The sequence below is a fragment of the Furipterus horrens genome, unplaced genomic scaffold (assembly GCF_987537825.1).
Source record: "Furipterus horrens unplaced genomic scaffold, mFurHor1.1.pri manual_scaffold_12, whole genome shotgun sequence".
Taxonomy (NCBI): Eukaryota; Metazoa; Chordata; class Mammalia; order Chiroptera; family Furipteridae; genus Furipterus; species Furipterus horrens.
This window is the reverse complement of record NW_028327182.1, coordinates 72151827-72296005: the sequence shown is the minus strand read 5'-3', so window position 1 is coordinate 72296005 and position 144179 is coordinate 72151827. Positions and strand designations below refer to the sequence as shown.

Below are 144179 nucleotides of genomic sequence, written 5' to 3'. Positions count from 1 at the left end.
CTTGTATTACTATTTATTAATTGTATTATTTCCCATATGAACAATTGTAAACCTACTTTTGCTCACCCCTATATATGGTCATTTTCAAAGAAAGTGACAAAATAACTCAATGAAGGAAGGATGTCTCTTCCGCAAATGGTGCTAATCAACATCGACCCTTAACTCTCACTACACACACACACACACACACACACACACACACACACACACAAAACCCTTCAAAATGGATCAGAGCTCTAAATTTAAAATTAAAAAATCATGGCATTTCTAGGAGAAACATCTTTGCAATTTGGGGATAGGCAAAGATTTCATAGATAGAAGACAAAAGGCATGAACCATAAAAGACAAATTTGATAAAGTAGGCTTTATAAAAAAATAAAATCTTTGCTTTTGGAAAGACACCATTAAGGAAACAAAAAGGAAATAGATCAAAAAAGATTTCTCTTTTTCCCCCACTTATGCTGACAAGACATTGATATAATTTTGCAATTTTATCTGATAAAAAGTGTTGATAACTAGAAATAAAAGGAAACATCCTAAGCATGTTCTTGCTTTTGAACTTGGTGGGAAACTCTCTTGAGTATGTTCTATGTGCAGGCTTTTACTCTCCTCTCCTGGCTGTACATCAAAAGTCATAAATCCTCTCCATGAAGACAAGCCTGATTCAACCTGGACGCTACCCCAATGTTTTTGTCCAATACATGTCAACATCTCTTCAGATTTAGAGATAAGCAAGGAAAAAAAAGGTGGGGGAAGAGGAGGTAACTCTTACTGCATTAAAGGGTCAATTGTCCAGATCCAATCCTCCTGCTGGAAAATCCACCCTCAGACAGAGAGCACCGGCAGGGATCCATTTGCACCCATTGAACATGATAGGGTTCTGGACCCTGAGCCCAGCTGGTCCTAGAGACCACCCTTGACTTTTGCCAAGCATGATCACTGTCAGGCATTTAAGACTGAACATCTGATCCATGCAACATTAAAAGGCTCCCTGACTTTCTCCCAGTAGTGTTCTTGGGCTGTGCCATTCATGGAAGCAGCTCAGGCTCTCCAAATCTGGGACAAGAGGCAGCTGTGAGGTTTTTACTTGGAGTAACTCGAACATGAGCATGAGCCAGAGGCGGGCACAGACAGCCTTGGTGGTGAAGCAGTTAGCTCTCCCAGTATCATCAGGACCATGGCACAAAAACCTTCTATCTCCACTGTTACTCAATGTTCCAGAAGCTGCAGTAAGATCCAAAAAGGAAAGAAAGAAGGGCAGCAGCAACAAAAAAAAAAAGAAAAGAAAAAAGAAAAGAAACTATTGCTATTTGCATGTGACATGTCTAAGAATATCTGTGTCTAAGAATACCTATAACACATTTTTCACACATTATCTCATTTCACTGTCACACCATCCAGTGAGGTAGGTCTTCCCATGCACAGTTTACAGAAGAGAAACCTGAGGACTACAGAGGATAATGACTGGTGTTGGGAGAACTGAATATCCATGTGTTAAAGAATGAATTGGACCCCCCATAGTACATTATTCACAAAAATTAACTCAAAATAAATTAAAGACTTAAATGTAAAACCAGAACCATAAAACTCCTACAGGAAAACATAGGGAAAATTTTTCCTGACATTGATCTTGATAATAACTTTTTGGAGATAATATCAAATTCATAAGTAACAAGAGCAAAATAAACAAGTGTGACTGCATCAAACTAAAAAGCCCCTGAACAGGAAAATAAATAATCAACAAATTTAAAAGGCAACCAAGAGAATAGAAGAAAATATTTGCAAACCATCTATTTGATAAGGGATTAATATGCAAAATATATAAGGAATTTATACAACTTAATAGCAAAACAAATAATCCAATTAAAAACACGCAAAGGATCTAAAAAGACATTTTCTGAAGAAGACATGTAAATGGCCAACAGGTACATTAAAAGGTGCTCAACATCACTAATCATCAGGGAAATGCAAATCAAAACCACAGGGGATGTCGCCTCACACGTGTTAGAATAGCTATCATCAAAAAGACAAGAGATACATGTTATGGTGTGAAGAAAAGGGAAAAGAGCACTGTTGGTGGGAATGTAAATTAGTATAAGCATTATGGAAAACAGTATTGCAGGTCCTCAAAAATATTAAAAATAGAAATACCACATAACCCAGCAATCCCACTTCTGAGTATTTAGCCGAAGGAACTGAAATCAGTATCTTAAAGAGCTATCTGCGATCTTATGTTCATTGCAACATTATTGACAATAGTCAAGATACAGAAACAATTTAAGTGTCCACCAGTGGATGATTATCACATTTATGCAGACATATCACATTTTATTTATTTATTTATCCATAATTATATATATATATATATATATAATTACGGGTAATTGTTCAGCCATAAAAAATGAAGGAAATCTTTTTATTTGCAACAACATGGATGAATCTGGAAGCTATTATGTTAAGTGAAATAAGTCAGACAGAGAAAGATAAATATTGTATGATCTCACTTATATGTGAAATCTTAAAAAGTCCAACTCAGAAACAGAGAGTAGATTGGTGGTTACCAGGGGTTGGGAGGAGGGGAAAATGAGGACATTTTGATCAAAGGGTATAAACTTCCAGTTTTATGATGAATTAATTCTGGGGATCAAATGTACAGCATGGTGACTATGGCTAACTGTATTGTATATAAATGTTCTTACCACATACACACACACACACACACACACACACACACACAAATATGGTAACTATGTGAAGTAATAGATGTGTTAACTAACCTTAATGTGGTCAGCATTTCACAAAATATACTTGTATCAATTCATAAAGTTGTACACCTTAAATTTACACAATGTCATTTGATAATTATAGCTCAACAAAGCTAGGGGAAAAGAGAATATAATGACTTGCCTAACACCTAGATCTAGCAAACAGTGTGTCTAGAATGCAAACACAGCTTTGGTTGATTCCAGAATCAGAGCTATGAGCCACAAAACTTCTTCCAACACTTAAAAGAATGGACTTAAAATTAGTAAAGTTAAAAGAGGAAATGACAATGATAGATCATAAAATTAATATACAAATCTAATAGCATTTCCAATTGGCAAACAATGGTAAGAAGGGAGGACCCATTCAAAAGAGTAACCCAATCTGTTAAAGACCTGGGATTAGTTAGGTCAAGAAATGTATAGAGATTACGTAAGGGACTATAAGAGAAACTTGACTAAATTGAGAGACATAAGCATAATATCAGGAGTAGAAACCAAGGATGGGAGGACTGGTAGATCTGAGTGCATAAAAAATATAAAATGTATGAAAAATATAAAACCCCACCAAGCACATGAAAACATAAACCTGCAGTAAGGGGCATAAAGAAGGGAACAGCTAAATGGAGAAACATGCTGCATTCTTAGTTCTTTTATTTTATGAAATATTTGGTCAAGTAAGTAAAAAAGTTAAAGCAGGGAGTTATAAAATACTAATATATCACAAACCTTTCTTTCTCTCTTTCTTTCTTTCTTTCCTTCTCTTCCTTTCTTTCTTTCTTTCTTTCTTTCTTTCTTTCTTTCTTTCTTTCTTTCTTTCTTTCTTTCTTTCTTTCTTTCTTTCCTTCCTTCCTTCCTTCCTTCCTTCTTTCTTTCTTCCTTCCTTCCTTCCTTCCTTCCTTCCTTCCTTCCTTCCTTCCTTCCTTCCTTTCTTTCTTTCTTTCTTTCTTTCTTCCTTTCTGAGAGAAAGCAAGAGAAAGGAAGGGAGAGAAAAATACTACTGTGAGTGAAAAACATCCATTGGTTGCTTCTTGCTTCTTGCCTCTTGTAAACGCCCTGACTGGGGACTGAACGTGCAACCTAGGCATGTACTCTGACTGGGAATCCAATCTGGAATCTTGCACTTTGTGAGATGACTGAGCCAACTGAGCCACACCTGTCAGGGCTCAAATGTTTCATTTTAACTAAATGTCCACTAGAGCTTATGTGTAAGGGTATTTGTGCTTCATGTTATGAAAAAGTATAAGCAGGTCCAAAAGCCCCACAGTAGGCTACTAGCCAGATAAATTATGATAGTTTCCAATTATGAAATACCATGGAGACTTTAAAATGATACTTTTTATTAAACTTGAAAAGTGTTAGTAATATTGCTAAGAAGACAAAGCATATTACAGAACCGTATATACAGCAGGCGCAAATTTTTGTGAAAATACAGTACACCTATATTGACATATTTATACATTTACCTATGTATTAAGAGCTCAAGAAAATGTGTGAATATCTTAACAATGGTTATCTCTGGATAAATTTTATTTCCTTATTTGTGTTTTCTTGCATTTTTCAAATGGTCTGCAATATACATGGATTCTTTTTATAATTAGAAAAATTAATTGTAAAAAGAATGTTGTATTTTAGAGTGCCATCTTGGTAACTATTCATATATTTATACTAGTCTTACATTTTTCAGTCTTAATACCAATTATGGTCCACCTTTCCATAAGATAAATTAGATCTACTCTCTAAGGAGAAGTCCTATTGTACAAAGAATTTACTTGGGATAGGAAATTACACTAGATTTTAAGTGGGGTTTGTATAATATACACACACATATCCTTTTGACCATCTTCCTGGAAATCTCTTTCTTCCTTAACTGCTACAACAGTGGCATGCTCCAATATGACCCGGATTATTAAAGCCACCGACAGGTCTTCTGTCTTTGACAGTATGCATATTTGGAAGAGAGTCATTTCGAAGCTGCAATGTCTCTCCTCCAGCCAGAGAAGCAGACAACTGGGGACTATTGTTAGGAAATTTATGACGACTTTGCTATAGCATGCAAATTCCTTGGCCACCAAAGGCAACCTCATAAGAAAAGTATGCACTGAAACAATGGAGGTGTTTGGAAATGATTCACATTGTTTCCTGGAATGACATTAATAGACCAAGGCTATTAATGCCCCCACTGAAGTGTATGGGTGGTGTGTAGATGATCCAGCTCTGGCAGTGCTCAGTGCTTGGGTGGGTTGAGATCCTTCTCTGTTTCCTCATCTGCACAGTAGGGGGGAATGCACAGGTAAGTCATTATCCTGCTCTGAAGACATGAAGGGGACGCTGCTGCATGCAGGTCCCTGCCCAGCACTGTGGGCTCCAGGTCTCCAGGGTGTCATCCATTTGCCCAAGAAACTGACAGTGCAGTAGAGAAGGTGACACACACAAGGGTGTGGCACCACAAGAACAGAGATCAACTTATGCTCAAGCGGAAAATACATACACAGTGAAGCCAGTATCTTATTGGGAGTTTTCCATTATAAAAGGCTCATGATAGGAAATTTGGAAAAAAGTAGATAAAAGAAGAAGAAATCATCTAAATTTTCATAACCAGAGAAAACCATGGTGAGCATTTTTGCCATACTTTCTTTGAGAACTTTTATGTTGTAGTTCAGGAAAAGAAAAGTTGTTCTCATATATCATATACATAATTTTATTTGCTTTGGAACAGAATTATTGCACAGAACCGATTACCATTAGTTATGGATGTATGAATAACTGTTATTAACTTCTGATAAGTATTAATTTTTGTTGCTTTATCATTATTCATTAAGAGAATTTACCATAGTCCACTTAATAATCTCCCTGTTGGACATTTGGGTTGTTTATATTTTTCACTATTATAAGTAATACTATCCTATAATGAATATTTCAGCAAAAGAAAACATCAGCAAGATGAAAAGGAAACCAACCATATGGGAAAACATATTTGCCAATGACATCACAGACAGGGGACTGATTTCCATAATATATAAAGAGCTGATACGACTCAACATCAAGAAAACAAACAACCCAATTAAAAAATGGGCAAGGGACCTGAACAAACACTTCTCCGAAGAGGACATACAGAAGGTCCATAGATACATGAAAAAATGCTCAACGTCATTAGCCATCAGGGAGATGCAAATAAAAACCACAATGAGATACCATTTTACACCAGTCAGAATGGCCATCATCAACAAATCAACAAGCAACAAGTGCTGGCGAGGATGTGGAGAAACGGGAACCCTACTGCACTGTTGGTGGGAATGCAGACTGGTGCAGCCACTATGGAGAACAGTATGGAATTACCTCAAAAGATTAAAAATGGAACTGCCTTTTGAACCAGCGACTCCACTACTAGGATTATACCCGAAGAATCTTGAAACACCAATTCAAAAGAACTTATGCACTCCTATGTTCATTGCAGCACTGTTTACAATAGCTAAGTGCTGGAAACAACCTAAGTGCCCATCTGTAGATGAGTGGATCAAAAAACTGTGGTACATTTACACAATGGAACACTATGTAGCAGAAAGAAAGAAGGAACTCCTGCCATTTGCAACAACATGGATGGAACTAGAGAGAATTATGCTTAGTGAAATAAGCCAGGCAAAGAAAGAAAAATACCATATGATATCACCTAATACAGGAAACTGAAGAACAACACAAACAAAGGAACTAAATAGAACAAAGAGCAGAACAGCAGTCAATAAAGGGGAGGGGAGAGGGAGAAGGGGGATAAGTAAGGGAAGGGTTTAATTAAAGAGCCTGTATAAAAGACTCATGGACATGGACAACGGGGAGGGATATGATTGCGGGAGAGGGGGTGGGTTGGGTGGGGGAGAGAAATTAGGGGAAAAGGGGACAACTGTAATTGAAAAACCAAAATAAAAAAGATTTTTTTTCCATATTTTGAACTCTTTCCTTTGGATTAATTCCCAGAAGTCAAATATTGGAACACAGGATATGAATGTCTTTAAGACTCTATACATATTACTTGGCTGACCTTAAACCAAGCAACTCTTGTTAAATAAAATATATTCAAATACTGAAACATTTGTATTTTGTTGGAGTTTGTTCTTCTACTTTGAAGAGATATGCAAAAAGAAAAAACTAGTGCATAGCTTGGTGTTTAAGAAGAGTCTACTGTGAGGGTTATAATTTTTCTTGTATTTATGGAGCACCTACTATTTGCACCCAATGCTCTGGGTGCTGGAAAAGATGTAAAGAGGGGGTCTGAATCCTCAGTGAGTGAAAAGTCCTCTCTCAGAAATTTTGGCCCCGTGAGTGAGGGTGGGGCAGGCATTCCATTCTGGAAGAGCTCCTTGAAGTTACTGAGGCACCTGCCTGGTCAGACAGGCCTCAGTGTGTGGAGAACGGGGAAGGGATATGCAAACCAGAAGTCCCAATGCAGGAAAAGCTCAAACAAAGTTTGCCCCCAGTGCAAGGGAACAATAGAGAAAACTCTAAATACCTACTTGAGTTCATATTCCACCTCAGAAAACAAAGGACTTGCAGGAGGCATGGCAGTGTTCTGCATCTTTTTCCTGGAAGCTTGACTTCTAAGTTTTGGTTATTCATTATTTTCAGGTTGGAAAGATTAATACATATTATTTCCTGAAACAAGTCCAGTTTCCACGGAGTAAGAAAAAGAGGAGGGAAGTTGCAGATGACAATGGGAGGGGGTGACGGGGGTGGTGGAGGCAACTTGCACACAGAGCTGATGCATCTGCTTCCATCAAATCCAAAATCCTGTGATCTTCAGGGCGGGCCTCCAGCTGGCGGGAGCCTGGTCTGGAAACGAGGTGCGGCTCTGCCTGTGGTCCTCCAGCCTGTGGGTGGTTATGATAAAGCTTATTTTTGCCTCATTGGAGTCCAAAGTCTAATTAGTGATGATGTATTCTTATTCTGGGCCCTTTCAAGTTTGAAATAAGAACCCTAGGCCCCCCGTGAGTCTGCAACCTTTGGCTTGTTGACATTTCAGAGCATCTAAATTTCTGCTTTGTTGTAAGGAAAAACAAAACCTCAGGCACAAGAATCGAGTTCTAGACTGTGCATGAGAATTCTGAACATTCTACTCTTTGATTTTGGAGCTTCCCCAGATGGTTGCCACCATCAGCCTTTCATCTGAGGGGTCAGCCTTCTCGTTAAGAAGAATCTCACAGAATCTGACTGCTTTATCAGCACCAGCTGCGAACAGACCTCAGAAACACTGATGGCCCAAGAACCTTCAAATATCAGGTTCCTGCATCTCGTTCCTTCTCACTTACCATTTATTCTAAACCATCTGGTGGGAGCTTTTTGTGCAGGCACTGCTAGGGCTGTAGACACAGTTACTGGCTGTCTAGAAAGTGGTCATGAAATTGGGGCCCTCACCCCCAGCATGAGCCTCCCTGTCCCTAGGGTGTTGGGGATCCATCCACACACGTGGCCAAACAGCTACAGTGCAGTGTCTCTTTCCAGATGCTCTGTAATGGGAGGAAGCAATACAGGATGCTGATGATGCCACACTTCCTTCTAAGAACCAAAATGTTCGGCAGAATGACGCGGATAAATCTCACAGATATTACACCGAGGGAAAGAACCAGACACAAAGGATTCAAGCTGCATGCAGCCATCTCTAAGAAGTTCAAAACCAGATCAAATTTTCCTGCGATGGAAACATCAGGAGACTGGCTGCCTCTGGTGGGTGGTAGAGACAAGGGAAGTAAGGATATATTCTATATCTTATCGGGGTTGAAGGTTACATAGGGCTATCAATTTATTAAATTGTATAATTTGTTTTATGTAACTTTTTTCTCCCCAAATCCCCATGTTGGTCAGAACAGACAGTCCAGGAGCCTCCAGGACTGAGGCTGCCCTTCCCGGGTCTTGGAGCTTCTGTCCAGCTGCCCAGTAGGGCCCGTCTGAGAGTGGAGGTGACCCTGAGGAGCCACAGGAAGACAAACAGGCCAGATCCAGGCATCAGCCCACTCTGCCCCTGGGCCTTGAGCTACACAGGCCAACACATGAACTCACTTCTTCTATAAGCCACCGTGGCTTAGGTTTTCTATATTTGCCACCTGATGAAGTCATAAAAAATTAACTGCTGCCCCTGAGTGGTCACCACCACTCTCAACTGCTGGCCACCACTGACTTGTCTTCATTCGTACAATTTTGTCACTTTAAGAATGTTATACAAATGGGATCTTGGGTATGCACATCTTGAGACCAGCTTTCTCCCTCGGCCCAGTGTTCTTGAGATCCATGCAAGGTTGGGGAGGGGAAGTTGAGTGTTGATGGCTTTTCCCCTTCCATCGTTGCCAATGTCCATGGCTTCCTTGTCCATTTGGGGACTGAAGGACCCCTGAGTTATTTCTAGTCTTTGGCTATTATAAGTAAAGCTTCTACAAACTTTTGTGTGAACATAAGTCTTTATTTTCCTAGAGTTAAGTTCCAAGAAGTGTGATTGCTGAGTGACATGGTGAGTGTATGTTCAAGTTCAACTTTATAAGAAACTGCCCAGATATCTCCAAGGTGGCCATGCCATCTCAGCTCCCAACCAAGAATTGGTGAGAGGTTGTTTCTCAGCATCGACACCAGCATTTGGTGTTATCACTGTTTATTTTAGTCATTCTGATGGGTGTGGAGTGATATCTCATTGTGGTTTTAATCTGCATTTCCCTTATGGCTGATGATGTGGTGAACTATCTGTGCAATCTCTTGCTCATTTTCTAATTGGATTGTTTGTTTTCTTGCAGCTTAATTTCTAAGATTTGTTATATGTTTTGGGTGCAAGTCTTTTGTTAAGCATGTGATTTGCAGATATCTTCTCTCAGTCTGTACCATATTCTTTCATTTTCATAATGGGGGTCTTTGCAGAGAAGAACTTTGAATACTTACCTGTTTTGATGACACTCTTAGTCACCCATGCCTGAACCTTGGTCTGCATTAACTCCCTGCTCCCCATTTTTCACATTCATTCCATCCTTCCAGACATTCAGTCTCCTTTGTTGAGTACCCACAATGCCAGTGAGAACAGTCAGGGCTGAGGGGAAAGCAGAGTGTCCAGGCAAAAGCAAACATACGTCTGAAGAACTGGGCCCAGAGTATGAGGCATGTTGGTTAATGGTGAGTTACCCAGCTTCTCAGGCATCAGGCACACACGGGAAGAGATGGAGAGGAGTGAGTCTGGAGGGAAGAGCAGGGAGCACACCTGCAGTCCACACCAAGGAGCTGAGCCTTATCATTCTGTGTTGGCAAGTCTCATTCATCTTCTCTCTCAGCTCAGTTCTCCTTACATTTCCCTGCCACCATCACAAATTAAAAGACTGTTAGTTTTGGGGATAATCTCTTTCAATGACCTCTCAGATGTCCCTCCACTCCAGCCTGTCCTAATGCACCCAGCACTGGAATGTGTAGCTTTATCCTTCACTCCCCAGCTCAGAGACCTTCCGTGGCTCCCTCTGCTACTTGAAATTAGGTTGGGCCAGATGCTGACCTCCCTTAAAAGTCCCATAAACTCCAATGAATGTTTTGCTGCTTCCTTGTCATTTTTGATCTCCATTATTAACCCCACACTGTGTTTCTACTTACCCTGCATGTGTTCCTGCCATTAATCCTACTAACTGTAGACTCCTGAGTTCAAGGACCCATCGTAGCCTCTGGTACTTAGTAGGTATTCATATGTGTGGACTGCTTTAAGGAGAAACAGTGTGAAGAGGAGCCTGGATGCCCAGGGATCCTGTATTATAACAACCTGCACTTTCCCATTTACCTATATGTGCTTTCTGCATGGGTCAAGAACCACAGAACTGTTCAGCTGCTCATAGAAATGGACATGATGTTATGTCTTCCTGCTGATTTACCTCTGTGGAATGTGATGGGTAATGAGAGGAGCGGGCCCTTCCCTAGTGGGCCTTAGCTGGGAAGCATCACTCCTTTTCCTCCTTCTCACCTCTTAGCAAAGCATGATTATTCCCACTGCGAAAGTATAGGGCAAGGGGGAAAAATGTACCAGCCATCAACCAACTCAATCTCTCCTTTCTCCGAACCAGAAATCTTCCTATTTCCTCCAATTTTTCCCATTTGAATCTAATTGGTGCATCCAAAATACCAATAAATTACTCTGAAATTAACAACAGAACCTTGTTAATGCCATAGGAAGCCAACTTGGGAGGGTTGAGATGTCTTGGATCATCCAAGGGAGTTCAGCTGTCTTAGTGCCGCACAATCCTATAAGAACAATGTCTCCTATAAGGCAACTGTAGACCCGGATCTCAGAGGGGTCTAATGAGCTGTCACCCAGAGATGAGGGCTGGTAGCTGCCTATATAGGTGACAGCCCCAGTTTTCTGGAAACTGTGCTCAGGGTGAGGTGGTGGCAGCCATATTTATGATCCTGAGCCCCCAAATCCCCGCTCCTACCCAACTCTGGAGGCATGGGAAGATTCTCAGGCTCAGAATTTGGGACTAAATAAAGCAAATAGCTGCTTCTGGCTGGTGCATCCCTGAGCAGAGACAGACCACAGACAGCAGAGCAATCCCCAGCAACCAATGTTTGTGTCCTAAAAAGCAGCTTCCTACATAACATGTAGGTGTTTTATAATCATGACATTTAATGGTTTAACTGAATTTTATTTTAAAATGTATATTACAACACTAAAACAGAATTCCAATAAACCATCTAAAAAAAGAGTGTGGCTGGAAGTACCCGGACCTACATCTGCCTTGGGAATGTCTCTGATTTGCATAATACAAAATTTTTTGTAGTTGGTGTGGTCACAGCATAATGCCTCCCTAATACATGCACATCCAAATTTCCAGAACTGGCGAATATGTTACCCCGCACACAATAGGGACTTTTTAGGTGAGATTTAGTTGAAGATTTTAAGATGGGAGATGATTCCGATTGTCATGATGAGGAAATGTAACCTCAAGGGTCCTCATAAGAGACAGAGGGACAATAGTAGGGACATAGGCACCTCTAGAAGCTGGAAAAGGCAAAAGTGGGTTCTCCCTTGAGCCCCCAGAAAGAAGCAGTCCTGTGACACCTTTATTGCCAACTTCTGATCTCCAGAATGGTGAGATAATTAATTTGTGTTGTTTTAAACTCCCACACTGAAGTTATTTATTTATTTTTTTATTCAATAAATACTTACTGGATGTCAGTGATGTTCCAGGCCAGTGCTAGGGATCCACTGGAAACTGAAGAGGTGAGGTCCCTGCACGCTGGAATGTAGGTCGTAGTTGCATGTAGATAGTTAGAACTTTCCATGTGTCTCCTTTCTGTCCAAACAAGACACTCCAACATGGGATTCAGTTCCTGGGTTAACCCAATGTCAAACAGAGGGCAAGTTCAGTCATGGGGACTGGTGGCTGGAGACAGAAGACAGGGCAGTGGTGCCACACTGATGGTGGGTTGTGTGTGGATGGGCGTGTTCAGGCTCACAAAGCTAGAAACATGCAGACCCTTGGGAATAAATGCTTCTATGTTGTGTGTTTCCTATCATCAGAACACTTGAACAACCCTGCGGCCTCCAACAAAGTCCAAATTCTAGCAGGGCTTTCAAGACACCAGTGTGGGGTTCCAGCCCGCCCTTCAACCTCCACACCCTACACTCAGCCTGATGAGTCCCTTTAGATTACAGACCACACCGTCTTCTCCGTGTTTTTGTACACAGATCACTCCAGGTAGAACACATTTTTCTTTGTCAAATGCCACCCCATCTGGCGGGTGACCACGTTCCCTAAGGGTTTGTATCTGCCCACATCACACCCCTGCTCACAGACATGCCTTCCACAGCACAGACCAGCCCCTGGGTAAGGACTTGTCCCTTCTCCCTGATGCTCCCTTGTTGTGTCCAGTCCGGCACCTGGCCCGGAGACGAAAAGATGAAAAAAGACAAGATCCTAATGGGGAGACAATTAAGCCACTTAAAACTATTGTGAACAACCAGGGAAATCTGAACAGTGAAATCTGATGTTTTAAAGGAATCATCGCCAATTATTTTAGTTGTAAATATGGAATTGTGGCTGTGTGGGATTTTTCAAGTTCTTTTCCGTTAGAAATACTTTCTGATATGTTTATAGATAAAATAATAAGATGTCTGGGACTAGCTTAAAATAATCCAGAGAGGAAGTGGGTGTGGTGCAGACTAAACCCGTTGGCAAGGGTGGCCTCCCTGCCACAGGGCCCAGGACACTGGCCTCCCTGCTCTGTGTGTGCTTGAAAGTTTGAATAACAACTAAACATGTGAATTCAAAGTTGCTTTGTGAGTTTATTTTCCCTGTATTGTTTTTTTACCAGCTCAATGCCTGAGCCAAGAGGTGGGACTTTACTGATCCCAGCTCCTAAATTATGGAGGTGACTCTGAGCCAGTGTATTTGGTACGTATTCTTCATTGTGAAGAAGAAACAGGAGATCATGGAAGAGATGTAACTTTCACAATTTGCTGCTGTCTGTCTAAATCTTGGGCCTTAGCAGGACAGGCATTTTTTAAGGATCTTCTTCTTCTTTATCTGTATAATGCTTGCTTTCATTTTCCTCTTATAAAATAAAAGCCATTCGTTAACGCTCCTCAGGCACACTGTCTGCTTTTTAGAAGAGTTTAGGAGCAAACTAGTGAAGTGCACAATGCTTCCAAAGGCCTGGAGCACAGAAAGGGCTGACAGAAAAGAAGGTCCCAGTAATCTGCTCCCCTGAGCCACCCCCACTTTCACAGTCCAAAGCCCGAACCATGCATCCCATCCCCTACCCCCAAGGACAGAGAGGGTCACCTTGCATCTACGACCTACCAAAGGCAAGGGAAAGCGACACCGCATGTTCTGCTAAATCTGGCACCTACCACGTTTAGCAATACTCCTGCCTAGTTCAGCAGAGGAAACAACTTGTTTGGGTAAGACAGAGCTACATGCTGGTAAAATCAGATAAATAGGGTTGGACAAAAACGTTTCCTTGGCCAGCACGCCATGTTTCTTGGTCGGCCCAAGAGTCTGGTCTCATTTTGGAAGGGTTAAGAGAGCCCAGGGCAGCCTTCTTGATGTTTTCAGGGAGCCACATGGGACTGCGCTCTGTGACTCAGTGGACTGCATTCTTCAGAGTCACCTTCAGAGGAAACACAGCTGTGCCTGGAGGCCAGCCCATCTCAGGTTATAAAGGCCAAGCCCACAAGGACAAAGAAGCTGTAAAGTCTTTATAGCCCTTGTTCTCACTTTACACAGCGCTGCAGCTCTTCTTCTCCTGCCTCGCTCGAAGTGTTGCCAAAGGTCAAGTGTCCCTTTATTTACACTCACTCAATTGCACTTTATTAATGTCTCAAAAACGGAAACCAGAAACTTGGTTCTGGATGTGACCCTGATTTCTGCAGCCCCAAAGGACAGGCATGACCTGAAATAAACTATCCCACAGCAGCTTCCCAGGTAGAGCCTCTGGATTGTGATGTCAGCAAGGCGTGAGGCTGGTGGGAGGCCCAGGGCACAGGGGAGCGGGGCCCCCAGAGGCTGGAGGAGGGGCCATCGAAGGACCCATGGTTGCCTGAGATGCGGCAGACAAGCATGAGGACTGTGACATGGATGGAGGCCACAGGAGAGGCCTACGAGCGGTTTGGTGGTCTCCATGGCCCAGAGCATGTGCTAGGGAAGTCCCTGTATCTCGAAAGCAATTGCCATGTCAAAGACACGTGAACTTACAGACCACCTCCACCACTGTGTAGGTTGGGGTCAAGGCTAAGCGGCTCCAGCAAAGAGGCCCAAATTCAGAACGACGGTCAAGGAATTGGAAGTCTATTTCTCGCTCACATGGTAGACGTTGGGGTAATGGCTCAATGAAGTAGCTCGTGGACCCAGGTTCCTCCACTGTTGCTGCTCTATAATTCCCTTTATGCTCTTAGCCTGGGTCTGGTTCTGCTGCGTGTTGGATACAGAGTCCTCTGAAATAGGGCAGGAGTGTACGGAGGGCACACCCCAACCTCAGATGCTCTGAGAACATAGTCACATGGCCAGAAAGAATACTGCAGGCTGAGCATCTCTAACTGAGGAGAGAAGGGTGAAGGCACTGAAAAACAGCCATCATCACTGCACCCATGTCTTGTGTGATCAACTTGAAGCCACAAGGGACCAGAGGGTGCTGTGTTTATTTTGATTTTATGTTACAAATAAATGATTAGCAAAGTTTTTTAAAGACTTTTTTTTGTTGATTCTTTACATAGGATTGAGAAAATATTCCTTGTCAGCATCATCATCATTACTACTACTACTACTACTACTACTACGTTTTATTGCATGGGGTTGCAGGAATGGTTTAAGCTCCCTCCATCCTCCCCCTGGAATGAGACAGTGACCAGTGCTGGCCAAGCCATATCAAGGCCCAAGACAAAAATGTACACCCATATATACATGTATTTATATGTGTTTTTCATAGTTTTTCTGGAACATTATTTAAAAAGATATAAAAACATTGAAAAACAAGTATATTAAAACAATATTTTAAGTTTAAATATTTTATTTATCTCTCCCAAAATTTATTACAATGTAATTTTTAGACAAAATGGAATAGACATAAAGGCACCAATAACACTGGGAAACAATTTTTAACATAATTCCTGTTGAGTTTGATTTTTCAGCTGATTTAGACTTAAATTGGCATGCTGACTTCAAAACTGAGTTAGTTTTCTTCTATCACATCAGGTTTTTTCTGTATAGCTTATCTTAATGTGACCATTCTAGGCTGGATCGAGCTTGGATCAAGGGAAGCACTAGTGTTCTCCTATTGGCTGAGAGCAAACCTCCCTCAAGTGGGGAGGGGTGGGGGATGACTTTGGAGACCAACTACAGGTTCATACTTGTCTAGGCTATTCAGTTACACATGAGACAGTGTGGTGAGAGGTTGTGTGCCGTTCTACATAGTGAATTGTATTCCAAAGTGTAGTCCAAGTTCTTGTCTGTATACAAGGAATTAGCGGAATTTATTTTTTTATTTACATACGTACTTATTTTCTTTCCTTCAGATCATGTCTGCCTTTGCTATTTCTCATCGTAAGTGCCTGAACAACCTTGATTTGTTTTGTTCTATCTGTGGCAGTTTCACCATTCCCAGTCAAAGGACATCGTCGTCGGCAGCCGTCCGTCTCGAGAGACGATGGTGTAGCTTCTTAAGAGTCTATCTGCACCGCCGAGAATGGCTGTGCAGTCCGACTCGGGAGTGACATGGTAGTATCTGTCTCCTCCCGTGTTGAATCGACATCTTGAGATGACGCTGAAGCTACAGAGCCTGGGCAGGGTAATATGGAGGGTCTGCTGTTGCCCATGCAGCAGACCCCCCCTCTCTTCGCAGCTGAAGGATCCAAGGGAAAGACGGAGTCAATACAGCTTGGGTTCAGGTGCGCCGCAGGAGTTGCCGGTGTTGACTACAACGTCAAACCGCCTTAGGGACTCCGGCTCCGGATTTTCTGTCGGGGTTTACTCCCTTAGCCTTTCCCCTGAAGAGGTATGCCGCAAGGCAGCGGAGGTTTTTTGGAGTCAGAGTTTTCCTTCTCTGAGTCAAAGGACAAACATCAACGCATTTGTCAGGCAAGCCTATTTTGCATATTTTAAAATAAAACTTGGTGATCAGGATAAGTCTTGGGCCCCTCACAAGGTGTGCAAGCAGTGTGTCGAGGGTTTATGGATGTGGACGAAGGGAACACGTGATAAATTGCCATTTGGTACACCTGTGGTTTGGCGAGAGACCAGAGATCATTCAAGTGACTGTTACTTTTGTATAGTGAAAACGTCAGGATATAACAAGAAAAATAAATGTAAAATAGAGTATCCTAGTCTACCATCAGCTATATGCCCAGTGACTCATTCAGCTGAAATCCCAGTGCCAGTTTTCATTGAACTACCATCTTTCGAAAAACAGGAGTATGGTGAAGAACTAAGTGACAGCAATGATGAAGATTTTGAAATTGAAAATGACTCAGCTCATAAAGGATTTGATCAGCATGAGTTGAATGATTCGGCACAAGATTTGGGACTATCCAAAAAGGTTTCAGAACTCCTAGCATCAAGACTGTATGAGAAAAACTTGCTTGAAAAAGGAGTGAAGGCATCCTACTTTCGATCAAGAGAAAGTGCATTTCTGCAGTACTTTCGAAGTGATGGTGGCTCTGTGTATTGCCATAACATACATGGTTCAATGGAAGAATTGGGAATTCCAATCTAGAATGCAACTGAATGGCGACTGTTCATCGATAGCTCAAAGTGGAGCTTGAAGTGTGTCCTCCTCAACAATGGCAATTTATTTGGTGCAGTCCCAGTTGGCCATTCAGTTTGTTTTTGTGAAGAATATGAAGACATAAAGAGAGTCATTGATCTGTTGCAATATCACAAGCACAATTGGATCATCTGTGTTGACCTTAAAATGGTTTGCTTCCTTCTTAGTCAGCAATGCGGATGCACCAAGTATTCCTGTTTTCTGTGTATGTGGGATAGCAGAGCTTGTGAGAAGCATTGGGTGGAGTAGAATTGGCCTCCAAGATCTGACCTCAAACCTGGTGATCCAGACATTCTACATGAGCCACTTGTTGACAGAAAGAACATTATATTTCCACCTCTGCACATAAAACAGTCCCATGAAGCAATTTGTTAAAGCTTTGCCAACTGGAGGAGACTGTTTCAAATATCTCATTTTGGCATTTCCTAGCCTGTCGTTCGAAAAGATAAAGGCCGGTGTGTTTGAAATAAGGTCCACAGGTTCAGCAGCTCATTGAAGATGAACATTTCACGGGGACAATGTCAGAACTCCAAAAGAATGCTTGGTTGTTATTCAAAAACTTTGTCAGAGACTTTCTTGGAAATCCACAAGCACAAAATTACACTGAAATTGTCCAAAAACTCTTGGAGAGCTTCAAAATGCTTGGTTGCAACATGAACATCAAGGTGCATTTTCTGCATAGCCATCTTGCTGATGTCCCGAAAAACCTTGGTGCTGTCAGCGATGAGCAAGGTGAATAATTCCACCAAGACTTGAAGGTCATGGAGGCATGGTAGCAGGGAATATGGGATGTACACATTCCAGGAAAATCTATAAGCATAAATTTTTACCTTAATATATATGTTTGGGTGCAGAACTTTACTACTTGTGCATAATTTGACTTACAATAACAACATATAGCCTTTATATGAATAAAATAACTCTAAATAAACAGTATATTCAGGTAATTTTTTCTTTATTTTCATTTGTATGTACATTTTGTATGATTTGGGGGACAAAAGGAGGGTATCCTGTACCTTAAAAAGTTGACGTGATACAGAAAAAATGCGGTCATTTTTGGATTCAGATACCAAAAATTAGTGAAAAACAAGTGTCAGATCTCACTCAACGAAAATTGTATTTCCCAGTGTACTATTTCAGTATGCACTTATGTAAAGAAAGCAACTTTAGATTAGAAAAAGACATAAAATATGTATATTGGAACACATGGGAATACTAGAAAATAAAGTGAACACACATCGGTGTGCAAAGTACCATTATTCACAATATCCAAAAAGTGGTAACAATTCAGGTGTTCATCAATTGATGATGAATAAACAAAATGTAGTCCATCCCTAAAATGGACACTATTCTTCCATAAAAGCAAGGAAGGTTTGACACACACTACAACATGGATGGACCTTGGAACACCTTGCTGAGTGTAGGGAGCAGTCACACAAGACACATAATGTATGATCCTGTTATAAGAAATGTCCAGAAGAGGCAAATCCATAGAGACAGAATGCAGTTTGGTGGTTTTCAGGATCTGGGGAGAGGAGGAAAGGGTACAGGGTTTTACTGCAGTGATGAAATGTTCTGGAACTAGATAGAGGTGGTAAGGTAACAGAACAACACTGTGAATTCACTAAATGCCACTCATTCATTCACATTGAAATAGTTTATTTTCTGTGAATGTCACCTGAATGAGTTCTTTTTAAAGATGTCACACACATACAAAGAAGGAATCAAGTTAATATCAATGGGATGGTAGACATGAATAATGATATGGACCAGTCAGCAATAGGACATGTATCCTGGCAGTGACATAAAGATTCCTCTTACTGTAAACGATGACAGCACCTCCCTACCACCCAATGGATTGCAGGAGGGACTAGGGTTATTGTAAGAGGACTGTAGAGACACTGGATCCCATGGAACTGGATTCAAACTCAATTCAACCACTTCTGTCTTGGACATTAGGCAAGATATTTACCTTTTCTGAGCATCACACTCCCTGTCTGTGTAATGTAACAAAGAAAAATAATTTAATTAAAGTGCTCAATAATGTAGTAGATCCTCAAAGATAGCTGTGCACCAGCACCTCCCCCAGCCAACAGCTCGTGATTCTCAGACGCGCTCCCAACACCTAGGCCAATGCTTGGCTCTGAGTAAGCCCTCAAACACTTTCTTCTGTAGAATAATTTTTTTCCCCTGAACCTATACACACAGCAATGCATCAAGATAGCAATCCTACAAGTAAATGACAATGACCACAACACAGTAGACAATGTCTTCAACAGGAGTTTCATAAAAATAAAAGCCATTGAACCAGGAGTTCTTTTTGACAAAGACAAGCAAGGAGGTATACCGTTAGAGCTTTCCTGCTGCATTTCAAACATGACTCGATTCACATGCAGAGTCCAGAAGCCTGTCAGTGCATGCAATCAAGTTTACTTATAAAATCCTTCTGCTCTATGGTCCTCAACAAACATGCAGTAAACAGGGGTGTCGGCCTCATGTAGTGAAGCCTTTCAGGCTGTGGGAGGGGTGGCTGGACTCCACTGCAGCCCAGAGAGGAGAAAGCAGGCATTTCTCTCTCCTTGGCTCCAACCTCGGCATCCTCCCACCAAAATGCAGCAGCTTCCAGGGCTGCCTGCATCACACTTGGCAAATCATGACTATAGTGGGTATAACTTCAACAAGCCATTTATTTTGTTAAATCCCAGGACACCATTAGCTCATTCTCGGCACCAGAATATACTGTCTTCTTGCCTTTGGGGCCAATGAAATGTGCTCTCCTAAGTCTTGCTCTGTGATCATATAGGATTTGGCAACTCTGACTGACCATAACTAATTGGTTGTGTTCCCCTTGCCTCTTGCAATAAAAAGCCAGTAAAAGAAAATCCACTTTTGTTTGATATATAAATCATGCCTGTTCCAAACCCTACAAACCTGGGGTGGGAGGAAGGCCTCAGCATTGTGGAGCAGGCCTTCTCCTTCTGTGCACATCTTCAGGACGTGCACGCTGTGTCTGCACTGTGTGTGCCCACGGGTCACCGCCAAGTTCAGAAGGCTGCTTCTTGCTGATTCTAGGATGGCTAACTGCGTCCTGGTTGCTGAAAGGCTAGTAGTTCAATACTGCCTGAAGCAAATTCAATGTACTGGCCAGGTTTGCTCTCTGCACAATTCCTGGGAATCTCCTGTATCACGCAAACAGGTGATTTATAACCTTGGATTTTGTCAGCTGTGGGGGAATGAGGGGTGACTAAATATGAGAGCACCTTTGACAAGGAAGGTACCAGGGATGAGAGGACAGACATCCTTTCTCAAGAGAACACATGCTAGTCTGTGCTATGAAGCCAGTTCTACTTTTAAGCCCCAAGACTCTAGTAACAGATTTCAAGCAGGGAAATAGATCCTGAGGGAACATGTGCTTTGCCTTCTGCCTTGAGATGGGTCTAAAGGCAGACTTGAGGGATTTACCCTTGTGGAAGCTGGGGGAAGAGGACCTGCGTTCACACCCTGCCTCTGCTTGCCTGACTCAGGGAAGGCCTCATCGCAATGTCTGGGGGCGGGGGGGCGGGCTTGTGTATGAAATATAAGCATGTCCCATCAGCACATCATAAATGACAGTGTAACAGGAGTGGGTTGATTCAAACTATAAATTCTAAGAACTTGACCAAATATATTGGTTGTACCTGGAACTTGTTTTATAGATGCCATAGTGCCTATTCTTGGCTCCCCAAAAGAAATTTCAACAAGCATTCCCTTCTTTTCCACTAAGCACTACACAAGAATTACCCAACAAACTGACCTTTTGTGAAAATGGGAGGTCCCAAGAGAGGCATCTCCAAGCTTATGTTGTGTAAAGACAGAGAGAGATTAAATTCACTAAGTGTCTGCTAATTAAGTGCTGACATTTGTAAATCTAGAATTTCTTTGTAAAGAAATTTGGCCTGTGTACAGTCTTTCTTGTTATCTAGAATCATTGATTCAGCCGCTAGTAAAGATCAGAGTAAGAGTTAATTGATAATACCCTACATGATAAAAAGAGTTCTCCAAAATACTTTCTGATACAGACAATGACCTCTTTACAAATAGAGGCATACCATTATCTATGTTAAGGACCATCCCAAACTTGGAGCATGTGGCTGTGTCTCTCCACTGTCATGCCGGGACATCCCTTCCCAAGCCCCACCAGGCTATTTCATCATCTCAGCAAAAGTGCCTGGGCTCACCTTGCTATTTACTATGAAGTACAGATGTAGACTATAAATAACATATTAACTCATAGACCTTTTCTGCTAAAGAGGCAAATAATTTCTGCTCACAAGAAAAGAAAAATTCAAAAGATTTATATACTTTATGTAAACATACATTTACATAAATATATATATCTGTGGCCTGATGTCTGCTATCACATTCCTTCTTTAATGCCTGTCAACACCCTCTTCTTACTATCCTCTTTGAACAAGCTTGATCAACTTCCTGGCTCCCTCATTAATGAGTCAATAAATCTTTGACACTTGCTCATTCTATATTTGAGTGAGAGTTTTGAAATTTAAGACAACTATGTCATAGCCATGAGACAGAAGAACAAACCATCACCTGAAAGAAGCTCGGGGTGGGAGCATCCAGAAGATGGGCCCACTCGGCTCGGCTGTCCTGCGGAAACATAGCCATGGATCTCACCTCTGAAGCTTGCAGAGGGCAGATAAGTCCCCGTAGGGTCTCTCCCAGCATTGCCATTCTGTCACCCAGTGTTACGGGTTAAGAGTGGATGAAACCGGAAGAGCCGGCATTTATGCTGCCTGCCACCCACCAGACCCAATAAGCAGAGACAGGGATTGAATTTTTATGGGCGCTTTATTCAGATGGTTGGTGATCTAAGAAGATGACAGGTTTTTACCCTAACAGACTGTCTTCAATTCCATTTAAAACTGACCCTTTTTATAAGGAGCAGAAAAGTGTGGGTAAGGGGTTTGGAATTAAGGGGAAAAAGCTAATCAGAAAAAAGCTGCAGCATTCTTTCATCCATGTCCTGGGCAGTCTCACCTTGGAGTGTAATGGCTCAGATACCGTCTTGATTGCTTGCAGTCCTCCTGAGGCACAAAGGTGGAAATGCTTATGGTCTCCTGGAGTGAAGATGGGTCATACCTCCAGTTCCTGAAACAATAGCTTTTTACATATATTGACTACTAAGCTTATTAGCTGTTACCTGAAACTAAACTTTTTCCAACATTTGAGGCCCCCATTAGTACCACCCCAAATTCATGTGTTAAAGTCCTGTCCCCACAGTATTTCAGAATGTGACTTTATTTGGAAACGGGTTCATTGTAGATGTAACTAGTTAAGATGAGGTCCTAATCCAATATGACTGGTATCTTTTTAAGAGAAGAGACACAGAGAGAACACTGTGTAAAGACAGAGAGAGATTAAAGTTACGTGTCTACAAACCAAGGTTTGCTGGCAAACTCCAGGAGCTGGAAGAGGCAGGAAGTATCCTCCCCTGAAGCCTCTGAGGGAGTGCGGCCCTACAAGGCCTTGATCTTGGTCCTTGTTATGGTGGCCCCAGGACACTGACACACCCAATGTGCACAGCCTTCTCAAGGACAGTCTGGCTGGCTGCTCTGAGATGGGCGTTGCACAGCTACTGTGAAGCCTCGCACGTCAACACTGGACTGTCCTGCCCTTGAAGGTTAAAATGGACTCTTCATTTGTTAAAATAGCTGAGTCAATTCCAAAGGGTCAGAAGGCTGCTGTTATAAATATCTTGGCTACTCTCCAAACTAACATTTCTAGACCTCTTCAAGCTCCATGTCCAACCAGTTATTTTTTCATCGATGAAAGCAGAGCTCTTCAGTCTGTTTGAAACTTGGAGGGCCGGGCAAACCTCAGCACTTACAAGGAGATGCGTGCCACAGTTTACTGAATTTCCTTTTAATAACCTTGTTTATGTGTCCCCAGCACTCACGATCCAGGACTCAATTTCTGTCGGCACTGGTGGGTGTGTCCCCACTGAGCTCACAGCATAACTCTGTTCGTCACAAGACCTCCTTCTTTCACGGTTTCCTCAGTTTTAAGCCAGTCATGAAGGCAGATCAGACCGAAAGACTCTATGGCCATTCTCACTGCTGCCCATACAGAGCTGCATTTCAATCCTTCCCCATAGAAGGACACATCTGGGACACCTGTTAGCGGAAAAGGTCGAGAAGTAACATGCATGAAGATGGCCCAGTCCTGATTTTATCAGATCATGCAACTACACTTCCTACCTAGACTTGAAGAGTAGAGACAGGTTCTGACTCCCTTTCTGCCCATTTGCTTCGTGTTCCTAAAACCATTTCCCCATCCCTCATCAAACAGGGGAGACTTTTGAAACTCTTAGGGACTTCCTTAACCTTTTGTTCTTACAACTACCCCTGATTTCTTTTAGGTAGAAGTTAAATAACAAAGCAGACCTCCCCAGCCAGTCTAGGTGTGCTAACTCTTCCACTTTCTCCCCAGTTTCAGCCCACCAGGCACTCTATCTCCTTGTCTCACTATCCCTGAGAGACCCACGAAGGTGACAATCCCGCCCCTCCGCACACACAGCAACTATCACCTGCTCCCTTATGCTGCTGGGTTGGGGCTCAGAAGTACCATCCAGTGCTTTCTCCAGAAAAACCCATGTCGCCTCCTAGTTTCTTTTGTGAGAACTAAGTGAGCCAACTCAGTCTTCAGAGACAGTTTGCCAGGGAAGATGGTTATCAGCCTAATTTTCTAAATAAATAAATTAAGTTATATGATTTTTCAAAGATCTTGATGACTGTTACAGATATGAGAAGGAAACAGATGAGTAATCAGATAATTCCCCCCAACAAACAAAGCAATCCTAATGACCTTGCAATTAGGTCTTTTTAGCCTTGGCCGCCTGAGCATGCCACATGCAGGCACACAGCTGTCCTCGGAACGTCAGAGAGACAGCCAGGGGAGACGCCTTCATGTGAGCGTGTGTGACGCTTGTTTGGCTGGAGAGCCCCGGGTCCCACACGCTGCTGTGCCTCTGTCAGTTACTTAAACCCTCCTAAGTTTCTGTATAAGTTCCTCTTTATGCAACAGAGAATGATCATCCTCAGAGGGTTAGTTGTTATTTATAAATTATACCTGTTTTAGTAATACAGGCGCATTGTAAAAAAAAGTCAACAGGTGCAGAAATATTGTATAAGAATAAAGTGGAAAAGGAACTTTCTCTCTCCTTCCCCAGGTAGCTGCTGTCAGCAGTGTGTCCCCAGCCATCTCCGGCCACTAACAGTCACAGAGATGGGGTTTACCACACACAGCATCCCTTGGACATTCTGTTGTTCTGCCCTCTTTCTGACAGCTTTGACCCAGAATATTCTGAGGGCACAATTAATCTCCTCTTAGAAACACGTGTTAGAATATGACATCTCTCTCTTAGGTTCTGTGAAAGCTGCTGATTTTCTAGAAACCAGGGTCCTTAGGCAGTTCCCTTAAGAGTCTGAGCATCTCCCTGTTCTGGGTCACCATGGGCATGAAACTTGACATCATCCATTGTCCTGCATAAGCTTTTGTTTCCAGAACTTCCTGGAGGCTGGGCCTCCCAGCTGGTGATCTGCCTCCTTCCTTCAGGTACTTCAAAGAAACCTGAGTCATAGATTTCTGGTGGGACCAAGTGAGGTAGGAGACCCATCATCCTCCAGCACTTGTCTTCTGCATGCAGGCAGTGAGGGAAAAACCAAAGGCCCCTTGTTGGGCTTGGGGCCTTCAGTCATGGTCAGATTAGGGGCTGAAAGGACGGTCCCATTCAGACCAAAACAGTTCACATGACACTTCAGTTCCCCCAAACCCTCAATGGCTCCCATGTACCATTCAAAGAAGGTCCAATGCCTTAGCTGGGAACACAAACCCTCCACTCTCCTTCACTGTTCCAGAATCTATCAACAGAGGCACTCGTGGAACAATTTGTGTGTGACATTGTCTAAGCAAGGCAGGGTGTTCAGCAGCCCCGACACCGTCCTCTAATTGCCGGTGATATTCCCCAATTGCTGTGACAATGGAAATGACTTCCACACATTCCCCAGCTGCTAAAGGTCACCACGGTCCATGAGCACCTCTGTGTGTCAACATGAGGGATGCCAGTCAGCATGGACAACGCAGGGCCTTCCACACACCCCTTTCTTCAGCTCTTTGCCCCTACTCCACTCACCAACCCCTCGAGCTCCAGAAGAAAACCATAAATGAAGTGCTAAAGGGCTTCCAAAGAGGGAGAGGACAGGCCTAGGCTGGGGTTGGGGAATCAGAAAAGCAGGGGAAGGAGGAGGTATCACAGGTTGTGAGCAGAGGGTCCAGAAAACTCCCAGTTTAAAGTAAACCCAGCTCTTCTGTGCTGAATGCACAGGCTTCATGGTGTGTGTGTGTGTGTGTGTGTGTGTGTGTGTGTGTGTGTGTGTGTGTGTGTGTGTCCCCGCGTTGGCCCAGTCTGGAAGGATCTGGGTCAGAGGCCATGAGTCATTGCTTTGACAGTTGAGCTACCTTGATGGAAGGATGTGAATCTAGACTTTGAGGGCATGTGCCAAATCCCTTGGGGAGCAGGGACGCTGGCCGAGCACTGCAAACAACTGCAGAGTGATGTGACTTTCTTCTGGGAGATTCCGAAGTCTCCTTTCCCAGAAGCAGGGCACTGGACTGGAGTGCTCGGTTCTCAGAACAAGAAGCCCTCACATGTTGTCCTACATCTAGAATGACTAGCTTGTGTCTCACAGGGACATGCTCAGTCCCCTTCCCTTATATCTCATGAGACAGATTGCAGCGAAGACGTCCCACGGGTGGAGGGTGCTTTGCAGTTCCTCGTGAATTTTCCTGCTGCCCATCTGTGAACACAAACTTAGAGTCTCAATAAAAGGAAGTGACAGTGGTGCTGAGCATGGCAGGGGCAGTGTGGGGCTTCCTGTCCTTGAGAGCAGCGCCTGATTTCCTGAGGTCACAAGACCCACATGTCTGGGTGTTGTGGGCCAACCCGCAGAGTATCGAGGCCAAGCCTTGGGAATGTGCTTGCTTTTGGGAAGGATCTCGCTGACTTCTCCTGAAAGAGACAGTACAAAGGCAGCTCAATGCCAGTAGGCAGCCACGGGGGTCCTGCTCTTCACTGAAGGGACTGTGCTGGGGTTTTCCCTTCCTCTAATTAAGCTTTGACTACCCCAGCTCTGTCCTGTCTCTGGGGTCGGGCAGAGGCCTCATTTGGCCACACAGAGTTTGTTGGCATCAAAGACCCTGCAGCTGCTTTGACCAATCAGCAAACCAGCAAGTTCCATGTTCATCCCTCCTGGGCCTTCCTAGGGCCAGACAGATAAGAAACCTGTTACAAACAGGAGACTTCCAGCAGTTATTTCACAGTTACTTTGCTTCAATTTGAAATCCACGTGATGTGTGTTTCGAGTTGCTTAGCTAACAAAATTTATTTGGGATACTAACGGGATACCGGAAGAACCTTTTCTAGTTGGTTTTGCAAAATATATATTTTTGTCACAATAATAAAATTAAAAATCCACCTATGTCGTGCAATGAAGTGGGGGGAATCTGATCTCACCCCCTCCATGTTGCTATCAGCTGGTGCCAGATGCCACAGTTCAGCACCTGATGAAGAAGCAGCTGCCTGTGAACTGTGTAATTTCATTAGATGGCTGCAGCAACAAAGAGTAGGTCAAACCTTACAAAATAATGTCAGGGGTTCAGATCTTTAAAATACACTTCTAAGCTGAATTACAAGCTTTTCTAACAAGTATTTTTATCAGCCAGAAGGGAAAAACATATTCTGAAAAAAGTCATTGTTCTGGAAACTCTAAAAATGTAAACTTTTATACATAGTACATTTATCTACACCTTCAATACAAAAAGTTATTCTTCTAGGTAAGGTGCATCTGTTGCATTTTGTCTGCCCAGCAACTTTTCCTTTTTGGAGCCCTGCCCTGCCACATGGGCATAATTCCAGGTAGAGCCATGTATGCATGTCCCACAGATCATGAGTGGGAGGCAGTCCACACAAGCCCAGCCAACTCATCCCTAGAACTCTAGTGGGAGCTCTGTGGAACCATGGGGATTTATTCCGGATGTGAGGATATTGCAAGCTGAGAGCAGCTGTGCCAGCCTTGCCACTCCCAAAGAAAACAACTTCTAGAGAAATCTCAGGGTGTAAAAGGCAGAGTCCTGGCATTGCTGGAACCCCGAGGTCAGCGCAGGCCTGGACTTTTCAGTGACTAACTCAAACCAATGCATTCCCATTTGCAACATAAGCACTTTTGCAATGCGTTTCTGCACATGCAGCCGAACTGGCCCTAAATAACACATTACTGAAATCTACAAGTCTTACTGCAGTTATCCCTGGGCAGTGGCATCACAGAGCAGGGGCCTTGTCCAAACGCAGGCGCACCAGGATGACTGTGGCAACACATTTATGCTCTACAAGGTTATCTAGGTCATCCCTGCTCCAGGGGACCCCGCTTGGCATCATCATCCATTCAGCTGCACCCTTTCCATGATTCTCGGCTCCTACAAGGCTCCTCTGTCAGGGTGATTCATTATAGCAGATCTCCTGTGTTGGACCTGAGTATGGGAATGTTTTTGGATTGAACTAATACATGGTTTGTAGTAGCCCCTCTATAACAGACATGTTCAACCGTGAGACTGTTGCCCTTTTCTTCTCTTCTAAGACCAGCAAGGAGTCAACAGTGGAAGCTGTGTGGCTACACCAGGACTGGAGAGTCACATGCACGACTTCCACTGGGACAGGCCAAGGAGTTCCCATTCACTGTCTCATTTCATTGCTACACTCCACACCAATAGTTAGGAAGTATCATGCTGTTTTGCAGATAAGGAAATTTGTGGTGGAGAATAAAAGTGACTTGCAAAAGGTCACATTAAGTGGAAGAGGTGAAGTGTATCTATCCAGTTTAAAGGTCCCTCTCTTCCCATCATGCACCTCCTCCCTGACCCGTCTTCTCCCCTCCCTCGCTCCCTCGCTCCATCTGCTCTGCAAACTCACCAGGATGAGGACTAGGACTCAGGCGAGGGTGAGGCTCTATGTTTCAGACTAAGGAGGCGTTAACCAGGCTACAGTAGGCAGCCTTGCCTGGAGATGGTAATTTCTATGGGAAGATCCCAGCTGCATTCATAAAACCACTTATATTTGGCACTAAACCCCACTGTCAGTAACAGGTTGCAGAGGGACTCCCAACAGTGCAGAGTAGGGAGAGCAGCAATCTTCATCTGCTGAAGGCTCAGGTGGTCCTGGGAACCAAGACTGTTGATGTTAAAACTGAGCCATCCCTGGAAAACTAGAACAAGATGGTCCCCCCTCAGGAAAGGCCCTGGAGGACTTTCCCACACAAGGCTTTTCGTCTCAACAAGGTCTGACCACTTTTTTCACTACAGTAAGCAGTATTTTTCAAACTTGTTGACCACAACCCATAGTAGTAATTACATTTCACATCAGGACCCAGTGTGCACTCAGGAAATAGATCTAGTGGAAATGAAGAACTCACATCTGATAAACTCCGATATCTCTTATCTACTCTGCATCACTTTTAAAAAAACTGCTGGTTAACAAAATACTAAATTGATTTCAAAACCTACCAGTGGGTCGCAAAATGCAAAAGAAACACTTACCGACTAATTTTATGAGGCCAGCATTTCTTGGATACCAAACCAGATAACGATAATACAAGAAAAGGAAATACCCTCATAACATGGATGTAAAGATTCTTAACAAAATTTTTGCAAATTGAATTCAATAACAATTTATAATTCTTTTCCCACTCTCGTTGCCTATTTAGTTTGCCTTTGTTTCGGTTCCCTAGCTTCTGTTGTTGGTTGTTGTGATACAGCTTTCATTTTAATGTTCATAGTTTTGATTCTCTTTCTCCTAAACAAGTCCCTTTAACATTTCATATAACAGTGGTTTGGATCTAATGAACTCCTTCAGTTTTACTTTGTCCTGGAAGCACTTTCTCTGCCCTTCTATTCTGAATGACAGCTTTGCTGGATAGAGTAATCGTGGTTGTAGGCAACGAGAGTGGGAAAAGAATTATGGGTTTGGGGAACATTATGGGGGAAGGTCAGCAGGGAGGGGGAAGGAGGGAAAGGGAGGGAGTTGGTACAGGAATTAAGACACATAGTAGGAGGGAATGGAGTAGACAGCAAGATGTTGAGAAGAACTATATGCACAACCAATGGGCATACACTAAGGGGAGGGGACAACTGGAGGGAGGGATGTCACTGGGTGGAGGGGAACAAAGGGAAAAGAAATTGGGACAACTGTAACAGCATAATCAATAATGCATATTTTTAAAAAAAGCAAAGAGAAAAACAATTAATAAAAGAATAATAAATATATCATGACCAAGTGTGGTTATCCCACAGATGTAAGGTTAATTTAACATTTGAAAATCAATCAAGACAATTCACATGTTAATAAATGGAAAAAGAAAAAACATATGATTATCTCAATAGACGTAGAAAGAGCATTTGACAAAATCCAATATCTATTTCTAATTTTATTTTATTTTATTTTTAAGTATAGTTTATTGATTAGGTTGTTAGAGTAATCCCAATTTTTTTTCCCTTTGTCTCCCTCTGCCCAGTACCCCCCCTTCCCTCCAGCAATCCCACCCCCCTTAGTTCATGTCCATGGGTTGTGCATATAAGTTCTTTGGCTTCACCCTTTCCCATATTATTCCTAACTTCCTCCTGTCTAGTTTGTACTAAACAATTATACTTCTTAATCCCTGTACCATTTCCCCATTTCTTCCCCTTGCCCCTTCCAGCTGATAACCCTCCAAATGATCCCCATGCCTATGATTCTGTTCCTATTCTGGTTTGTTTTGTTGGATTTTGTTTTTATTTTTTAGATTCAGTTGTTGATAGTTGTGAGTTTGTTGTCATTTTAATGTTTATAGTTTTGATCTTTTTCTTAAGTAAGTCCCTTTGACTTTCATATAATAATGGCTTGGTGACGATGAACTCTTTTAGCTTAACCTTGTCTGGGAAGCACTTCATCTGCCCTTCCATTCTAAATGATAGCTTTGCTGGATAGAGTAATCTTGGTTGTAGGTCCTTGCTTTTCATCACCTTGAATACTTCTTGCCAGTCCCTTCTTGCCTGCAAAGTTCCTCTTGAGAAATCAACTTATAGTCTCATGGGCACCCCGTTGTAGGTAACTTTGCTTTTCTTTTACTGCTTTTAAGATTCTCCCTTTATCTTGAACCTTTGGCATATTAATTATGATGTGTCTTGGTGTGGTCCTCCTTGAATCTAGCTTGTTTGGGACCCTCTGTGCTTCCTGGACTTGTATGTCTATTTCCTTTGCTAAATTTGAGGAGTTTTCCTTCATTCTTTTTTCACTTAAGCTTTCAATTTCTTGCTCTTCCTCTTCTCCTTCTGGCACACCTATGATTTGGATGTTGGTATGTTTAAAATTGTCCCAGAGGTTCCTAAGCCACTCATTTTTTCAATTCTTGTTTCCCCATTCTCTACTGGTTGACTGTTTTTTTCTTCCTTATGTTCCAAATCATTGATTTGAACCCTGGTTTCCTTCCCTTCACCATTGGTTTTGTGTGGATTTTCCTTCGTTTCATTTAGCATATCCTTCACTTCTTCCCTTATGCATCTGCCATACTTAAGCATATCTGTCAAGCCTGTGAGCATCTTTATCACCAGTGTTTTGACCTATATGTCTCTTAGGTTGGTTATCTCCTTGTCTGTTAGGTTGGCTATCTCCTCGTTGCTTAGTTCTCCCACTAGAACCTTGATCTGTTCCTTCTTTGGGACCATACTTTTCTGTCTCCTAATCTTGACAGGTTCCTGTGTTTGTTTGCCTCTGTGTCTTAGGTAGAGCTGTCACACCTGTTCATTTTATTATTTTTAAAAAGATTGTGCTCATTTATTTTTTAGAGAGAGGGGAAGGGAGGGAGAAAGAGAGGGAGAAACATTAAAGTGAGAGAGAAATATCAATTTGTTGTCTCTCATGTGCCCCCCAACAGGGTATCCGACCCACAACCCAGGCACATGCCCTGATTAGGAATGGAACTGGCAACATTGCAGTTTGTGGAATGATGCCCAACCCACGGAGCTATACTGGTGAGGGCTCCATTCCTAACTTTAAAAACTCACATGGAATTAGAAATAGAAGGGAACTTACTCATATTGATAAAGAGTACCTATGAAAATCCTACAACTAACATTATACTTAATGGTGAATTATTTCTCTAGGATCAGGAACAAGACAGGAATATTCACTATTACCATTTCTAGTCAACATTGTGGTGGAGATTGCTAGATAGTCATAAGGTAAGAAAAGAAGTAAAAAGCACCCAGATTTGAAAGGAGGAAATAGTGTCTGTATTTACAAACATGATCATTTATGTAAAAATTCTACTGAATCTACCAAAAAAGCAATGAAACTAAAAATTTAGTTACACACAGTTGTCAGATAGAAGATAAACATACAAAAATCAACTGTTTAAGTAATAAGAAATTAAAATTAAAAGCATTTACAATAGGATGAAAAACGTAAAATATTTAGAAGCAAATTCAAAGTGGATCATAATCATAAACGCAAAATTTAAACCTATAAAAGTCCTGGAAAAAAATCTCTGTGGTCTCAGGTTAGGCAAATATAATTCCAAAAATAATAAACTGTACTTGAAAATTAAATACTCTGCTCTTTGAAAACCCAAAGAGCAGATTGGAAATAACTATTGACAAATCACACATATGATAGAGGACTTGTATCCAGAACATTTAAAGAACTCTTAAAACTCAACAAATAACTCACTAATTGGAAAAGAAAACATTCCAAGTAAAAGAAAAAGGAGATGAAATTTAAAGACACTTCACCAAAAAAATGTATTTGAATGGCAATAAGCACATTAAACAACATTATTAGTTATTAACAACATCATTAATTATTAGAAAAGTGCATATTCAAGCCATGAGATACTACTATGCACCTACTAGAATGGCTAAAATTTAAAAGTCTGACCATCTCAAGTTTGGTAGGGATGTGAAGCAACTGGACCTCTTATGTACTGCTGGTGGGAATGTAAAATGGTAAATCACTTTGAAAATGTTTGTCAGTTTCTTTAAAAGTTAAGAAAATACCTACCATAGAGTTCAATTATTTTTGCTCCTAGATATATGCCCAAGAGAAATGAAAGTTTATCTACATACAATAACCTGTATGGAAATGTCAATAGCAACTTTATTGGTAACAGCTAATAACTGGAAACAAGCCAAATGTCCATCAACAGGTGAATGATGAACAAATTTTAACATATCCATATAAGAGAATGCTACTGAGCAATGAAAAGAAATAAACTATTGATACATTTAACAATGTAGATGAATTTGAAAATAAATACACTGAGTGAAAAAAGACAAAAAGTCTACATATTGTATGATTATTTTTGTAAAATTCCAGAAAGTGCAAACTATTCAATAGTGGCGGAAAGCTGGACAGTGGTTTTGCCTAGTGATGGGGATGAGGGTTTATGTTCAGGAGGGAGGACTTACCCAAGGGCATGAGGAGATGTTTCCGAGTGATGGGTATTTTCCTAACTTGATTGTGGTGGTGGTTTCACACAAATATACACATATCACAGACGTATCAAAACTTATGTGTGCAGTGTACTGTATTACCAGTATCCATCAATAAAGCTGGTAAAAAAAAAAAATCAAACAAATAGAAACCAAATGTGATCGGTCTGGTCAGCACCCAGCATAGTGTCTTTGAATATAGTTGACGCTTGAACAGCAGGATTTGAATTGTATAGAAGGGTCCACATTTAGACAGATTTAAAAAAAATAAATATACACTCAGCCCTCTGTATTCCTGGGTTTCATGACCATAGATTCAGCCAACCACAGATGGAGAAAACAGTATTTTAGATCCATGGTTGGAAATATGTGAATGTAGAGCACCAACTGTATGCATTGTTCTATGCTATTTTATATAAGGGACATAAGCATCCACAGATTTTGGTATCTGAGGGGGATCATGGAACTAATATCCCTCAAAACCTAGGGATGACTGTAGTTAAGTTTTGGGGGAATCAAAATTAATACATGGATTTTGGACTGTGTGGGGGGAGGGTCAGCACCATTAATCCCACTCCACCGCCATGTCATTGAAGAGTCAGCTGTGCTCTATTGACATTTATTGAGTGAATACCTATAAAAATAAATGGTTTTATTTTATTTTAAGTATATTTTATTGATTATGCTATTATAGTTGTCCCAATTTTTCCCCTTTTCCCCCTCTGCCCAGTACCTCCCTCCCCTCCAGCAATCCCTTCCTCCCTTAGTTCATGTCTTTGGCTTCTCCATTTAGTTTACTATATTTAACATGCCCCTGTCTATTTTGTACCTACCAGTTATGTTTCTTGATCCCTGCACCTTTTCCCACATTCTCCCTCTTCCCCTTCCCCACTGATAACCCTCCAAATAATCTCCATATTCATGATTCTGTCCCTGTTGCAGTTGTTCACTTAGTTTGTTTGGGTTTTTCTAAGATTCATTTGTTTATAGTTGTGAGTTTGTTGTCATTTTACTGTTACTAATTTTTATCTTCTTCTTTTTCTAAAATGTGTCCATTTAACATTTCATATAAGGCTTGTTGATGATGAACTCTTTTAGCTTTACCTTGTCTGGGAAGCACTTCATCTGCCCTTCTATTCTAAATGATAGCTTTGCTGGATAGAGGAATCTTGGTTGTAGGTCCTTGCTTTTCATCACTTTGAATACTTCTTGCCAGTCCTTTCTTCCCTGCAAAGTTTCTTTTGAGAAGTCAGCTGACATTCTTCTGAGAACTCCTTTGTAAGTAACCCTCTTCTTTTCTTTTGCTACTTATGATTCTCTCTTTATCTTTAACCTTTGGCATTTTAATTATGATGTGTCTTGGTGTGGTCCTCTTTGGGTCTAGCTTGTTTGGGTCTCTGTTCTTCCTGGACTTGTATGTCTATTTCCGTCACCAAATTAGAGAAGTTTTCCTTCATTATTTTTTCAAATGAATTTTCAATTTCTTGTTCTTCCCGTTCTCCTTCTGGCACCCCTATGGTTCGGATGTTGCCACATTTAAAGTCGTCCCAGAGGTTCCTAATCCTCTCCTCATTTTCTTCAGTTCTTGTTTCTTCATTCTGTACTGATTGGCTATTTATTTCTTCCTTATGTTCCAAATCATTGATTTGAATCCCAGCTTCCTTCCCTTCATCATTGTTTTTGTGTGGATTTTCCTTCATTTCACTTAGCATAGCCTTCACTTCTTTTCTTATGTGTTTGCCATACTCAGTCATTTCTGTGAGCATCATTATCACCAGTGTTTCGAACTCTGTGTCTGATACATTGGCTATTTCCTCGTCACTTTGTTATCCCTCTGGAGCCTTGATCTGCTCCCTCTTTTGGGCCATACTTCTCTGTCTCCTCAACTTAACAGCCTCCTGTGCTTGCCTCTGTGTATTAGGTAGAGTTGCCACACCTGTTATGATGTAAGGCATGGAGCCTTAGGTATTCGTCAGTATGGGGCGACCCATTTCACCACGTTGTGGCGCTGTAGGCAGATAGGGAACCATTCCACTTGCTCAGCACTCGCCCCTTTTCCAATTATTTCACCTACTTCTCATATATGACTGGTGTCCCTTTAGCAGTTGCCCTGGTGATAGCTCCCAGAGTGGGTGGGTTTGTGTACATTCTAGGGCCCTGGGGGCCCTCTAGAGAAGCGGACCCTTCTGAGATACTGGCAGTTTCTTCCACCGCCCCAACCACCACTGGTTTTCACAGCTAGAAGCAATGAGGCTTTATTTTCCTGGCACTGGAACCGCGAACTGCACAGTCTGGCCTGGGACTGGGATTGCTCCCCAGGTGTCCCTCCTGGTTTTTATAATGTGTAACTGCTCTTTCTGCCAGCAGGTTGCAGCCACTGTGTTGCCACTGCCACCACAATGTGTCCTCTCTGCCCAGTTCCTGGGTCCCAGCTTCACCCCTCTTACCTGTCTGGATGAGTATTTCTTTTTATATCTTTGTTTGTTGTACTTCCATATAGCTTGATTTTCTGTAGTTCTGTTTTTTTGTTTTGAAGTAGATGTGATCCTTCCTATGGTTGTGCAAGGAGTCCTCCATCTTGGCCAGAAGTCCTAAATGGTTTTATTGACTTGAAATCAGCACCCACAGATGTGATGACAGGAGAATATAGAACTCATTTCCCTACAAATTGCCTCATTTCCTACCCCACCTTCTACCCCACCACCACACTTTCATCCCAGTTTATCCTTAGAAAGAGCTACCCACTTTCCATATCCTGATCACAGGCAGGTTGTCCAATAAAGCATAGACTCTCCTGGATCTAACCTGTCCCTTGTGGAGGTGAGCTATCTACTTCATCACTGCTATTTCAGGGTATATCATACAGTGCTTGACAACTTTTCCAATTTTGAAACATTATCCACTCTTTCTTTTTTCCATTTCTGCCTTATAGTAATTTTCCTGCAATGGTAACTTGGTTGAAAATTTTGGACATAGTTTGGGCCCTTCACTGCTCCCCATATGTGTTTTCTGTATTTAAGTGAGCAAGTGCATTTTATTAAATAAGAAGGGGTGAATGGAGAATATGGGAAAAGGGAGTAAGATCCAGGCCCATAAGTCAGGGCACCTGAAAGGCTGCATCCATTGGGGCCATATGGATGTCTGGTCACCAAAAGCAGTGAGCCTACACCCATGCAGACCCTCCTAGAGGGCTGGAATACGTACTCTTACTTGGATCAGACTCTGAGAATTACACACACTATAAACTGTCTTCTCCAAACACACACAAATGATGCAGAAAATAACTGTAAACAATTTCTAAGAGTTCATACATTTTCTGAGATCTATCCATGGGGCGCTGGTTTAGAACCCCTAAGAAATAATAGATAGAGGAAGAATAAATAGAAGTGCCCGAACACAATAGTCTTCCTAAGCTTTGCGGTGTTCACAGGGAACTTTCATCACGAGGCTGCAACTGAGTGGCTAGCTGACAAAGGAGTGCCTTGTAGCTCTAGTTCAGACACAGGTGCAGATGACTTATCTATTAAATTGTTAATTCTATTTTAAGATGATCCTCATCAACATTCATTTCCCCAAATTTAACATATTAATGCTTAATAACCCACTGTTAAATCGATGACCTCAAAGAATTCTACCCACAATGACATTTCATTCTCCTACTACAGAAGGGGAGGAGAAATAGTTCTGGACTCCAAGTGTTGAACTCACCATGCAAAATGACCAACTCTTTGCGGTGGAGGTGACTTGCAGTCCCTTTCTCATCAATTTGAGGTGTGGGGGGGAAACTGGACTAGGATTCTCCAGAGGCCAGTGTCCAGGACCCCTCCCCCTGCATGCTGGACTCACAATGCCTGCTTCAGTCCCCCTTGAGTGGTCTGCTGTGTTTTGGTGGTGTTTGTGTGTTTTTTGCCTATGACTTTGCGAAATACTCCGGAAGGAGAGACAGAAAGTCTTGGTCTCTGTGAACAAATACAATGTTGCTTTCAGCTTAAATACCCACTGAGAAACCTCAAGGTTTTCAATGTCATCATTATGGAAAACACAGATTACAAAATAAAATAATTTAATGTCATTCCCTGGCCCCCACTGGGATTCAGTTTGAGCTCAATTTATCTTTCCTTTGGTGACTTTTAATCTTGAGAAAATCTGGCCAAGAATGAAGAATCCAAAAAGGATATGGCGTGTTTGGGTTGAGGGTGTGGAGTGGGAAGCAGGTTTAAATCTGAAAAGTGGTCAAATTGTAGCACTTGGTCACGTTGTACCTAGGTGTTAGTTTTTCTCTCCTTTTTCTCCACTGGCATTGATACACTCAATTGCCTATTTAATGGAAGCTCCTTCTCCAGGACAAGGTAGTCTAGGCAGCCAGCGTGTGAAGTAGCCACGCCCCGATGACCTGTTTCCCCTTCAATCTTTGATCTTCCCAGCGAAAACCAGCTGGGGCGCCAGGCAGCTGGTGGGAGCTAGCGCCCCGCCCGCCTGGCGCGGCCCCGAGGCCAGTCCTGCCCCCGGCCGCGCGCCCCGCCCAGGCCACCCCCGGCCCGCTGCCGCCTCCGCCCAGACCGGCTACAAGCCCGAGGTGGTGCCGCTGCCGCCGCCACCAGTGCCGCAGGGATGTGACCTTCAGAGCCGCTCGCACAGGATGACCGGAGCCACCGCCCCGTGGCGCCCGCGGCTCGCCACGGTCTCCCCGGCACTCTGACCGCACGCGCTCTCGGCTGCCCGTCCGGCTCCCGACCCCGGTCAGAGTCCCCGTCCCCTGTCCCAGGCCCCCGGCCTCGCCATGCCGCTGCCACCCGGGCCCACCGCCACCCTGGGCACCGCACTGCTGCTACTCCTGCTGGCCTCGGAGTCCGCGCCCAGTGAGTACCGCGCGGGGGCCGTGGCGCGGGCTGGAAGAGAGACCCTCCCCCCAAAGACCCTGCCACCCCTGGGGGCAAGGGCAACGCTAGTGTCCTCACCCCAACCCGGCCCCATGCGCACCTACTCCATGCGCTCCCGCCCCGCCACCGCATTCCCGGCCCGCTGCTAGGAGGACGGTGCATGCGGAGCCCGGCTTGACAGCGTGTCCCTGCTTTCTCCCTTATCTCTCCCCGCTCCTCCGCGCCCGTCCTCCCGCTCGCGTCCGGGCAGCCGTGATGCTGCGGGCGCGCGAGGCGGCGCAGTTCCTGCGGCCCAGGCAGCGCCGTGCATACCAGGTCTTCGAGGAGGCCAAGCAGGGCCACCTGGAGAGGGAATGCATCGAAGAGCTGTGCAGCAAGGAGGAGGCCCGGGAGGTGTTCGAGAACGACCCTGAGACGGTGAGCAGGGGAGCCGGTGCGCCGGCGCTGTGCCTGGGAGGTGAAGAAGTGCGAATGTGTCTGCCGGGCGCCTTGGGATGCCACCGCTGGGCGGGACCGCGGTGCGGGTCTTGAGAGAGGATCCACCAGATTACCTAGAGCGTTGTCCCGGCAGCACCGCATTTCTGGGAACATCTATCCGTGTGCGCCCTTGTAGGGAGCCCTTGCTGGGGGTTCCTCCAGCACCTCAGGCTTCCCTTCCCAGAGTGTGCGGTGAGTCCTTCCTGTGGAGGAACAGTGCTCCAGGTCACACTCAGAACTCTTAAATACGGAGACAAAGCGTTTCTGAGTGGTGAAGAGGCAGGGATATAGGATATCTGGACCCTGGCTCACCCTCAGGCTGCCTCCACACCTTTTGAGCCCCAGTTCTTTAGGTGACTCCCAGGGGTTCCTGTCAGCTGGAGGCAGAAACACATATTTGAACAGGATCCTGTAGAGACCCTGCAGTTCTCTTCAGCAGACCTCCGAAGGCAGCCACCTTGAAGGAAATACGCAGTAGAGTACATGACACCTCCACCAGAATGGCAGAGTCCATTTTTAAAATGTAAAAGAAATACGGTGGTTAAAAAACCCAAACAGCTTCCTACCTCCCCACTCCCTTAGCTGGATTTTAGGTGAGGTGGGGCTGCCCACAGCTTCTTGATCCTCGAGAAGAGGGATAGAGGGTTTGCCTGAAAGAGGAATTAAAAGAATGAGGGTTGGGATTGCTTGCAGCAGTAGGTCCCAAAATGTGATTACAGGAATAATGCTAGAACAGATATGGGAGATGTGCCAAAGGGGGCAAGATGTCGGGGGACCTCAGGGTGGAAGGTAGGAAAGGGCCCCAGCATTCACACACACACACACACACACACACACACCAGCCCCTTTCAGCAAGGTGCTTTTTTAGAAGCAGTTGGTGATTTTCAGAGCCTGCCGGTGCTGGCTCAGGATATATTTCTATTAATAATGTCCTTGGAGATTTGTAGGGCACTGGGCAGCCAAGTGCAGGCAGAGAGCGGCCCAGGTGTGGACTTGGCGTCTGGGCAGGACCTATGCGATCTTAAGGAAGAGGGATTCTGATGTGTAAGACCATTTGTGGGGGCTGTGATCTGTGGGACCTGGTGAAAGCCTTAGATGTGGATCCATTCCAGGGCCAACGACTTTGGAAAGTAGTAGTGATAGAAATGGGGTGGACTTACATTACATCACTTTATGCTGTGAGCTCAGGGTGGTTTCACAGCTGTTTTTGGTTCTACCAGATTTTTTCTTTTAAAGAATTCTCTGGAATGAAATAAAGGTCACAGGAAATAAATGAATGGTTCTGTGTGACAGATGTAGTCTTCTTCTGGACTTATATTCCTGACCGGGTGACTTGACAATCCCTTTTAGGTTCCCTTTCTGAAAACAAGCCCTAAAATGATTGATTGCTACAGTGCAGTTCTCTCTGGCACAGTTAATAGTTGCAGTGGCTGAGCTATGATAGGGCTATTTTCTCCAGTGTTACTGCCTTCAGTGTGAATAGCAACACAATTTCAGTCCTGTTGTGTGGAGCAGTTTTGCAGGGCTTTTCTGGCCTCACTGTTTTCCCGTGTCTTTGATGATGAATACTGGTAGCCCAATGACTCATGCCACTGCAGAGGATTTCTGAAGGTCCTAGGGGCAAGGCTGTGTGCCTGGCCACTGGAGATCACTGCCCAGCTGTGGGATTGTGTACAGTATGCTCCATCCACATGCCTAACCTGGAACATTTGCTTGTGCAGAAAGTATGAGATGGGGCTTGTAGGTGACCAGAGTTGAGAGCAATTAGGCTGCCAGCCACCCAATCATCCCTGCCTGCCCTGCCTGCCCCAGCCTCTGCTGGCTCAGGATAGAAAAACCCTGACCTGGCTTTCCTTTCCTGTTGGGACATACTACTATTAACCATTGTACCACTCTTCCCAGATGTGAATCCTCTCTCTCATTTTAATTGCTTTTGTGTTGTAATTTAAACTTTATTTGCAAATGTATGGAGTGAAGACATGAAAAGAGAAGTGGTTAGGATCTCAAAACTTTAATGCAACCACTGTTTTTTCAGCCTTTGTCTGACAGAGACTTTGCACTTCCCTGTGAGGTCTTGGCCCCCCTCCCTTCTGAGGCACAGCTGAGTTGCTTTAATGCTGTAGTTTGGGAGGGGGTTGGGGGGAGTGACTTCTCCAGCCCCATCAGAAGTTTGTAAACTCCTTTTCATAGCAAAGCCTTCTATAATTTCCTAGAATTCTGTCCTCCTTCCCAAGCCCCATCCCCAAATAGTGATTACACTTTTTCCATTTTTTATCATCTTCCCAAACTGGACTGGTTACTTCTGTGTCTTCTATCCCAGATACTTGGATTACAAGCCCTTTGTTTTAACCAGCATCTTGTACCTTGTGTAGACTGTTGTGTAGACCATGTGTTCTGTTGTCTGCATTTGGCCCTTGGCTTGTTTTCCTTTTTCTTGAGAGGCAGTGTGGAATGCTGGGAGGAGCTGGGTTAGGGGTCAGGGGTCAGGGTTAGGGATTATGGGCTGATTCCAGACCCAGCTGCTCTGGTAGAGCAGTTGTCCACTTTGATGTGTCCAGGTTTCCCATTCCATCTCCTTACTTTGGGGAGATCCATGTTCCCTGGCAGTGGTGAGATCCTCCAAATACTATTCACTGCTAATGCATTTTAGTAAATACAGCACTTTTGAAAAAGGTCGTCCAATGAAATAACCAATGAGTTCTGAAACCGGAAAAGCCGGCGTCCGTGCTGCCTGCCATCTACCAGACCCAATAAGCAGAGACAGGGATTGAGTCTTTATGGGCACTTTATTCAGATGGTTGGCGATCTGTGAAGACAGAGGGTTTGTACCCTAACAGACTGTCTTAAATTCCATTATAAATAGGCCCTTTTTATAAGGAGAAGAAAAGTGTAGGTAAGGGGTTTAGAATTCAGAGAAAAGGTTAATTGGATAAAAGCTGCAGCATTCCTTCATCTGTGTCCTGGGTGGTGGTCCTTGTGCCCTGAGGGTGGTCTTTGTGCCCTGGGCTGTGGTCTTTGTGCCCTGGGTGTTGGTCCTTGTGTCCTGGGTGGTGGTCATCTCACCCTGGAGCACAATGGCTCACCTACCGTCTTGATTGCTTGCAGTCCTCCAGAGGCACAAAGGTGGAACTGCTTATGGTTTCCTGGAGTCAAGGTGGGTCATACCTCCAGTTCCTCAAACAATAGCTTTTTACATACATTGATTACTAAGCTTCTTAGCTGTTACCTGAAACTAAAATTTTCCAACATTTGAGTCCCCTATCAGTTCCTCTGCTCCAAAAAGTTTGGGGCCCTCACTAGGAAAATATTTATTCCTTGCCTTCGAATATAGCTCATTTTGCATTTTTTGATTGAGGCTGATGGAATGACCCAGGATGATGAGCTCTGACCATATTTAGTTCAAGAAGTCCCCAGGACCTGGTCATGTGACTGTCACAGGACACCAGTGTCCTGATGTGAAAGGCTGCACCAGAATTGGCATTTCTTGGGTTGTAATCACCTGACCCTCTCATGGGGGTGCTTGTAGGAAATGCCAGTCCTCACAGGCCAGGGTCACTTTTGTGGCTGATTCTACCTGCCCCACCTTGTTGTCTACTAGGTTAGGATACTAGAAGCAGCCTGCCTGTCCTCGATGTATCTGGCCCAGTTGTAGTCACACACCTGCCCAGCTTTGGCTCTTCCTTTGGTGGAGTTTACAACACTGCTCTTTCCTGCCAACAGAGAAGGTAGTGCTACCTGTCCTGTGCCTCTTCCTGACACTTTGGGCAGACCTTGGTAGAGGAAGTCCCAGGAATTGGGATGGAGGGACTTGGGCATCTGGAGCTGGGACTGGACAAGGGCCTGGCCCTGAGTGGGTCTGTCTAGGGCCAGCTGTAATGTGTAGGTTCTTGATTTCATGTAGGGAAGATTTCACGACATGAGTCCAGGTAACTGAGGATCCATTTATTAAAGCTGGTGACAGTGAAACAAGGAAGGGCTTAGCATAGAGGAAGCAATAGGAGAGCCCAGGCTGGGCTGCCTTAGCTCACTGGGAAGTCAAAGAAAAGGGGGCTTTGGGGACAGGTTCAGGGGATTAGCCTGGGACAAGCTGCCAGGTGTGCAGTTGCCTTAGAGTTTAGAAGGTGCATGCCTGTGGGGAAAGAAGTGGGGGAAGAAGGGAAAGGCAATGGAGTGGGCTGCTCCCCAGGAGAGTGCTGGGTCCTCTGTCTTGAGGCTTTCATCTCTGTCTTGCAGGTGGGAATCTTAGGGCAGGTCTTGGGGGGGTGGTTTCAACAGAGTATTCATTAGTTTTCCTGGTGTGCTCTTTCAGGGTTGTGGTCTCCACTGATTGGTCAGTGACAGGGCAGGGAGTCTTTAGTCACTGCAATTGGTTCTGCTGTTGTGGCCCACCTGGTTTTGCTACTTTTCTGGGCCTGGAGCTGAAACACAACTGAGGCCTAGATGTTATCTCCAGGGAGGAAAGGCCAGGGGAGGAGAGGTTACCCTGGTGGTGAGGTCTTTGTTTTTCCAGTTTTGTTCCCTGGTGACCGTCTGTATCTGGCTACAAATTGCTTGGCCACTGTGTTCAGCTGTCTGTCTCAGTTTCCCTATTCCACTTGCCAGGGAATTTTCCTAGCTTCCTACTATTCTGTCTCAGAGCCAGCTCCCTGGACTGGAAACTTTCTTCCTGAAATTTGGAGGTTTGTATTTCCTGAGCATGTGGTATGTGCTGAGTGTGTGCTAGGTCTTCCTTTCTGATCTGAATCTTCCCAGCTGGGCTATTTTCCTCTTTTAGACAAGGGCGGGTGCCTGACCTTCAAGATCTTCTCCTTTTAGCAGGTAGCTGTTAGTGCCATGGCTCTTCCTGATTCCTGGGGGCGATTCCTGGGGTTATCACACACCTTGCTAGAAAGGAAGGGAGCCTAGGGGTGCCTTCCTGACTCCCGCTTCCCTCCTGGGAACAGATGGTCTCCCACCCACATTCTTTCTGTCCCCAGGAGAGTGCTCCAGGCCACCCATTGTTGCCACTGTTAATGTCTGTTTCTTCTCTCAGGAGCCCAAAGGGTGATTACATTTCTCCTTATCTTGGTTCCTTTCATGTTGTTATTCTCTGTTCCTGGTATTCTCCTCTCCCTTGCTTTTCCTCCTTCTAGGACCCTGGGTAGTCCAGCCCTTAGCTGTCTCTGTGGTGTCTCTCCTGAGTTTCTCTGAAAGTTCACCTGTGCCCGCCTAGCAGGTTACTTTCTACTTAAGTCCTTTAAGGCAGGTGGGTTCCAGATGCCTTACAGACGCCATCTCAATGATCAGTCTGGGCTTTCAGAAAGGATTCTGGACAAAAGTCTTATCCCAGCCTGACCTGCTGTCCAGGTACTGACCCTTCAGCTGACCCATGGCTTGTTGGTAGCAAAACAATTTTGGGCTGCAGTTCTTTTATGCCACCACCTGGTTTAATTTGAGATACAAACAATAATATTTACACTATTTGTAGCAGGCTCATGGCGCAACCTGTCACAACATGCAAGACTGCCAGCCTGTTCTGGAGCGCCTTTGTGTTCATCCTTTCCACCCTGCACCTCTCTCTGTCTCTCTGTCCTTGACTCTGTCTGTCTGTCCATCTCTGTCTCTCTCTCTTTCCCTCTGTCTCTCAATCTTTCTACCTCTATCTCCCTTCTCTCACCCCTGCTCCCATGACCCCTCTCCCCAGCTCATGCAGACATTGGGGAAGCCAGTGGTGGTGATGGTTCTCTACCTCAGAGAGTGTAGGGGTGCAGTTTCAGCCCCGTGTACTGCTGGCCTGATCTTGCACTCCCAGGACCCCTGTCTTTCTGAGATCTTACATTCTTTGGGGATAGCTTAAAGAGGGGCACCCCCTTCAGAGGTGAGGAAACCCCTCCCTCAAGTTGCTCATTTGGGGGGTGGCTTTAAGGGTCTCATGGGGGCAGAAGTGGGGTCCTAGCTGGAGGGTAGGGAGGGAGGAGGAGGGGGACTTTGTCAGCCCCAGTGACTTACTTCTGCAATGCAGGTCCCCTGGCAGGGGTGGTGACAGCTTGGCTGTGACAGCCAGGACAGCTGCTGCCCACCTGCGCCCTCCTGCCTCCCAGCCTGCCCTCCACACCCCACTCTGTCTCCCTAACACACACACACACACACACACACACACACTCAGATACACACAGGCATACAGACACAGTCATGCAGCCATACATGCACATAGAGACAGACGTACACCCAGGTACACACACCCATGCAAACACACACAGGAAGACAGGCACAGCAGTATGCCCACATAGACACACATACTGACACACAGTCAGCTGCACAACTGTGGGTCCTTTGAGAAGTGAGCCCAGGTCCCTCGCCCTGTGGAGACCCAGCCCCAACTCCTTTCTCCAGGTTCTGTTGCTAGGGGAGCATCCTGATTCCAGGGCAAGTGGTTCTGCTCCCACTGACCGCCCTGGGCCAAGGTGTCCCCTCCTGGGACCGATCCCACTTGGACTTTTGCCACTGGAGGCCTGAGGAAGCCCGTCACAGGGGCTGGGTCGCTGAATTGTTGTTCAACCGGTTATGCCTTCTCTGGACTTGGCTCCTGCAGATGACTGGTTAGACTACAGCTAGCACCCACAGGTCTCCGGCACCCGGGCTGCCACTCTGGGGGTAGGCCTTGTGCGAGAAACAAACCCTATCAGAGCTCCCCCCGGTCGCCATCTGTTGCCCCTGTGCTTACCTATATGTTTATTTTAATCCTAGGAGTATGCAGGGACTTAGAGCTAGGCTCCCCAGAGTAATAACAGGCCAGGCCCCATAAATTACACCTCATCCTCACCAGTGGGCTCCACATCTGTGGAAAACCAATTAAAGACATTTCAAAAAGCACTGAACGTCTGCCTTTGTTATTTAGGAACAAAACACCCCTTTAAGAAGCTGATGCTTAAAGCCTGTTTCTTGAGCTTCCAGGTAGCTGGAGCCAGGACATTCAAATACGTCCCAGGTTATTAGGCACTAGCACTACGGGCATATGTCCGATTTCCCCATGCTTTGTCTTCCCCTTGTTTTTCGAAGGTCCAAATCGGGAGCTGTTTCCGTAACACACATAGTTGTTGTGGGTTGAGGATTGGTATTTGTTGTCGGAAATACTGTACTCTGTGCCTCTTTAGTGGTTATTGTAGTCTAATGATTTCATTGTAACCCTGGCACATATGCCTGTAAATGTTGACCCTGACAGAGTGGTTCATTAAAAGCTTTATTTAAATTAATCTTTAAAGTGGAGTTGGAAGTCGAAGAAGTTCAAAAGGACGTCAGTTCTTTATTTCCCTCTGACAGAGGTGCAGATCTGCTTTGAATGACTGCACGGATTAAAAATGTGATATTCATGAGAGAGAGTAACATATTACTGTCATACTTGTTAATATAATACTTGTTTTCTTAGACTTGGTGAAATTTGTTTCTTTCTGATGTTATTGCTTATGATAATAAGATGCATTTTTTCCCACATTGGTCCTTAAAACCTGCCTTCTAGACCTAGTTTTTGCAGGACCTCTTCTTGGAGTGTTTTGCTCCGTGGAAATCACATAGCTGGGCTCAGCCAGCTCCTGAGGGCGAGGGTGCACCCGTCACTGCTGCAGCCACACACTTAGCTGCACAGGGCCTCCCTGAGGCCAGGCTAGGGCCGTCTGCCCAGGATGGCTGTGTGACTGGCGGCTGCAGGTGCAGCCTCCCTGGAACCTTCTGCTGTGAACACACATTTCTTTAGCACAATGCATCAGGAAAAAATGGAAGAACGTGCTTAGGAGGTTCCTGTTGCCAGTTGTCGGGGCCAACAGAGGCATCTGGGTTTGTGAGTCCCTCCTGCCTCACTGGGTAGCAAACTCCTCAACTTGCAAGACAAATCCACCGTTTGTGATGTAGGAATCTTGTGCCTGGGTCTGCATTGCATGCTTGCTGCAGCCATAACCATGAGACACATTCCCCAAGTTACTCCTTGTTCATACCACACTTGTTCTGCTGGATGCCTGTTAATCACAAGCACACAGTGATTTAGCATGGATCCAGTAGGGCATCAAAATGCACTTACACTTCACTGTCACAAGCCAGGAACAAACAAGGATTTTGTAGTAACGTTTGTGGCAGGTGAGAGTCTTAGGCATCATCTAGTTTTAGGCACTCGCGTGAAACTTAAGCCCAGGAATCTATTTCGGGACTTGTCCAAGTTAATTCGTTAGTGGGAAGATTCAGATGGAAACTCAGGTCCCCAAACTCCAAGTTTAACATGCAAACCTTCAGAAGATGAGAATGGGATCAAAGGAAAGCATCTATACAACCCGCTAGACAATGTCTTCCAGAGAAAAATACCTTTGCCCCAAAGATGATCTCGGGGCTCATGCTGTTTTAATGGCTAAATTGTTAATCCCATACTCTGTCAAGTATTTTATTTTGCTATTTTACACAATGGGAAAGTACATCACTTTGTTTTTCCCAAAGAAGCATAAAAAGAGAACGCAGCTTTGCATTTGAGGTGTGAGTGTATCTTCCCTGGTACTTGCCTGGTTTCTGAAAGTGGTGAGACCCGGGACATGCAGGGGGTGAAGGAGGAGGGGGGCAGTCACAGGGCTCTCTTCCCATCACCGCTCGGCCTGCAGGTGGGTGCCCGCCGTGGTTCCCATCAGGCTCTCCTGCTCTTCTCCGTGTCTCCTCTCTTTCCTCCCTCAGACTGGCTTCTTTCCTCCATCCCCATTTTGTTCAGAGCAGCTGCTCAGCCTCTCAGGCCTTGGGTGAACGTTTCAAGTCCCCTCTGCTCTCCCCCTCCCACCACTGCCTGTCACCAGTAACCTCATCCTAAGGTGCCTCCTGTGGCATCTCTCCTAGTTAGCGCTTCCATGACAGCCCACGGCCATCCTTGGACAGGCTGACATTCCCTCGCTTCTGTAAAGCTCGCTGACTGGCCTGACTGTCCCCATTCACACTGCCAGACAACTGAGCACAGTCTCTCTCCTGACAGCTCTGGGATCAAGCCCAGACCTCTCAGCCGGGCCTGTCCAGGCAGAGTGCCCTCTCCCAGCACCTGAGATCATGCAGACCTCTTCCCTGCCCAGAACAGACTGGATTTCCCTCTCTGCGCCTTTGCTCCAGCCAAGCTCATGGCTGAAGGTCTTCTACCTGAAGACACCCTACATAGGGCTCTCAGGAGTGTGGTCTTTGATTCTGGCAGATGGACTGCGGGCCAATCTCAGCCTGATGGCTGTGCAGCCAGGACAACTGCTGGAGCTCTCCAAGTTCCAGTGGCCACTGTGGCTGGAGACAGGGGCCTCTGCCTCATGCGACTGGGAGGATGACATAAGCAAAGGGAGAACAATTGTTTCCTCACTGCTGCTGTGACAGATCAGTATCAGCTTGCAGTTCTGGAGCTCAGAAGTCTGAAATGGGTCTCCTGGGGCTAAAACCAAGGCGTCCAGCCGTCCAACTGGCTGCTTCCTTCTGGAGGTTGCAGGGGAGAATCCATTCTTGCCTCTTCAGCTTCTGGAGGCACCACAGTCCCTGCTGGCAGCCCCTCCTCCACCTTCACAGCCAGCAAGCTCAGCCATTCTTTCCAAGCTGCCATTTCTGGTTCTCTCTCTGCCTTCCTCTTCCACATGTAAGGATAATGCAGACATAGTTTGAATTAAGTTCTGTCGGTTCACTCACGTCAATATCATTTCCCCAGTAAGAACGTGGCGGGCCTACCAGGCAGGGTCCACCACCAAGCCCATACTCCTGAGGGCCTTGTTGCTTCCTGCTCCTTCCTGTTGGCGCATCTGCCTCACTCAATGAGTGGCGTCACTGCTTTAAGCCTTGAGAACCAAGGAGTTTGCTGAGCAAAGCTGTTGATGACCTGCCAGCACTGAGAAAAGTGAGAGGCCTTTGCCGGGAGAGCATGCGAGCACAGGAAGAGAGGTCTTTGAAAGTGACTCTGCTTAAAACACATCATATTGTACAGTAAGTATAAAAATTAATCCTGAGAATGAAACTAAATTATAAAAATAAATTTAGTCCATCTCATACCTTATATAATTTGGAATATCAATGCAACTAGGCACTAAAATTTTAAAACAAAGAAAGATTGAAGTAAGAATTTGGGGTGAGAGCAAGACACAATTTTTCCAAAAACAACAATGAGTTTTAGAATGTCAGCATTCTTCTTACCATAAATGGAGACTTTTTTACAAAACAAAACAAACAACAACAGCAAAAACAAAAAACAAAACAAACAAAAAAAGATGTGTGATGGCTTTGTTCACATTCCCACGGGCCTTTCTGAAGCCTTAGATAATCAGGTTATTCTCGTTTGAAGCAGCCAATCTATGACACTTGCAGACTCTTCCTTCTTTTATTATTAATTGGCCTAATCCCTTATTTGTCAATGCCTCTGCAGTGGGTGTTTCCCAGACATTCTCAGGGATTCATGAAATCTTAACTCGGTAGATTCATAATTTTAGTTTGCAGGTGATTACATTTCTGTTTGTACTAATTTGTCAAATTCAGCTAGCTTGAGACTTTTGTCTGCATAAATCTGAAAAATGCAAACCAGGAGAGAGAAGTTTATTTCTTTCTTGTGTGAAAGGCGAGAGGCAGGCTGACGGCTGCTCAGGAGTGCCCAGAGATTCACATGACCTGTTTGTGCCCTGCTATGCAGGTGCGTGGTCTTCCAGGTCTCCTCACACACCTGCCCAGTTGCTAGAGCACCAACCATCACATCTGCATTTTAGCAAGGAAGGTGGAGAAGCAAAGCTCCCTGCCCCCAACTCTCTTCACTGGTTTCACATTGTGCTTGTATCTTATTGGCTAGAGCTTAGTCACACGGTCACTCCTAGTTGCAAGAGAGGCTGGGAATGTAGTGTAGACAGCTGGGTGCATTGCAGCTCTAAAATCAACGCCAAGTTCTGTTACCAAGGTTGAAAGGAGAAGAGGTATTTAGGAGCAAACCTCTTTTATGAAGTTAATTCCCATGAATATTTTCACGCCTGGTGATAGACACTATAATTAGCTGTATCAGAGAGTTTTTGCATAACGCACCTCTCACATGGGTCTGTTCAGCAGCACTCACACAATCCCTGCCTTTTAATGTACTACTTGTGGAGGGGCCAGCCCTCCACTTCCCTGGCGCCCTACGTTGGGTCTGTGCAGTCACTTGACAACCTGCAGCTGGCAATGAGGGTAGGGCTGTAGCCCTCATCTTTGAGGGCCCAGCTGAGGCTGGAGAAGAGCCCAAGGACTCCACTCAGGGCCTCCTTGCAGTTGCTGGGTGCCCACAGCATGTGAAAAGCATATAGGCAGAGTGCAGGTGGCTGGTGCGGTGGCCAGGTACCGACTGCAGCGAATGTGGTCTCTGGAGTTTAGTGAGGGGGCCAAAGTCTTCACACCTAGTTTTGTCCTAAAACTGGTAATGAAACAGACCTGGAGAATTTAGCTTTCCAGTGGGCTGTAGCCACTAATGAGCAACCTGCCTGTCCCTGTCACACCATGTGTGTTGGGTGCAAGGGGATAGCTATGGAGGAGGAGGGGTGCATGGTGCTGTGGACTGCAAACTGCAGAATGTGCAAAGCTGCAGTCCCAGTCCCACCCCCACCCCCAGGGTCAGTGACGGAGCTGCTTCCAGCTTTTATCCTGTGACCCAGGATTAACAGCCAGGATTTTGTTCAGTAGGAACTCTGACCACAGACGTGCACTTCAGTGATGGGGGAAGTCCCTGTCCTGGGAAGCCACCCAGTGAGGACAGTGGTGTCCATGCTTCCTTGGTCTTCTGAGCGCTTTAGCAGGCCCTTGGTTTAAAGAATCCTAGAAAACACATTTGGGAGGAAGGAAAGAAGGATTTTGTATGAACCACATTAGGAAAGCATGCCCAGATCTGTATAAGGCCAGCCTCAGGGACTAAGAACCCTTAGGAGGTCTGTGGGCAGGGCTGTGTTTGTCTCTGAGTGTCTTTGCGTACCCTTGTGAAAAGTGAGGCTGGGGCTGTGAGTTCATCAAACTCTTAGAAACCAAAAGCCCCAATAAAGGCCATTCAAGCTGACATGACTTTGACAAGCTTTTCTTTTAGAAGTCAAGTGTGCTAGCAAGACTGTTCTGGTCAAAGGATGAGTCAGTTCTCTTGACTGTTTCCCATAGAAAACATCTTATATACAGCAGTGGCAAAAGTAGTTTTACAGTTGTGAGTATGCAAAAGTTTATTCTTGTATTATTATTCATTAATTATTGTATTATTTATTTGTATTACAACTACAAACGTACTTTGCCCACTCCTGTATGTATCCTGTCAATATGCAAAATTACTGGTACCTGAGGCTCAGCCTACTTTTTCAAATAGTGTAAAGAGTTTTGGAAACAAAATGTCGCCATTTATTTATTAAGGGAAGTAATACATTCTAAGTTTACCATTTTAAAAATAACCACCATGTGTTATATTGTAATGTGTGACTCCTGTAACAATATGTTGTGTAAATTCAAATAAAAGTCTTAGCTATTCCATGCCATAAAGGTTTATGCCCAAGTGACGTTGATGTGTTTGCAAAGCACACACAGTGGAGGGAGAGAGCACTGCTGGAATTTGTTTGTGCCTCAGAAAGCAGGAATAAAGGGCAGCTCTGTAAAGGTGAGTGGCTATGCCAAGGTGGAAGCCGTCTTTAATTTCACTGGCTCACCCCATCCCCACAGGGACATTGTTAGCCCTGAGGAGCTGAAAAAGTTCAAGTAGATTTGTACCTGAAGGTATTTAGCAGCCCTAAGTTCTAGAACCTTCCCAGATGCATGTGGTCCTGGTATATAAGCTACATGAGGGTGACTGTCATCAGTTCTTCAGTGTCTGAACCCAGGTGGTGTTTCTGTCTTGATAATATGCATTTTGACAGACTTGGCTGTGTGCTTTTTGACAGGTTTTGGAATCTGCTCTCAGAGCATTGAGTCTGACAGAGAGACTGCCAAGCTGCAGAGGAGGGCTGGTGGCTGGGGTTCCGGAGCTGTGGGCTGGGCAGGCTGCCCACGAGGAGGCTTGCCCAGGGGAACTGGGTGCTTCCAAACCCACCTCCCTGCAATGGGAGTGGCCCTGCTGGTGCGGAGGTTGGGCAGTTCTCTGCTGCTCTTGACCTTTGCCATGTCCAGGGCCATGTGGGCACAGACCTGGCCAGGCAAACGGGTCCTGGTGGGCAGCACAGGGTGGAGGCTAGTGAGAAGTTGTGAACAGACAGGAATTCCCAAGGATTTCATCAACCTTGTTCTCCTTTCCTGCTTTCCCCATATTAGTGAGTGACCATTTGGGTGACAATAATTAGGGAGCAAAGACAGAAGAGGTGTTTTTTTTTTTCTTTCTTCATGTTAACACTCCTTTGTAATTTCCAAACAAATTGGCAGGCCTCACTTTCCACCCAAATGGACCAAGCCCGTCCTGGGGCTCAGCTCCGGGAAGGTGCTTGGGGCCCAAGCTTCCCGTGTTTACAAAACCACAGGGAACAGGAACTCAGTAAGATGGCATCTAAGGAGGAGGCTGGAGTTATGGGTGATGTTCAACTCCATTTACAAAGGAATATTCTCTAGCAGGTGGGCTCCTGGCCAGGACCAGTGCCCTGAGCCCCCTGGAGCCAGTGCCGCCCCACAGATGGAGTGTGCACTTTGCACTGGGGCTGCATCACTTGTGGGCAGCCCCTGTTAACTATGGTGATGGCTGAATTGTTGAATCTTATGTGCGCTGTGACTGACTCCCAGCAGGAAGGGTAAGACCTTTAGAGTGAACAGCAGAAGGCGAGTTAGATAAATGTCATTTAATAGTGAGGATCCAAGTTTTAAAAATACATGGGCAGTTTATACACTTGAGGAACCATAATAAAGTTCCATATTTTGAAAGAGATGAGCTGAGACCATTAATTTAGATATTTCTCCCAGGGTACTTATGTATGTTAAAATTAAGAATCTAGTCTAATTCAGCGAAAATTGTAGGACCCTATGTTTTCCTGATCATTCATTTACAGGTTCCTTCATCTGTCTATTCATTCACTCGTTCTTCTGTCCATCTACCCCTCCATTATCCATCTATTCTTCCATTCTTCTATCCACTCATTCATTCATCTACCCATCCATTTACATATCCATTCATTCATCAATCCATTCATCCATAAATCCATTCATCCACCCATCCACTCGCATATTCACTCATCTACCCATCCACTCACTCATGTATTCATCCATCCATTCACTTGTTCTTCTGTCTGTTTGTTTATTTGTCCAGGTATCCATGCATTCATTCATCCATCCTCCATCCACATGTTTAACAATGGCTCCTGAGGGCCTTCTGGGGGTGGTCAGCTCCAGGCTATGTACTGGCAGATAGATGTGTCCTTTCTCTCTTGGAGCTTCAGCTCAGTTTAGTGGCCTGAGGTTTTTCCCACTTCTTTCTGTCTTCAGCTGTTTAAGCAAAGTAGAAGCAAATCCCTGAGGGGAAAAAAAAACAGTTGCCAGAAGACAAAAGGCTTCATTCCCAGCCTGGGTGGTCCCAGCCTCCTGCTGGTCCATCTGTTCCCCACTCCTGGCCCTCACACAACCTCATCACCCAGGTCTTGCTTTGCGTGGGGTTGAGAAGACAAAGGGTAAAGTATGCAGGTGACTGATCCCTCCTTCTGAATCTGGCTATCTGAACTGTGGCCTCTGTTTCATGGGTCCCCATGGGGTGCTGCTGCTCATGGGGTGCTCCTCCTCTGTCAGAACTTTGAAGGACAATTGGAAATGTCTCTTTCTCTTGGGAGAATGTGTAACATTTTAAGTGTATTCATCTTAGCTTTGCTTTTATTCAGGGTTAACCGTCTTTCTACTAGATTACCAGGCAGATTAGCTCATGCTTTATACCCTCTCCCTGCCCTCAATAAATCAAGCACACACATTAGGATGAATTGTCACCAGGTTATGACTCTGTGGTTTCAGTAACCACATTCCCAATAGGTGTGGTTAACTGAAGAGAGATGAGCATGGTTTTTCTATTAATAATGATTTTTCGCAATAGTAGAACCCATTATTGAAACATATTACACATTACTATAAACTAGTCATGGTTTTGAAAAATATGATACACCTTTCTGGAAAGTTGTAATGTAAATGTTTATGCATAATTAGGTACTTTACTCATAGTCTTTCATTGCTTTCAATTATTTCTTAATCTAATTCTCAGTTTCCTAAAGCTGAGTGCACAATGTTGGCATTCATTCTAAATCTTTTCTTTCAGAACCAACATCTTTCCTTTTGTGGCAAAGTCCTGTGGCCTTTGTTCTCCCTCTAAACCCAGAAAGATGTCACTACCTGCTTGCTCTCTGAAGGAGGCAGCAAGCCATCTTCCACCTTCTGGTTCAAGAGGTTTTACCAGAGTGCGCCTGGCTTTGCCTGGCTTGCCTGTGCTCAGAGGTTGGCCAATCCGTGACTGAAAGCGAGAGAAAGAAGTGAAACCAGGCATGCCACGTGCCTCCGAATGCTGGCAAAGAGGAACAATCCTCTCCCTGACTTTAGAGCTTTGACTTCCAAACTTGGCCTCTTGGTCACGTTTGCATTGAATGTTATCTTATCTTTGCAACTGTCACACAAGCTGAAATGTCAAACTTGCTCTGACCATTACTTCTCCTTTAAAGGGCTTAAGAGTTTTGTTTTTTTAAATCACATCTTTACTAGAACATTGCTTTCTAAAAACTAATCTGAGTGTATCTTAGCAGAGTGTTCCCAGTGCCACCCCAGTCTAAGAACTCTTCATTGCCCTCAAGTGGCACCACCCACTTAGCCTCTTTCACAAACAGCAGAAAACAGGGCGCTGGCCAAGCATGCGAGTGAAGGTGACCAATGAGGTTGTGCCAGGACCAGCGTATTAAGCTGGCAAATGTATGGCAGATTGGTGCCCTGTGTGGGCGGCCCTGGGGTGAATCTGCCTATCACTCTGTAAATGCAGCTCACCAGCTCCTGTCCACGCTTTTTCGGGATGCAGTGTGCCACTGGGAGCCCTCTGAAGCTTCATAACCTCAGTCAAATTCCACCGCCCATGTAGAGCCTCCGTTTCCTCATCTGTGATAATGGGCTAATTAAAAAGACCTTCCTTGCAGGTTGTTGTGAAGATCAAACAAAATAATGTAAAAATATGTCATGTACCAGCATACAGTTGACACCCAACATCTAGTGGCTGCCATCACTTAGTCACTTGGTTCCATTAAGGGGGTAATTAGGGCTGCACTACTCCACAACTGGCCCTAAGGGGGAGATCAGAGTGTAGGTGGTGGGGCTACTTGAACCAGCCCATGGCCTGGGGCCTGGGGCTGGTGCAAAAAGATCCTGAAGGCTGCTTCTTGCTGAGATAGGGCAGGTAGCTCTCATATTTGACAGTCCCCTGCACAGTGCAGATCTCTAATTCTGCATTTGTGGATGAAAGACTGTTGGCTTATACTCTCCATAACTCACCCAGCACGACTTCACTTTACAAATATAGTAAATGCAAATCAGTGCCCATGTGCTGATAGCCCCACAAAGATCCTCCCATTTCTGCAAGGACCTCTGCATCAACGAGGGTCTAAGACTTGGTTTTTGCAAGACACTTTCATCAGCACCTCCTAAGTCGCTATAAATGGCATTGCTGTTGCTGGTTGCAGAAAGTCTAATCATGCTGACCACTTGGCAAACATTCTGCAGAAGTACTTCCCTCGTGCCACAGTCTTCCAGGCAGGAAGTGGTTTTCTGAGTTGTTCTCACTCTGCTGGTCCTGAAAATGAGCCAGCTGTGGAGAAATTCTCTACTGTCCTCAAACACCTGCCTCCCTGAGAGTCTATTTCTATCTACCAGGGAAGAAAGGCGAGGTTCAATTAACCAGCTGCTGATTGTGTTATGTAGGAAGCCTCATATTGTGCCACTAAACTGTTGCCCTTTCTCTTTTTCTGCAGGAATATTTTTATCCAAGATACTTAGGTAAGTTTAAGTCACTGCTTCCTTTAATTGTCATAAAGGCATAGTTTGGGAATGCATGTTACAAGTTGGAGAAACAATTGGTCAAAACCTCATTGCTGAGTTATTCCTGGAGGGAAGATTGCTTAATTACACAGTGAGTTTGAAACTTCCCAGAGCACACAGGTCAAAACACTTGTGTCCTTTGTACCAAGATGATCCATGTTAACTTCAGTCCAACACCATTATTTGCAAACCTCTTTTCTGCTCTGAGTCCAGAATTAGCTTATTATTTGGCAATATGATAAATTTAGTAATTATCAGACTTTCTGCTCTTAGGACTTTGTATTTCTGACATTATCAAGGATACCAAAGAGCTTTTATTCATGTGGGCTGTATTTATTGATATTTACCATGCTATTAATTAAAACTGAGAACATTCAAAACTGTTTTTTATTTAGTTTGAACAACAGAAATGTCCAAGCAAACCTCTCTTCGCCGCTGAGCGGTGATCTCATGGTGTGCATGGTGGCCTCCAGAAGGCTCTGCTGTACACTGGGGAGGGATGAGAGTAAAAGGGCAAATGATGTCATACCAGGACATTGGCATTGACCTCCCGACAACCTGAAAGAGGCCTTCGACTCCCCTGAGAGATGCTCCTTTAATTAATGCTGTTTTAAGAAGTTTTTGGATGCGTATCACTTATAATGAGAGAAATGTATACCAGGGTCTTCCTTTTTAATTTTTTAAGTGCATGTTTGTAAATTTTCGCTTAGCCTGATACCTTCTCTGGGTCCATGTCTGGCAACAAGCAAAGTGGACTTGTGATAGCCCTGAAAAGCCTGGGAACCCACCTGTTTCCCAGCTCTCTGGTGGTCTCCCTGGGTATGTGGGCTTTGTTTCCAGGCAAAGGGTGACCAGTTATCCCACCCTTTAGGGACCATCTGTTGCCCGTGCCACTGTCCTCTTAGGTATGGAGAAGTACCAGGGACCTATGGAAGGACCAGATAAAGTGGCTCAGCATCTGTTCTGCACAACGTCACGTTTCACATCGTGCCGGGATGCATGTGCTCAAAATGCCAAGCCTCGCGTCCCTACCGCATGCTCACGTGGAACATCCACTGTCAGTCTCTGTCCAGAACATCAGACAGCTTGACTTCCCAAAACAAATTGACTTTCAAATTAAAGCCAGTGTTTCCAAAGGGGGTCAACTTGAAATGGAAATTTAACTCTCTAACTACCATCAGATCAGAAAACTTACTGAATGCTATTAGTAATTCTTCTGTGCAAGAGCAGTGGGACCTGCTGGAGAAGCTGTGGACGGTACGCGGTAACGCTCTTGGGTACAGGGTCTGCCATTTGGGTGGAGGCACATTGCTGTTGGTCAGTGTTAAAATGTTTTGTTGAAGTATATTAACAAAAGCTAAACTGTGTTATGGCTGGAGGACTGTAGCATCCCAGGAAATATGAATACTTTTCCAGAGGTGTCTAAGAGACTCTTAGTACTCTTTCTAAAGTCGGTTTTATCTCCTATGACTGAAGAATGACACATCATTTCTTTCTTTCTTGCAGATTGCATTAATAAATATGGATCTCCATACACGAAACACCCAGGTTTTGTTAAATGCGTTCAAAGTAAGTATATCTCCTCTCTGTCTTCATCAAAGTCCTGTGAGTGTGTGCAACTTTAAGCTTTGTTGTGATTTTTGGGGAATCTTGACTATTTCCATTATCTTAAGGGACTGTACCACCTTCCTAAAGTCTGTTCCCTTTTAATGAACTGTCTTTTGTAAGCAAGTATGTTTTGGTTTTGAATCCACAAGAAATGCACATGGTATGAAATTTAAACCTTTCACAGGGGTGTAAAGAGAAACCACATCCCTGGACCTGCCCCTTAGATAACCAGTAAGTTCTCTTTCCCAGGGGCCACCACGATTACCAGTTCTAAGAATGAATAATATGAGCAGGGTCAAGGATAGCTTACTCTACTGAACATGATCTAACCCCACTTTTGCCACCAGGTACCGTGAATACCTTCCATATCAGTACATACAGAGCTGTACACCCACATTCCCATCAACATGGGCATGGAGTAAGGAACATCATTTAACCAATGTGTATTGACAGACTTCTAGGCTACTTCCAGTTTTTTTATTATTATAGACAAAACCAGAGAGATACCCTTGTACGTTTCTCACCTCTCACACATCTAAGTATATCTGCAGAATAAGTTCCTGGGAATGGAACTGCAAGCTGAAACCTATGTTCATTTTTCGTTGTCATGCAGGTCTGGCCCCACCCCTCACCCCTCATCAGAGGATGAGCAGGTGCGCCCCTGCATCTTCCACAAGCTAATGTATTTTTAAAATTTTTTTGATCTCTTCCAATATAAATGGTGAAAGATGGCATTTTATTTTATTTTATCCAGTCATTTCAGTTTATGTTTTTCTTACTAGTAAGTGAAGCCAAACTTCATGTGTTTAAAGATTTTATGTTGTGTGAACGATTTGTTCACATTCTTTACCTATTTTTCTCAGTTGATAGGAGCTCTTGATTATAGATTTTGTAAATTTGCCATTTGTACTAAAGGTAGCAATTTCCCCCTTAGGTTATAATATATCTTATTATTATTATTAATGTTATTTTAAGTTATGTAGTAAAACTGACATTCCTGTTGCGTGAATTTTAACCCACACTTAGAACTGTGTAGCCACTGCTGCTGAGCCTGACTTGGGGCCTGCCTTGGTCCGAGGCACTTCAGAGTACAGCCGCTTAATCACACCAAGGCCATGGTGATGGTATTTTTACTGCACCTGTTCCGCAGGTGAGGAAGACAGAGGTTCCAAGGGCACAGCCAGGCGCCACACAGCAGGACTCTTCCCGCACTTGGTGTCAGACCTGCTACTTCAGGGGAAGCCTAGAAGGCTAATCGGACCCAGAATTGCTCTCAGTCCCTGGCTGGCCAGGGCTCTGGGGATGCTGTGTCCACTCACCCTGCTGCCCACGTGCTGGCCCCAGGTTTCATCTGACTTGCTCCCATCACAGGCCTCAGCCCCAGGCCAGAGGAGCAGTGGAAATGATCGATTTAATATGGAAACAGAGTGTTTAGTGCTGCTGTGTGGCCCAGGCTTCCCTCTCCCACTGGGGGAGGTGCCTATTAACTCAGAGAAGCCAAAGCCCATGGCCGTGCGTGCGTGGAGGAGACCTGGAGCAAGCCCCTCCCCTCAGGGTCACATCAGGACCTCAGCCTCCCCAGGAGTCATTTGTGACCTCCCTGGGGCCTTAGGCAGACATGGGAGCCATTCAGCTTTGTGTCATTTTGGCTTTTTGTTTTTAGTTAGCATTTTTTGTTGTTGTTGTCAATTTGCCAACCAGTTTCTAATTTTATAATAATTATTCAAATTCAGTAGGTTGTTTTTGTTCTTGAGTTTTAAACTGTTTTCTGAGATAAAAATGTTATCTAATGTTTTATGTTTAAGTGCATGCTCTGCCTGGAATTTCCCCTGACGAAGGATGCATCTGGGCGTATTCCTGTTTCTCCAGTTAGCAGCCCCCTTGTTGCAACACCACTTATTTAAAATCACTGAGATTTTGCTCAGAAAGGCCACCACAATCCTGGGCTATGTTGTTCCTATGTGAGAGATTTTGTAGCATTAAAGTGACTTAAATTGTTTGAATAGCAAAGACGATGTCTTAATGGGATTGAGACTTTTCCTCCTGAGTGGCAGACAGGCTGGGAGATGAAGAAGGAGGGAGAATCCCAGAGCTGTTTCCTGAGCCAATGTTTAGAGGAAAAATCTCATACAGCTGCTGCTTGTGCCAAATGTATTAAGTGCGGTGTCTAACAGATTAGGAAGCTGCCTCCCACGCCTGGTCTCTTCATCCCACCAAGGACCCACTGAGACCCTAAGCAAGCCTCTCACCCCTTCCCTCCCCGGGACCAAGTGCATCTTCCGTAGGCACCTGACCAGGGCTCTGTACACCTCACATGACTCCTGGGCACGACAGAAGTCCCTGAAGCCTGAGACACTGCACAAATGCACCGAATGTCCTTGTAGAGGAACCTTGTATAGACTGCCAGAGAGTTGGGCTGTCAGCTCGGGAAAGACGTACACCTTGTCTTGCTGTCCTCAAGGATGTGCCTTCTAGGCCTGAGTGCACGTGGGAGCAATTCAGGCAACTTGGCGCTGTTTTCTTCCATTCCTTCCTAAAAATAGTCTCCTCTGGTGATCATGGGCAGTGTATGTATAGCTGAGTGCTTTGAGTATCCATTATTGTTAAAATTAAAGCAATAGCCTCAAAGAGCTCATCTTTTCATTGCCAGAGTGCCAAGCCCCAGGCCTGGGCCAGACTTTTCCGCACACGTTCCATCTTCCCAGTTCACAGATTCCCTCATAGTGCTGGTGTGCTTCCCATGGGCGGGTGTGTGGCCGCTTTCTGAGGCTCGGGTTTCTCTGCCTTGCCCAGGCCAGGTTTGATGAGCTCCCGGCCCGCTTCTCCTTGTGAGGGATGATCCCTTTGCACTTTCTCTTTGGCCAGAGCAGTGGCTCCTGCATTGGAGCATGCTGTCCAGGTTATAACTTGTCATTACTTTCAAAGTTGGGGAAGGGGGAGCAAAAAGCACCTGAGAAGGCCATCCTGTTGGCTGTGAGCAGATGTTTCACGTTCCAGGCCACAGTGACAAGCAAGCTCCTTCCTCCCTTTCCTTCAATACAGCCATCTCAAGGCCAAGCTAAACCTCTGATCTCCTAAACGGCTCCTTCCCTTCAGACGCCTGAGGTCAGGGTGCAGCTCACCCATCAGCCCAGAAACCCCCTGTGGGCTTGCTGGGGGGCCAAGGGGAGGGACTTAAGTGGGTGCCCTTGGGCCTGCAAAGAATTGTCTCAATTCCAAAGAGGTTTCCTTTTTATTGAATTTATTGGGGTGACATTGGGTAATAAAATTATATAGGTTTCAGGTCTACAACTCTACATCACATCATCTGTATATTGTATTGAGTGTTCACCACCCCAAGTCAAGTCTCCTTCCATCACCATTTGTCCCCGCTTTACCCTCTTCAACCTCCCCCCACCCCACTTTCCCTCTGATAATTATCATACTGTTATCTGTGTCTGTGAGGTTGTGTCATTTTTTTGTTTGTTTGTTTCATTTTTGCTTAATTCCTTCACCTTTTCACCCAGCCCCGATCTTTATTATTTCCTTCCTTTGCTGCACAGTTGTTTTTGGCAGGGAGCTGTAAATGCCTTCTACCGGTAAGCAAGTGGGAGCTGGGTCCAGGGATCAGAGGAATTCGGTCATGGAATTGTGGGTCGCCCACAGCTGCCTCAAGCCTACCCGAGGTCAGTCCTGCAGTCCCCACATGCCACTCTGGCTGCCCCTCCGTGCTGCTACACTTTCTGTAACAGGGTTATCCTCTGGGGGCAGAATGGACGGGAAGGTGAGGCCAAGCGCTGCCCCAGGACCAGAGAGGTGAAGGGACAGTCCTGCTTTCCTGACTTCATCTTGGCAGGAAGGGGCTCTGAGGGATTTTTCTTCTGGGATGGGTGTTGTGTAGGAATCTCTTAGAAAATCCCATCTCAGTAGAAGTTGGTATTGGCCTCTCAGCCCCTGGGGACCCTGAAATTTTTTTATGGGGGATTTAAGCATTCTAGGCAAATTCTAGACAAAGTTAACAGCCCTTCACACCAAAGGTACATGGGTGTACTTCTGAAATAACCAAATCCTTAACTAACATGTCAAGTGGAGACTCATACCACCTCCCTGATTCCCCTCCTATGGGCGCCCGTCTGGGCCTTGTGGCAAATGTCTTGGGAGGTGTCAGGTAAGCCAGCTGCTCCATCCAGGCTTGGGTGCTGGCCAGGCCAGCATACGTCACCCACCCCCGGTCTCTGACCCTCCTGCCCTCACAGCCCCTCCTGCCCTCACAGCCCCTTCCTGCCAAGACGGAGTCCGGAAAGCAGGTCTGTCCCTTTCTCTCTCCAGTCCTGGGGCTGGGCTATGCCTCACCCTCCCCGTCCCTTCTGTCCCCAGAGGATAACCCTGTTACAGTGAGCATGGAAAGCAGCCAGAGGAGCATGTGAGTGACAAACCATTCCACAACCAGATTCCTCTGATCGCTGGACCCAGTCCCTGCTTGCTATTGGTAGAAGGCATTTACAGCTCCCTGCCAAAAACAACTGTGCAGGGTCTCAAAAATACTGGGAGATGTTGCGTTCGGTCTACATTCACAAATGTTTTGTTGGCTGTGATCATGCGAAACAAGTCCACTCTGAGGTGTGCCATGGAACGGTCACCAAAAAAAGACAACAAGACTCATGGGTTCTAGTTTTTCAGACATGATTCTGCAGATTCCCCAAGGACCGGGGTCCCCAGACTGCGTGGACAGCTGAGGGTACACAGAGCACAGTGGCATGTGGAGTCTGTGCCAGAGATAAGAGCTGACTCGGCCTCGCGTGAGCTGGAGGAACGCAGAGACTACTTGCTTCCTGTGCTGGAGGCAGGGGCACAGGTCTACCAGTAATTCATCGTGATGACAAAAGCAAGCCCTGTGGTAGAAATGCTGTCCCCAAATTTGGAGTCAGGCTGGAAACGTCGGTCATTTTAAGGAAGAAGTGATAAATTGTGTGTGACACCAGGCCTGGTGCTTTCTGTGCCAGAGGACCTGTTGGCTTGAGCCTGTTCCCAGTGACCAGGCATTGGGATGATGGTGACTTCAGGTCTATATGGGGTGGGGGCAGAGAGGAAAAGCTGGAGAACCATGGCGTCCTAGTTACCCGGGGGTCAGATGATCATCGACCCATCCGCCACATTACCTAAGAGGGGCTCTTCACTTCATAAGGCTAAAAAGTGGCAATACCTGGTTCAGGTGCTGTAGATGATCATATGGCCTTTGGATACAGTACTAGCAACATGATGTGGGAGACAGTGGATACTGTGTGTTAGAACATCAATGTAAGCTGGTCTGAGCCAGGCCCAGGCGGCATGCTCCTGGTGTCACCTGCCCCTCTGCTGCCTGATCTGCCACCTGCCTGGGCCTGGGGATTTTTGACAGCCAGTTGGCCTGGGTGACCACAGTCTCCAGGGCTGCTGAGGGAATGTACCTAGCTGCCCTTAACCAAAAATAAAACAAAGGGAATGCTGTTTTACTCTCGATTGTCAATGCAGCTGAAATCCACTCACCACAGACCCAAGTTTACAGAGGGTGTTTTGGGTGCCTTTGCCCTCTGGCTGTGAATGAGCCGGCCCCAGCCCTCAGGCTGGACCTCAGCCATGGGCCTCGTGCAGTTCAGGGACTGGATAAGGCATGTTCACCCCAGAAAAAGAAAAACAATAGTCACTGGGAGACATTCAATGTCTGCAGGCTCATGAGAGAAAGATAGTCAATAGATTCTTCAAGGAGCAAAGGCAAAAGCAACTTTACATAAGGGAAGAGAGGGCCATTCAGGAGCGGATGATCATGTGGCGCTTTCTGTGAACTGGACGGGACAAGCCGCTGGAGGTCACTGTGGATGCTTAGCCTGGAGCAGGCTGGGTCAGGACCTGGCTGTCCTTGATGAGTCTCAAGAGGTGAGCAGTGGTGAATGCAGGACCTACTGTTTCCCAGGACCTGCCTGTGTTCCTCCATTGTCTAAGCCTGGCCAGCTCAGGGTTTCTCCAGCCTCCCAGAGATGTCTCAGCTGTCATGTGTATCAGTGGATATGAGTCTTTCTCAGGTCAGTGGAGTGCGGCCTCTTCACAGTGTTCTGAAAACCCACAGTGTTGCAGATTGATCAGAGACAGCAGAGAAGTGGATGCAATGGCCTGACCCTCCCTGCCAGGCCCACCTCGGCATAGCCAGGGGCCTTGTGGAAGGATTCTGGGAGCTCTGGGCACGATCATAGCTTTCCCCCAAGTACTCTGCTCTTAGCTGCTTAAAGCCTGGGAGCATGTGATCGCCACATGGACGGGGTATGCGTTCCACCAGCCACCTGTTGTAGAAGCTTCCACTGTGTTTGTAAGAAGCTCCTTATCGCCTGGAGAGCCCATGGGAGACACTCCTCTAGGACAGTCTCTTAACCATAAACAAGCAGAAATTCTGCTTCTGATTGACAGATTGGTATGCTTATCCCAGGCAGATGGCTCCCCAAGCGAGTGGGTCAGAGCACATCTGGCCTGGGCACCGTCACCCGGAGGCACTGTGGGAGGAGGTGGGCGCAGCCAGTGTAGCCTGGGTCTGGGGCAGTCCCCTGTGCCGTGCAGGCAGATTTCTGGGAAACGGGGGCAGTCCTCCCACAGAGTCCAAGTCCAGTGTTGAGAATGTTGGCGAAGGTTGATGGGCTCATGATTTGAGTAGGCCGGGGACCTGGCCTGAGATGGTGGAGAAAGATGTTCACCAGGGATGGGGAATGGTCCTTATCTGCCTTGAAGGCCTTTGGGTCAGGCAGGGCTCTGCTGCCCCTGCTCTTTGGGACATCTGAGCTCATGGGGCTGGTCCAGGCCCACTCCTCCCTCTCTCCATAGTGGGCCAAGACCCCAACCCCCTGGCTCTATGAGTGGGTGGCCACTCCTCCTGGAACCAGCTGGGGGCCTGGCCAGCCTGTTCTGTGACCCTGCTTCTACCCAGTGGTGGCCAGCCTGGGTCAATAAAGAGGACACCAGTGACTGGGTTCCTTCCAGCTGGCCAGGAGTAGCTCAGCGTGTTGATCTCCTTCCTTTCCACTCAGACCTGCCTGACCAGTGCTCTCCAAATCCCTGCAGTAAGGAGGGGACCCAAGTCTGCCAAGACCTCATGGGCAACTTCTTTTGCCAGTGCAGAGCCGGCTGGGGGGGACGGCTCTGTGACAAAGGTAAGGCCATGGCACCCAAAGGATAAGGGTGGAGGTTGTGAGTGTTGGGACCTCCCAGTGGGGCCACCCGAGAGGCCCCCAAGCTGCAAAGTCTGTCTGCTCCCTGCCTCAGCTCCCTCCCTGCCCCATTTGGGGACACGGCCATACTGGTCTGTTCTGGCCGAGACAGGAGTGGGGAGGCACGGAGGGGCCCGCAGGCTGTCGCGGGGTTAAGCCCCACACTGCCAGCCTCCACTTGGCCCTGGGCGAGGGGGGAGAAGATGGGCGAGCAGAGCAGCTTTGGCCCCTCATGAGCATTGTCCCAAAAGGGAGAATGTGTAAACAGTGCTGGAGGCCCTGCTTTTGCCTCTTGGGACAGGGGCACTGTCCAGTGGAGAAGCCATCCGTCAGCTCCTTGGGAGAACTGGGGAGGAGCAGAGTGATCCCTCTCCAAGGGCAGGCCTGGGCCAAAGGAAGGGGCTGCTGTGAAGCAGGAAGATTTCCTCTCCCACTCCCCTTGAGTCTGCACTTGCACAGTGTCAACAAAGAAGCTGCAAGAAAAATCCCCCAGCACCCGGTTAAGACTCTCAGCCGGGCCCCTTCACTGAGGACGATAGCCTGTCCCTCCTCAGGACCTCCCGGTGATCCTTCCTGCAGCAGCTGAGCTGAACTGGAGGCCCTGCCCACACGGGGTCTGTGAGAGCTCAGCTCAGCCTGTGGCCTGCGTGGGGCTTGACCACCCTGAGTTGGGGCCTCGGGGTGGCCCGGCCGGCCATGCCCGTCCTCGGCGCTTTCCGACTCCTGCCCTTCTCCCATCACACTGGATGGTCACAAAGCTGGCACAGTGGAATGTCACTGCCCACTGCACGGGAGCTCCCCCTGTGCCCTCCCGCCCGTGATCCGAGGGTGGACACAGTGGAGAGGGACGTGCAGACACTGCCACGTGCTTGAGGTGGGTTGTGTGTCACCTTTGGGCTCTCCCCAGTCCCTCTGTGTCCTGTGTGTGCCCAGATGTCAACGAGTGCAGCCAGAAGAACGGGGGGTGCAACCAAATATGCTACAACAAGCCAGGCAGCTTCCACTGTGCCTGCTACAGCGGCTACGCGCTTTCCCGGGACAGCAGGACCTGCCAAGGTAAGGTCCTGGAGCCGGGACCCACGGGCTCTCCCGGGCCTCTCCCCCAATCTCCTGGTCTCGCTCCTCTCTGCTCCTCCCCTCTTTTATTTTTGCAATCGCCTAGTTGCTGAAGTTGGCAGTCACATTGGCTCCTCCGCAAGAGGCTGCTGGCAGTGACGGCTTCTTTTTCTTCTGAAAGGGAGGGGAGGAGGGAGGAGGTTGTCCTGAAGAAAGAGCACATGCCTGGGCATGTCAGCAGCCAGAGGGAGCTGCCCCAGCACCGCCTTGACACAGGGTGATTCACTGTGTCTGTGGACGAGGCCGGTCCAATGGAGCTGCTGATCGCTCCCCTGGAGGGTGCGGCTGTGGCCCTCCTTCCAGTGCCACTGAGCCTGCAGTTTTTTTGTGCAACTCAGAGTTCTGGACATCTCAGGGCCGTGGGCAAGGGGCCTGGGTGAGAGGCTCTGGTCCCAGGGTCTCACCTCTGCACACACACCTGGCTCCCTTCCCTGAGGCCCCTCCCTGCCCAGTTTCCAGCATTCTTCCTGGAAAGACCTGCTTGCTCAGTAAAGCAGGAGGCGGCTGAGCAGCCCACACCCTCCTCTGCTTGCCTGAGAAAGATGCTGCCGACAGTGGCCCCATCCTCTCTGGTGGTGTGGCCTGGCCAAAGCTGTGGTGGCTACGCAGGAGCAGCCCCCCACTTCTCAGGGGAAAACTTCCTCCTCTCTCCCCACCCTCTGATCCAGGCATGCTAACATCTGTCTGGCTTCCGCATCTCTGGGAGTCTGGGCATGCTTCTTAGGGCTGCCAGCAGCTCGCCAGGAAATGGGACAGACAGTGTTCAGGGAGAAGCTGTGTCAGGCACCACGGGGAGAATCTGAATCAGGACAAGGGCAGCCTTCCCCATTTGGAAAACAGCTTCCACTTTGGTCCGCATCAGTGGCCCCATCCCTGGTGACTCAGGAGGTATTGCATCCACACGACAGAGTTCACCTGAGTGCACAGTTAATCCATTTCCCTTTCCATCTGCCTGCCCCGACCTGAGACCAGCAGCCCTGCATCAGTGCTGCCGGGCAGGCACCAACTCTACACCCGGCTGTGTCACAGCCTGAGAAAAGTCTTGCACCCTGCAGGCATGTCCTTGTCTTTAAGAGCACCCGAGGACACTGCCATTGTTGGGCAGAAGTATTTTACACAGCACCCAGGGGTCTCACTATTACTTGAAGACCCTACCTGCAGACCAGAAGCTCTTGAACTCAGGGTTTGCATCTGGCGTACCTGCAGCCACAGGGGTGCGGGGGTTTGCAGGCTGCCCAGACTCATTGTCAGGTTCCAAGGTGGAGTTCTCTACCGGGCTCACCACAGAAGGAAGCCCTGCTGTAACCTCCTGGAAAGACCCCAAGTGACAAAATTACCATGACCGATTAGTAATTCGTGTAATGGCAGAAGCCCCACCCTCATGCCCAGTTTCAGGGTGTGCCTGCAGATCCTGGTCCTCACATAACTCCCTTCTCTTGGCCATCCCTATTTCTTTTTGGACCTTGGGACACCAGACCCAGGCACAGGATGCCTTGGGAATGAGGGCCACGGAAGAGACGGGATCTTCCATCATGTCCTCCTTGGATGCTGAGAGGGAAGAAGCAGGGGATCCTGAACCGCTGCTTCAAGAACTTTCCCTGGGAAGCGTGAGAAAAGGGGGTGCCGGGCTGATGAATTCAGGGCTCAGGATTCCCCACGTCTCTCCCTGGCTGCAGCAAGGGACTAGGCAGCCTGAGGCTGTGTGGCTGGCAGGGAAGCTGGGCTGGCCCCTCTTCTAAGGGGAGAAGCAGAGGAGGACCCCACAGGAGGAGGAGGATTGCCACCTGTTTCAGGGCTGGTGGCCCCCTTGGCCACAGCACACACAGTGGGGTTGGGCCTGGGCTTCCTGTGCCCAGTGCCAACACCACCCACCTGCCTGCTCACATTCTGCTTTCCTGGGTCACCACACTCCATGATAGGTGGACGGTGGCATCTTCAATGGACAAAGTGTCAGGAGGGTTGAGGAGGAAGGAGGAAGGAGTGGAGACGGCTAAGGTCATGGAGGCACCGAGGACAGGGGTCGGGGCACAGAGTGGGCCCCAGCTTGCAAGCCGCATGGCAGGAGGCTCCACAGCAATGCAGCTGCTCTGGGAGAATCAAGTGAGATGACCTGAGGTCATGATGAATGAAGCCGGGGTTCCAGCAGCTGCTGCCTGTGAGGAAGAGATGGCCCAGCGCTGGGTCTGCTGGGATGTGGCGAGGACAGACTCCAATCTGGAGAGAAATTCAGTCCCACATCCTTCCCTGGTGTTGCTGTGACCGACCCTGGTGCTCTGGGACTTGTGAGCAAGGCAGTCTCTTGGGTCCTCCCTGCCACCTGAGTCATTAGAAAGTTGAGGGTGGGCCATCCAGGTCCAGCAGGGCCTTCAGGGCCTCTTGGGCAGCCAGGGCTTAAGGACCCTTGTCTAGGACATCCTGAAATAGTCAGCAGAGGCCAGCCGTGGCCACTCTGCCCAGCAGTGATGCCTTAGTGGCCTGTGGGGACAGGTCACTAAGCGCTGTCTTGGTTGCTGACTCAGGAATGTCCAGAAGCTGATTATCTTTCCAGATCAGAAGCTTCTGTGGAGGCAGTGAGGCTGGCAGAGCCTGCAAGGTGGCCCTGAAATCATAGTAGGATATCACCTGCTGCGCTCAGAGTTTGCCCTGATAAGCCATCCTTTGTGCTGGGCAGCTGCTCCTGCTCCCCGACAGGGCAGCCCCATGCCCTGCAGCCCCTGGTGAGCGTGGTGCTCCCCCGGGAGAGCAGTCTCCCTGCTCCCAGGGGCTTTGCCTGGCGTCCCTGGTGCAGCTGGTGCCAGTCTGAACCCACCAGTGCACTTGCTGAGGGAAGCCAGCTTTCTGAGGTGCTGGGCATGGGGTTGGCCAGCCTGGCTCCTGAAATGAAATGCAGGTTCAGAAGCATCACCACAGATCAATACTGATGACAGAAAGCCTGCGGTTTTACACGCTTCCTCTAGGGGATACATGCCGTTTGTGTCAGCTCATTCTTGCATCTGCAGCAGCGTCTTACAGTTTTCATGTTTGAAAACCTGTGTTTGTTGGTAAACTACCCTTGTGAAGAAATGACAAGTAGTTGCAAAGCTTTGGAACCTTAGCAATACAGGGTACAGGGCTTTCTGTTGCCATCTGAGGAATCACGTTATTTGAAGTTAACAGTCACACTTTCTAGAAGTAACAATTGCACTTTCTAGAAGTTCCTTCTGTTGCTGAAGGAAATGGGTTTTTAACTGCAGAGTTTTTTATTTATTGGTTGCCAAAATGGCAGAGTGGATGGAAACAGCTGGACAGAGCCTTGAGGATGTATCATTACTGGGGTGTTTGATTTCCAATGGACAGAGCCCAGTGTGAGTAGAGAGATGAGTCCAGGTGCCCAGAGGGAAGCAAGGGGCTCCCAGGATGCTGAGTGGGCTGAAGCTTAAAAGGACCCTAGGGGTTACTTTTTCCCCTTTCCGCACTGCAATTATTTAAAATAAACAACAATTCTGTGCACACCTCTGGCCAAGCAGTGCTCTGTCCAGTGTCTGAAATTGACCTCAATCAAGACCCTAATCAGAAATTCCCTCCATCCTCAATCCGTGCTCCTGGACCTAGAGCTGCAGAGTCCAGTGGGTGGAAGGAAGAGGGCAGGCAGGAGAGGGGAGGAGGGGAAGGATGGAGGTGGGGAGGGGAGGGTCAGGACCGGGGAGCCTGGGACCAAGGATGCCTCCCGGGGCCTGCTCTCCGCCTGCCAGCCGGGGCAGCAGTAAATTTCTGGCTCACAACTGGCAGGCCCAGGCTGGCTGCATCCTTCCTGTCAGTCTGGAATATAGCTGTCGTCCTCTGGGGTTTTTTGCAGACATAGATGAATGTGCAGATGCAGATGCCTGTGGAGAGGCACGCTGCAAGAACCTGCCGGGCTCCTACTCCTGTGTGTGCGACGAGGGCTACGAATTCAGTTCCCAGGAGAAGGCCTGCCGAGGTACCCATCCCCAGCTGCCGCTGGCACTGCACATGTACATATACATGCACCACACACACGTAAACATGTACATTGTTATGTACATTTGCATACCCGTTCACGTGTTCACACCTATCACTCATGTGCGCACGTATTACACATGCATGCACACCACACAGACATGCACACATGCTTATTGATGCCACTGGTCACCTTCTCCAACATGCCACAGACACAGAGATAAGATTCCACAAGAAAATGCCCCTCTGCCTCTGTGCCCCTGTGGCAGATGCGGGCTTCTCTACAGCCTCAGTTCTACCTATTATATTTGGGGACAGGCCTATGAGATCTTGCTTCCTTAGTTAGTCCCAGCCATGTTCTTGGGAAGCACAAAGAGGTGTTCCTTCTCACCAGCTTCTTGCCTGGTGCTCTGGTGGCTGCCCAGAACTTGAGGGAGATGATAGAGTGGTTCCAGCCCCACACCCTCCTCCATCTCCCCTCCAGGGCCATTCCTCGAACCCCTCACACAGCCTGAGGACTCCTGTCTGTGGCACATACTGGCCCTGGCCAAGCATTGCACGGACCTGCTTTGTTTGCTGACCTGGTAGTGTGTGGTGGGCTTAGCTTGTCCCAACATCCTCCTTCACCTGATACAGTAACTGCTCCCCTCAGGGAAGGGCAGAGGCGGCACGGACGGCTGAGGCTGGCCAGGCCCGGGTGCTGAGTGTGGCTTTGGAGGCCAGGGAGGGAGTTCTGGGAGTGGGGGCGAGTGCCTCCTGAGTCACATAGCCTAGAATGCATTTTCACAGTGGACACCTCACATACGTGATCAGAGAGAAAGGGTGTGCAGTTGCACAGAGTGAGGTTGGGGACATTTCCCTTGTGGCCGGCAGATGTGGACGAGTGTGCAGAGGGACGCTGTGAGCAGGCCTGCGTCAACTCCCCAGGGACCTACGCCTGCCACTGCAATGGACGCGGGGGCCTCAAGCTGTCCCAGGACATGAACACCTGCGAGGTAGCTCTCCCCTGTAGCCAGGACACTCTGGCCTTGCCCTCGTTTTGGCTGGGCTGCCCAGGCAGGCTCCTTTTTTTGCCCTGTAGCAGTTGATGGGAAGGTTTCCTGGGAGAAATGCTTTTGCTGAAAGGTCTGGTGTACTTGGTGCCACATGCAGAGAGGTGGGAGGAAAGACGGGTTCCGTCCCAGGTGTTTGGTTGTATTTATGACTGACCAGGTGGTGAGGCTCCGCAGTGTGACTCGTTGGCTCAGAAATGAGCGTCTCCTTGTGCCCTCACATTTGCTCCGGTTCTCAGCCGGGTGTGCAGTCAGTGCCTCCCGACTCTGGCTGGCCCCTGACCAACCCCGTCGGGGTTCCCACTGCTGTTCTCTCTGGACAGTGGAGAAACTGCATTGTAGAGCAGCTTCCAGTAACAAGAGAAGCAAAGGAAATAAAGCACACCCGACTCACTTAACTTAGTAAAGATAAGCTTCCAGGAGCTTGAGTCTTCAAATGCTGCTTAACTGAAAATTTTTTTAAATCACAATTACCATACCATTATCCATGAAGAAATTTTTAAATGAAATGCATGCCAAAACAAGTAACATAAAACGTAGAAAAACGGTCTAACCAATCAACTAAAGTATACAAACAAGTTCTAGCGATCAAAACACTAATGTGTTAACAATTGCCCCTAGGACATCAGGAATAAAGAAAACATTATTGGATAGCAACTTTCTAGAAACAATGGTCTCCACATTTCATTTATTTTACAATGTTTGTAGCTTGTTTTTTTATTATTCTGTATACTTTTCTGTATGTTTAAAATCTTTCATAGTTTAAAAAAGGAAAAGGAAAAGGACCGTTAGCAGGGAAGGTGGGCCGCGGTATAGCGGGGAGAGGCACTGGAGGGTGTTCAGCTGTGAGTGCTGAGCCCAAGGCTCCCGGAGGGGTGGAGACGCCTTGCCTGCAAGCCCCCGCACTATGGGTGGGTTATCACAGAACCGTGGGGTTTCACCAAGAGCCCAACCCTGACATCCAAGCACTGCCTGTGTGTGTGCTGGGGGGCCATGCTGCGTGGGGTAGTGGGGAGAGACAGAGGGCTGCTCTGGCATCCTGACAGGTCCTTTGTGGCTGCAGGAAGGGCTGAACCAGGGCCTGCCCTGCCTGACGCTCCTCACTCCCGTTCTGACAGGACATTTTGCCCTGTGTGCCTTTCAACGTGGCCAAAAGCGTGAAGTCCTTGTACCTGGGCCGCATGTTCAGTGGGACACCAGTGATCAGACTGCGCTTCAAAAGGCTGCAGCCCACGAGGTGAGGAAGTGGCTCACACAATGCAGAGCAAACCGAGCAGGGCCCCAGGGAAGTGGCCGTCTGATGGCTCTGCTCCCCATGTCCTGGGCCGACACCCAGACGCATCCTCGCTATTGGCTCAGTCTCAGCACAGATACAGGCACCGTCCGGTTTCAGTGCTGGGCTCTGGGTCAGCCAGCAGGCCCCCTCCCACAGGAGCTCTGCTCTGGGTGCCTGTGGTGTGCAGTGTGGCCCTGCTTCTCTTTCCGAGGCCAGTTGGAGCTCTCCCAGGGAAGGCAGCTGGGGGCCCCCGACCTGCGTGTAACCAGTCTGCCTCTCGGTGCTGGCCCTCAGGTTGGTGGCTGAGTTTGACTTCAGGACCTTTGACCCTGAAGGCATCCTCTTCTTTGCTGGAGGCCATCAAGGCAACAACTGGATCGTCCTGGGCCTGCGGGCCGGCCGGCTGGAGCTACAGCTCCACTACCGCGGCGTTGCCCGGGTCACCAGCAGCGGGCCAGTCATCAACCACGGCATGTGGCAGACGGTAGGTGCGGCCACCACTGCCCTTCTGGGCCAGCCTGGGGTCTCCTGGGATGCAGGCCCCAGCAGCTCGCCTATCAATGTGAGGCAGGGTCAGCTGTGACACAGTGGCACCGTCCCGGGCTCTGGCTTCTCAAGTCTGCTCTGTTCCTGCTGAAATCCAGGCGTACTCACACTCGGGGGCCTCTCTATGGAGAATGACCTGGTCAGACCTGACCTGGAGGCAGCTGTCCCGCCAGATGTTGGCTTTGGAGCTTGCTGCCTTGTCCTACATCCCAACGCCTGGAGCAAAACAGCCTGTGATACAGCAGGCTCCCTCCAACAGTTCAGAGGCTCCATACTTGGAAGTGGGCTTTTAAAAGTAAACACTTGAGAGAGAAATGAGAAAAGCATTCTGTTTTCCTTTAGAAGTGAAGATAAAATGGAAAATTTCACCCAGCCTCTGTGAATAAAAACGCTGTAGTTGTTTGCTAATATTGCCATCCTATCGAGTACCATTTAGTTGCTTCTTTCCTAACCTCTTAAAGTACAAGTATCTCCAAAGCCGCAAAGCTACAGATAAAACAAGTCTGGAAGGAAGGGGCCTCAGGGGTTGAAGCAGGTGTTGCCCTCCAAGGCTGTGGGGCATGAGGGGTCCTGGGTGGGACTGGGGACAGTACCCTGAGGTGAGAAAGCTGGAGGAAGCCTGACCAGTCCATGGACATAGCTGCCATCCCACCCTGGGACGTGAACTGGTCATGGAGGATTTCTTTTTGTTCTACCATTCCTAACCAGTCCCTTGTCCCCAGTAGTACCCCATACACACATACTACATTGTTTGGACCAAACTCAGACCCATGTACCTAAATGTTTCTCCATGTTAGCCAGAGGACGTTGATAGATTTCTGGAATATTAGGAAGACACAGTATACAGAGTGATAGATTAAAATTTTTTTCTACATGGAAAATAGAAAGGAATGGAAAGTTTTAGAATGAACTCATGTGTTCATTCAGCATTCAGTGTATGCCAGGTACTGAGTTAAGTGTTGGAAGTTTAGAAATAAAATGTGTTTTTCTGCCTTCATCTGTGTACAGCTGAGGATAAGAAGCACCAGAATGGGGGAGCAGCGACATCAGGGCTGCTCAGTGGGTGACAGTGTCCGGGCTGACCCCATGGAGCAGTAGTGTCAGGCATAATTCCCACTCCCTGGCTGAGGTGTAGGGAAGGGGCTCTAAGACATGAGATGAGAAAAGTGGCTTCAAGTGGGCTCCCTTGGAGGGAGAGGAGTGGGCAGGGTAGCCGTGCTGGGAAGGAACCTGTCAGATCCCCAGCACCAGCTGCAGGAGGTGTGCGTGCACATGGCGGCAGGGGGCAGGTGTAGGGGACAGGCGGAGTCAACCAGAGGTTGGGTTTCTCTCGGTCCTAGGTGATGACGAACATGGTCCCCCTGAGGCTGGGTGGCCCTCAGAAAATATGTGTCCCCCCCCTCATAGTGCTGGCTTTCTTCAGATATCCATTGAGGAGCTGGAGCAGAATCTGGTCATCAAGGTGAACAAGGAGTCTGTTATGAAGATCGTGGTGGCTGGGGATCTGTTTCAGCGTGACAGAGGCCTGTACCACCTGAACCTTACCGTGGGAGGCATTCCCTTCAAGGAGAAAGACCTCGTCCAGCCTGTAAGTGCCGTCATTAGTCGGGGTCAGAATGTGGGATCGGTCTGAAGGTTTAGCTGTGTGCTGCCACGTGTTTTATCATTAATCAGGTTTGGTGAAGGACCTGGAAAAAGGTCAAGTTTCCCCAGGAGTTAACAAGCAGCAGGTGCAGCTTGTATCATGAATCTCACCATCTCCTTCTATGAGACATATTTGAGTTTTCACCTGAATTGATTATAAAAACATCTATCTTTGCAGTGGAGATAAAACACAATGAAATTATTCTTTAACAAAAAGAGCGATCAACATTTTTGGACAATTCCCAAGAACATTTGGGTTGTTAACCCTCACAGGGTTTCGGTAGGGGAAAAAGACCCAGTGCAGAGGTCAGTACCGGTCATTTTCAAAGTCCTGCCCTTTCTCACCCTTCTCCATGCCACACGCCTTTGCCCCATTTGTGTTTCTCCATCTCCCAGCGAGCTGATGTCTGTGGCCAGAGTCTTTGGCATTGTGATGATGGTCTCCACACCCAACATGAAAATGAGTCATGAGTATGTTGATGTTCAAACAGTGGGTGGTATTAGCACTACCTTTCCTCCAGTGGGTAGAGGAGGGATGTCCTGCACATGGCCTCCAGGATCAGACCACCGTTCCAGGGCTTCCATCCTGTAGTTACTATGTACACCCCTTACACCTCCTCACTGCACAGAGAACAGCTGTGGTGCCCTGCTTTGCTGAAAACCATATAGAAAGTGGATGTCCAGGTTTGAATCAGTATTTATGGCTCCTGGACGTACCTCCACAGGTGCTTTTTGGGTGCTGTGTAAGAATACCAGGCACAGCTACTGTGTAAGTGTTGCCTTGTCCCAGAGCCCTTCGGTAGGTGGTCAGTGCTCTTCATTTCATGAGTGGGGACACCTAATGCAGACAGAGCAGGTAGGGTTTGCTGCGTGACACGTGGTCTCCTTATACTGCATGGAAAGAGGACTCACTCTGTGTGTCACATACAGAGGTATCCTGCAGGGAGTCATTTGTCAAGTACAGTCCCCTTTTGTGATATAAATAACCTCCACAAGGAGGATTTGTCCCTTCTGCAGTAGACTTCCACGTGCCCGAGCCCAGAGGGTACCCCGTTCATCTGACGAAGCTGGCGCCAGCTACGTGAGCGCTCCTTATGGCACCTGGGAGCCTGTGTGGCTCCAGGGAAGCCACTGGGATTTCTCTGTCTTTCCAGATAAACCCCCGCCTGGATGGCTGTATGAGGAGCTGGAACCTGATGAACGGTGAAGACACCACCATCCAAGAAACAGTGAAAATGAACACGAAAATGCAGTGCTTCTCTGTGACAGAGAAAGGGTCCTTCTACCCTGGGACTGGATTTGCTTTCTTCAGCCTCAATTATGGTAAGTCTTGGCTCCTAAGTAGGGACTGCTGTGGCTGTGCTTTCAGCCAATACACACTAACCGATAGGAAAACCAAGAAACAGCTTCTTACCTAGGGCGACAATGTCAGGGATAAGCTGGGCCCACCATGGGCTGCGGGGCAGAGGCAGCAGGTGAGGACAGAGGCCCCGGGGCCTGTTTTGAGTTAGCCAGTGAGGAAGGAATGACAGGTGGATGGAAGACTGCCCCCTGCTGGTGCTGTGGTGGCTGAGATGGGGAGGCTGGGTGGGATGAGAGGCTCTAAGAGCGTGCTTTGCAGAAGGTTCTGAGACAAGACAGGCTTAGGTTTGTCCAGGTGGATGAAGAAGCTCCCAAAATGCACTTGACATTGCAATCGCCACTGACTCATGAGTAAAAAGGGGCAGTATCTAAAAATCTCAGTGTGACTGCCTCAAGGACTCCAATGCACCCAAGTTTTAAAAGAAAGTGAAGAACTGGAGAAGGGGAGAAGGCCATCTAGGATGTGCAGAAGTTGGTGGCCTAGCCCGGAACACTGCCAGGAAGGCTGACATTCTCAAAAGACTTGAAGCTCACCAAGCCAGTGTTGAAAGCAACAAAGGGGCTTTTCATTTACAAATGGGGGACAAAAGGCAGGTGAAAGGAACATGAGGCTGGTGTGTGATGCCTACACCTAGCGGGAAGGAGGCAGGAGATGGGACAGACTAGAGGGGAGGTAGGTGTGGCGGGCTGGGGTCCCTGAACGCTGTTTGCACACACTGAGTGTGTATTGGGGAATGTTGAAGAGTTGAGCCTGAGGTTAGCTGGGAATCCCTTGTCCATCAGTAGCGATTGTCTAGGAAGCTGCAGAGGGTGGGCCCAGAGGCCCTCTTGGCTTCTGTTAAAGCAGGGCCCTTAATTTCTTTAAAAAAAAACATAACACATCTGTCTCTTTCCTTTTATTATCAAATTAGTGATAATTTACAGTAAAAACAATCCTAGCATGCTGTCAAATGAGTATTTATTCATTTAAACATAAACTTTACATGAAATGAATTAACATTCCAAATTGCATTATCAGTTGCCCAATGATATTGGGTTGGCCAAAAAGTCTGTATGTTTTTTTCCATAAAATAAGACACACTTTTCATTTCCACCAATAACTTTACTGATTTAGATTTTTTGCATATGTCAGCTACCTTCCACTATTGGCTTCTAGTGGGCAGAGGCCAGGGGTAGTGCTAAACATCTTCCAATGCATAAGACAGCCCCACAGCAAAGAACTATTTGGCCAGAATGTCAGTAGTACCAAGAAACTTTGCAAACCACTTTTGACACATTCGATCAGTCACAGCATCTGCTCCATACACTGCGCAAATCTTTTTTTTTTTTTTTTTTTTGTGCTTCAATTGCATTTTTAGCTTTCTTGAAATAATAAAGCATAATATGCTGGAAATGTTGCATATACTCTTCCATCTTCAATATTAAAATGGCTACACAAAAATTCACCAATTTTGATAACTTTTTTTAATGCACGCTGATATGACAGCTGTCACAGTACAATCTAACAAAGTTGTTCCAAATGAAGTTCCAGACAACTAAGCACTACTACAGCCATTGTATGAAAAAAAACTAAATAAACTTTTTGGTCAACCCATTAGAAACCCTGTCCTGAGGATGTCGGTATGAATGATTTGGGTGGGTGGTGGATGGCTGAGAAATTCTGTTGTTTGATTCTGGACTCACAAGATTTTCCCTCATCATCTCCTTAAATTCACCTTTGTTTCTTGAGAATGCACTAGCTGGAGCCCGTAATTGTTGCTGTGCCTGGGTTCATAGACCTGAGTGGTTTTGAACTTGAGAAGGTCAGGAGAGCCACATATCCTGGCCCAGGAAAAAAACATGCTCAGAATTGTGCAAGCTCTCTGGGCGGGTTCCCAAGCCTCCTGGAGCCCGCCCATGGAACCCACGTCCAGAACCTCCTCTGTCTGACAGCTATGAGGGGTGCATCATGAGTCCCCTGGCTCCTGGCCCATACCTGAGCCCATGTAGGCTCTCTAGGAGTTCCTCGTGCTCCCTTTTCCATGGCCCACTGCTGCCCAGGATCCCAGCGTTGCTGCAATGGCCATCTCTCCTGGAGCCGTTTCTGGCTTTGCCCTGCCTCTCCTCATTCCCACCCTGCACAAGTCCCACTGCATTGTCCCCAGCCCCTCCCTGTTCCTAAACTCCTTTTATGGTTAAACAGCCACACTCAGTCTTCCCCTGCTCATCTGCCCAGGACAGGCAGTATGCTCCCTCCTTCAGACCTCACCTCCACACCCAGTGGAACTCCAAGTTCAAGGAGGGCCCATCCAGTGGGGAGGAGATGAGAGCTGCTCCTCCCTCCTTAGCAAGGCAGGCCATCCTCCCAGGACCTTGTATACCACCCCCCCTCAGATTTTCGCTTTAATTGTCAGAGCAGCACCGTGTCGTTAAGGTATTTTTGAGAAAAGAACCATTCACTCCTAATCGTACCTCCTAATATAATACATACATTATTCCTTCAGTCTTCATCTTTATACATACAAAGCTAGGAAGGACATCACTATAATGTTTAATATCAAATCATGTCATATGAAACATTTAATTCTTTTTCTCACTTAATATTATAGATATTTTTCATGGTGTAACAAAGACGTCACAGGTATAATCCCCAGTGACTGCAAACACTACCATTACTGTCCATATCACAGCCTGCTTACCATTTTTGCTGTGTGATTTTGATCAGTAAGTTCTATGACAGCAAACTCTAAATGGTATTTAGAACTCCATGCATGTGTAATAAATCTTGAACTAGACTGTTAATGTCCACTTTATAACACAGAAAAGACTCAGTGGGATATTACAGGTTCTATACTCTTTCACTCTGTAGTAGTTCAAAATTGGTGTGGACACACTAGGTCTTGAGGTCTGAGAAGCCCAAGGTGGATGGGGTACGTGGTAGATCCCATTCTGTGCCCAAGAAAGCTTCCCAAGGAGTGCTGAGACACTGGTGCCTTCAGAATGCGCTGACAAGCAGCCGTGCGCTAAACCCCACTGGAGGGGAAACTTACATGCCAGAGAACAAGCACTCTTCTCTCTTCCTTCACAAATAAAGGGAAAACTTGGCAACAGAGGAGAAATATATATATATTTCCAATTCTCTGTGCATTCAATTCAATGAACAATTACAGAGAACTGACCATACAGACTCCACTTAGAGAGGGGACCCACAGATCATTTGAGGAGCTCACAGTCCAGTGGGCAAGAGACACAAACCAGCGTCATGATTCACCCTTGATGCTAAACTAACCCTGTCCTGAGCATGGATGTGTGTGGGTATGGCTTCAATGTCATTCCTCCTGAACACTGCTCCTTCATCAGGACTTGGTCGTTCTGGTGAGACAGAAACACTTAAAAACCAAGAGGCAGAAGTCTTCTTCGGGCTTCTTCATCAGCAGGTGATTCAAACATAAGGAGGAAACATGGGGTGGTATTTGCCCTCAGAGAACACAGATGCAGCCCTTTCTACCAAAGTGTGGTTTTGAGGGTTGTTTAAAATATTGATAGATATTATATACATATTTAATTTAGATACATTATATATGATATATTACTTATATATGATTATGAATATATAAATATAAAAATCACTCCACAAGCATTACAGTAGTAAAAAAAAATTGCAACTCAGAGTAGAAAATTGTACATGGTCTGTTGGAACAATGCGAGCAGCAGTTGCTGTTTGCATTGCACTTTAAACTCTTGATTCAAAGCACTTCCAACCCGTAGAACTGCCTAAACGCCACAGGTGAGAGGCAGTGGGACTGAGGGCTGTGAGGCTCCAGCATGTGCTGTGGAAAGATCTGAGTCCTGCAAGAGAGGAAGTGAGGGGGCCCAGGAGAGCTGGACACTCACAGCCCACATGTCACACCTGTAGCTGCGGTCCCGGCAGGGCTGAGTGGCTGGTCTGATGGTCACTCAAAGGAGCATTTGGGAGATCAGGATGCTGGCATGGCCATGAAGGAAGCAGCCATCCTCGGGTGGCCGCAGTGCCTTTTGACTGTGGGTGGAGTCTGAATCAAGTGCCCAAGTTGTCCTGTCATATCCCAGCTGTGGGCTCTGGCTCAGGCAGTGATGGTTTAAATGCTCGACATTGAGTTATTGTTCGGCTTCCTCGCTGTGTCTGCAGCCAGGCCGGCATTTCTGCTGCCCAGGACAGGGCTGGGAGCTCTTGCTGGCGCGTTCCACTCACTCCCATCTTTCCCTTGTTCGTATGGCCTCTTTATGCGCCGTTTTCATTGCAGCACGGACATCCCCAGATGTTGGGACTGAAACGACCTGGGAAATAGAAGTTGTGGCTCGGATCCGCCCCGCCACCGACACAGGGGTGCTGTTCGCACTGGTGGGTGATGACCACGCTGTTGCCCTCTCTGTGGCCCTGGTCGACTACCACTCCACCAAGAAACTCAAAAAACAGGTACCACAACCTATCCTGCCCTGAGGGTGGAGGGGCTGCCCCCACATTCAGCCAGCAGCCCTTGGGGCTGTCCACCCTCAGGGCCCTTTGTGGGGTCAGGTCATCCATTCCCTGCCTCTGGGAGCTCTGTCCCACCCTCACACAGCTCTCAGCAGAGTCTAACCAGCCATGCTAGGCGTGGGGACATTGTTGACATAGATCACCCGACACAATTGTATGTCTAAGCCATTGTGGGCTGGGGAGGCCAGGAGCCTTCAAGCCAGTGGTGTGGTGGGGTGACTTTCCCACCTGCAGAGTTTGCTAGCTCAGCAGTTTACAACTATTTGAATTAGTTGTTCACATTTAAATCAAATTATTTCACTCATAAACTCAAGATTTCCAGTTTCTCTTGAAAAGTGAGATGTGCAAACATAGCCCAGACTTCCTGAAAACATTCCCTGGGTGACAGAGGCAGAGCTCTGAGTCCAGCTGCTCCCTAGACATGGCCTGCCCTGGCCACTTTACCGCAGTCTCCACCTCTCCCTACTGATCCTGACTCTAAGTCAACTATCTCTGGCCTTTGGGCTCTTTTCTTAGAGAGCAGCTGAGAAGCACCGGAAATAGGTTTTATTCTCTCACCTTTGTCCAAAGTGAGAAAATGTGGCTGACCCAAAGGGGCACGCGTTCTCCAAGTCAACCTGTCCTCAAGGCAATCAAGTTCTTCTGTGAACCAGGACTAGGCACTAACTGGTTCAGTTTACACCCAGACTCACTCACCATGCCCAAGACATGGGTCCACTTTCACACAAGCCCCCCAGCATTTGGAATAAACAGCTATGGTGGCCACCCAGGCAGGGAGTGAGGGAGGAGAGGGCAACACTGCCTGTGCTACAGTGTTTCTGTTCCGGGTCATCAGAGTGTTTCTGGCCCGTGTTGTCAGAGGTGTGCATGTTCTGCCCGGCATGAGTACTCCAGGCTGCAAGACCCGGCTGCCTGCTGGGGTGTTTTATGTTTGCCCCTGCCCTTGCTGCTCTGTGTTGGTGGCTCCTTGTGGTACCCCTTGGCCTGTGGGAGACCCCCACCCCCAAAGAGGGCTCGGGGAGAGACCAGCAGGCCTCTAGCCCAGGACAGGGCACACAAGGACATAAGTTGTGGGGCTTTGCTGCCCCTACCCCTGCGTGCTCAGGTGTACTTCTCCCCTGCAGCTGGTCATCTTGGCTGTGGAGAACGTCACCCTGGCCCTGATGGAGATCAAGGTCTGTGACAGCCAAGAGCACGTGGTGACGATCTCCATGAAGAAGGACGGAGCCTCCTTGGTGGTTGATGGCACCAAAGGCCAGAGTGAAGTGAGCCCTGCGGAGCTGAAGGAGAGGCTGGCGGTCCTCGGGAGGCACCTGCAGGGCTCTGTGCTCACCTTCGTCGGGGGGCTGCCAGGTAGGGCTCCTTGTGGGTTGCACGCTTGGAGGTGGGGGCACTGGCTGTTCTGACCACCCCCAACTTGTTTATCCCAAACTAAACCTGGCAGTTTCTGTGCTGGGATGGACTCTTGTTTTAGAGCATGAGAAAATACAGGGAGGTTTATTGTGTGGTATTGCAATCCCTTCATGTTCATAGGTACCAGCTTAGCAGTTGAGGTTAAGAACATGCTCCCTGGGAACAAGCATCAGCCTGAACCCACCCCACCCTGCCCCACATCCTCCAGGAGCACCCAGCTGAGCATGGATCACACAGTGGCTCTGGCCAAGGCTGTGGGGAGGCCCAGCTGCCTGGGGGCCAGGTTGGAATCAGGGGCCCCAGTGCCCCAGGCCAGTGGCCTTCCTCCCTGAGTCTGGTGCCCCACTGCTGCTGCAGTGAGCAAAGGAACCACTGGCCCCCCCCTCAGTCCAGGAAGGGACAACCTGCAGCTGCCCCTGCAGATGGGCAGGACTTATTTCCCATCAGATAGAAGGTGTCCTTGCCCATGCTGCCTGTCATGAGCCGAGTGATCAGGCCAAAGTGGCAAAAAGGCAGACGAGGGCCAGGTCCTTATTATGTAAGCCAGTCTCCATGTGCTCCCGTGGCCCGGCACAGGTTTTCACTTGCTTCAGATAGCAGGATTTCTGCCTTGGCTACCAGACGCAAACTCCATTTAGTCTTCATAAACAAAGCTTTGGAGAGGGTGAGAGAAGGCTGGGAAGCCCTGCAGCCTGAATGATTCATTTGGGCCAAGAAGATAATATTTATTTAACTGGTTTGCCTATCTGTGTGTACTGCCTTGAGGGGTAAAGGGGGGGGTTTCTTGCTAAAGCCTGACTGGCAGATGTTTAGTGCTTGCCTGCAGGCATGGAGCCAAGCCGGGATGGCGTGTTCCAGAAGCAGCGGAAATAGTGCCCTTCAGGAGGAAGGCCAGGGGCTGAGGGAGTCACAGTGCCACTGGGCACTGTGACCGGGGACGCCCGGGTGGGGAGCCTAGCCTCCTAAGACGGTGTTTGTTCTTTTCCCCCTGGCCCAGATGTGCCAGTGACCTCCGTGCCAGTCACAGCTTTCTACCGTGGCTGCATGACACTGGAGGTCAACCAGAAGGCGCTGGACCTGGACGAGGCTTCCTACAAACACAGCGACATCACGTCACACTCCTGTCCCCCGGTCAAGCCGGCCACCCCCTAGACTGACCTCTGCTGCACAACAACAGGCCACACAGCACTCCTCACACTTTCTTTTCAAAACAAACAAGAAGGGAAGGTGTCAGTCACCCTGCCCGCCTGCGTGAGCAGTTCCCAAGACACTGAGTCCTCGCAAGCTGAGTTCCTTTTGAGACCTTTCTTTACCTTGTAATATATGTGTAAATAGTTGAAAAGACTAATGTTAACAACAGAAACACACCCCCGAGCCCCAAAGCATCCTGCGTGAAGCTGAGCTCCCAGGAGCCAACCTGAGGGTGGAGGCGGGAGGTCCGCACCCACCAGAGGGGACCCAGGAACATAATTCTCTGTTATTTTTATTACCAAATGCTTCTTTCTGACCTAAAAATATGGAAAAATAAAATATTTACAGAAACCTTTTTAATTCTGTGTGGGTAGTCTCTGCTCTTTGCATCTTTAGTGCTCAACTGCTCAGGGTAAAAAAAGAGAAGGAAGAACGCATGCCTTGGGTCCAATGCTGAAGGAGGCCTTTGCGCACGAATGTCATTCCAGCCCACTCCTCGGCATCTCCCCAGTGCCCACCTGCGTTACCAGTCCCCGTGCAGCTGCCACTCTGTACAAGAGGGGAGCCCACTTTACTTAGGAAGAGGCAGGCTGGCCCCGAGCGCCCCTCCCAAGTGGGGCAACGAGGGGGAAATGACACAGCACAGAGCCGGCACTGCCTGCTCGCCCTGAACACACCCATCTCCTCGGCCACATTTTCTCTGCGAGGCTGTGAACAGAACTGAAATGACACTGGGTCTGGCGTCAGGTGCTCTGGACTCAGGAGACCAGTCCCACTTCCAGCTTCCTGTGGCCTGGGCTCCTGGTCTGCAGGTGAGGGGTGGTGTGGACAGTCCTCACTCTGACCCCATGAGAGGGAGGGGCAATGACAACACCCTCTGTATGAAAACTCGTCTGGGGCTCCAGAAGCCACCAGACAGTGGAGGTCACAGAGGCCTATAGCCCTGATGGGGAGACCAAGACCTGCGGTTGGAAGTTTCAGTGGGACACGTCCATTCTGTGCCTGATGTGACTGTCGGGGAGGGGGCATGTGCCCTGCAGCCGGTGGTGCTGTCCCGGCTGGTGTTCAAGCAGAGGGTCCCAGAGAAGTTGTCGCTTCCCGTCTGGTGGGACTTGTTCTTGACAACTAAATGGTTTCTTTAAGATGGAGATTCTTTTTTCTTTGTCTTGTTTTGTTTTGTTTTTAAACACCAAACCCAGGGTGTACGGCCTGAGGCAGTTCAGCAGGTTTGGGTTGTGTTTACTTTCATTCGCTCCTCTTAAAGGCAGCGAGGTATCAGTAGCTGCGTCATTTCATCATTATGGGAGGAATCCCTAAAAGCCACATTCGCCAAGCGCAGAACCAGGTAGTTGAGGTTTCATTGCCTGCATCCTCCTGGCTGCTGAACATGTTTATAAGTCACAACTTGACTCAGAGATAAGCAGGTCCAGAAGGGAGGCTAGAAGCCTGAAGAATCCACTGCAGCCAAATAATGTGCATGTGAAAAGCAAAGTGGGTGCGGCACCCCTGAAGGAGGAGAAAGGCCCCTCTAGATTTCTGAAACAGGGGAATGGCCTCAAAGACTGCCTCTGAGGCCCCTGCCTGGCTGGATTGGCAAGGTGGAATGACCCCAAATGCGCCCATGTGGGAGGAAGTAATCCTCATTTTTTACCACATGGCTGGCACGCCCTTGCAGGGGCAGGGGTCCCTGGGACACACGGAAGAACTGGCAATCACAGACTACCTTCAAGAGGGACCTTCTGGGCCAAGCTCACCTCAAAGATGACCAGAATGAGGCTTGGAAGGTACAAAGGGTGTCCTTGGGTTGCCTGCTGGCTCGAACCCACTCTTCTGCTCCCCTGCCTGTCCCAGAGCCCCATGTGCATGTCCAGGCACCACATCCACCTAGCCCACCATCAGGTGATGGTGCAGCTCACTCAGGCTGCGTGGGCTGCATCCTTTCTGTTGTTGTTCTTCCTAAACTTCAAGCAGCATCTGGGTAGAAGTTATGTTGACTCAGGACTTCAGAAAACTAGTCTAAGAAGATCTTCAGGTCATTTTCCACATTGGTGCATGAGAAATAAGAGATGCAGGAAAAGCTTAGGTGCCACGGAGAGCATGTCAGGCAGTCCCTGAGCCGCTTCAACCAACTGTGTCCTCATCAAATGTCTCACCGACCAAGGTCCTGTGTGGAAGGATGGTCCTCACTCAGCCTCTTCTCACAGCTCCGTGGGTTTCCCCACTCTCAGTCTGTGACCAAGGTGAATGGATGTGCCAGCTCACACTATAAGTGGGCCCCAAACCCAGGCCCCTGGTGCTGGCTCTGGGACAGGCCAGTGGCCTGCCTGGGCTGAGCTGGTCAGGCCAGAGCTTGGAGCTCTAGGACATAGCCTTGGACTGTCCATGAGAGCCCAGTTCCTGGGGACTCTGATGTTGACCAGGAGTCAACATCTGCTCAGTAAGCAGGGGGTCTCACCCCAACCCTGGTGGCCCCCCAGAGCCAGCTGAGCACAGCTCTGAGAAGCATAGCTCCACCCCTGCTGCCCAGAGCCACTCTGATCTGTTTATCAACACTGTCCCTGCAGCATTCCCCATGGTGCTCTCGGATTTTCGTTCACTGTGGAGGCGGCTCTGGAATGTTCCTGTGGAATGCTCCCCTGGCTGGCTAGGAATCTCCTCCCACCAGCCCCAATTCCCTCAAGAAGACCAGAATGGCCAAGACCAGGAAGGACACACGCTGAGCTCTGGGACTGGGTACTCTGGAACCCCCACAGAGACGCACTACAGAGGCCAGCATCTTAGAGGCTTTCTGACTACCTTGGGGTCATCTGTTCAGGGAGAGCTATGCACACATCTGTTTCCTGGTTTGGTTTTCTTAGACTTCCACTGGGTGCCAGAGGTTATTCTAACTACTGCCAAGGAAAAGCTTATAGCAAGTACAGAGCCAAATGCTGCAATACGTTCCCCAGCTGTGCCAGCCAGGTTGGCATCCTTGCCACTATCCAGTCTAGGCAGGGCCAGGTTGCAGAGAAGGCTGTGACAGAGAACTCCGTGTCTTCTGAGTGTGGGCTATGGAGGGGGAACTGGGAGGATTCTGAGTGTCCACCATGGGGGCAGAGCTGGGAGCACTCTGAGTGTGCACTGTGGAGGAAAGGTAGATGATTTAATTGAGTATGTGGAGACAGAGTGAGGAATGGATTATTCTATTGACAAATTTATTGTCTGAGTTGACTTCAGAGTTTGTTTGTTTTTTAGGAGAAGAATTATAATAATTTTGCTTGTTTTTGTTCTCTGTGTTTGTTTATAGGATACTATTGATTGAGAATACTTTTTTTGTGTGGAGGGCTATTCCATGCATGGTCATTTAGTAGCATCCCTGCCAACTAGATGTCAATAGTCCATCCCCTGCTCAACACACACATGCACTTCGACAATCAAAAGTGTCTTTAGACATTGTGAGATGTCCCTTCAGTACAAAATCCCTGTTGAAAACCACTGCATTAAAGAAAAGGAAAGTTGACCACTACCTCAATGTAACACAGAAAGTTAACCCCAGGTAGAGTATATATTTAAGTCTAGAAGTAATCTGTAAAGCATTTAGAAGATAATGTATAACGATAGCCTGTGGGCCCAATGTGATCCTCTCTTGTTTTTGTTATTTAAGTGTTATTGGCACACAGTTGCATCAGTTAATTTACTACTATCTACAGCTTCTTATGTACTGAAATGGCAGAGTTGAGTAGTTGCTACATACCTACTGACCCTCAAAACCTAAAATACCACCTGACACTTTAGAGAAAAACTTTACTGACTCCTATGATAGAAGAATATTCTTATGACCTAGGGTAGAAAAATATTTCTTAAATAAAACACGGAATGCTCTAATGGTAAAGGGAAATATTTTAAAATGGGCTATGGTAAAATAAAGAACTTCAAGAAGAACAAAGTTAAAGGACTGATGCTACCTGACTTCGAGACTTATTATTAAGCTACAGTAATCAATATAGCCTGGTATTGCCAAAAGAATAGACAAATAGATCAATGGAACAGAATAAAAAGTCTAGAAATAGACACACATATATACAGTCAACTGATCTTTAACGAATGTGCAAAGGCAGTACAACAGAGCAAAAAAGTCTTTTCAACAAATGGTATTGGAACAACTGGACGTCCATATACATGCAAAAAAAAAAAGAACCTAGATACAGATCTTACACTCTTCACAAAAATTAACTCAAAATGGATCACAGACCTAAATGTGAAAAAACTCCTAGAAGATAACAAAGAAGAGAATCCAGATGACCTTGGATATGGCAGTGACTTTTTAGATATGTCACAGGCATGATCCATGAAAGAAAGAGATGAATGAGCTGGACTTCATTAAAGATACAACTTCTGCTTTGCAAAAAGCACTGTCAAGAGAATGAAAGGACAAGCCACAGAGTGGGACAAAATATTTGCGAAGGACAAATATGATAAAGAACCGTTCTCCAAAATATACAAAGGCCTCTTAAAACTCAACAATAAGAAAACAACAACCCAGTTAAAAATGGGCCAAAGACCTTAACAGACACGTCACCAAAGAAAATACACAGAAGACAAATAAGCATGAAAAGATGCTCCACCTTCTATGTCATCAGGAAAATGCAAATGAAAACAACAAGCTGCTACTAAACACCTCCCAGAATAACCAAAATCCAGAACACTGACAACACCAAATGCTGGCAAGGATGTCAGGCAACAGGAACTCTCTTTCACTGCTGGCGGAAATGCAAACTGAAAGACAGTTGGTATTTCTTTTAAAACTAAATATACTCACACCATATGACCCAGCAATTGCACTCCTTGATATTTACCCAAAGGAGCTGAAAAATTATGTCCACACAAAAACCTGCACATGGATGCTTATAGCAGCTTTATTCTTAAGTGCCCAGACTTGGAAGCAACCAAGATGCCTTTCAGTAGATGAGTGGATAAATGGCGGTACATCCAGATAGTGCAATATTAGTACTTTTTAGAAGTGAGCTATAAAACTGTGAAAAGACACGGAGGAATCTTAAATGCACATTATTAAGTGAGAGAAGCCAATCTCAAAAGGCTCCGTACTCTATGATTTCAACTATATGATGTTCTGGAAAAGACAAACCTATGGAGACAGTAAAAAGATCAGCAGTTGTCAGGGGTTAGGGGAGAGAGAATGATGAGTAGGTGAAACACAAGTGAAAATACTCTGCATGATACAGTAAGGCTGGTTACATGTCATTATGCATTTGTCCAAACCCACAGACTGTACAACACTAAGAATGAACCCTAATGTAAACTGTAAACTTCAGGTGATAATGACATGTCAATATTGGTTCATCGATTTGAAAGTTTTTGAAAATAAGAAAGGAAAATACACACATATGTAACTGTTATCACTTAAGAAGCCACAAATGAAATGAGGGCCACACCCTCCCGGACATTTTCCTCCAGCTTGGCCAAGCATTTCCCCTAAAATTCAGAGGACACCTCTGCTCCTGCCACCCTTGTGTTCATTCTCGCCCCCAGAGGTGACGGAATCAGGCTGCAGAAGTTTGGGACAGGGCAGAGCAGTGCTGGGTGGCTACAGGCTGCTCCAGCCCCAGCTAGAGGTCATTGTTATGGTGACAATGATGGTAATCAGCTTGTTAACTGAGCGTGTGCTACACCTGGCACTACTCTGAGTGCTTCACATGCATTCCTGTTACACCCTTTTTTTCATTGCGATACCATTCACATACCGTAACATTTACCCTTTAGGAGCACACAGTTTGGTGGGTTTTAGTTCAGCCACTAAAGGTTGTGCAACCATCACCACTACCTAGTTCCAGAACATTTCTGTCACACTACGAAGCAACTCTGCACCCATTAGCAGCCTTCTTGACACCTCCCACCCCACCAGACTCCAGCCCAGGTACTCTGAGCACCTACTGCCATCTGCAGTCAGGGATGAGACAGGGTAAACTCAGCAGAAGACCCACCCCAGGGTGGTGCCCATCAGAGCTGCAGGTCCAGGTCCTGTGGAGCATCAAGACTCACAGGCAGGGCCAGGTCAGGGTCCACTGCAGGGAGGCAAAGGCTTTGGCAGAGATGGTTCCCGCTCCTACACTGGGGAATGGCACCCGGGGCACACTGCAGGCTGGGTGTGGCCAGTGTCATGTGCCAGGGGTGGAGAAGCTATCCTTGTGGACTGGGGGACCAGGTGTGGGTACACGCAGTGTGCAGGGGGTGGGGGAAGTGCCCTGGGAACTGGGGAACAGGTATGGGCACATGCATCATGTAGGGGGTGGGGGAGGTGCCCTGGGGGCCACCCCCAGACTGGAAGTTGAATTGTTCACATTCTTTGTGGCTGGGGCAAGGGATAAAGACATTTTTGTGGGCAAGAGCGAAATTGTTGGCTTTGGAGCTTAATATTTTTTTATCAGTCTTGGCTCTAGGCTAGACTAAAAGACTGCAGGACAGACAGAAATGGGTCTGGGCGACGCTGGTGCGAATAGTCTGGGGAAACACTGACGCCACTGCATGTCTCTGACCCTGGGTCATATGTGGAGGATGAAGGTTGTCCCTGTGTTTTCTGGCACCTGGTTGTCCTCCGGGGTTGGTGGCCCGGGTCCAGTTGGCACAGGCTTGCTGCCAGATCTGCAACTCAGCTTCTCCGCTGTTAGCACCCAGGACAGCATGGAACCTGATGCAGCTTGAGCCCCAGCCCCCGGTGGGTGCCCTCCACCCCCTGCAGGCCCAGCGGGTGCTCTTTACATGCTCAGGATTCACACAGCCAACATTTCTCCCCTGTCCAGTGCTCATGGAATAGGAAGCCCTCCAAATGGGTTCAGCCTCTTGGATGGCAAAGACCTCCTGACTCAGTTCAAGAGCTTGGTTCTTAAACTCCAGGCAGAGAAGTGTTTCTCTTTGAGGTACTTGCTGTGTGACCCCAGATGCGTCAGCCACAGGGGCAGTGCGCGGTTCTGCCAGCTTATTATTATTACTAACGTTCAGTCAGGTGTATCAGACCCCTGATCAGATGGCCTGCTCCTGAGCTCCTACACTGCATTAGTCTGACTTCGTGTGGCCACATTCCCTACTCTCCACAGTCTCAACTAATGAAAGAAATTTTCCTCTTAACAAAAAGTGCTTCTTTCCTGTTTAGAAACCCAGAGGGTGGGCAGCTCTGTCTTTGCAAACAGGAGGTGAGGGACCCCATCCCCGTCCTGCGGAGGCCAGGGCTATGCTGGGTCACTATCAGTGAGTCTGAGTTTAACAAACAGTGCTCATGCTAACTAAAGATGGCTCACCAGACCAGTGACTGGGCCCTTCGCTTCCTGGTCTGTAATCAGTAGCCTTTCCAAGGTCAATTAGCCAAACTCTGGGGCCTGGCTCGCCTGGTGTTTGCTGTATTCCATGTGTGTCATTTCCTTATTTGAACGTGTGTGTTTACCTTCTTTAGAGGGAGCTTTCCATATGCTCAGAAAATTAAACTTGAGATTTTCTATACCGGACTGAGAATATTTTGTCTCTTAGACAGAATTGCATTCTCAGCCAGCAGTGGGAAGCAGGAGACCATGTCTTCTTAAAATACAGCCCCCTCCTTCTTCCTCTTCTTTCTTCCCCTCATCTCTTTTCCCCAGGGATCCAGGACTGTCACTGAGGGACTCTGGCCTGTCACCCCACCAGGATTTGATCACTTCCAAGACTGTGCCCGCCTACTGCCTCAGGGGTGTCTGGCAGCAGGTGGGTACACACTGGACCCTTGGTCCATAGCTGCTGGTCTGTAACAGGCAGCACTGCACTCCAGGCTCTGGCTGAAGGGCCTCAGAAGCACCCGCTCTCATGGGGTCACCATACAGGGTGTCCTGCAGAACGGACCAGGTAGCCTCCAGCACACTCCACGGATGACAGCTGGAAGCCCAGAAGCCTTAAATAGGAAACACGCAGCCTCAGGTAGCAAAACCTTCTCCGGGTGTGATGGCTGATTGGTAAACGACAACACACACACACACCAGGGTCAACGCGCAGGCCTTAGAAACAACACTTTATATTTGAGCCAGAGCGTCTTTTTGTTCAAGCAAATAAATGTGAGAACACAGCACTGGAGTGTTTGTATATATAAACATTCAAGATATTTCCTTTAAAAATGATCCTCAAAATGGATAGCCCAGGTCATAGTCCCTTTACAAAATAATAATAATAATAATAATAATAACTAATTAGGAGGAAATGAAAATTTGTAGGGAAATAAAACTTGGTTTTATATAACTGGTGACAGATAGAAATTTTAGCTCTATTTGGTGTCTGGTTTACATGCTGGGCAAGGCGACCAAGCAGAGGTGCCGCCGGGGTCTGGGCCGCCTGGGGCTCCGTCCAGGTTTCTCCCTGCCTGGATGTGCCCAGGGAAGGAGGGAGGGCAGACACAGACTTCAGAAACCTCCTGATGTCACTAGGAGGTTGGCCACAGAAGCAGGCTTTGCAGAGGCTGCTTTGTTTTTAACAAATCAGAAAAGAAATTATTTTTTAATCGACCCCGCCTGTGTCATGGTGCATAGGGGGGAGGTTTCTCCCCGGGGAGGAAAGGGGCTGGAGCATAGAGAGGCGGGGCGTTGGGCGGGAGCCCGAAGCTGGAGCTGGACTGGGATGGAGGCTGCGTGTCCTCGGACAGAGAGAGGTCAGTGGAGGGCGAGGCTGGGAAGCTGCTGGATGGCTGCAATTGAACAGAAAAGGCTTCCTCAGTCAGTGGAGAGGGCCGGCCACACATGCAGTCCACACGGAGTACCCCTCAAAGAGCCCACCTGGCTCGGGCTCCCCCGCCCCAGACCCAGGGTCACCCACCTAACCAAGACCTTCTAGTGGGAACACTCCCTGATCAGAGTGTGTTCTCAGGGAGGCCAGAGGGAGGGCCCGATCCTGCCCTGCTGGGGCCTCCTTTGCACAAACTTGGCCCCTGAGCTGCCTGTGGAAACACCCATCTGTGGAATTCCTCAGGCCTCCCAGCCCTCCTGCCTGCCGTGTGTGAGTCTTGACCTTCAAGGGAGTGGCATTTTACCAGACTGACACCGGATACACAGCAGCGCAGGCATGTCCAAGAAGAAGGCTGCTCAGCTCATCAGGGGACTGCTGGGTTCACCCAACACTTCGTACTTTAAGGAAAAAACCAAGAGCTCAGCATCTTCCACCCCATGTGATGGCTCATTTTACGTGTCAACTTGGCCAGGCCTCGGTGCCCAGATGTTTGGTCAAACACCAGTCTGGATGTTGCTGTGAAAGCATTTTGTAGATGTGATTAAGGTTGAAATCACAGACTTTGAGTAAAGCAGATCACCCTCCGCGATGTCAGGGAGCATCGTCCAATCAGTTGAAGGCCTTAAGAGAATAAGACTGAGGTTTCTGGGGAAGAGGGTATTTTCCCAGGAGACTGACCTTGGACTCAAAACTGCAAGATCCATTCTTCCCTGGGTCTCCTGCCCTGTAGGTTTTAGACACCTTTGCTCTGTCCCTATCTCTCCATTTCTCTATGTACCAGTCTAATCTATATCTATGTCTGGTTCTGTGTATGTGCATCCACCCTGTTGGTTCTGTTTCTCTCAAGAACCCTGGCATAAACTCAAGTAAAAGTGATTCTGAGAAGACAAATGTTTTTCCAGGTTTTTTCCACTGTGCCAACAAATCTCTTAAATTTTTTTTTCTTTTTTTAAGTTCTAAGAGTTGAAAACGCCTACTTAAAACCAATATTGAAATAAATAAAGCAAACAATCCCTTCTGTGAAATAACAGGGTGAGTGTTGAAGGGCTCTGGTTGCCTGGCAGTGCCATGTGACCTTTGCTCTCTGCCCCCTAGGCGCCTCAAGCCCCCGAGAGGCCAGCCTGCTGCCTCGCCTCTTCCTGGAGACTTGCCCACTGAGGAGGACCAGGAACCCCAGAACCTCAGGATTCTGAAAAAAAGGATTTCATCCCAAGCTGTACCTGAAGCCAAGAATGTCACCTTCCTCAAGGTCAACAGCCTGGGCTTTCAGGATCCAACAGACCAGGGCCCAGGGCCCCAGCTCAGCTTTATTTGTTTCTCTCAAACTCACACTGCTGACCACAGGGACACAGCCAGCCTCGCAGGTGTGCTGGAAGCTCCCAGACTCTACCCCGCAAGTATCCACTCAGTCCTTCATTAGAAATGTGCACCTGAGCGAGCCCCAGCATGAGCCGCCCCACTCCACAGAGCAAACCACCAAGAACCAGGGAGTAACCAGAAGGAGCCATGAAGTAAATCTCCCCAAATCACAGAGTAAACTGCCAAGAACCACGGAGTAAACCACCACAAACCACAGAATAAACGCTCATGAACCATGGAGTAAAACACCAGAAACAATAAACTACCGTGACAGACAGGGCTGTCCCAGGGACACACTCTGCCTATGCAGGAACCCCCACCAGGGGAGTAGACAAGAAATCCCTTAATTGCAGGGCGTGAGCGAAATCTCTGCTAGTGTCCTTGTTCGCCCAAAACTCATTGACGCCAACCCCTTCCCCGATTTTCCTGACCAGGCGATGACTAGAAGCCAAGGAGGTGGGTTTTCTCCAAAAACTTCTCTTTTGGCCAACCGCTCAAAACAGTCCCCCCGACAGCTGCCTCACTTCCTGCTACTATGTGACTTTGCTACTTTGCTGCTAATAACGTCAACAGGTCATTTAAAGTATTCCCCTTCCTTCCCTGTCGGTCAGCAGAAACGGAAGCATCAATTCTGTTGTTTTTTTCCTAAGGAAACACAGGATCCTCATTGATTTGTCCTCTCTTCAAAATTTGATTATTGATCTAGATGTAATTATACCCATACATGTGCTAGTGATAATGGCTGATTAGGCCATTGGGAGGGGAGCCCAGGCCTCCCCTGGGAGGGTAAAGAGGGGGCATCTGCTGTTTGTGAAGAGCCAGAGGCCCCCGAAGGACGAAAAATGACACTGGAATAAAGTAGGCCTAGTCACCAGCACCATGTTTTGGGGATGGAAGACCATCCTCCCACATCCTGCACTCCTACAAGGAGCGCGTCTCCTGAGGGCACACGTCATACCTGCCGGGCAGTACCCCGAAGTCAGGCTGAAGACTGACCAAGAGCCCCGCTGCTGCCTGCCTACAAGGGCCATTTCACTGGTGCTGGTCCCCTCAACCAACATATGAAGATGTATATATGACTTCATAACCAACGATCGGGGTCTGAGTCCCCCTCCCCCTGCTTACCCACAGCTGCCCCTCCTGCCCAAGCACAGAAACGCAATTCCTCATGCATTTGAATATTGTAAACTTCCTAGAACTTGGTGGTTGTTGGTCTTCTAATAATATAGGCAAAAGAATGTGGCTAAGTCCATCTGGTTGCCCCAACCCCAAATGGAAGCCTAAATAAGTTGTGGCTCTCAACTGTGCCCCCTTGAGGACACCAGGCAACAGCTGGATACATTTTTGGTTGTCTCAACAGGGGGTGCACTGGAGGCTAGGGATGCTGCTCAGCCTCCTAGCACTCACAGGGCAGCTCCACCCCTCAGAGCTATCTGGCCCCAACGTCAACAGGGCCATGGTGAAGGGCCCCTGGTCTGGAGTTCATAAGGTGACAGATTATCAGGGGCTGTTCCAACCAGATACTTCCTAGAATATAAAGAAGGAAAGGTCGAAACCACAAATGGGAATGGAAGGATAAAGCAAATGCCACTCTACAAATAGGGTTTAGCTCCCACCAAGTGTTCCTCTTCCCACAATAAGCCCAAGGCCAACAGCATTATTTTAGGGTGAATCAATGAAATTGCCACTTTTGTGGACACAGTGTGGTTGGATATTAGCAAATTCATATGGCTCCATCCAGGTACCTGGTGTTATGTCCCCAGTTGCTCTGGCCGGGAAATTGCAGTCAACTTTTGTGGGACCAGGTCATGGATTAGAGAAGGTTAGAGTCCTGAAGGACACCAGCGAGTGAGTCATGAGGGCCACGTGGAGCAAAGGATATCCAAAATGCCAAACGGGGCTGTGGAATGTCTGCGTGAGGGGGCTATGGGTTGATTTACCCACCATATCACCCTTCAGATTGTCCCCAACCCCCTTTCCAGTTCATGCATGCTCTACCACCACATTACCTACACCAGGACAGGGAGCCCTAGGTCTTCCCTCAACCAAAGCCCCATCTGAGTCCCGTCTGACCAGCACTGTTCTGCGTGAGTGCTGCCTGTGCTATGAGCACACTGGCTTCAGGCAGGTGATGCTCGGCCTACCTGGAGAGGCAGAGGGTAGGATGAGCAGGTGGGGAGGGTCGCAGGTGCTGGGCAGAAGCCCGAGTAGGCCAGGATCTGCTGGGCAGGGTTGTAGAGCATCTGAGGTGGAGCAGATGGTCTGTAGGCCAGCTGGGACAGAGGGACCTGCCACAGAGAATGGAGATGCATCAGACCCTCCCAGAGCCTCAGCACCTTTAGCCTCAAGCAGTCCCTCCAGGGAGTCCTGTCCTCAAGTCATTCCAGAAGGTGAGGTCCTATCAAATCAGCTACAGGGAAATGCCACAAGTTCTCAGATCAATAGCTCTCAAATTAGAACTAAACACCAAAAAGACAGGGCTTATTTTTGCTTTTTTATTTTTAAATCTATTTGTCCCAGGGACCCACAAAAATGCCAGTTAGACCCAGGCTCTTTGGTGCTTTTTTGAAAAAGCAAGAAAACCACCAATCCCTCCTCTCCAGGTGCATGTAGTGTTACAGGCACCTCTCAGTACAACTTCGGCCACCGTGCGTGGACTGACTTCACAAACACTCTCAGACATAGTCGTGCCGGGCTTGCTTCCCACATATGCCACCCCGGGTGACCGCAGCCCAGGGAGTGCTGGAGAAGTGCCAATGTTCCCAAGGTGTTCCAAATTCCTCAGAGCCCGTGCTGTGTTAGCTTGTGGGAGGCTGTAATTCTCAGAAGGAGAACAGGACATGGGCCCTGATTCTCAGCTGCCCGCCTGCCCGTCAGAGAAGACGGGCCATAGGATAGACCCCTCCCCAGAAGGAGGCCAGTCACTCACATGGGGTGCTCAGAGGTTCACAGACCCTGTGTGTGTCCCTCCCTAAGAGGACAAAACCTGGATCGCAGCTGGCACATATGGGGCAGGCACTGCCACATCAGAGAAGAGACAGAACAGCAGAGGTGGATTACCTGAAAACTCACCACCATCTGCTGAAGGTCCTGAGGAGTTGGGGTTGGGAGGGAAGGGAAGGCAGTAACTTGGAACCAGGCCCCAGAACTTCAGGGCGATGTGCTAACCAGACAGGAAGGAGGTGGGCCAAGAGGAGATAGCCGTGGGATATGAAAACGCACCCAGAGCTGCTTGTTCCCAGCTCCCCACCCAGGAGCTGAAGGGGTACCTTGGGGTCAGTGTGGGGGCAGTCATTTGCTAATTCACCTCTCACCTCCTGCCCTACCCCACCCAGGGCCGCTTTCTGCACATCTGTGCTCAAACATCCCCTCCACCAGCCCCCAGGAATGGAGGCATTCCCCTAGAAGGAGGATGGATTACACAATAACATTTATTCTGTTCCTGCTGGGCCCAGCACCATGAGCTCTTCCAGCAGGAGCTCAGCATAAGTGTACTGCACTCCACTGCATCCAGCTGAGGTAAAGAAAGTTAGGTAACTCTGAGGAGTGAATGGGGCAGCTCAAAAACTGAGAGAGAAAGGGCAGAAACCTCGGGGCAAAGCCTGCACATCTGACCACCTTGATGCCGTATTCATGGACAGACACTGCTGAGTGCCTACTGTATGACCAGGCTGATCTAAGAGCTGTCCTGGCACAACAGGAGCTGGGCCCCACTGAGGGCTCAGGGGAGCATTCTGGCCGGAAGAAGCAGCTGAAGCTGGAGGCCTGGGAGCTTGGGCTGAGCAAGAGTGATGTAGGTTGAAGGTCAAGGTTCACAGATGACCTCATGAACCCAACTGGCCTCACTCAGCATTTGTGCCATTTGGGGTTTAGGGAGGACAGAAAGGGGGGTGGGGGTCTCTCATGAGGGAGCTAAACATTTTGGCATGGGAAATTTCACTCTGGAGAAGGGACAGCCACTCTGTCTCAGGGGACACAGAGAGGACCGGCCCAACTTTGGCCCTGGCTCCCTGCATCTGCCTGCTTTTTCCCTGACCACTCAGCCACCTTTCTGAACCCTGAGTCTCACTGTGTGGGTGACCTCAGGAAGCCCCCCTGGGCCAGCAGAACTGTCCACCTGCTCTTCTCAATGCACCTGAGGCTCAATGTGGACGCCTCCTCGCCAGACTGAGTTAAACGACTGTGGATGTAAGTGTTGTCATGTGACCAAGGCACCAGCCCCAGGAGACCCTCTGCGGAGCCCAGCGACTTCTCACTCTGGACAAAGAAATTGGCTCTGGCACCCACCTTGTCACAAGCACTCGGTGACCTGCATATGAAGCTCTCATATGCTGAAAGGGCCCACACAGCCTTGGGTTGGTTAATGAAGGGCCTTTGTTCCTTAAAATAATTTTGAATTATAAAATCCACTAAACTTATAAGAAGATCTACTCAATAGGTGTAAAATTTTAAGGAATCGCCCTTTTTGCTTTGGGTTTGAGAAAGAAAATTGTCCAGAGCAGAGTTTAGACACAATATGGCGGCCTGCTGGGACTTGCGGCCCTTCTAGGGATCATTATGTTCCTGACAGAATAACCCGGCAATTTCATTATAAACTCTATGAACACAAGAGCCCCTTCTGGGAAACCCACGGGGCTGACCTCTGCCCCAGCAACCCTCACCCAGGCTTTTAGGGACGGCAGAACTCTAACCAGACACACAGGGTATTCAATTTCTGATCTAGCCTTGCTCTTCTAGAAAGTCTGCCAAGAGAGAAACCTCTGAGTTAGCTGCAGTAGAAAAAGCCCCTATATCGAGGGTTTTCACAGCAGGTGACTGTGAGACCCTCCGCAGACCCCAGGTACCCGGGGAGAGCTGCAACATCCATTGGAGACTTTGCTGAAGGCATGGCAACCGGCAACTTTCCTCCTTGGAGGATGGTTGTCTTTTATGACTTTAAAGACATCTTGTAAACAACGTCAGAGCTTGGAGAGTCTGTCTGTACCCCCAGGGTGAGAGCCAGGAGAAAGGTTTGGTTCTGGGGGATACCAGGATTTCCCATGTTGCCTCAGGTTTTATCTAGGGAAACAAATCCTTCAAGAAAACCACAGATCTCAGGAGGGCTCCAGGCTAAGCTACTAAAAATGGCCAGTGACCAAAGTCTCCAGAACGGCCAAGTGGCAAGAGACCAATCAGGAAAAGTTTTAACTGCAGAAGCAGGTTTGGGTTTGGCCTATGGGGACTTGTCTGCATGCGCATTTGCGCTGACCTTACAGTTAAAATTGGGTAATGGATGGATGGCTCTTCATCTCTGTACTGTCATGTGTATAACTTGGTCTTTGCAACTGGTGACACTGGGGATTGTCCCTTCGCCTGTGACACCTCTCTGGATGAAGGGAGAATTGCTACAGTGGGTGCTATTTGTGCACCACGTGAGAATTTCTAGTTTTAAACAAAGACAGTTCCACAGAGAGAAGACTGGAGAAGGAGGATTGTGCCCAGACCAGCCGCAAGCACGAGCTCTTTTCCTGTGAAAAGAGAACCATGTTGAGGGCCTGCCCTGAGAGAGGGGCTCAGCCAGGGCAGCCTTCACAGTGAGGCCCCTGTAGTCAAGGCCCCGCCCAGGAGCTCTGACACTTGAGGCCCAAACTCGAAAGCACCCATTGTCCAGAGTTCTTGCATCAGAATCACCCATGAGTTTTGGAAAATGCAGCCCCCAGCACCCTCACCCCCCAGACCTACTAAATCAGATGCTCCAGTGATCCCATGTGCAGTTGGGATGAGAGGTGGTGGAGATAGACACCAAAATGTCAAGTTCAGCTTCTTCCTCTCTGTAGCACAAACCTCAGAGAGCGGAGGAGAGTGCTGGAACAGACTCTGTTCTAGAAATGACTGTGAAGGCTTGCTGTCATTAAAACGTGTGGTGAGTATTTTTCATGAGCCTCAGTTTCCCCATTTGTGAGGGAGGATAAGGAGGCCACCTTGCATGCCTCCAAGAACATGGGCCCCAAAGCCCTGGTCTGTCTGGAGCGCTGTCACTGCCCAGTCCCGGGGTGGCACTACTCACCATGTCCTTGAAGGCCCCCAGGACAGCTGCAGTGACGATGCCCAGGAACAGGCCCAGGACATTCAGCACAGTCGAGGCCCAGAGCAGCCGGTAGAGGTGAAGCACGTCCTGACAGCCGCTCACGCCCACGAACTCGTAGTAGGTGGGAGAGTACTCAGTGCTGCACAGGGAGAGAAGACACCAGTGTCACCTACGCCTGCGAGGAAAAGGCCTCACCACGTGGCAGAGCAGGGCTAGGACCAAATGAACTGAATCCAGACAAGCTGTAAGTCTCTGTTCCAAAAGCCCCGAGGGCCCTGTTGCTTATGCCAGGGAGAGGCATTGCCCAGCTGCACACCGTGGCCAAGGCAGCAAGGCCTTCCCCACGGAGCCTGGGCATCCATCTGGGGAGGGAGCCCAGGGCACTGAGCACTGAGGATGGCACCCTCACTGTGCCCACTCCCCAAACACAGGCCTTGCACAGAGCAACAGGGCCCAGTGAGTCAGCCTCCAGCGAGCAGGGTATAAAGGCTGACGGCTAAGTCCTCCTGACCCGGCTTCACTGGCAGAGGGTTCGTCCTGGCCCTCACAGCATGGGCCTGAGATGGTCTCTGTCCAGGGAGGGGATCTGGACCACAGCCTCATGGCCGTGGGCCAGCAGGCTAGCCTAGAACCCTCTTCTTGGGGAAGAGGGTGCAGCTTAAACCCCTGGAATTTTCAACAATTCAGGGAAGGGGTTCCCCAGAAACAAACATTAAACTTCCCACTGGCTTTAATATAAGGGTTCAAGCTATTAACTTACAAATGTAAAAGACAATGGGTGAGGGTTTCAGTTTTGGCTTAGAACTCACACTTGGTCCTAACAACAAGTAAGGAGCTGATTCCGACTAAATAATCAGTTACTCTTACAGGATCATAAGAGAGGAGGATGCAGGACAAACTGCTGCTCTCCAGATGGAAGAGACAAACAAGTGGATACGGGGAGCCCAGCTTCCTGGAGCAGAGACTCCACAGCGGAAACGCTGTGGGACCAGGGGCCAGGGCAGAACACGGACCTGTAATGGATGAACTGCTGTGAATAAGTCTGAGCGTTAAAACCTGCAGCGGGACCCAGTCATGGAGCCCCACAATATTGTAAGATTCACCTTCAGGAGCTCAACCTGGTTCCCAGATTAAATATCAGAGAAAAATGCCCTCAGACTTCCAGCAGAGGGAGGAAAAGGGAGGCTTCTGAAATAGAGTATTCATTCTTCTTACTGAGGCCCGTACTCAAGGGAAACGGGCTAACCAGATACTAACCGGCTGGGGTATTATCAAGAGAAATACTAAACTCGAGCCTCATTTAGTCACCTGTCCCAGCTAAGTGGGGAGAAAAAAACTGAGAAATGCTGGTGAAGTTCACAGTCCACAGGTGCAGGTTCACTGATAGACATAACCATGGTGCTCATAGAACGCTTCCCCTCCCCATACCTTGCCATGTTACTGAGCCTCAGTTTCCCCATCTGGGAAATGGAACTAATGCCCACCCCTCACCTAAATGTCTGAAGGCTGAAGGAGATGATGTGGATAGGTGCAGTGTCCAAGGACAGGGAAGAGCAGAGAAGGGGGGAGAAGGGAGGGATGGGAGGAGGGGCTGACAACGGTAGTGGGGTGCTCTCCCTGCCCCACTCCCTGCTGGACTCACCTATGGCAGTTGTAGAGGTCACAGCAATAGCAGGTATTGCTCTTCACCTTCAGCTGGCACTTGCCGTTCAGGGAGTGACAGGTGACCTGGAAGCAGAGACCTTGTCAGGTCTCAGGGACCTGTCCCCCATGTGCCTGCTCATTCTCACCCCACAGTGAGCAGAGCTGCGCCCTGGCGAGTCAGACAGTCCTCCCTACTGAACCCACACTTCCTGACTTTCCCCCCTACCCCTCTTCCAGGTGCTGCGGGGCTGGAGCACGGCAAGACCCTACCCTGAGGGAGGGTTAGGGGACCAAGCTTAGTCATGCACGGTGTCCAAGTGGGCAACAATTGATGAACAAGGAGAGAGAGAGGGTTCTGGGCACTCTGCCTCTGGGCAGAGGCCCCTGCAGACAAGGACCCCTCCAGGCAGGGAGTTCTGCAAGTGGAGATAGCTCCAGGTAGGGTGAATCTTCTCCAGGTGGGACCCCTCCACACAGGACCCTTCCTGACAACACAGAGAACAGCTCTCACAGCCTGATCTGACCAAGCCAGCCGCTGCAGAGCCCCTAGGCCAGGCAGAGGCCTTCCCCCAGGCTACAGATGTTTGGAGGACATTTGATGTTTTAAAAAAAGCAAGATTAGGACCAACACCCATGCCTTCCTCCTTTTCCCAGCGCTATGCGATGTGGGGGCATGAGCCATGCTACCCACATTTAGAAGGTAAGCAGGGCAGAGACCAAACTGACTTCAGAAGACTCAGTGGCACCTGGGGAGAAGGAGCTTCTGAGGAGGATTGCACACTGAGTGATGGGCAAGGGTTCAAGCGGGTGCTCCAAGGCCTCTCTGCAGGAGCTGAGGGCGGCTCTGAGAGGCACAGACCCAGGCACAGCATACCCTAGAGATTCTCAGAGCCTTCCTGGGGACTCAAGCAACCTGTTGGGCACATGGTCTTTCTTTCAAAGTTCTGTGGTTAACTTCTGGTAGTCACCCAAACTGGTAATGGGGCACTCTGGAGCACTTGAGAAAGGCAGTAGAAAGCTGAATCTGGAAGTGGTATGGGAAACAGTCCAGAAGGGGTGGAGACCAGAGGCAGACCAGGGAACCAGGAAGGTAGCCCCAGTGTGCCTCAGACCCAGATGGAGACCGGGACCAGCAGGCATGACAGGTGAAACGAGGACGGGCGTGAAGCAGTCACAGGCAGGCACAAGGAGCAAGGGCAGGGTGCAGCTCTGAGCCCAGAAACCAGCAACCGGCTCATGGGAAGGTCAGAGCCGCAGGATGGGGATCTGGAGATCCAAAGGCCCGATTCTAACCCAAGGTGTCTCCTGCTGGGAGGTGTCGCCCTCCTCGGAAGTGTAGAGAGCTACAGCAGAGGACAGTGGCTTAGGGCATGGTCAGCCACTACGGGTTTGGGGCCAAGCCTAGTACACTGTCAGTTTTGTAGGTGACGTGCTGCATGGCCACACTCATCTGTGTATGCATCGCCCATGGCTGCTCTGGCACTGGACAGACGGAGTTGAGTAGCTGGGACAGAGAACACCTGGCTCATAAATCCTAAAACATTATGGACTCTTTATGCAGAAAGTTGCGGGCCCCTGGTTTGAACTGTGTCCATGGCTTCTTCCCTCTTATCCTCAGGGAGATTTTAAGTACCTAGGTCCACTAAAACCCTCTCCCTAGAATGGGACCCAGCCTCAGGATCTGCTCAAGCTCCTGGGCTGATTTCTATGGGGAGTGGGTTTGAGAACCCTTGACAGAGGGATGGAGTGGGGCAGCCCCACACACAGGCTTGTCATCAGAAGGTAAAAACCCGGGCAGGAAGGGGACTTTGCTTGTCTCTGATCCCAGAAGCAGAGCGACATAGTTGACCTTGAACTGGACTGAACACATCAGGGTGAATAGGAAAGACAAGAAGAGCAGCATGAGGACCTTTAGAGGGATGGGGGTACACATGGAAGGGTCTGGAGAGCTGTGACCCCTCTAGCAGGACAGGTCCTCATGGCTCCCTCTGGCCAGAAGAAAGGCCACAAGTGCTGTCAGGACTGGACTTTGGAGAAGAAATGTGCCTCCTGTCTTGGAGAAGAAGCAAGAGGAGCCCCAGGCTTGCAGCCAAGGCCTGGCCATAGAGCCACTCAGTGCCTCATGCTGCAGCATACAGAATGCCCCTTCTCCTCTCCACGGTTCATGGAGCACCCCAAAAACCATGCAGGACACAAACCAAGGCATTTGCTCTCTCGTGTTCTCTTGGCTACTCCTGTCTACTCCTGGCTACTCTGTCCTCCCACTTCTCTGACATTTGTACACAGTTTGAGGGGCCGTGTTTATTTAAACCAGTAAATCTACACAGAGCTGGAGTGTAATAACCAGACAAAAGGAGCTGCGTGCCCACCTGGGATAGTCTGAGAGAAGATGGCGTGCTATGGTGCACTTTGTTATTCCTGGCATTTCACACAGCTAGAAATAGAAATGAAATCACCCTGCAGATGTCCTTGGCCTGGGGACAGTCAGTGAGCTTCTTGGCCAAGGTAAGTGTAGTACCAGCTTTTTATTGCATTGATTAAGTCAATAAGAAAACACTCATTGGATAGACCCCAACAAACAGGACGAGTGAATTCTAGGACTGTTGTGTGTCAAAGAAGACAAGTCAGCAGTTGTGATTCCAAAGTAAACACAATACATGGAGATGTCAAAGCTAGTTCAGAACAAAGCATGAGCCACAAAATGCCTTGCCATGGCACAGAGGGAACACATGACAGGAAGAACTGTAAGGATCCAAGCATTCAGATCATGACTAGGGACGTGGTGTGGAATCCACAGATGAGCAGAGTGAAGCTGGAAACCTCAACCAGTTCTCTTGCTTACCTCTGTCTGGTAAACATCGTGCAGGTATCCCACCCCACTGGAGTAAAATTGGCATCTTCCTGTGGTGAGGGGTCTTGTTTCCTAAAGACAAACACAAATGAAATGGGACAGTTTCATCTCTAAATCAGGAGTGGCCAGGGGAAATTTCAAACCTGTCTGCCAATCTTGGGCCTCTCTAAAGGAGAGATGCCAAAGCCGACTGCAGCCTGCCAGATAGAGAACCCAAAGCAGCCTAGTTCCTGAATCTAGGAGGCAAGTGAGAAGAATGCCCCAGGAGAGCAGGCGCCCTGTCCCTGCAGGCTGGGCTGACGCATCTTCTCTCATGGGTCAACACAAGGCAGCGGAAGGGAGGTGGTTACATGACTTTTTGAGCTGCACTCTTGTAACTTTCAATTCCCCCCAACCCCCCCAGCTCCTGTCTCCCTGAAAACAAAATATATTTTTCCACTAGGAAGGGAGCAAGATGAATTTCAGACTAGTTCAGTCACCCAGCCAATCATCCATCCACCCACCAGCCACCCAAGTATATATTCTTCTATGGCCCTATGCAACTATTCGTCCAAGGGTATCTCCTCAACATTCATGGAGCAGACACAGAGTCAAATTATGAGGGTGTAGTTCCTGCCCTTAGGGGTTTAGTGAAGGAGACAGACCAAAAACCTGACAATTACAAGGTACTTATAATCTCTATGGTAGAGAACAGCTAGGGGTACAGAGAAGCTGTAAAATACCATAAAACTATATCGTCGTCGTCGTCGGCAGCCGTCCGTCTCGAGAGACGATGGTGTAGCTTCTTAAGAGTCTATCTGCACCGCCGAGAATGGCTGTGCAGTCCGACTCGGGAGTGACATGGTGGTATCTGTCTCCTCCCGTGTTGAATCGACATCTTGCGATGACGCTGAAGCTACAGAGCCTGGGCAGGGTAATATGGAGGGTCTGCTGTTGTCCATGCAGCAGACCCCCCCTCTCTTCGCAGCTGAAGGATCCAAGGGAAAGACGGAGTCAATACAGCTTGGGTTCAGGTGCACCGCAGGAGTTGCCGGTGTTGACTACAACGTCAAACCGCCTTAGGGACTCCGGCTCCGGATTTTCTGTCGGGGTTTACTCCCTTAGCCTTTCCCCTGAAGAGGTATGCCGCAAGGCAGCGGAGGTTTTTTGGAGTCAGAGTTTTCCTTCTCTGAATATCAGGGGTAGACTGTGCAATAAAATGGGTATGAAGATAGACCCTACCTTCTTTTATATATAAAACTATATAATCTGTAAGTTATAAAATGACTTAGAATCCCAACAACTACATTTGGTTTTTTTAAAAATAATTTATTTATTTGTTTGTTTATTTATTTTTAGAGAGAGAGGAAAGGAGAAAGAGAGGTAGAGAAACATCAATGTGTGGTTGCCTCTCACTCGCGCTCCCAACTGGGGACCTGACATGCAACCTCATCATGTGCCCTGACTGGGAATTGAGCCAGCAACACTTAGGTTTGCAGGCCGACACTCAATCCACTGAGCCACAGCAGCCAGGCTACTACATTTAGTTTTATTACTTGTTACATTAGTCATAGTTCTCAAAGAATTCCTGCTTCTGACCTAAGAGAATGAAAAACTACCTATGACACGGGCAACAGATAAGGACAGCTGTGCATTTGTTTATCCAGGCAGCAGCTACTGACAGACTGGTTTTATTACTACATGCCAGCCCCATTCTGGATGACACAGCAATGGGGGTGGGAGGAGATGGAGCTGAGTCTCTGTCTTCATAGAGTCTATCTTCCTGCAGGGAGACAGACACCAGAGCACAAGAAATGTCTATGGAAACTGGAAGATGATGGAAAGCGAAACAGGAGGCTGAGTGGGGCAAGAGTACAGGGCAGGTCTGTGGATGAGGGTTGGTTCTTCCCCATGGAAACCCTCTGCTGTGTTCCACTCCTCCCTTCACTTCCTGGGTGTCATCCCAACAAGGCTTTTTCATCAGCAGCTCTGGCTCAGTGTCTGTTCTCCAGTGAAGCAGGCCAGTGCCAGCACTATCCTTGTGACTGCATCAATGTGCAGGTGATAAGCTTCAGACTCTGATGGAATGACCCTATGAACAATCATTTTTCTTCATGCCTAGAATCATGTGGAAATGTTCTTCCAGATCAGACATCCATGCCCTGCTGAAAGAGTCCAGATTCATGAGTCACTCAAAAGTCACCTGCATGCCTTCCTGGTCTAAAAGTCCAGCCCAGCTCACGGACTGACTGCCCAGGTCTGAGATAGCATATTTTACCCTTAGTTTGTCTCCATTGGCTCAGGCTGCCATAACAAATACCACAAGTGGGATGGCTTAAGCAACAGACATTTATTCCTCACAGTTTTGGAGGCTGGAAGTCAGGGTGCCAGTGTACTTGGGTTCTGGTGAGGACATTCTGGCTTGTAGGCAGCTGCCTTCTTGCTGTGTCTTCACATGGTGAAGAATGAGCTGTAGTTTCTTTTTATAAGGGCACTAATTCCATCTTGGGGCCCCACCCTCACGATCTCTTCTAACCCTAATCACCTCCTAAAAGCCTGACCTCCAAACACTATTACATAGGGCTTAGGGCTTCAGCATACAGCTTTTGTGGGGAAAGAGGGGCCACAAATATTTAGTCTAGAACATTTCTAGAACATAATCAACTCCCAGCTGTGTGTCACATTAAATCAGTGATGAAAACTTGGTTTAAAACAGACTTTTCAGTGAATTTTTCTCCTAACACAGAAGCACCCGTGTCTAATCCTTACCATTCAATCAGGATGAAATAATTCTTATTGGTTTGAATTAAATAAAACTAAGTTATTTTAGTCTCAGCTAAAATCACACGAGCTTAATTTTCAAATTCATGATGAAATTGAAAATTGTGTTTTGGGGGAAGAACCGTTACCTTCTCTGGCCTGGAGAAAGCCCAGAGTCGGTGCCACTGTGGCTTAGGAAAGTGGACACCAGGTGTTCAGGAAGGATGTTTCACACAGTTTTTATTTCTTTTTTTTTTTTAATGTGTTTTATTGATTATAATATTACATTTGTGCCAATTTCCCTTCCCTCTGCTCCCCTCCACCCGGTGGCCCCCCTCCCTCCAGTTGTCCCCCCCTTTTAGATCATGTCCATTAGTTGTGCATACAGTTCTTCTCAACCTCTCTCTGTCTATTCCATTCCCTCCTACCATGATCCTTAATTCCTATATCATCTCCCTCCCTCTCCCCATTCCCCCTCCCTGTTGACCTGCCCCCAATATGTTCCCCGTACCTATAGTTCTTTTTCCAGTCTCGTTACCTGTTTAGTTTGCCTTTGTTTCAATTCCCTAGCTTCTGTTGTTTCTTGTGATGCAGTTTTCATTTTAGATTTCATTGTCTTGATCCTCCTTTTTCTAAACCAGTCCCTTTAACATCTCATATAACAGTGGTTTGGATCTAATGAACTCTTTCAGTTTTATTTTGTCCTGGAAACACTTTCTCTGTCCTTCTATTCTGAATGACAATTTCGCTGGATAGAATATTCGTGGTTGTAGGTTTTGGATTTTCATTACTTTGAATATTTCTTGCCAGTCCCTTCTTGCCTGCAGGGTCTCCCTTGAGAAGTCAGCTGATAGTCTAATTGGGACCCCTTTGTACATAATTCTTTTCTTCTCTCTTGCTGCTTTTAAGATTCTCTCTTTATCTTTAATTTTTGACATTTTGATTATAATGTGTCTTGGAGTGGTTCTCCCTGGGTCCAGTTTTTTTGGAACTCTCTGTGCTTCCTGGACCTGTAAGTCTATTTCCTTCCCCAAGTCTGGGAAGTTCTCCTTTATTATATTTTCACTCAATTTTTCAAGTTCTAGTTCATCTTCCTCGCTCTCTGGCAAACCAATGATTCTTATGTTGGACCTTTTATAGCTGTCCCAGAGGTTTCTGATCCTCTCATCGTTGCTTCCCATTTCCTCTCGCTGCATTGGTTGACTGCTTGTTCCTTCTCCATATTCCAGTTTGTTGAAATGAACTCTGGATTTTTTTTCCTCACCATCTGTCTCGTATGTAGTTTTGTTCCTTTCGTTATGAGTGTTTTTTGCTTCTTTCTCATCTTTTTCCAGATCTTTTGTGAATTCTGTAAGCCACCTGATAACAATGGCCCAGAACTGAGCATCTGACAGGTTTCTTATCTGTTCATCTGTCAGGTTCTCCATCTGTTGCCTGGTGAGCTGTGCCACCGGGATTTCTATAGTTGTCTGCCTCATTTTGACAGATGCGTTTTGTTTTCTTGGGCCGGCTGTAGGGGGCAGTGCCTGTGTACTCGTAATGACCCAGCGACCGGCGCCGTTCGGCAACCTTTCTTGCTGTGCCGTGGTGCTTTGTCGTCACAATCCAGCGACCGGTGCCTGTCCGCGACCTATTTCGCAGCCCTGTGGCGGTTTCTTTGGGGGCGGGGGTCCAAGATGGATTCACACAGTTATTACGCTAGGAGACCAGGATCCGTCCTCCCGCCCCCCTGGGCCTCACTGTTCAAGGCGATGTGGTGGCTGCTTTCCCCAGCGTTGGGGTCGCGAGCTGCCGGGGGTTCGACTGCAGCCGGGGTTGTTCTCCCCGCCGCTGTCCCAGGTGCGACCGCAAACAGCACCGCCCCCTTTCGCTCCCCTTACCTGCCCAAAGGGCGCCGCTGGTTTATAACTTCATATGTTGGGCTTCCATGTAGTTTTATTTTCTGGAATTTCTAGTTATCCTTTGTTTTGAAGTAGTTGTATTCCTCTCTAGTTGTAGAGGGAGACCTAGCGCGTCCGTCTAAGCCTCCATCTTGGCCGGAAGTCCAGTTTTTATTTCTTAACCACCACACATAAATTAATACTAAGGCAACACATTAATCATCAGACTGTAAGTTGTTAAAGCTCAGTGAAAACCTCATGTGTCTCCTACAGGGGTTGGCCAACTGCCTGATTTTGTAAATAAAGTTTTGTTGTGCACATATTGTCTACATATTTTCTGTGGCTGCTATTGTGCTCTGACAGCAGAGCTGAGTAGCCATGACAGAGGGTACGTGGCCAGAGAAGCCAGCTGCCCCTGATCCACTGCATGCCTATCACACAGACAGGACCTCAGTAAGTGATCATAAGATGAATAAAAAAACCAGGAACTGCCCAGGAGGCAAAGGACACTGCATCCCCAATGTTGGCACTATGCCCTTAGTCCCTGAAGATGCCCCAAGGTAGCCACTAAAGCATTCTGGAATGACCACAATGTTGCTTTGCTGCAACAGCAAAGTCCTGAGCTGGAACAGAAGGCCCGACCGAGTGATTACAAACTCCTTTATTTCCCATTTCCCCTGCAATGAACTGTGAATGCATGCATCTGCAGTCTACAAGATCTGACCCAATGCCTGACTGGGTGGGAAGAGATAGGTAGGCTAATTTCTGACAGATCTCCTGACAGCGACGACCTTCTGATTCCCAGAGTTCACGTTCCACTTCACAAGGTGTGCGGCCAATTTGGAACAAGGGAGCCTGGAGTTATATCTAGTGGTATTTATACTTGCCTGCAATGATGAATCACTTCAAAGAATCCTATCCATCCATGAAACAAGGTAAGGCTAAGGGGGAGAGCCGTCTGCCTGGGAAACCATTGGTTTTGAAGGAAATTCCTCTGAGATGTGAGCTGAAAGGAGATGAGGCCTGGGAAAAGCAGATGCACACAGCAGCAGATCCAGGACCGCATCCCTGGCTGGTGGAACCCCTGTGAGACCCCTGTCAGGAAGAAGCTTCTCTCTCAGAAAGGCAAGGCCGGTTTTTCCTTCAAAACCAGGGTTCCCAAAACCAACTGCCAGACCTGAGCCTTCAATTTAGTGGGGAAAGTAAAAACATTAATCATGACCTCATTCTGAAAATTCTCATAAGAAATTATATTGGCCTCCTCTTCTCCATCTTCATTGAGAGAGAGGGGTGGGTTTGTGTGGCATCCGCAAACCCATGGTCAGAGTTGTTATTGGTGCTGTTGTTACTAGCTGGTCCCTAGTGGCCCCACCAGGGCTTCACATGAGCTGCCTCATGTGACCTCTCAGGGTCCCTGTGATAAGAGGAAACCTCCTGAGCAGGGAAGCCAGTTGACTCGGGGTCAGGCAGTATTACTCATATACCCCTGTCTGTGGGTCTCCAGGTCCATCTGCTAACTGTGCACCCAAATACACATCTGTCTCTGGAGCGCTATGCCCACAACAATGTTCTGAAGACAGACATGGGATTTCCTCCTTAGATGACCTTGGAATTATCAACCTCCAGCTGGCATGATTTGAGCACCAGGATGCTTGCTCTTTGAGGAAAGAGCCAAGGCACATCCATCTTTGCATCCTTGGCTTAGGTAAGGCCCTTGGTAGATACTTGCTTATTGAGTGGCATTTGAGGAAATGCAGGTATGACAGTCCAACACCAGAGCAAGCTGCCGACATCAGTAACTTAGGCACAGGATGGGAAGTCAGGTTTGGATCAAAGGGTATGCTTTCTGTCCTAACCAAGCAGAGTGGCAGAACTATGACAACAAATACTGTCCAGTGACTCATAGTTCAATTATCTTTCTAAAAAAAAAAAAGAGAAACAATAGTCTGGGATGAAGAATACACAATTTCTTAAAAAGTACTATAAATGCAAATATTTATTCAATAAACAATGAATAATCTAGAACAGTGGTTCTCAACCTTCCTAATGCTGCAACCCTTTAATACAGTTCAGTTCCTCATGTTTTGGTGACCCTCAACCATAAAATTATTTTCATTGCTACATCATAACTGTAATTTTGCTAGTGTTATGAATTGTAATGTAAATATCTGATATGGAGGATGTATTTTCATTGTTACAAATTGAACATAATTAAAGCATAGTGATTAATCATGAAAATATGTAATTATATATGTGTTTTCCAATGATCTTAGGCGATTTCTGTGAAAGGGTCGTTTGACACCCAAAGGGGTCACGACCCACAGGTTGAGAACTGCTGATCTAGAAGGACAACAGCAATACAAGTTCTGGTCTTGGCAGGGGTGTTAGGCCTCCACCTCTTCCAGGTGGCCCTCTAGGCCCCAGGCCCAGGGCCTCAACATGATCCCTGCAGGGACCCAGCTGACTGCACAGGATCAGAGCCTCCCTGGAGGGGTCTGTTGTGTTTTTCTCTGTCACACTCATACAGCTGGCATCACAGTAGGCTTGTTTACATCAGTATCACCACAAACATATGAGTAATTCTTTGTTTTATGGCACCGCAACAGCTACAAAGTCACTAGGTGATGGAAATTTCTCAGCTCCCTTATGAGACCACCATCACACATGCAATCAGTCATAGACTGAAACAACCTTATGTGACACGTGATGGTAACTATTGATAGAATCTTTTATCTCAGGCTTCGACACCATTTAATAAACCTAAAGGGATTTCACAGGCTATGGTGTTAAACTAGAACATTCTGTCATAATCTTTTAAGAGAAACAGATTTGAATTATAAAATCTGGGAAGTTAGGAGTCAGTATATTTCAGGATGTAGTTCATCTTGTTAAATTTAAAGAAAGACCTGAGGAAAGTTACTTGGGAAGCTGAAGAATTTGATTCTAACTGATATGACTGATGATGATGATGATGATGATGATGATGATATTGTGTGTGTGTGTGTGTGTGTGAAATGAAGATAAGTGAGAGAAGAAAAGACATCAATTGACAAACACAAATGAAAAGAGAAACAGTGAAGGTTTCTGTGCTCTGGGAAGTTATTCTCATGTGTAGATCTTCTAAGGCCAGGAAAGCAATTGAGAACAAAATTTAAAAGATGGAACTCACTATGTGCCGAGCGGCAAACACACCGTCCACGATGGCACAGCAGAAAGCGGCCACCACGCCGAAGCTGATAAACACGATGGCTGCCACCAACTGGAAGCAGAAGACAAAAGGAGGGTGTGGGTGTCCAATGTTAAACAGAAACCGTTTTTCAAATACAAAACATTTTTCAAGTCCCACCCTGATATTAGCCAGGCCTTTCACAGAGTTCTCACTTCTTCACCACGACCTTCTCTCCCCAATGACTTAAAGCCCAAAGAAGACCCTGGGCCAGATTTCACCCATGCAAGACTCATTCTTGTTGATCTTATTTCAATCAATAAATAGGATGCTTTCAGTCCCCTGCCTCTCTGCACAATCCTCATAAATAATCAGGGATTATTTAACCTGTGCCTACAACAGTTATTTAAGTGGTTTATGATTTCTTGCTGTCACATACTCTGCTACAAAGACTCTAGGTTTGTTCTATACATAAAATCTGAGTTTATGTATGAGTTGGCTAGATTCCTGGAACATTCAAGAACCCATAGTTTTTGATAGGACATATTTAGGGTCTCTGCACTTGAACAAGAAGGCTACATGGTCCCATAAAGGGACTTTGCCAGTTTGACTCCCTCCCTCCAACAGTCTAACACCCATCTCCTTTGATCTCAAACAACACTTCATATTGTTAATCTTTTAAGTTTTACCAATCTGCTGGGGAAAAAAAGGCTCACTGTTATTTTCATTTCCATTTCTCTATTATTAGTGAGGTTGAGGATCTTATAGTTGTTGGCCATTTGTTTAAATTTTTTGATGTGAAATAATTTCAAGTTTACCAAAACAAATAGGAAAAATTGTACAAAGAATTCCTGTATGTCCTTCCCTTGATTCCAATACTTTCAAAAACCACATCAATAACCTTCCTCCTAACTCCTCTCCCCAGGGATGAGAACTGCACTCTCATGATCCATAATGTACATACTAGCCCAAACTGTACAAAAAGCAAGCTACTGATGCTGTGTCTCCCTCCACAACTAAGAAGGAATACAACTACCTCAAAACTGGAGACAACCAAAAGTTCCAGAAAATCGAGCTGCATGGAAGTCCAACAAACAAAGATATAAAAAAGAAATACTCATCCAGACAGGTAGGAGGAGTGGAGCTGGGGCAGAGAGGATGTGGTATGGTGGTGGCAGCAGCAGTGGCAGTGGCAGGCGAGCAGAAAGTGCAGCCACACATTTTAAAAAGTCAGGAGGGGCACCTGAGGAGCATTCCCAGAACCAGACCAGAAGACACAGCTCATGGTCCCAGCACTGGGGAAAATAAAGCCTCGTTGCTTCTGACTGTGAAAACCAGTAGGGGTTGGGCAGAGGAAGAAATTGCTCATCTCTAAGCAGAGTCTGCTTGTTTAAAGTGCCCCCACAGTCCCAGAACGCCCACAGACCCACCCACTCTAGGAATGATGGCCAGGGCAACAGCTAGAAAGGCGCCAGCCCCATACGGAAGTGTGAGAAGTGCCTGGAAAATGGGCAAGTGCTGAGCAAGCAGCATTGTTCCCTCTAAGCAGCATTGTCCCCTCTCCCACATACAGCACCACAACGTGGTGAAATGGGTCACCCATACTGATGAATACCTAAGGCTCTGCCCCTTACAACATAACAGGTGTGACAGCTCTACCTAAGACACAGAGGCAAAAAACACAGGAATCTGTCAAGATGAGGAGACAGAGAAGTATGGCCCAAAAGGGGGAATGGATCAAGCTTCCAGTGAGAGAACTAAGTGACAAGGAGATAGCCAACCTAACAGACGTAGAGTTCAAAACACTGGTGATAAAGATGCTCACAGGCTTAACAGATATGCTTAAGTACGGCAAATGCATAAGGGAAGAATTGAAGGCTACGCTAAATGAAATGAAGGAAAATCCAAACAAAACCAGTGGTAAGGGGAAGGAAACTGGGGTTCAAATCAATGATTTGGAACATAAGGAAGAAAAATACAGTCAACCAGTACAGGATGAGGAAACAAGAATTGAAAAAATTGAGGAGAGGCTTAGGAATCTCTGGGACAACTTTAAAGGTGTCAACATTTGAATTATAGGGGTGCCAGAAGAAGAAGAGGAAGAGCAAGAAATTGAAAGCTTATGTGAAAAAATAATGAAGAAAAATTCCCAAATTTGGTGAAGGAAATAGACATACAAGTCCAGGAAGCACAGAGAGTCTCAAACAAGCTAGACCCAAGGAGGACCACACCAAGACACATCATAATTAATATGTCAAAGGTTAAAGATAGAGAGAATCTTAAAAGCAGCAAGAGAAAAGTGGTTAGTTATCTACAAAGGGGTGCCTGTAAGACTATCAGCTGATTTCTCAAAAGAAACTTTGCAGGCAAGAAGGGACTGGCAAGAAGTATTCAAGGTGTTGAAAGCAAGGACATGCAACCAAGATTACTCTATCCAGCAAAGCTAGCATTTAGAATTGAAGGGCAGATAAAGTGCTCCCCAGACAATGTAAAGCTAAAGGAGCTCATCATCATCAGGCCATTATTATATGAAATGTCAAAGGTACCTATTTAAGAAAAAGAAGATCAAAAGTATGAACATTAAAATGACAACAAACTCACAACTATCAACAACTGAAAATAAAAAATAAAAACAAAGTCCAACTAAGCAAACCAGAATAGGAACAGAATCATAGGCATGGGGATCATTTGGAGGGTTATCAGCCGGGAGGGGAAAGGGGGAGAAATGGGGAAATGGTGCAGGGATTAAGAAGCATAATTGGTTGGTACAAAATAGATGAGGGGAAGTTAAGAATAATATAGGAAAGTGTGAAGCCAAAGAACTTATATGCACAACCCATGGACATGAACTAAGTGGGGTGGGACTGCTGGAGGGAAGGAGGGTACTGGGCAGAGGGGGAGCAAAGGGAAAAAATTGGAACTACTGTAACAACATAATCAATAAAGTATACTTTAAAAAAAAGCAAGCTACTAATTAGAGTACAATATTTGTGTGCAGTTCTTTTTGTCTTTGGCCTCAGAGAATATGGTCAAAACCTGTTTTCCACATGACTTAGGTTGGTTCTTCCCCTGTGGTTGAGTTGCTCATTAACAATGTGGTCAGGCTCACTGGTCACTGTATTCTATATGGCCCTCTCCCTCTCCAGCCTTGTTAATATTTGTTATTTAAACAAATAACAATATATAGGGAGTTGGCAAGAAACATTGCTTGGTTTGACACTTTAGAACTTTGAAGTCAGTTTTGATGTGACACTCAATCGGGCTACTCAAGGGGACAGAGCTGAGACCCGAGGCACAATCCATGCTGCTGTTCCAAAGTGAAAGGGGGCAAGCTGGCTCCCAGCCTTGCCTTAGAGGCAGGGCAGCCCCTTTTCTCACACTCTGCTCCAGTTCCCGTGTGTGGCTTCCAAATGAAAACAGTCACCCAACATTGCAAATCAGAGCTGTTGCCTGAGTTCTTTGGAGGGATCTCTAAACTGGTCACCTTTCTGATCCTCAGTTTCCCCACCTGGAAAAGGAGGTGCTGGGTTATGACTTATCAATGAATTGATACCTGTGGGTGTAGATGTGATGAAACCAACAGATATCCTTGGCCTTTCCTCACAGTAGATGACATTTTATTATTAATTTACTAAAAGAGAACTTGGGCACTCCTTGAGGAAATCTGTACCTGCATAAGCCTTGATCTATACAACAAAAAAGGATTTCCTGTTGGACTTTCTATAGTGCTGTGGCAGTTTAATACTAACTATTCTGCACAACTGTTCTGGGTCAATTGACTCAATGATGATTCAGTAGCTGTTCTGTAGGTTAGAGAAAAGCAGAGTGGGGTGGGGTTCCTTCCATGAGGAACCAAAGCCCCAGGGTAATAACTGCTGAAAAAGGTGTAAACCAAGAGCTCTGGATGTGCACCAAAAGGGAGGACCCGCCTCACCCTGAGAATGAGGGAAGGCCTTGAGCTATCCCTGGACAAATAAGCCAAATTTCCTCCAGAAGCCCTGCCAGCCAGGAGCTGCACTACCTACCACTAACATTTGAAGTTCATCCATGCTAAGGAAATATGGCCAAAGGCAGAAATGCTTCCTTTATCTCAATGAGGAAAGGAAAATCCATATGGTTTCTTTCCCTATGAAACTACTGCATATCGATACAATGATGACGATGTAAAGGGTTATGCAACAATCACTTGCGGAATTATACCTAACCCAATGTTCCTACATTTGTATTGCTGTTATCAAAAGAATACATTACTACATATATAAAAGATCAGAAGGCAATTTTCAGATTTCCCAGGAGGGAGGCCAGGTACCTTTGCTCTTCCAAACGGAGAAATAAAAAAGTCCGTACCTAATTTGGCTGCTGCATCGTCCCAGCCTCCTCCTTTGACCTTCCTGCCAGATAGATATTCTCTGTCCTCACCAGGCTCACTCCCTTCATAGATGAAATACTAAGCCTCACGATTCATGCTTTTCTTTCATACTGGCCTTGAGTCCCAAGGCCACACCGGCTCATTTTAGCATCAGCTGGGAGAGAAGGGCATTATGTCCCCATTATTCCTGCCAAGGATGCTTCTGTGATTAATTGCAAGGCCCTTCAACCCAGTGTAGCTACATAAAAAGGATGCAGCACTCTGTTCCATAAGGGCACCCCCCAATTCTTATTGGGCAGAATTGGCAGTCTAAGGGCAAACAAGGAGAGCCTCAAAGATGAACAAAATCCCTTTGGAGTTCCTTAATGCATTTAGCACAGGGTGTGCCTGAGAAACTTCAGAAGTGACATTGCCCTGCTAGTTCTCTCACCACAAGTGGGTGACCACAGCCATGTCAGGACCTCCTGCTCAGTGAGTTTATGTTATTTATGATAAGCCAAATCGATGATGACTCCTAGAGAATGCCACAGTCCACATGCTAGCCTGGCAGCCAGCTCTGGCCCAACTATGCCTGGTCACAGCCGGGACAGCCAAGAGACCCTCACATTATACCTGCACCTGCTTTCAACCAGAACTTCACAGAAAACACAAAATTTCCAAAGAATCCTTTAATATTGCAGGACTTCCCTCAACTGTTCCCACCATTTCAATGTCCTCATCAACTTTCTACTGATTCTCCCTGGTTGCCCTTCCTCCTACTCCTGCAAAAGTAAAATTTTGTGCTAGCAAGACCACTCATATGGTAGATTCCTGATCACACTTGTGATAACTGCAGTGCTTGCAAGATCACATGCACAGTAAATTCAGTGTTGGGATGATCACATGCATGATGTTGCTCAAAAACTTCTTTGCTGCATAAACCCCAAGGTCCAGGTGATAGCGTTGGAAAAGATGTTAGAAATTCTCTCCTCCAACTCGCCAGCCTAGAAATGGGAAACTTGCCAGAATCAACAACTGGAGGACTGCCTCTTAGGAAAGACGCGAGCTGGGTTTCGTGCCACAGCTACTTCTCTCCTTCCCAGGTATTACTAACCCTCTTTCAAGCTAGGAGTGAGTTTGACCCTACAAAGCCCAAAGAATGCACACAGCAGAAACCTGGTCGATTCGCTAAAGAAACATACCAAATCACTTTCCATAATATGTAAGGACTGCCAGAAGCTATAGATTTTGCAAGTAGAAACTGCCTATTACTCTAGCAACTCTAAAAGGCTCTAGATTGAGGTTGCAAATATATTTTATTGCACTATTTTGGGGTCTCTTATACTGGGAGAAGAGCAACCAGGTTATTCAGTAGGAGAAAGGTCACCTTCAAATCTCTGCTGGGCTCACAGAGCTGTGTTTCAACAGGGAAAATAGATTAAAAAAACAAATACCAAGTAGAGAGATAAGGTTGTGGTGATAAGAGAAGACAGAAAACAGGGTGAGATGAGAGCCTCTCTCTGGGAAAGTTGTCACTCGGGGTGGTCAGGACTCTGTGGGTCCCTCCTTTCCCCGTATCCCTTTGATCTTCTTCTGTAAACCAACCTCCTGAAACTTTCTGCTGTGCCCTCTGGTGTGGTCACTGGTAAAATCCACTAAACCTCAGCCCCTTTGTAACATCTCCCGCCTGGCTGTGACTGAGGTCCTTCTGCACCATGCCAGGTCCCTGGGCCTAGGGACAGGCCAGGCTCTACCTTGCACATACCACCACCCAGGCCATTCTCTCTTCTCCTCCCGCAGCCCCAGACATTTCAGTCCATGTCCCTGACTCAGTCTCCTGGTGACTGTCATTCACTCACCTCCAGGTCATGCCTTTCTCCTGGCTCACAGTCACCCTCCCCAGTGTGACTGCAGCCGTGATTCTTGGTGACTCTGAGGTCCAGAGTGACCCTTCCACTGCCCGGGCTCTCAGTCCCTGGCCAATCCTCACCGTCTTCCTCAGCATGCAGCCCTTTAGTGCTGGCCACACGCCCTGCATTGTCTTACGTCCCACTCAGCACTGCCACGCAGGCACCGACCCTTCTCCCACCCTGCCCTGTCATCCTGGTCCCACCACCAGGTCACTGTCTCTCAACTGTGTGCACATTTCCCAGCTTACAGACCCTGGTCAGTCATTATCCCTGTGAATACCCCGACCCCTTGCTCCTCCCTCAAGTTCTTATATTCACCTGCCAAAGCCCGAACTGAGTTAACTATGGGTCTCCAACTTTGCCAAACCCAAACAGGTGAGCAGGGAGAGCTGTCCTCACTCAATTAAGGACCACACCCAGCTCTACCTGCTCCTCCCACCGGCCCCGCACATCCTTCCTCCCAGTAGCAGGTGACTATGTGTTCAGTTCCCTGGGAAAGCAAAAGCCATCAGAAGAGTATTTGTACAAGAGGCAACCACACCTGCCTGCCCCCGGCTGTCCCCACACCCTGTGACCCGTTATCAGGAACAAAGGGCTGCATGCCTGTCTGGACCAGCAGCTCCACGCCTCCCACGCTCCAGCCTCTCACGCGCCATGCAAACGGCATCGCCGGTCCTGCCCTCTCCCCCACAGCCTTCTGCGTCTACCCTCTACTAGACCTTCCTGTTGGCACAGACATGCCAGAATCCTTCCTTTCTTAAACCACAAAACCCTTTTCTTGATGTCCACTTCCCCTGGAGCTCCTCCTCCTCCTTTCTTCTTCCCTTGAACTCCTTCAGAGGGTTGTTGATGTGGCTTTCTGCACACTCACCTCCTGTCACCACCTTGTCAAGGTTAGCGATCACCTGCACAGTGTAAATCTGCAGTCAAGCCTCAGACCTCACCTGACATAATCTATCAGCAGTGTTCACAGGGCTGATCATGCTCCCATGGAAACACTTTCTTCACAGTTTCCAGGATAACAGTTCTATTTATTTAACAAATGGTTATGTGGCCTCTGTTCTGAAACTTGACCAATATTTGCTCATTGCCATATCTCTCTCCCACTTTCCTCCTACCCCTGTTTACTTCATCTGATGTGGTACCGCCCCAACCAAGTAACTCAGGAGTGTCTCAGAGTTCGTCTCACACCATCTTCACCTCTGCACTCCCTCTCCATCCACATTTCTGCATTCCTCCTTCTCCATCAACACCCCTTGCACTTCATCTCCTCTGTTCTCACCCCTGCGCTCCATCTCCTCCATCCTCACCCCTGCGCTCCATCTCCTCCATCCTCACCCCTGCACTCCATCTCCTCCAACCTCACCCCTGCACTCCATCTCCTCCAACCTCACCCCTGCACTCCATCTCCTCCATCCTCACCCCTGCACTCCATCTCCTCCATCCTCACCCCTGCACTCCATCTCCTCTGTTCTCACCCCTGCACTCCATCTCCTCCATCCTCACCCCTGCACTCCATCTCCTCCATCCTCACCCCTGCACTCCAACTCCTCCATCCTCACCCCTGCGCTCCATCTCCTCCATCCTCACCCCTGCACTCCATCTCCTCCATCCTCACCCCTGCGCTCCATCTCCTCTGTTCTCACCCCTGCGCTCCAACTCCTCCATCCTCACCCCTGCACTCCATCTCCTCCATCCTCACCCCTGCACTCCATCTCCTCTGTTCTCACCCCTGCACTCCATCTCCTCCATCTACACTCTGCACCCCATCTCCTCCATCCTCACCCCTGCACCCCATCTCCTCCATCCTCACCCCTGCACTCCATCTCCTCCATCTACACCCTGCACCCCATCTCCTCCATCCTCACCCCTGCACCCCATCTCCTCCATCTACACCCTGCACTCCATCTCCTCCATCCTCACCCCTGCACTTTGTCTCCTATATCTACACCTCTACCCTCGTATCTTCATCTTTGTTGCTACTTTTTCTTCTCTCAACCACAGTGGACACAGCTAGAAATCAGTAACAGATGGAAAATAGAAAATACACAAATATATAAAAATTAAACATACACCAATGGGTCAAAGAAGAAATCACAAGGGATATTTAAAAACAGTTTGAGATGAATAAAAATGAAAACAAAAACAGTCAAACTCATGGGATTTGGCAAACATAGTGCTCATTAAAAAAGAAGATCCCAAATTAACCAATGAATACCTTAAGAACTAGAAAAATAACAGCAAACTAAACCCAAAGCCATCAAGAGAAAGGAAATAATAAAGGTTAATGCATATATAAAAGAAATAGAGGATAAAAAAATAAAAAGAATCAATGTAACTGAAAGTTGCTTCTTTGAGAAGATCAACAATAGCGACAAGTCTTTAACTAAAGTGACTAAGAAAATGAGAGAAAAAACAAATGACTAAAATCAAAGATGAAAGTGGGAACATTACTACCAATTTAACAGAAATTAAAAGTAAGATTATAAGAAAATACTATGAACTATTACACACCAACAAATTTGATGATGTAAATAAGATGGACAAATCACTGAAAAGCACACAAATTACTAAAATTAACCTAAGAAAAAACAAAGCTATAAGAAGTAAAAGAATTGAATCAATAACCAAAAACTTCCCAGCAAAGAAAAATCTAAGACCAGAAGGATTCACTGGTAAATTCTACCAAATGTTTAAAGAAGAATTACATTAATCCTATGCCAACTCTTCTAAAAAATAGAAGACAGAACACTTCCTGATGATGGATGAGGGCAGAATTATCCTGATACCTAAGCCAGACAAAGCTATGAAAAGAAAGGACAAACAGCAGACCACATCTCTTATGAAAACAAAAGTGAAAATCCTCAATAAAATACTAGCAAACCAAATCCAACTCTACATTAAAGATCACACCCTATGTCCAGGAATGCAAGAGTGGTTCAACACAAGAAAATGAATTAATGTAATATACTACATTAATAGAATGAAGGAAAAAACAACAACTGAAACTGTCATCTCATTTAATACAGAAAAAGCATTTAACAAATTCAAATCCTTTTACGATATAAACACTCAGCAAACTAGAAATAAAAGAGAATTTCCTTAACATGATAAAGGGTATTTACCAAAACCTCCAGTTAACATCATGCTGAATAGTAAAAGACCAAAATATTTTCCCCACCTATAGGGACAGGAAGGACAAGGATGCCTGCTATTCAATATCATCATGGAAGTCCTTGCCAGAGCAATTAGGTAGGGGAGAAAAAAACAAGGCAATGCACTCACATTGGAAAGGAAGAAGTAAAACTATATCTACTTACATGATTCCATATGTAGAAAATACCAAACTCACAAAAAAACTACTACGGATAATAAATGAATTCAACAAAGTTGCAAGGTACAAGATCAATACACAAAAATGAGTGGTATTCCTATATGCCATAAATGAACAACTTGAAAAGGAAGTTAAGAAAAAAATTCTATTTATAATATCATCTAAAAAATAAAATACTTAGAAATAAATTTAATTGAGAAGATAAAATACTTGTACTGAAAACTATAAAACATTGCTGAGAGAAACTTTAAAGGACTTAATTAAATAGAAAATATCCCTTGTTCATGGGTTGGGTGACTTAATATCGTTAAGATGGAAATATTCCCCAAAGCAATGCAATCCCTAGCAAAATGTCACTGGCCTTCTTAAAGAAACGGAAGTACAAGGGTCCCCGAACAGACAAAACAATCCTTGGAAAAAAAAAAAAAAACATAATAAGAGGATTCACACTTTCTGATTACAAAAATTAATAGAAAACTACAATAATCAAAAGAGTGTGGTGTTGGCACAAGGCTAGACATATAGATCAAAGTCTATATGTCATTGAGATTGAGAATCCAGAAATAAACCCAAACATCTATGTCCAATGATTTTCAACATGAGTGCCAAGACCACTGAATGGGGTCAGAGAACAGTCTGTTGAGCAAGTGGTGCTGGAAGAACTGGATACCCACAAGAAAAAGAATAAAAATGAACCCTTGCCTTATACCATTATAAATATTAACTAAAAATTGATCAATGAGCTAAAACTATTAAAAGAAAACACAGGGTAAATCTCCATGACCTCAGTTTGGCAATGAATTCTTCGATTTAACAAAAGCACGAACATTAAAAGAAAAACAGACAAAATGGATTACATCAAAATTTAAAGCTTTAGGATGGAGATTGTGTCTCTTGTGGTACAGTAAGCTCTCAATTACTATTTGTTGAAATTCAGACACACAGGTGATATAACCCATTGCCTGAAATTGGACTTTCCAATTTGAAGAGAGGTCTCTGTATGGAATCTTGCTGGCTGTCCATCCAGCATCCACCCCTCCTTTCTTTCCTGCTAACTAACATTGATTTTGTTCAGGTCCCTTACTTCTATATTAGTCATATCCCTCTGTGGAGACAACCCCACCCATCTCCTAAGTGAGCCTATTATTGGTGAGGTAATCCAATGACAGGGGTTGGTTTAGAAATGAGCATAGACCTGGCCAATGAGATAAGAGTGAAAATCTGTTGTGGACTCTGGGAAAGCTGTCTCCTTCCTAAGAGAGAATCAAAGGAAGTCACCAGCTGCTTTCTTTCTCTGGATTCTGCTACATCAGGAGGGTGACGACCCAGAGTAGGGCAGAGTGGGAAGAGAGAAGGAAGTGGGGCCTCAGGACACACTGAGCCATTGGGTCAGATGACCGTAAAACCACCCGCTCTGGAGGTCCTGAAGGGATACAAATCCTCACAGTCTCTGCCAGTTAAGGCTGCAGTTTATGTTATTTGCAGCCAAAAACACTGCAACCACTTCCACCTAAATTTCATATCTTCCAAACATTTATTCATTCATTAAACAAAGGTGAGTAGGTGCCTGGATTCACATCTCAGGGAACATGTCATTATAAACAGGTGAGTGCTAGGAAGGATACTTTTTATAAAGGTATGAATCCAGGAGGTGAGGGGAGCTTTCCTGAGGACATGAAACTTTGGCTGAGATCTGAAGGAGGAACTGGAGTTAACCGAAGAGAAGAAGGTGAGGTGGGGATACAGCACTGCAGAGAGACAGGGATAGGTAGAGAGAGACAGAGAGGGAGAGAGATAAGCTGGCAGGAACTTGAAAAGCGGTGGTACTCATTAAATGTTTATTCCTCCCCTGGGCACCCAGAGGAGAGAAGGAGGACAGCCTGCAATGCCCCCCTGACCTCTCCACGCCCTCCCAGGAGGTGTTGATGGTGGCCTGAACCTCTAGGTAGAAATCTTGATAAGAATAAAGCAAGGGCTCTGCTCTACTTAAGGTGAAAGGGAGCTGGAAGTGGCTCTTTTCTTGTCTCCCCCGCCCTCTGCATCTTCAAAGCAGACCACACATCAGAAATAGAGCCTGTCTTGTAAAATAATATGGAGGATTTTCATTACCTGAGAGAAGACCAAACACTTCTATGTGTTCCTAAGGATAATTTGTCATGAGAATTTGTTCTTATCAAATCACTAAGTATTATTCTTATAGGACACAGAAACGACATCTCTGCGATGATCAGTTGCTCGCAGCAGAATTTTGCTTATGATTACAGAGAGAAACAGGTGAAGGGAGGCAGGAAATGTAGCAAAGAAGGATTTCAGTTGACATCTGAAGTAATAATGAGAGTCAAGGTCAAAGAGGAAGAGATGATATGTAGGGAAAGACACCAGCAGGGTCATAGGTAATCCAGTGAAACCCTCATCAGATTGGAGAGGAACCCCCTCCACCATATTTGGAGGAAAAACACCCATGGCACATTACTCACCCAATGAAAGGGCTTGAGACAAGTTCAGGCACAAGGTTAACTCCATATTAACCTTCCAACAGGACCACGGTGCCATTGGTTCTCTTGGTCTCATTTCAGCCTTTATCCACCAAGAGCTCCACCTTCTCCTCCCAGCCTTGGAATGGATCCTTCTTGGTGCTTTTCAGCCTCAACCCCCTTTTCTCTGCCTTCCCTCACCCCTCTTCCCTGGTCAACCCTGGTGCACTATGCCCAAGTCTGAGTTCTGTGATGTCAGAACTTCCCCAACTGGTGCCTAACATGACACCTTGCATGTGGAGTGTGCTTGGGAAATGTTGTTTGAAGAAAGAAATAGATGGATGACTATGATCTGTGCATGAGAAATGCTTGAGAAGTTAACAAGTGCTCTTTAAGCAATACTGATGGTTTTTATTTTTATTTTTTGACTGCTACATTTTGTTTTCTTTTGCACATGATGAAAACAACCAATTGACTAAACAGTTCCAGAACTGTTAGTGTTCTTAAATCAAGAAGTAAACAAAGTCAGAAGGCAAACTTTTCAATTCCTCCCAAACATATTTTGCAAGTACAACAGAAACTCCTAACACATGCAACATAGGCTGGTTTTGACACACAGAGAGCCTAAGCAAGAAGGGTGAGTACTGAATACCCACGTGGGTCAGACAGGAGCCATGCTCCAGGAAGCTGGACTGTATGCAACCAGTTACTCACACTGCTCCATATACATCTGCCCTGTGAAGTTCACTGCTTCTTGTCAGATTGAAATCCAAGCAGCTCCAGCTCTTTCCTGCATTTCCAGGCTCATCACTTCCTCTTATTCCAAGGTGGATAATCCATACACAGAAATCTAGACAGCTCAAATATACTCACCCAGCTATGTTTCACAGTGCATCTCCAAAAGCCAGGCTCCAGCTTAAATTCTAGACAGGAAGTTCCCACTGGCGTCAAATGACTCTTGTTCCCACTGCACTACCTTGCTGCTGAAGTTCTGGTCACCCAGTTCTCCTGCCTTCAACTCTTCCAGCTTTTTCGCACTTGGCAACCCATCAGTTTCAGTTCCTCTGGTGCCCTCACAATTGGTGGTGGCATACTTCTGCATCTCTCTCTGATGACCTTGGGCTGTGGTGACAGGCACAGAGCTCTCCTTCTCCAGGCTCTGGATTCCTTTATTTCTTCCCTTCTAGTCCCTTGGCATGTTTGTACTGTGAGTATTGAATTCTATCACCTTCAAAGCTGTGCTGTGACCCTGGCATTGGGAAGAGGCTTCACCTCCTGACACAGAGTGGCCTGCAGAAAACAGCTTCCAGGAATCCCCAGAGCCTGGAAGCTGGAAGAGCGAGTGAGCAAGCCCAATTTTCCTAAAGACTTTTGATCCTGCTTCTGTTCCTGCTCCAATGTGGGTACAAACTTGCTTTTTTATTATATTTTATTTTACTGATTATGCTATTACAGTTGTCCTGATTTTTCCCCCTTTGCCCCCCTCCAACTAGCGCTGCCCACTCCCTCCAGCAATCCCCTCACCATTGTTCATGTCCATGGGTCATATGTATAAGTTCTTTGGCTGATCCATTTCCTATACTGTATTTTACATCCCCATGGTTATTCTGTAGCTACCTATTTGTACTTCTAAATCCCCTCACCTCTTCACCCTTTCCTCCATACTCCCTCCCATCTGAAAACCATCAAAATGTTCTCCATATCCATGATTCTGTCTCTGTTCTTCTTGCTTGCTTAGTTTGTTTTGTAGATTCAATTTTTGATAGATATGTATTTTTTACCATTTTATTGTTCATAGTTTTGATCTTCTCTTTCTTAAATAAGTCCCTTTAACATTTCATATAATAATAGTCTGGTGATGATTAACTTCTTTAGTTTTTTCTTGTCTGGGAAGCTCTTTATCTGCCCTTTGATTTTAAATGATAGCTTTGCTGGATAAAGCAATCTTGGCTGTAGGTCCCTGCTTTTCATGACTTTGAATATTTCTTGCCAATCCTTTCTAGCCTGCAAAGTTGCTCTTGAGAAATCAACTGACAGTCTTACGGGAACTCCCTTGTAGGTAACTAACTTCTTTTCTTGCTTCTTTTAAGATTATCTCTTTATCTTTAATCTTTGGCATTTTAATTATGATGCATCTTGGTGTGGGCCTCTCTACATCCATCTTGTTGGGGCTCTCTGTGCTCCCTGGACTTGTATGTCTACTTTCTTCACCAAATTAGGGAAGTTTTCTTTCACTACGTTTTCAAATACATTTCCAATTTTTCTTTTTCTCTTCTCTTTTTGGCACCCCTATGATGTGAATGTTGGACCTCTTGAAGTTGTCCCAGAGGCTGCTTATACTATCCTCATTTTTTAAAAATTCTTTTTGCTGTTCAAATTGGTTGTTTTTTGCTTCCTTATGTCCTAAATCATTGATTTTATTCTCAGTTTCATCCACTCTACTGTTGTTTCCCTGTAAAATGTTCTTTGTTTCCATTAGTGTATTCTTTGTTTATGACTGGATACTTTTTATGCTGTTGAGGTCCTCACCAAGTTCCTTGAGCATCCTTATAACCAGTGTTTTGAATTCTGTATCTGAAAGATTGCTTATCTCCATTTTGTTTAGTTCTTTTTCTGGAGTTCTGATCTGTTCTTTCATTTGGGCCGTGTTTCTTTGTCTCCTCATTTTGGCAGCCTCACTGTGTTTGTTCTATGTATTAGGTAGGGCTGCTTTGACTCCCTGTCTTGGTAGATGGCCTAATGTAGTAGGTGTCCTGTAGGGTCCAGTGGCACAGCCTCCCCTACTACCCAAACTGGATACTTGAGGTGTGCACTTTGTGTGGGCTGAGTACACTTTTCTCTTGTAGTTGGGCCTTGATTGCTGTTAGTAGGTCAATGGGAGGGATTTACCTAGGTCACTTAGCTACAAGGACTGGCTGTGACCACTGACCCCCACCTTCTGCCCTCTATGGAGGATCAGCTGTGCAGAGGCAGGGTGGCAGTGCTCCGGTGTGGTCTGTAGCTGTCCACTGGGTGTGCTGGCCCTGGGGTTTCCTGGGTGGTGCAGGCCAAGGTAAGCCCCCACCTGTATTTTGCCTTGGGCACCCTGACTGAGCTATAAAGCAATCTGAGATGGCTGTTACTTCTGCTGGGCTTGGAGATTCCCAGGTGAAGCCAAGCTATGAATCTAGCTGGCTGCTGCTAGTGCCAGGCCTGGGGCTCACTTAGGCCAGCTGTTGCTTGTTTGATAGAATTTAAGAAGTTATGAAGCATGAGCCAAGACCAGCCATTCCTATGGAAAAGCAGCATCGGTGCACCTTTAAGTTGGGTGGGGCAAAGTCTCTGGGGATCTACAAGGCAGGTCAGTGTTAACCAGGTTGATGGAGTCTCAGATATGGCACCAGCTTGCTGGCTCTGTAGGGGAAGGGTTTAGAAAAGGGACAATGAACTCTACTTGCCTTCATGACAGACACTTCAGGTTCTCCCTGTATGCCACTGGTGTCTTTCAAGCTGCTACCCCAGTGCCGAAGCTCAGAGGGAGTGAGTCTGAGTAGGTGAGTCCATGTGTGGGTTCTTTAAGGGGAATTGCTTGAGGGTCCAGTAGGTTCTTCCACCAACTCAATCCCTGCTGGTTTTTACAGCCAGAAGTTGTGGGGACTTATCTTCCTGGCACTTGAACCCTGGGCTGGGCATCCTGGTGTGTGGCTGGGACTCCTTGACCCCAAGATATCCTTTCTGAATTTGTATCCACCACACATGGGTGTGGGACCAGCCCTTTCTGCATCTTTTCCCCTCCTACCAGTCTGGATGGATGTGGTTTCTTTAATTCCATAGTTGTCAGACCTCCTTACAGCTTAATTTCCAATGGTTCTGAGTAATGGTTGTTTTATATTTTAGTAGTAATTTTGATGTGGTTGTGTGAAGAGGCAAGCCATGTCTGCCTATATTGCCATCTTGACCAGAAGTCTCCAAACTTGCTTTATAAAAACCCTTCTGATCACATTGTGCTAACATCAAAGCCTTCGGCCAATCTGGGAACTGACCAGGATTCTGCAAATTCCTTATGCAAATACTGGATCTGCTCCATGGCTTCCCTCATCAGTCCTGGAAGGGGCATCTGGTGCCTCCATTTGCCTCTGAATTTTCTGGAACCAGATAGCTTTTTTTCTGTTGTTTCTACGTGCTGGAGAAGAGAACCAATGGCAGGAGCCATGTGTGGAAGCAAGGCGGGTGTTTGAAGAGTCTCAGGCTATATCACAGGTGCCCAGCCCTCTTCTCTATGTTCACCCCAGAAATCTAACATCTGGAGCAACAGCCTTTGAGAAAGCCAAACTCTCAAAATGGGTGATGAAATATGTCACTGTTGAAGGGATCTGTGGTCCCAAGAAAACTGAACACCTGCCCCTGCACCTCTGATAATAGTATGAAACAAGGGCCTCTGGGAATGCGGAACTGCACACCTGGCGCCACGGGGCATGGCCTGGACCACTAGGTGGGAGGCCCTGCTTCAGGCTGAGGCCCCGGGAAGGAACCAGTACCTCTCAACCTCCTGAAGCTCCTGCTCCTCCGGTATTCAGACCATAGAACCCAGGCCTGCCATGCTTCAGGTCATGAAACCACAGGCAGCATGGATATGTCTGCTGAGGGAGAGGGTCAGAGTACCGCCATGTTGACAGAACTGCCTTTCTTGATGGTTATTGATAGTTATGATGATTATTTTGGCGTAGATGGTTAAGATAGCTTTGGGGTGAGATCAGTAATTTCATTTTCCTTCGACATATGCTCATGTGCACACCTGCATCTTCTTTCTATTTTTTTAAATGTGTTTTATTGATTACAGTGTTACATTTGTTCCAATTTCCCTTCCCTCTGCTCCCCTCCACCTGGTGGCCCCCCTCCTTCTCCTTGTTCCCCCCTTTTAGTCCATGTCCATTGGTTGTGCATATAGTTCTTCTCAACCTCTCTCTGTCTATTCCATTCCCTCCTACTATGTTTCTTAATTCCTATACTATCTCCTTCCCTCTCCCCCTTCCCCTTCCTTGCTGACCTCCCCCCAATATGCTCCCCATACCTATAGTTCTTTTTCCACTCTCATTGCCTATTTAGTTTGCCTTTGTTTCAATTTCCTAGCTTCTGTTGTTGTTTCTTGTGATGCAGTTTTCATTTTAGATTTCATAGTTTTGATCCTCCTTTTTCTAAACCAGTCCCTTTAACATCTCATATAAAAGTGGTTTGGATCTAATGAACTCTTTCAGTTTTATTTTGTCCTGGAAACACTTTCTCTGCCCTTCTATTCTGAATGACAGCTTCGCTGGATAAAATATTCGTGGTTGTAGGTTTTTGCTTTTCATTACTTTGAATATTTCTTGCCAGTCCCTTCTTGCCTGCAGGGTCTCCCTTGAGAAGTCAGCTGATAGTCTAATTGGGACCCCTTTGTACATGATTCTTTTCTTCTCTCTTGCTGCTTTTAAGATTCTCTCTTTATCTTTAACTTTTGACATTTTGATTATAATGTGTCTTGGAGTGGTTCTCACTGGGTCCAGTTTTTCTGGAGCTCTCTGTGCTTCCTGGACCTGTAAGTCTATTTCCTTCCCCAAGTTTGGGAAGTTCTGCTTTATTATATTTTCACTTAATTTTTCAATTTCTAGTTCTTCTTCGCTCTCTGGCAATCCGATAATCCGTATGTTCGATCTCTTATAGCTGTCCCAGAGGTTTCTGATCCTCTCATCATTTTCCTTGCTTCCCGTTTCCTCTCTCTGCACTGGTTGACTGTTTGTTCCTTCTCTATGTTCTGGTTTGTGGATTTGAACTCTGAATTTTATTTCCTCACCATCTGTCTCGTATGTGGTTTTGTTCCTTTCAGTATGAGTGTTTTTCAATTCTTTCTCATCTTTTTCCAGATCTTTTGTTAATTCTGGAAGCCACCTGATAACAATGGCCCTGAACTGAGCCTCTGACAGATTTCTTATTTGTTCATCTGTCAGATTCTTCATCTGTTGCCTGGTGAGCTACGCCACCAGGATTTCTATAGTTGTCTGCCTCATTTTGACAGATGCGTTTTGTTTTCTTGGGCCAGCTATAGGGGGCAGAGCCTGGGTACTCATCACAACCCAGCGACCGGTGGCGATCCGCAACCTTTTTCGCTGCTCTGTGGCCCTTTGTTGTCACAACCCAGCGACTGGCGGTGGTCCAGCAACCTTTCTCGCCGCACTGTGGTGCTTTGTTGTCACTGCCCAGTGACCAGTGGCGATCCACCACCTATTTCGCAGCGCTGTGGCGCTTTGGGTGGGGGCGGGGGTCCAAGATGGATTCCTGCAGTTATTCCGCTAGGAGACCGGGATCCGTCCTCCCGCCCTCTGGGCCTCACCGTTCGAGGTGATGTGGTGGCTGCTTTTCCCAGCGTTGGGGTTGCAAGCTGCCTGGGTTAGACTGCAGCTGAGATTGCTCTCCCTGCCGCTGTCCCTGGTGCTACCGCAAACAGCACCGCCCCCTTTTGCTCTTCTTACCTGCCCAAAGAGTGCCACTGATTTATAACTTTGTACATTGGGCTTCTGTGTAGTTTTATTTTCTGGAATTTCTAGTTATCTTTTGTTTTGAAGTAGTTGTATTCCTCTCTAGTTGTAGAGGGAGACTGAGCGTGTCTGTCTAAGCCTCCATCTTGGCCGGAAGTCCACACCTGCATCTTCTAACAGACACGAGGCTCTAGTTGCAAGTTATTCTCCATGGAGTGGCAGCAAAAACACCCAGCTATAGCTTTTCATCAGCAAATTCCCAGGGCCCTTTCTAAACAGGCAGATATTTGGATCCATCCAGAAAATTGATTAGTTTTTCCAAACAAGCCTTACATGAATATGGCTTACATAGCAGTAAGAATAAAAGTTCTGGGCATCTGTTTCAGACAGAGCACTTCTGTGAGCATGTAGCTGCCAAAAAGGAGATCTATAGTGTCTAGTTCTACATAAATTTGCCCCATGTGTATATGACAGACTGAATCACTATATCATGAGCTGTTTGCTCCCCAGACCTGTGGAGTACAGACTCATGCCCACCCACCCACCAATGCAGCTTTGGAGTTGGACTGTAGGACATCTCTTCAGAGGAGCTGGCAGGCAAAGGGGAAACCAGTGAAAGAACAGGCCACCAGCGAGCAGCTGGCCAGAGAAACACATCAGCACACACTCGTAGCCCATGGTGCGGGAAGCCCCAGGTTAGTGCAGCAAAACATGTTCTGAGTTGCACAGTCAGCCCTGAACACTTGGAAAGACTGGTCTACAGTTCCTGTGGCCAGATTCTTCAAACAAGAAGGAACAGAAGGACCAGGGTCCAGATGCGAAGGCAGTGTGGGTGGAATGGAGGTCAGAGAGTCCATTCAACTCACACACCAGCAAGTGGCAGGGCAGAGGTTCAACTGTGCGTCTCCTGGCAGTCCCTGGTGGAACTACAAGAAGGCAGGGGCCACCCAAGGAAAGAGTTCGAATGTAATCAGAGTGCTGAGTCAGCCTCCGAAGTAGCAGGTACACATGCTCGAAAGCCTCAACACTCAGGTGCTCACATGGTGCAACTTGGCCTGCTTTCTTATAACCAGACCTAGTTTCTGTCACATACACCCCAGCTGACCAGATGGCAGGGAAGGTGGTCAATTCCAGTGGCTTCTCCATTCACCCCCTCACCCCAACACCTCAACCTTCTGAAATTAACCCAACTTCTAGAAGGTGTACATAGCAGCACCTTCAGAGGAAGGTGTCCCTCAGGATCCCTCGTCCTTCAGCCAGTCCCCTACAGATCAAAAGCTGAAGACATTAGGCAGAGGAGTGAGAGGAAGACAACCAGGAGCCTTCTCTCACACAACACGCAAAGGAATAAGGAAAAGTGGTATCTCCAGACCAGACAGACAAAGACTGAGGACCTAACCCTTTGCAGGAAATGTTTTTAATCTGTAAATTACTTATTAGTCCCTATTGGTTCTTCTAGTTCAGTGGCATTTAAACTATACTTCGGGAAGATTCCTTGGTGTGTGTGTGCACATGCACATACACACACACATATGGTGGGGGGAATTAGCAGCTAACAAACTTTTTAGGCCTTTAACTTCTCCATCTCTGGCCTTTGGGACCATGGTACGCTATGGGGCTATTGCAAAATCAATGATTCATATGTCTCTTTCGGTGGCTAGAAAGTATGTAATCTCATTCATCAATGGAAAAATAGCGAAAACTGACTCAATTTGGAGCATCTTCAGATATCACTGGAGACTAACATAATAATGGGCAGGGATAATGGTGAAGCCACTTCTAATGATTAGATTGAACAGAGTGAAATGATACCATGTAATGATATCATTACAGACTAAATGATACCATGTCTCGGATTAGTTTCAAAATAATATGAGAAGGAAAGAAATGGGTGGGAGATGAAACAAGACTGGCCCTGAGTCACTAGTTGATGAAGTTTCGGGAAATGGTTACGGAGGAGTTCATGATATCAGTCTATCTTCTTTGGAATATGTTTAAACTTTTCTGTAGTATAAATTAAAATAAAAAGAAATCAAGAAATGAAAGAATTCTTTATATTTAGAAGCATTTGAAACATAAGTACAAGCATTCTCTCTTCAGCTGACATTTTCTCAGGCTGCTATTGTCTGTTTTTGAAACAGCGTGAATGTTCTGACTAACCTATGTGCTCAGATACAGTATTCAACAATGGCTGCTATTTTCTGAACACCTGTTATGGGCCAGTGTGCTAGATATCCTCACATGCATTAATGAAGATGTTCCCAGCAACCCTGAAAATGAAGAAGCTGAGGTTCAAATCTGTCAAGTAAGTTTCCCAAGATCACACTGCTATGAATGATGGGTGCAGGTTTCAGCTTTCATAAACATTAAATTAAATGTTGGATAGTGAAATATATGTTTATCATACAAAGTTAGCCTTGGAAGAATGCTTTCCCTGAAAAGGCAGAAATGAGATTGTATAGGTGTTGCAAACAAAGCCAGTCAGAAGCCTCTGCTCTGAGGGACCTGGGGGTCCCTAACCTGCCTGGTATACAGGGAGGTTAGCTGGGGAGCAGGACCCCACGCTGCTTTGGCAGCTGCTGTCAATTCCATATTTTCACCCTTCCATTCTAAGGCCCACATATATTTTACTAAAGCCATAGAAATGAACTTCCAGTATCCAGGTTGGAAAAAAAGAAGCAAGAAGCACAACTATCTCTATCTGCAGGTGACCTAATCTTATAGATGAAAAATCTTAAGAAGCCCACTAAAAAAAAGAGAGAGAGACCTAATAAATGAATTCAGCAGGGTTGCAAGATACAAGACTAAATAGAAAAAACCAATTGTATTTTTATACGCTTGAAATGAACAACCTCCCAAAAAGTTAAGAAAACAATTCCATACTACTCAACCATAAAAAAAAGAAAGATGAAATACTGTCATTTGAAAGTAACAATGTACTTTCTTACCATTTGCCTTCGATTCTCCACTAGGTTGATGCCAATGATTCCTAAGAAAGATCCGAAGCCCAGCTGAGAGCAAAGGAAAAACAAGGAGAAAGCACCCGGTTAGCATGCCTGGTGGCTTGATGCTGACTTTTAACAGTAAATCATGCACAGGAAACTACTGCCCTTAAAACATTGTACCAAAGGGCCAAGGCCGGCCACTTCCACCTCAATTCCCACCACTAAGTGGCAAAGGGGTGCATGCTTCTTAGGCTCAATGGAAGCCGGTGATTGGAATAGAAACTGCTAAGACATGATCCATCTCATCCTCTATGTTCAAACATTTTAACACTTAGGTCAGTTTAACTCAATTACAGGAAAAGAGAGCACTGTGTGCCCCATTCCCCTTATGGAGGACAGCCTCTTTATAGTAGCCCAGACCACTCACGGCTTATCTCCTGCATCTGGCTGTCAGGTGAGAGGTACACCTGATGTTTCTCCTGGGCCTGTCTCAAGTCCCATAGTGTGAAAAGGATTCCTCAGGTAAGATATTAGAAAACTAGAAGCATGGTATTTGGACATGGCTGATATCGCTCAGAGAAGAGCTTTTGACTCAGGTTAGCAGACAGATAAGCAACCTTGGGGAAGAAGAGGAGCAGGAGAAGGGAGGGCGCCTAGGGACTCCTAAGAATCAGTCCTCTTGTTCCTCAAGAAAGCCCAAGCTCTCAGACCCCCCAGAGGAAGTGACGTTGGGATGTTGGAGAGACACACACGTGGCTACCCTCATCTCAAAATGGAGGCTCCAAGGTCTGGGGACCAGGATTGCTCCGCTTGAGCGTGTCCAACAAAAAAGGTGTGCCACATCCCCTGTGCCCACCTGGTAGAAGAACTTCTTAGTTTCCCCTCAGCGTAAAAAGCTTGGAGTTCCAGCAACACTCACAGAGGACACTGCTCAGAGCACCTGGTGACAAGCCTGTTGCAAAAAAATGTGGGGCTGCTGCACTGAGACCCTGAGATAGAGCCACACTCATGCAGCGGGTGAAGCCTGCACATTAGACTTCTGAGTGACCACTGGGGCCAGTCTGGGGATAGCTAACCAGCTGACCAGCACAGGTGTGAGTCCTAAGGCCATGCTGTCAAATTTAATGCACTAAAAATTGGGCCTATTTATGTCTACAGATATCTTTATCTATAATTATATCCATGGAGATGGACATGTATGCACAGATGTCATTTTTACCAATAATTTAAGAATTCTCAAGGAGTAAGGAGAGAGGAATGTTTTCTTCATGTGGAACTTCAAAATATCACACTCTCACTCCACAGTTCAAAAATATCAAATTCCACTCCAACATAAATGTATTAAAATATACCTATTAAATTTCACTATGTTCCTTTTTTTTGGATTAAAAAAAAAATCCTCTTTCCAAAATGTTGAGTTATTTTCACCATCCAACCCGGTTTCCTCCTGAGATCCACTCTTTGCTGTAAGTCTCTGTGTTGGACTGAGGATCTCCACGGAAGTGACTTTTATCCCCATTTTCTTTGAGTAAGTTTCATCTGTCATCTCTGTTAGTTTGCATTCAGAACTGTCCAGGCTGAAGCTAATTTCCTTCTGGACCTTGTCCAGGAATCAGGTCCTTTACAGAGCACGTCTCTGCCAATATCCAGGCTGTTCTTATAGGTGGGAAATCCTGCCTAAGTGAAGCTTAAAGAATGAGCAAAGCAAAAACAAACAAACAAACAAACAAAAAAACTACTACCTGCACAAGACTGATCCAGGACACGTGGCAGAAAACCAGGGTCTCCTACATAACGTTGGCTTCATGAGATTTCACTGATAAAACTTTTTCTGCACAGACACTATTCATATATATTTATTCATGACTTATAAATAGGTAATGTCAACTTATAAAGCATTCACAAAAAATGAAAATAAAAGATAAAGATGAACTACATGGAATTGATAAAATATTTTTAAGTATTAAGAGTGCCAAAACCTTTTCATCCTTGCTAAAAATTTTATCAATATTATTACTAATGTTGATAACACTTTTAGTGAGAGTACTGTATTTAATGAGCTTAGTTTTTTAAAAAAAATCTTGGTTTAGCACTTTATGATGCAGAACCTCAAGGTTCTGGTGCATTTTAAGGACTTCATAGCTGATGAAAGGCAAGTTCACAGACACTTTCTGTGCACAATTTGGAACACTCAGAGCAAATTTTATTGGATGTGAATTCATAGTCAGAAAATATTCCTTATAATTCTGAGTTTAGGTGACCACTTCTTGCCATATCTGATTAGCTGTCATTTTCCTGTTGTTCCCAAGTGATTACATTATTAATCTCATCATCAATCAAGGCTTCTTGGTAGGTGTCTCTTAAAACTACATGTCCATTTTCCAAGGACTAGTTTGGTCAGCTGGGTCTCACAGGGCTAAAATTTAGGTGTCACAGGGCTGGCTCCTTGTAGAGGTTTGGGGGGAGACTCTGGGCTGGTCTTCCCTGTGTCAAGCTGTCACACTGCTTGGCTCATGGCCCTTCGTCCATCATCAATATCTCTAATCACATGACTCTGAGGAGGGCTCTCCTGCACCCTCCTGCACTTGTAAGGACCCTGTGCTAACACTGGGCCACCTGGATGATGCAGGATGATGGTCCCCACACTTGACCTCCCATTGCTGTGCAGCCTACCACATTCACAGATCCCAGAGAGTAGGTCACGGATGCCTTTGAGCTCATTATTCTGCCAACCACAACCACCAAAGCAAGTTCCCATGCCCTGAACCTCCAACTCCGTGGAGCTGGAACGAAGTGTGTCACCACTACATGGAAATCTGTTGTGCCCGGTGCCCCTCCCTCTAAACCCAGTACCCTGTCACTCACAATGATCCCTGGGTAGTAGCCCCCCACAGTCACATTCTCCGTCCTGGTGGTGGCAGCAAGGCCGATGGTCAGGATGAGGACAGATAGCACCAGCAGAGACCCCACAAACCAAAGGGAGGTCTTCTTTCTTCTTGTGAACCCTTCTGTGAAGAGGATAAATGAGGAAGCCGTTAGTTAGGGGCAGGGCTCCAAGGTGGTTCCTAGCAAACGTGAGTGCATTCAGTGTCCGTGTGGCTCTTCTCTCTGAGCCCTGCAGGCTCTGGAAGGCCTCTCTGTCCTGGAGCCAGGGACGCATGCCCACTGCTCCCTCCATCAGTGCCCACCTCAGGTGGGTGAAGCTTAGCCATCCTGGGCCCTGTGACTCCAAAACAAAATACGAATGAAGGAAAAATATGACCTTTCTGCTGTGCTGAAGTTGTCTATGTCAACTGTGTGTGTGCGTGCATGCACATGTGTGTTAATGGGGGATTGCAACCACTAGTTCAGATGGCCACCTGAAATGCAGGCGTTTTTCATGTTCTAGAAGATTTGCCTCTGAAGAGTTACACTTCTGCAGTCCTATCAGCAAACTTAATGTCAAGTCAAGGTTGCAACACCCAAGGACAGGATGGTTACATACTCAAAAATAAATTGCACAAAACTATAAATCGATGTGCAAACATAGAAAAACTTGGATCAATTGAGCATGCTGAGCTAGCAAGGGTTTATGTCTCAGGAAGGACACTTCATTCTGGGAGCTGGAGGGAACCCCATGCGAGACCCCCACTCTCCCTTCACCAGCACCCCTCTCAGACTCAATGCAACCCCCAGCACAGCCCATGCCCCCCAGATCCTTTGGAAGACGCTTCTCCCAAGAATCTTATCCTAAACCACCTATTACCTTCACCCTGAAGGGGACAAGATCAATTCATTGACTAAGATAATAAACCACCGGCTCCCCATCAGCTGAAAGTGTGGGCCAAGGTGCTGCCTGTAGCTCCCAGGACCTCAGCATGGTGGGTGAAGTCAGGAGGGAGCTCTCCTCTGCACAGGTGGCCCTGTCCCTAATGTTACCTACAAGCTCTGCTCTGCAAACCCTGGCCCAGCCTTTCCAGACTCAAACATGGATATTTGGGATTTAAATCCCAGCCATCAGGCTCCAGAGTTTCTTCTGTTATTTGCTCCTCTCTCTGGCTCCCTAAAAATGCAGGATTATCTCCTACACCCACAGGGACAGACTCTTGTATCTCCTCTCAGCGATAGCCTGAGAGAGCCAGACTGTTGCAGAGTTTTGAGCAGAGGAGGGAGGGAGGAACTTTTTTTCTGATTTCTGCAACACTGTGGTTGCTATGTTGAGAGTAAACTGCAGAGGAACAAGGATGGACTGTACAAAACCTTCTCTGAAGGCTCAGACCTGTGAGCATGGACCAGCCAGGCAGCCCAGCCCCATCATAAAAGGGAGAGCCTTCCCTGGGGTGGGGGGCCCATTGACAATGGTGCAGTGCACCCCTCAACAAGAACATGGGGTAACGCAAGTCTTCTAGGTCCTGTCTTGGCCTTCACTTCAAACAGCTACCACTCTTCAACAACAAAGATGCCATGATTGTACCCCGCTGGGGCAGCTACATGTCACATCTCTCATTTAAGCCTCACGGACATGCCCTGGCAGTGTGCTCCCAGGCCCACCACAGTGGCTTCTGCAGAGTTCTTGCTGAATAAGCACTGAGGGACGAGTAATGAATGGACCCGAGAGTGAACGCCTAAGAGAATGTACAAGTGGCCCCATGAGTAGACGCCTGAGTAGACAGCACCAGAGTGTGGAGATGATGTTGACTGCCTACAACCATGCCCCTAGCCCCATCACTCAGACACAGGTTCTGCAAAATCTCCCAATGTTTCTAAACTCAGCACATATTCTAGAGTGACATTCCATACCTTATGTCTAGTCACACTCGCCACTCCAGAGCCCACCATCCCTCCCAAGGTGCTTAGCCCTGAGGGCACCGGTCAAATACTAACCCATGTGGCCTGATGATATCCAGGCCACTGGTGCATTCTTATCAAGAGGACAGGCTCTGTTTGCTATGTGAGCAGAAGCAAGTCACTTTCTGTACCTGCTGCGGTTTTGTAAATGGGTATCAGAGAGGTGCCTTGATTGATTAATTAGGTCTGCCATGAGCATGGGAGGAAGGAGCTGGAGCACGTTGGCCAGCGAAGGCCCCTCCAGCTCCAGCATTCTTGGATTTTTCTCAACACCTGTCTTTTCTCAGTTTCACACTTCCTTTCTTCTTTCTCATGTCACTTTTCAGTGGCTTCGGGATTTTCTCTTTTTCACACCTCTCCTTATATTTGTGAACTAAAAACCAACCCTAATAGGGGCTGGAAAATATAACCAAGGTGACAGTGACATTTTTACAAGGAACAGAAGGACCGTAAGTTTTATATTAAGAAACTTTTATATTTTGCTTATAAAAGCAATATGTTTTATATTCTCATAAGAGCAGTATATATTGTAGAACAGTTATAAAGTACAGGAAAATATGAAAGAAAATATAAAATTCACAGTAACCTCATCACCCAAAATAGGCAAGTAGGCATATAGGTTTATGGTCTTTCTTAAAATGGGACCAAAATGTTTTAAAAATCCGGTTTTTTCACCTAATCAACCAAAATAACATCCAACTTTTGAACTATTTTTCAAAAAATAATTCTTATTTATAACTGTATATTCCACTAAAGGGTGTGTCAATTAACCTATCTCTACTGTTGTATATTTGTTGTATGCTTCTAATTTTTTATTATTAAAACACAGTGTGGGGGGATGAATTGATGGAGCACAGGAGATTTTGAGATCATTAATGGTAGATACATGCCATTGTATACTTGCCCAAACCCACAGAATGTGCAACACCAAGAGTAGACCCTGATGTACACTGTGGACTCTGGGGGATAATGATGTGTCAGTGGGGGTTCATTGCTTATAACAAATGTCCCAGTTGCATGAAGATGTTGATAATGGGGGAGGCTGTGCATGTGGGGGATGGGGTGTGTGAGTAGGAATTCTATGTATCTTTCCCTCAACTCTTCTGTGAACCTAAAATGACTCCAGAAAAATAGTTTATTAAAAAAAAACACAATATAATATGATAATCGTGTTTGCATACAAATCTTTCTATCACTCCTCATCACTTTTTTTAGGATAAATTTCTACAAGGGGAATTTCAGGGAAAGAAAGCAAAATATTTTTAAGGAAAAAGTAAACATTTTGAAGTGAAATTTAATCTTACAAAACAGAAGAGAAGCCTGCACTCCTTGCATGAGCTTTGGAAAGAGTTCTCTGAAGCTCCATAGAATTCTTTATCTATACGCAAGAGAAGTAAATGCACCTTTATCTGATTGTTGTTAAACTGCTCTTTTCATTGTCATTTTCTAGTAATTTTTATTATGAACAGAGAAGAATTGTTGAGGGGGAAGCATTTGTAGGAGTATTTTTACAGGAAAATACAGCCCCAAGGGCAAGCAGACCCTTTATGCTCTTTGGGACACAGCCGGAGCACGTGCTCCGAGAGTTTCCTAGAAAGGACTTTTCCCTTGTTTAATATTTACAGCATCTTACTGCAAAGAAGTGTGCATGCAGACAGCAATGACTTTTTTTCTTGCATTTGTTTAAAGCTTGAAATGAAGGATATGTGTTCAAGGTAGTTTGCCTGGGAATCAGATATAGACCAGCGGTGCCAGGTATGATGGTAGCAGGTGCGGGGCATCTGTGGGGAAACAGAGGACTAAAATGGCAAAGCCACGTTGAAAACAGACGAGTGAGAGGGAGAAAAACAAAAGAAAGAAGCCTCCCCACAGGTGAAATTCTGTTCTGGTTAATTAATTTTAGAAAGGTAGGTAGATTGGGGGGGAAAAGACACAAAAGTTAAAAACATCTTCTACATTTTGGGAGTTAATGTAACTGTTCTTGTGGAAGTTCTTAATCATGTTAATGATGACAATACTATCTAGTAACTGGGGAGCAACTTCAGCTTTTCTCTGAGCAGTCTGACTCTCTTTGTCTCATTCAGTCAGAATCAGAGTATTAGTCTCTCCCATTTCTGTATTACCCTTCCCAGCCTCTAAATATCTGTGGATAGAGTCAAATGCCAATTGCTTTTAATTAGTGCAATTTCCTTTTCAGTTATTCTTCCTTGACTATTTCCCCATTAGTTTCCCATTTTAATGTTTTGATTGTTAGAATGTGATTTAAAAGCAATACAACTCCTAAGTTTTATGGGACAAAGTATTAGAAAAAAGCATCAGACAAATGCCCTCCTCCTCAAAGGATTTTGTTTTGCTATTTTTCTTAATTAAGTGCATTGCACATTTATTATGCCCAAAATAATCAATTAGGTGCTTTAGCACCTGCTTTAAACCACAGTTATGACCTTCTGTGGGTGTCATCTCTTAGTTCCCTCTGGGATCTGTTCACAGAACACCTTCAACTATATCCTGGTTCTTCAAGCTTGTGGCTCCATTTTGCGTCATCCTCTCAGGGCCGCTGGCATGATGATCGAGGATCTGATCAGATCCACTAAGCCAGTAGCATCTGGTCAGCCCTTGTCAAATTTGTTAGTGACATTATGACATTCTAATCACAGAGTAAAAAGCTGAACACATCTTTGAGCTCATGAAAATCTTCATATGAACAATTTTCCATACAACTTTACCATTTCATCACTTTTCCCCAAGTCTGATTTTTTTTTCTCTGAAACTGCTACATGATAAAAAGGAGAAGGTATAAGATATTCCCTTTTCTCAGTATTTCTACCATAAGTTCCAAGGTTAACATAAGGTCAGGAAAGTTAGCCAGCATCATCCCTATGGGACGCTGGGAAAGAATGGTCCTGAACAGTCTTATTCTAATGACACATATTGTCATGTTTTGACTCCAGATACAAAAGATATAACAAAAAGAAAAATCCTGACCTTATTCTTTACAAAGGTAGGATATTGCAAAATAAGAAGTAAAAAATTAACTTAAGAAAGGTAAGAATGGGTAAGATGTCCTTATAATTACCACAAGACATGCATTTTTAGATCAGGCTTTAGAGAGAAAGGGGATTTCAAATTAGAGGAAGACTAGAATTACCTGAATTGTTCCCTAAATTCTCCTATCCTGTTAGCAAGAATACTATCATGTGCACTGTTACAATTAAAGTGCTCTTAATACAGGGACTGCTAACTAAAATATCTACTATTAGGTGTATAACTGTGGTGGCCGCTTACATGGACTGTGCCCAAACTGTTCTGGATCTGCGCAGACCAGCTGTGTGATCTTAGGCAGCCATTTGCCCTCTCTGAGCACAGCAGCAAGAAAACTCTGAGAGCAGGGGCCGTGCCTGTCTTTTTCCTCCCTGGATCCTGGTGAGCTCAAACTACAAGACAGCTTACTTCCTTGTCTTGAATGAATGGATAAACTTCAGTTTCCTGATCTGTGAAGTGGAGATAATAACCACCTGCTTTACCCACCTTTTGAGACCGTTATAAGGATCCAGTGAGAGAATATATGTGAAAGTTCTGTATACGTTTTTATGAATGTAATGAATATGTAAATTAAGGCCTTAATAAATATATGAATCATGATGGTGTTAATGTTAAGATGCTATAGCAGTTATTCTTAACCAGTGTTTCTCCAGCTGGGAGTTGAGGGGATTTGTTCTGACATGTGAAGCTGAACGGGTCAACAGCTACATCTCACCTGCCTCACTCACTGTTTTTCAAAACTTCAGCCTGTCCCGCAATTCATCCTATCTAGAATATCTCAGAATATCACCTTGTCACTCCCCATGAGCCGCTCTGCTTTTCCTGCCCTTGCCTGTCCCTATTCCCAACCTTGGTTTGAGTTGCTAAACCATAGCACCCATGATAGCTTAGTCAGGTCTGGAAGAAGTGCAAGGGGGGTGGGCTATGGTGGCAGATTCTGTCTCTGTCACTCAGCACTTTCTCCACTTAGTAAAGCCAGAAAGGGAAGGGGGATGTCACAAAGACTGGGGGGGAGGGGGGCAGTATTCCAAGTCATGGCCCTTCTAACTGTACCTGGGCCTCCCAGAAAGAATGAGCTCTTCTGATCATATGAGGACACCCAGGCACCCAGGTAAAGTGACAGTCCCTGGGGAAGTAGACCAAGGCATAATGATGTACCTACCCCTCAGTCATCAATTTCCCTTTCTTTCTGATTTTAATATAACCTGTGCCCAAGGCAGTGAACACAAATGTAAGGAAGAAAATACCCATAATCCCAGCCAGCCACACTAATGTTTAGTGTTTTTCCTAATTTATAATTCCTCAGAAGAAGAAAAAACAAAGTCAAATGCTATTGGTCAACCATCAAGTCATTCTAATATAATAATATAGTAACAACTAGTTAATAACAGAAAGTTATTATTATTAAGCATTAATGAACAATTCATTTCCTGGAGGAGGAAAATGCATGTAACTAAGTTTTGCCAATCTTGAACAGTGAGAAAAATAATAATAATAATTTTTAACATAGAGCATTTTGTTTTAGAGAGTGGGAGAACACAGAATTTTCTCTTTGAGGAAGAAGCCAGAGTCCTTGATTGTTATTTAAAAATCAAACAACATTACTAATCTGGTTTTTAAAGAGATTTTCCAAAGATACTGCAAACAGGATTATGAGATGAAAAACCCAAAATCTTTAAGGGGATCATTTCTGAAGCAAGGAGCAGGGCCCCAGGAGCCAACCCCTGATCCCTCCTCCCATTGTCAGGATAGCCTACCGTAGGGCTATTCTTTTCTTTTCAACATCTTCTCTGCCTTCTCCCCTTCAGGAAGACAAACCTAGCATTATTCCCATCTCGGCCACTTCCCAGTAGAGAACCTAGACCAGCTCCCCAACTTGTGAACATGCAACAGGTTTCCTGTTATCCCCCTCACCGTGCCTGGCTTCGAGGTTGCATCAGTCTTGATTCCAGAAATCAAAGAATTAGAGATTCCGAGAATTTGTGAGGGAGAAGTCTGAGGAAGGGCGCGCTGGAGCAGGAGCAACACACACACGCAGACACAGAACTGTGTCTTTGTCACTTTCAGGCAAGAAGCAGCTAACTGGCTTGTTGAAAGGAACTTCTAGAATTTTGAGAGACTGAAATAGGGTCGAGAGGAAAAGGAGGGCAGTCTGGGTTGTCCCATTCTTACGTATCCTAATGAAAGATGGTGGGCGAGAGACAGGGAGATGCACAAACTTAGAGAGAGAGACAGAAAAAAGAGGAAAGAAAAGGGGAGTGAGAATATGAATGAAGAAGGGCCTGTGCCGCTGCAAGGGTCCCACAGATAAAGCTCCAGGGAGGCGGGAAGGACTGGACCTGCGCTCCAGGGCTAGCAGGGACCCGCGGGGAGCCTGCGAGGATGCTCCAGCCGCCCTCACCTATTGTGTCCAGCAGGGCCAGGGGCCCCGGCACCGGCAGCGCGGACGGCTGCATCCAGGGGCTGCTCCTCGGCGGGGCTGCTCCTGGCGACGGCGCGCGAGGTCTGCTCTCCCGGTGTGACAGCAACAGCGACAGTCGAGGTGCGCGGTGGCCGGAGGATCTGCCGCTCCTGAGCGCCGCCCCTTCCCTCCGCGTCTGTCAGCTTCCTTCCCACCTGCTGTCCCTTCCCTCCCTACGTCCCAGTCCGCAGTCCCCTTCCTTCTCCTGGTCCCCTCCTCCGTCCCCCACCTCCCGCCCCATTCTTCCCCCGCCCACCACCCTCCCCATTCTTCCTCCTGTCTCCCGCACCCCCTGCTCCCATCTCCTCCCCCCTCCCCAGCCCTCCTGACGCCTCTATTCCCGTGGGACTGCAACACCAGGTGAAAGAGACAGACTCAGGGTGGAGTGTATTTCTGGGTGTCTGGTCTGTGTGCCCACTAAGGGTGCCGGCGTAGAAGTAAATTCAGAGGTGAGTGATTGCCATGGAGATGCCCACACGTTGAATTGAAAAATAATTCATAACATTTTAAGATGAAGAAACTGAGGCTCAGCGAGGTAAAATAAGTACCCCAAAGCCACACAGCTAGTAAGTGGCAGAGCCCTGGAGCTGGAGCCGACCCAGGTGGGCTGGCCCAGCTCATGCCCCACCCCATGCAACAGCGTGTTCCAGAAGCTGGATGGGTTTGATACGTAGTTCCAAAGTTTTGCTGAAAATACTAGTATGTTTTTTAAATGTGTGTGTGTGTTGCCAGAAATGAGAGCCTTTCCAACTAATAAATCTGTCACAGAAAAGTTTAGGTGCACACTTGAAATGGGCAAGATTTTGAAAATGCTTTCTGAGCTACCTGAGCAAAGAACCTTGAAAAGCATAGCTTTGAAGGGTCATGGCAGATGTAAGTATGCCCCAGGGTTGTGGCAGGTTTAAGTTCAGTGGTACCTTGGTGCTTGTCATTAATTTCTTCTGAAACTCGTGACAAGTGCCAAAACCGACAAGTACCAAGCAAGCGACGAGTGATTAAGCATTTTTTTCTCATTAAAATGTAACAAGTACAGGGTTTGATGAATTCTGAAACTGACAAGCACCGAGGTATGACTGTATGTCTTAGGAGTCAAGTGGGTCCACCTGGCATACATCACGATATCCTTCAACAATCTCGGAATCATTCCCCTTTCACAGATGAGAAAACTGAGGGTCCAGGAGGTTAATTGGTATGACCAAGAGCAGATCCAGAATTTCTTCAAAGTCTGCATGTATAACTGTAGGGAGGGTTAGAGTTTATTCCTTAGAACCCCTTTCTGCCCCAGGAGCTAAACAATGCCACCACCAAATGTGTGAGGTGCATTGCTGCCAATTATGCCAATTGACAACTGGTATACCATGCTGCCTCAGACTAACACAGGAGGCCTGAAGCAAACCAAACTCGGCAGGGAGCAATAGTCTAGGATCAGGTTATTTTTAGAATCTAATATAATTTAGCTCTTACAAAGGCAATTATGAGAAGATGAGGAAATCTGTCTTATACCAGTCTGAGGATAATCAGAGGGACTGAACAAATAATTATTATTGATATTAAGAAGATAACATTAAAACAGTTATGATAAATGCATCCTCTCCTCCCTAACACCAAATTTCTCCTGCTTAGATTAAATGTTTTAAATATCCTAGATTTCCTACCTTGACTTCCCTTACATGAACACGGTCCCAACAGGCCCCAGAAACAATTGAGTCTCCTTAGAGGCTCTCACCCAGAGGTGTTGACTGAGCAGGACTTGTGGAATGAAGGTGGTACTACTCTATGCCTACCCATGAGCACCTACTTATATACCTAGCACTGTGGCTGCCACTGTTCACATGCTGCCTTATTTAATCCATACAATATTATACCCATTCTACAGATAAAGAAACTGAGGCATGGAAAATTTAAATAATTTTTCCAAAGTTAAGTAGTTGGTCAATAGCAGAAATAAGATATAAAACAGGTCTGTACAATTTTAAAGCATAATTTCATCTTCCAAATGGAAAAGCATATATTTACCTGACTAAAGACATTTAATTGAATCTTTTCTTTATGAAGTCAACAAATATTTATTTCATTTCCTTTATGGGCAAGGTATTAAAAGAGCTGCAAAGATGAATCACA

At 46.6% G+C, this 144179-nt stretch overlaps 2 protein-coding genes and 1 pseudogene across 2 annotated transcripts; 1 reads left to right on the top strand and 2 right to left on the bottom strand.

Moving 5' to 3' along the window:
- Positions 1-37136: 37136 nt before the first annotated feature.
- GAS6 (growth arrest specific 6) lies at positions 37137-82147 on the top strand. The gene is made up of 15 exons (XM_090258726.1): positions 37137-37453; positions 37725-37891; positions 54853-54877; positions 56426-56488; positions 63556-63678; positions 64669-64791; positions 68687-68809; positions 69682-69803; positions 70979-71097; positions 71431-71620; positions 73106-73270; positions 74481-74649; positions 78951-79123; positions 80308-80536; positions 81594-82147. The coding sequence occupies exons 1-15, from the start codon at positions 37375-37377 to the stop codon at positions 81746-81748; spliced, it is 2025 nt and encodes a 674-aa protein (XP_090114852.1). The 5' UTR covers positions 37137-37374; the 3' UTR covers positions 81749-82147.
- Positions 82148-90023: 7876 nt separating this feature from the next.
- Positions 90024-142158, bottom strand: TMEM255B (transmembrane protein 255B). Its single transcript, XM_090258291.1, has 9 exons — positions 141999-142158; positions 134594-134736; positions 131732-131794; positions 110230-110319; positions 102433-102513; positions 99589-99674; positions 97926-98085; positions 94024-94167; positions 90024-90482 (listed from the first exon to the last, which is right to left on the bottom strand). Exons 1-9 carry the CDS (start codon positions 142051-142053, stop codon positions 90315-90317), a joined length of 990 nt encoding a protein of 329 aa, XP_090114417.1. The 5' UTR covers positions 142054-142158; the 3' UTR covers positions 90024-90314.
- On the bottom strand, positions 123209-129461 carry LOC149996365 (neugrin-like; annotated as a pseudogene).
- Positions 142159-144179: the final 2021 nt, after the last annotated feature.

Coding starts and splice junctions, on each gene's coding strand:
- GAS6 (XM_090258726.1), top strand. CDS start 37,375: ATGCCGCTGCCACCCGGGCCCACCGCCACCCTGGGCACCGCACTGCTG. Junction 54,878..56,425: donor TTTTTATCCAAGATACTTAG/GTAAGTTTAAGT, acceptor TCTTTCTTGCAG/ATTGCATTAATAAATATGGA. Junction 63,679..64,668: donor GGGACGGCTCTGTGACAAAG/GTAAGGCCATGG, acceptor GTGTGTGCCCAG/ATGTCAACGAGTGCAGCCAG.
- TMEM255B (XM_090258291.1), bottom strand. CDS start 142,053: ATGCAGCCGTCCGCGCTGCCGGTGCCGGGGCCCCTGGCCCTGCTGGAC. Junction 110,320..131,731: donor TGGAGAATCGAAGGCAAATG/GTAAGAAAGTAC, acceptor TTCTGCTTCCAG/TTGGTGGCAGCCATCGTGTT. Junction 98,086..99,588: donor GACCTCTACAACTGCCATAG/GTGAGTCCAGCA, acceptor CTCCCTGTGCAG/CACTGAGTACTCTCCCACCT.